This window comes from Excalfactoria chinensis, chromosome 1 (assembly GCF_039878825.1).
Source record: "Excalfactoria chinensis isolate bCotChi1 chromosome 1, bCotChi1.hap2, whole genome shotgun sequence".
Classification (NCBI taxonomy): Eukaryota; Metazoa; Chordata; class Aves; order Galliformes; family Phasianidae; genus Excalfactoria; species Excalfactoria chinensis.
This window is the reverse complement of record NC_092825.1, coordinates 67,478,344-67,622,522: the sequence shown is the minus strand read 5'-3', so window position 1 is coordinate 67,622,522 and position 144,179 is coordinate 67,478,344. Positions and strand designations below refer to the sequence as shown.

The 144,179-nt window shown below is 38.5% G+C and overlaps 1 protein-coding gene across 3 annotated transcripts; it reads right to left on the bottom strand.

Moving 5' to 3' along the window:
- Window positions 1-30,818: 30,818 nt before the first annotated feature.
- On the bottom strand, window positions 30,819-133,200 carry ATXN10 (ataxin 10). 3 transcript variants are annotated; one of them, XM_072343294.1, is made up of 12 exons: window positions 133,050-133,179; window positions 130,777-130,890; window positions 126,322-126,513; window positions 124,938-125,020; window positions 105,875-105,971; window positions 104,769-104,933; window positions 93,734-93,814; window positions 85,845-86,010; window positions 80,019-80,127; window positions 78,434-78,603; window positions 56,273-56,336; window positions 30,819-31,644 (listed from the first exon to the last, which is right to left on the bottom strand). In XM_072343294.1, the coding sequence occupies exons 3-12, from the start codon at window positions 126,507-126,509 to the stop codon at window positions 31,457-31,459; spliced, it is 1,311 nt and encodes a 436-aa protein (XP_072199395.1). In that variant the 5' UTR covers window positions 126,510-126,513; window positions 130,777-130,890; window positions 133,050-133,179; the 3' UTR covers window positions 30,819-31,456. The 3 variants fall into 3 exon arrangements, with proteins under 3 accessions (XP_072199395.1, XP_072199381.1, XP_072199386.1); XM_072343280.1 differs by lacking the exon at window positions 130,777-130,890 and having other exon boundaries at window positions 133,050-133,200; XM_072343285.1 differs by lacking the exons at window positions 93,734-93,814; window positions 130,777-130,890 and having other exon boundaries at window positions 133,050-133,200.
- Between the last annotated feature and the right edge of the window lie 10,979 nt (window positions 133,201-144,179).

Sequence of the window (144,179 nt, the reverse complement as noted above, 5' to 3'; positions counted from 1 at the left end):
AAATTGAAACACTGTTGCATCAGATTTCTGTTGTACTTGACAAGGACAATACAAACTTAATGGTATAGGCGGAAGCTGAAACATATTGAGTGACTATTTTTTGTTTATGGAAGGTGTGCAGAAGACAGCACTGTGATTTTAAGACTTTTTATTGCTGAATTCACTGAGAGTTTCTCACTGGACCAGTACTGATCTCAGAGCTAGTAGATGTGCTCTTGCATTTTGACAGTGTTCCATGGAAGGTCACCATTGCTCCCCTCTGAGCATCCCGTTCAGATTGTATTTTCTTGTTTTCACACTGGAATTTCTTCTACATCACTTCATGCTTAGAAACCATTTCTGTTGTCATTTGTTTTCGTCTGTAGCTTTGTTCAAGGGATTTGAGTTTGCTACTTTATCTGTGGTTTTGTTTTTCTTTGTTTAATAACTGTGAACATGTTTTCTTTAGACATTAAAAACAAAGTCTGTTGTGTTTGGTATAGAATTCAATATAAGAAGCATCTATTGGGTATGTTCAGATTTCTTATGGGATTTTAGTCCTAAGAACTCCTCCTGGTTTATAATTCCAAAACAACCTGTTGCATTAAATGGGAATAAAGATGCCCTTTTCAGATGAAAAGCCAGGAGTCCTATGCAAGAAAAATGGACATCTTTAGAAATTTTTGCTGACAAATATTTTGCTTAGGTAGCATGTTTCTGAAAGTTGTGCTTAGATTTTGAGAGCTCTGACTTCACTCAAGACAATACTTATGTTGAAATGTTGTCTCTTATCATGGGGGTGAGAGAAAATTTGTTGAGTATCTGGTTCTTAATTTCTTTGTGCCTAATTGGGCTTACTTGTAAATGAGCTTTGCATTAATCTGTGTTGAAAATGCTTCCAGGGAATTTTGCAAAAGGAATTTCTGCTGAGCTTGTAGTTAAAGAAGTGTATTACAAAATGTGCTAACTTTTGCTTTGAAGCTCTTAACAAGAGCTAAACTGCAAATAAATGATGTTCTGAGCTTGCACTCCTGGGTTTTACCATCCACAGTTGTCCATCAGTTAGACAGCTGTTTGTCTGTCCCTGTAAATCTGTGTGATGAAATATGGCCAAAACTGGCAGGAGCAGAATATCCGGATGGGAATGGCCTCTCCGTCCACCTTGCTGCTCCAGAATACCATCAAGCTGTTCAAATAAAGATGAGCAGGAACAATGTAACAGCTGGCTAAGATGAGCATGGGAAAGAAAAATATGGTGACAGCGGATGCAGAAGTGACTTGGTGTGTTGGCATTCCTTTCTTTTCAGTGTGGGGACATGTGAAAGGACTTGTCACTGACAGAAAGGCCTTCTCACATTCTATTGTGGCAGAACCTTCAGGCTCCAAATAATATCACAATCTGTGTGTTTCCAGATGTAATTGGAATATGCATATTCTCACACTGCAGGAATTTGAGTTGATCTTCTCACGCCACAGCCGTGGTGACTGAGATCTGGTGTTGTACAAAGGGAGAGGCTTGAGGATTTGCTTGTTTTGTATTTTCAAATACACAATTTTGGTACATTGTTTTTCCTTTTAGCATCAAATTACATGAAGGCTGAAATCCTTCTTTTATGCATCACTAACTAAAACACATTCACAAGCCTTTAAAATGAGGTTTTCTAATTTCCATAGATTGGCTACAATATGAGATGAGGAGACTCACTTTGCATCTTTAAGTGTACAAGCTCAAACTTTTAGTTTACTTTAAACAAAACAAATTCCGGGGAAAACATGGAACAAGGGAAGAAAATAATAGTATGTCTAAGAAAAAAAATGTAATGCAATGCTTTATTTATTTATTTATTTTAATCTACTAGTATTTAATGTGAAGGTCCTTGTTGATAAAGGGCTTTGTGAAAAGTTGATTTTCCAGTTTAGCAAAACTTATAATAAAAGCACTTGCTTGAGGTCAGCTGTAGCAAGTTTCTCTCCCTCTTGCTTCCTTTCCCTCATTAAAATGAAAAGCAAGTGCTCCCACTTCATTCAGCCTTGAATGACCCATTTGAACCAACACAGAGCTTCTCCCAGACCTGAGGCCTGACACTGACTCAGCTCTGGAGGATTCTTAGTCTCTGTAATTGTGATAGCTCTTTAGGTCACATTTAATTAGGTCCCAAAACAAGGAAAGCAATTCAGGGTCCCACGCCTAGATGGATGTCAAACCACTGGGATGTCAGGACTTGTGGGATGTTTTAATCAGCCCCTCCTGAAGTGCAGCTTCACTTTATCTCACAGATGTATTGAGACAAATTGTGAAAAAGGATTGTTCCCTTGGTGATAGAATGCAAAAGTCAAGAAAACACATCATCCAGTGATAAGATAAAGTAGAAATTTGCTGAGTAATATTAAGATGTTGTCTTGGAGTGCACCTGGACACATAGAAGGGGTCACATGATCAAATTCACTCTCTGTGGAATAACTTCTCCAGATGGCCATAAATTGACCGCTTGATTGCAATGGTAAGGAAGTATATTTCTTTTTCAGTAATAATTGTCATTAATTTTACTCAAAAGAGTATCACTGTTCAGTCTAGTCATCCTCATTGCTGGTGGAGTAGTTTCGAAAATAGAAGGTAGAAAAGGAAGTTTATCAAGCAATTGGTCCAACCCTCAGCATTAGAAATAATGTCATAGAGCTCACAAATCAGGCAAGACAGCATTTTTATGGTCTCAAAAGGTCTGAACAGCCTGTTCTGTGCAAGTCTGCAAAAAGCTCTGCTCATCTTCCTGATGAAGCAATTGTGCTGAGGTGGTTGTGTTGTGCTCACATCCTTCGCTCTAGATGCCTTGGATATGATCACGTGAGTTTGATACTGTGCCTGAGAAGGTATGAGATCATACCCTGACCTCATGCCATCTGTTCAACAGATGGATTCGTAGGGTGGGGGTAATGGTTAAAAACCTGGCTCCACTTACATCAGTGGTATCAAGATTTTTACCCATGATTGGAAGGGGAAAAAAAACCTCTCCAAAGATAGGTTTCATAAAGCTCTGCTGGAAAAGCATGTAGGCTTCAGAGAATCCCTTACTGTTCTGTCATTTGGCTGATAGTTATTTGTGCTTGGCCCTAGGACAGTGTGTTTGAACTTTATGTCTAAGCTTATATATGTTGGTACAGACTGATAAAATAGTGACATGCATATGACTGTTGAAAGATATGGAGGAAATACAGCTCATGCCTTATGAAACTGTGGATATTATTGACATAGATGGTATTGATCAGAATCCTGTTTGTACATGTATGTCTGTTCTTTAATAAGCACAGACATAAATCATGCTTATTGATACGTTTAGATGTTCTGTTTTGCTGGACTAGCTCAGACATTTAGATTATTTTCTTGTCAGCTAAACTCCCAACAACACATAATTCATCCCTGGACTTCTTTAACCCACAGAATAGCATTGTTCTACACTCACTGAAATGTTAAATGTAGTTTGTGGACTGGGACATGCCTGGGTGGGGCACTGCTCAGTTTCCAGCCTAAAATCTGGCAATGGCTTCTAAAATACAGACCTCCATAGATTAAATCCAGCTGTTGCACAGGTGCACTGAGGCTATGCAGCAAGGAAGTTTACCCACTTAAAAACTTCTGCCTATGTGCGTCATTAAACCAAGATATTTTTGGTTTTCAAATATATACTTTTTTGTTTTTTTATTAGGCAAAGCAAGTGGTCTTCATTAACAGTATCATTTCAATTCATCCTGGTAATTGCAGACAAACCCAAGTATCATAGTACTCTGACTTCTTCCCAACCTGCTGAATGATTGAGTCATTCATATCACTGGGGTAGAAACCTGCAAAATCTTGTTTGTCTAATTTAACAGTTCAACATCCTACACTAAAATAGTTTCTAGGGAGTTTCATTTTGATTGGAGTGCTTTTCCACCTGTAATCTATGAAATGTGTGATTTTCCAACACTGCAAACATGGCCCTCCTCTATAACACAACTATTAAAAGAGACATAGGTTAATGTGCATTGGAATGCAGCACTACAGAATACATCATTGAGCAGGGAAATGCTCAAGAAATCCAGGTAGCTACAGCCAACATTGCTTCTTGCTGACTCTGGCTGGAGGTATGGCTGATACGCAAGGGGAAGGAAAAGCCAACTGACGCCCATATCTTTAGTAAACTCTATTCCAGGATGTGGAGCAGCAGTGGAGAGTGCAGCCAAAAGTGTTGGGATAGCCCTAAACTTTGCCACAACCTTTCCTAGCCTGAAGACAAAATTTGTCTCATGCAATGGCTGTTTCTCACATTGTAGTTATGTTCTGATGGCATAAAGCCTAGCACATCCATAATGAAGAAAGGATGCTATTTTAGAACAATGCCTTCTATTTTATTATGTTGGCCTGTGAAGTCAGAGGTGGATGTTGGTGGCATGGCAGCTGAGGATGAACCGTCCAACCAATACTCCATAACATTTTGTTGCAGTGTGACAGATAGCAGCAGAGGAACTGTTGTCTGTCATGGTGTCTGTCATGGAAGTGTGAATTAAGCAAAGGCATATCAGTGAATTCCTCCAGAATGCGGAAAAAATGGCACCCACTGACATACACTGACAGTTGCTAAAGGTCTATGGAGACCAAATAGCAGATGTGAGCAGTGTTTCAGAACCGGCAACAACAACATGCAGGCTCTTGATCATTACTGGTGAAAATGCAGAGCTAAAGGTGGTGACTGTGCTGAAAAAGAAGTGTTTCCTAGCTGAGAATTTAAGCTATCAAACACTATTACTGTGCTCATTACAAGTTCTGTAGTTTCTATGGAAATAAATAGGAGATATTACTTTTGGAGTGACCTACACATATGTGGCCCAAGACAATTCCTCTTCACTCACTGCAGCCCAGGCATGCCAAAAGGTTGGATACCCACGTTTAAACTTCATGTGGTTTTGGAACTGCTCCTTTCTTCTTAGCTGATACAGCATGTCCACATCCCGTCTGCTTTAAAATGAATCATCTGAGATGGGTGTGAGAAATACTGAACCTCCTAACTCTACCCCTCATTTGGGATCTCAAAGGAGGATATGTCAGTCACTTAACTTCACAGCCCCAGAACAGCTCCAGGACTGGTGATGAAAACAAGTGTCGCCATGCAGCTCTTACTCTGCCACTTATCCTACTATCCGCAGAGCTGCAGCTTTGCACGTGCAAGGAATGTATAGGGACTGCAAGAAGATCCCTTTAGTGCTGTTGGTGGAAATTCTTTTATTTTCTCCACAGTTTTAATTGTATGACCATAAAGTACACAACCAGCATAGCAACAGCATTGCATCAATCCTCTGCATGCTAACTTATTGATCAAAATGGCATTTCTGCTTGGCAGACTGAGAAAAGTTAGTCTGGAGCCTGACTGAAATCAAGCTGCTTTTCATCTGGCTTATGTATCTGCACTGAAAAAAGAGGTTTTTAGAGCCAGCCTTCACCCTCAACTCCGTGTGGACAACTCACTGTTTCCAGTGAGGTAGAACAAAAGCAAATAAAGGCAAGATTTGAAACCACAGTAGCAAAATAGTTGACAACACTAAGACTGACTCCAGAACTGAGATATCTGCACATATGGCGTTGTCTAAAGAAATAAAAGTAGTAAATGCTGTTTTCTTTCACTACAGCAAGAATATAGAGATACGCTATCAGGTGTTTGCAGACATTAGTATGATATGGAACAGTAATAGTGCATGGAAAACAGGTGAATTTTCCTAAGAATTATTTTTTAAAGTAGTAATTTCCACTGGAAAGCACTGTATTAACTAGAATATTATTCGTAATTCCTTCCTGTTAGAACAAATATACATGCATATCCACACACAGTACTTGTAAAAATGTCCATACAATGAGCATCCTATGCATCACACACATCCTTTTGAAAGCTGGGGTAATCACTGGAATTTAGTAGGTTGCATAGGCTGTATGCAATCTATTTAGCAACATACCATTGCCATTTAACTAAGGTTTTGAGCTATGTGTCATCTTTGGAAAAGTTGAATAATAATTTAGAGCTGTAGGTTATGGCTCCCCAGGCTTATCAACCTCAAAGCACGCTATCAGATGATAGTCAAATATCAAATGCAGTAATGATGACAAGAAAAGTTTTGCAGAACTACTTCCCAACTTGATCATTTGGAAAGCAGGAAAGAAATGATTAAAGCAAAGAAAATAAAAGTTCACGGAGCTCATGGAAGACAGGAAGTGATTCAGGAGTTTGTCTAGTTCTGCTCAGGAAGCAGTTTGAACTACTCTTCAAGGGAAGCTGATATCCAATAAGGAAAGAAAATAAGATGAATATACAACTTATGTACCATCTTGATAACTTCAGATAAGTTCAAATTCAACAACAGAAATCAAGTATTTCCGGTCTCCAAAACTCTTGTGACTTAGACCATCTATCTTAATAGCTCTAAACCATGTAGATGGGGTAAAAAAAAAATAATAATTCAAACATAGCTTGAGATACTTTACGCTCCTTCTCAATTCGTTACAGGTACAGAGCACGATAAGGATAAGGAAGTCCTCAGATAATCTTCTAGTTATACAGTACTCCAAACAAAGAAGTCCTCTTTTGCTTGCTCAGTATATTTAATCTGGAATGTTTAACTAGAAAATGGGACTATATTAAAAAGAAATTTCCAGGGACAGTTGCATTTCATTTGCACTCCAAAGCTCAGTGCAAAATATTAGACATGCAATTTGTAATGGGAAAAAACAAATTTCCATGCATATATTTATTTCTATACAAGTACTGTTCCATATGTAATTCCTCCTATTTTATTACGCTGGCCCATGAAGTCAGAGGAGAATGCTGGTGATACAGAAGCAGAGGCTGAACCTTCCTGCCAATGTTCCATTGTTTTATCACTGTGCAACGAGTGGCAGCAGAAGGAAAATCTGACAAAATGGTGCCTGATGCAGAAGAGTGAATGAAGCAAAAGGGTAAAACTGAATTCAGAAAAAAATGGCACCCACTGACATTTATCAGTTCTTGCTGATTATTTATGGGAACCAAACCCATAGTGAGGCAGTGGATGGTGTGTTTCAACAGTGGTGACAGTGACATGAAAGGCAAGCCATTTTCCAGATGGCCATGAAGTTGTTTATGAGCATGCCATACAGGCTCTTTTTCATCACTGGTGAAAACGCATACTTAATGGCCACGACTATGTCAAAAACTACTGTTTTCTAGTTGTGATTTTGCTCTCTCATATAGTGTGTTATTGTGCTCATTATGTATTTTGTAGTTTCCATGGAATTAAATAGATGACGTTACTTTCAACAGGACATATACAGTATAATTAATAAAAAATCTACATGGAAAAAGATTGTTGTGGTTTAGTGACACTTTCCTTTCTGATTATGTCATGCTACTCTTTACATAATTCTAACCTCACTCAGTAGTAGCTTTTGATATTAAAATGGAATCTAGTACTGTGAAAGGATATTAAGACTGGTACAAAATGCAGTATGACATGCTTTTCAAGACATCCTAAAAATCAGTATTTTGGGAATCAGCATCAAAAAAATTCTTCTTGAAATTTCTTGCTAGTTTTATAATCCCAATGAACTCAGGCAGAACAAGCACTGACTCTCCTGTTTTGTATATCATACCTACAGCTCTGAGGTTCTGGGACAAAAGCAGTGTGGAAGAGAGTGGGGCAGAGGAAAAGGAGAAAGCCTGAATAGTTTCTCAATGAGCTAAGCATCTCTTCTAGGAGAAACATCATGCAAAGGTATCACAGCTTTTGTGCCCAAAGCACAATGACATAACCTATTTCCATCCTTATGCAAAGAATTCCTTATTCTTAGGAAGTATCGTATGATGCTGGATGTATTGATAGTGAGCTGTAATTACAGACAGGGATCTAGGTGCTGTATACACGCAGGATATATACTTGGTGCAGATGCAGATACAGGCAGACAGGTAAAGGACAGAATATGCACAGAGATCAGGAAAGAGAAATGAATGTGAAACCAGATGCAACTAGCTGCAGTAAAACCTCTTGTATATATTCTTGCAGAGCAAAGGCTCAGTGAAGATTCTTAAGGAAAATAATGTAAGATTTTGTATGATATATAAAAGTTCTCTAAAATATGAATAGTAGCAGAAGGAGAGAAGCTTGACATACTCAGTATATAGCAGTGCATCATGTATAATAATTCCCACTAAAACAGCTCAAACTGTCACCAACATACCTTGAGCACAGACTGATTCCTTTTGACATTTCAGCCTTCATTGTTTCTGTACTCTTTAGAATTGGTGGTAAATCACTCTTGCTTTGTTTTAGCAGGCAACAATTCATTAACACTCTACAATTTCAAGTTTCCCCAGGAATGCCTCCTAACATGCAACTTGGATGACTGCCAGGCATGAAAAGTCACATCTAAGTGAAAAGTATTAAAAAATGGAATGGACTTTGGAATGGAGAACATGTAACTTTTGTTGCCTAAGCCTTACAAAAAAAGATCAAATATGAGGAGTAAATGGCATGCCACAGTGAAAAGTCTTAAAGAGGTTGATTGCCTAAATCAATACTTCTTTCATGGGTACACTGACTCACAGCATACTGGTGAGTAAAGCAGTGCCAGTACTTTTGAGAATTACCAATGCCAATTTGAACTTTGACTGCATTTAACATGTTTGCCTCAAAGAAGAAATGTCCCTCTGGTATTCTCACAGTTTACCTTGAACCCCCCACCCCTCCAGCATCCTGCAAATGGAAAGTGATCATTTTCTGCAACAGAAATGGGTGTGAGAAAATAGAATTTGAAACATTTAGCTAGTAATTTTGCAAGGAGTAGTTTACCTTGGATAGGAATCCTGGTTTTTCTATGCTCTATCAGCATGGCAGAGCTTGCAGCAATATTGTGGTGACTCTCTCCACTTGAACTCCAAAAGCTGTAAACCTTCACAACTCATTTGCTACAAAGAGAAAAGGTTTTAAAATAATGAAGAAAACAAAAACAAAAACAAAACCATACCAAAACAAACAAACAAACAAACAAACAAAAAAAAAAACACAAAAAAACCACAAGGTACTGCATCAGCACTGTCCTTCTCACTCCTGTGGCTGATCAGGAGTGAGGATCAGCTTCCTTTCCAAAATCCTCCCGTGTTTTGCCTGCACAGGCCCCAGAAGTGAAATTTTGCTTGCCCCCTTTTTCTGAGGGTTTTAATCATGAGCCAACTTCAGGAACAGAACCGGTAGAAGCAGGAAAGTATTCTCACAACTGAATGCCTTCCTTACATTCTTTCCCAGCATTCATGGGGCTGAAAAAAAAACAATGAACAAACAAACAAAAAAGCTACCCAGAATAAAGTGCCACACCTGGTCTTTATTAATGACATAGTTAATTAAGCTGGAAAGGTCACACAACATAATTTATGCAGAAATTTGTCCAGAAATAACTTTTATTTCTTACTGTTGATCTTCCACTGCTCTCTATATGTAGGCAATAAGAAGCTGTTGTTTAAAGAATGTGTGGATGGACAAAAGTTGGAGCTGACATATTTAACCTGGGAGGAGGAAAGGTGAGATTTGTGGTGAATGGCAGGAGCCAGTTAAAAACTAAACACTTGTCATTTTAAATTGAAAGAAATCTGCTATCTACTGACTGACCCCACCTGTGGAGCTTGAATTACAAGATATTTGTTACAGCAAACAGTAAAATACAGAGGAACAAAAGTTAAGAATCAGACTGTGGAGTACATCACCTTTCTCTCCCCAAGATGACAGCATTTCTCCCAGTTCATATGGCAACTCAGCCAAGGAAGATTTGATTATGAATCTGGGGAAATCAGGACTTCTCACTCATACAGGATTGGTCTAATGCAGCAAAGAGCTGCTTGCTGTGGGAGTACAGTGCAGGCACTGACTTCCTTGCCCTCAGCCTACTGTATGCCCTACTTTGTGCCTAGCTGATGAGAGGCTATGGTCATGGTTATACAAACAAATCAGAAACAAGACTAACATCATCAAACATATTGCAGCAGTAGGAGAACAGGCAGTAGGAGAACAAGCTCCGTGATTACTTCACATCAAGGTGAAAAAATAGATCCAGCTTGGGAAATCACTACATGAGAGCAAGCTAGGTCAGACCAAGCAACTGTCTAATCCAATATCCTGCTTTTGATGGTATCCAGCAGCAGGGGCTGGAGTGGGTACACAGGAAATATAACAAGAATAAAACAGTCTCCTTGAGATATTTCTTGTCATCTTCCAGCAATTCAGAGCATTATGGAGGGTTTATAAAAAACATATTGGTGCTGATATGCTTTATGAACTTATGCAAATCACTCCTTCTGTACCTACCCTGGCTTGTTCTCCTTTCTTCAGTCTTTCTTCTTGCTCCTTAGACTTAAACACATGTTAATGGCATCTATTACAAAAGCAGGACCTGATCTCTCCATAAGGTCTACAGAACACCCATCTCCATCTAGAAAAGCAGAAAAAAAGAAAGTGAAGAACAACTCATGTTTTGCTCTTAACATGCAAAAACAGTGGTGATCATCAACAAACCGCTTCAGTAAGTAATCCCTCTCCACATTTACTGCTCCCAGAAAGGAACTAAAGCCCTTTATTAATCTATTTATCTATCTTATCTGTCTATCTGTCTGTCTATCTATCTATCTATCTATCTATCTATCTATCTATCTATCTATCTATCTATCTATCTATCTATCTATCTATTTCCCAATGGGATTTGTCCCAGGATACTGAGAACTTGCTGGACTAGAGGGAATGGTTGCAAGCTGCTGCAGGGGAGATTCAGGCTGGGCATTAGGAAATACTACTCCTTGGAAAGGGTGGTCAGGCACTGGAATAGACTGCTCAGGGAGGTGGTGGAGTCACTGACCCTGGGGGTGTTCAAGGGATGATTGGATGTTGTGCTGAGGGACACGGTTTAGTGGGAGCTATTGGTAATAGGTGAATGGTTGGACTGGATGATCTTTTAGGTCTTTTCCAACCTTGGTGATTCTATGATTCTGTGTCACCGTGAGATCTCTGAATTATGTTTCAACAGTCTTGGGGATGTGGAGATATCCCAGTTGATTGGAAGCCAGCAGATGTTGCTTCAATTTTCAAGAAAGGCAAGAAAGAAGATCCTGGTCGTTACATGCCTATCAGTTTCACTTCAGTGCCTGGTAAAATCATGGAGAAAATTATGCTGGGAATTATTGAAAAACACCTGAAGAACAATATGGTCATTGGCCACAGCCAACATAGCTTCATGAGGGGAGGTCCTTTTTAACTAATTGCGTTTCCTTTTATGACAAGGTCACCCATCTAGTTGACCATGGAAGCCTGCTGATGTTACTTTTTTTGATTTCAATAAACTTTTGATATTGCTTCTCACAGTATCCTGGATAAAATGTCCAGCACACAGCTAGACAAACATAACGGGACAGGTGAGCAATTGGCAGATGGTTCAGACTCAAAGGGTTAGGGTAAACGAGGTTACATCGGGTTAGCAGCCAGCCATTTGTGAGGTTCCTTAGAGCTCCATATTAGGACCAGATTTCTTTGAAGTTTTCGTAATGACTTGGATGTAGGACTAGAAGGTGTTTTGAGCAAGTTTGCTGACAATACTAGATTGATAGAAGCTAAATTGACCCAATTTAGAATGGAGAGGCCTCACAGAGAGATCTAGAGAAATTAGAGAGCTGGGCAATGATTACATGCATGAAGCTGAAGAAGAGTAAGTGCCAGATTCTGCATCTGAGAAGGGGCAACCCTAGCTATACATACAGGATGAGACACTGGAGAGCAACCCTACTGAAAGGTATTTGGGTGTCCTGGTCAGCATAAAGTTGGACATTATTCAACAGTGTTCTCAAGCAGCCAGGAAGGCCAACTGCATCCTAGAGTGCATCAAGCATGGCATTGCTAGCCAGGAAAAGGAAGTAATTGTTCTGCTCTACACTGCACGGATACAGACTCACCTTGAGTACTGTGTGCTGTTTTGATTGCCACAGTACAGAAAGGACATAAAACTATTAGACATTGTCCAAGAGAGGGCTACAAAGACAGTGAAGGGCATGGAGGGGAAGACTGGAGGGGAGGAGCTGAGTTCCCCTCGGTTTGTTGGGCCTAGAGCAGAGGAGCTGAGGGGTGGCTGCAGCTACTAACAGGGAGTGGAGGGGCAGAGCTGAGCTCTGCTCTGTGTGACAGCAACAGGGCCCAAGGGAATGGCATGGAGCTGTGTCAGGGGAGGGGCAACCGGGGGTGAGGGAAAGGGTCTGCATCACAAGGTGGTGGGCATGGAACAGCCTTTTCAAAGAGGTGATCATGACATTGAGCTTGCCAGAATTCCAGAAGCACCTGGACAGTGCATTCAGACACATGGTCTGATATTTGGGTATTGCTGTGCGGAGCCAGGTGTTGGACTCAGTGATCCTTTCAGGTCTCTCCCAACTTGTGATATTCTATGATTCTATTCCATCTGCAGCAGAGAACACATTTAGACAGAAATCTGAAATGTGGGAGATACAACTTCAGAGCTGCTACGTTTGCTAAAAACTGAACAATTTGATGAGCCATTAAAGAATGAAGACAGCGCAGGAGACTAAAAGACCTATCACCTGCTTTTTAAATGCAAACTGAGTATGCTCTTATTTATTTTTTTTTTAATTCTTCTTACAAATAAGCCAACATTTCATTTGAAGGCAAAGTTATTCTTAGAAAGTAATGGCAAGTATAAGCCACAGATTTAACATAAACTACTTGCTTTCAAATGTATTTGGATACCATTATCATTGCATGCAGCTGTTAGGTTGAACAGCTATAATTGAGGGGTAAATTTGGCCTGTTCTCTAAAATCAGGCTAAAATGATAGCTAGAGCCATATTAAGTGTAGATTTTGTTTTGTTTTGTTATATTTTTCTTCCCTAAAGCATCAAAACCATTAGTTTCATAGCTTAAATCTCTCCCTGAAAATGCACTTTAAAATCTGATACTAAACAGCCCAGCTATAGTCCCAATGCAAAATACAGTACTACAGATGACACACTGGGAAAAATAAAACAAAATTAACATACCAGTGTTTGCGGCTGGACCACTATACCATTACTGGCATTTTGCTTATGTAGTGATTCCATTGGTGTTTTGCATTACACGGCGAAACCATAGGTTCCCCTTCTAAGAAAAGAATAGCTTAATGTGCCAAATGGTACATCTGGAGAGAAGTACTGCCAGTCTGCAATGCCAAGAAAAAAAAAAAAAAAAAGAAAAAAAAAAAAAGAAAAAAGAAAGAAAGAAAAAGGAGGAAGAAGAAGAAAAAATGATGAAACTGATGCCTACTGACTATGTTTCTAAATGATGATGCCCCTCGCAAAATTCCTATTGAGAATCATGTACTGGTAATGTATTGTCCAACGCTTCCAGGCTAGAAGGCATCTTTAATCCATTATTCTATGGCTTTTTGGTAGTTGTTTATATAGCAAATCCTGTAGCTGCAGGGGAGATAAGCATGGTTTGGTGAGATAACATTAATTATTACTGCTTTGATTTAGCTTTTTAATTAAAATATTCTGTTGCCTTCCACTGTCAGTGATACTGTCAGGCACAGAATTTGTTTGATCTGAGCAATGTAAAATGAAGTCTTGCTTTACTAGTGCGAATTCTGTGTCATATGGTATTTAAGGTTCAGCATATATATCAGAGAAAACAGAAATAGAAAAGACTGACTAGATCATATGTGGTTGATTATAATATACCTCTCTGAAGTACATTACGCTACTACTGTATGAGACAACTCTTCCAAGCAGAGAATTCTGCTCATCTCTGGAAGGTTACTGCATGAATCAGGCTGTTGCTAGACATGAAATTCCTGCAAGGGGGCCTCTGCAAGGCCTGCAGGCTCTGTCTGCAACTCCAAATGCAAAATACAACCCATCTCAGGAAAAGTAATATAACGTATGTTGTAGGAGATGCTAATGCAATAAGGTACAGGAGTAACTCATGTAGACAAAGGACATCACCAAACATCTGTTCCAGCAGACAAGTAAGGGATACAAAGGCTCCTTGGAGCAAAACTGCGCTACTAAATCTGTGCCAAACCATCTGAGAACACAACTGTACAAATTTTTTGGTAGCTGCAGAAGCCAAAGCAACTCTCTGGTTTTGAGGTTTGTAACAGCTCCTGCATTACAAAAGGCAGTCCAAAGAATACGTATGATTTGTTTCCAGTAAAGGTGAGTGACTTTCCAACTGAATACCTCCCTGATTTGATGATTCTAGGCATGTTTTCTAGAGTTTTTGGAAAGAGATCTACATTATAGATCTCTGATCAAATGTTCCCAAAAATGTTGCTGTAAAGTGATTTGTAACCAGTCTGAAACAGTCTGTGGGCCATATCAAATACTCAGTGGAGAAAAGATGATGCCACCTTTCAAGGATTATTTTACCCCACAAAACTTCAGACAGTGAGCTGAGATGGCTGAGACAGACTCCTTAATCCAGTAACAGGAATGCTCCAGGGATTACAGGTCAGTGTGTGTCACAGTGTAGACATATCACAGCTGGAATATTAAAAATCTGTAAAACATAATGGGTCACTATTGCTAGCTTGCATTGCAGGGTTATGGCTGTAAGGGGGAGGTAACATGTACCTTTCAGCATTACATCACTTGCAGGCTATCATTATGCTGAGAAATTTCTTATCAGTTAGAACTAAGATATCGATAGAGACAGCTTGGTCAAGATGCTGACTGCGAATGTCACGTATGCTTCCACATCAATGGCTTCACTGACAGTTTGTTTTCATGCAATTGTGCTACAGATGTCCCTGCATTTCTGCTGGATAGATATACTAGTCCAGTCTTGTGCTAGACGATTACAAATTCCCATATTTATTAATAAATATTTAAAATTAGAATGAACCCAATGCTGACCTTTTAAAGAGTCTCCGTCATCATCTTCCCTACATGGACATGTAGCCAACCAAGTAGGAAGCTCCCACATTTCATTAAATGAATAGTGAGGATTTCTTTGAGATTCACTGGTGCTCCCTGTATTTGGAAGCACCTCAACACAAACATACTATGCATATTCAAAGTAAGACAAAGTTGGAAAATAAAGTCTAGTTTGGGAAATGACTGCTACTTACTCACCTGTCCTCAAAATATAGTGATTTTTTTTTTCCATTTTAGACACCAGATCCATTATTTTACCAAAGATCAGAAACTTTAACATTCCAATTCGTCATTCTTAGGATCACTCCTTAGTTGCTTTCTGAAGGAACACATTAGAAAATTGATCTTACCTAAGCTATTTCCCTTCTCTAAAGAATATTAATGGAATTTGAATAAAGAATTCAAAGTAGCATGTATGTCTACATGTGGATGACATTGTGCTTGTGTTCAGTCAGATGCAATCTACTAAACACTTTGAAACACTTTGGAAGATTGGTATGTACAGAGCCTAATGACATTTATTTTGTGTTTCTGTGCTTTGTTTTATTGAACAATGAGCTCTGAAGTTTTTCCAGTGGCATTAAACGCGCATCTCTTACTTTTGTGTCAGACACAAGGTTAGTAAGTACAGCTCTCACAACATACATTGTGAATTTTTGCTTTACTTGCATGCAGTGAAAACTATTTTTGAGGAAAAAGAATGTAATAGAAGAACGAAGTTCACAGTGAAAATAGATGTGGCGTGGTTTTATCCTATGATAATGTAACAGTTCCTTAATATTTAACTTTTATAATAACAGCTAAATTAGATACATGCATTCAGAGACAAACTCTTCCAGGCCTTGTCGTTTTACAGATGGTGGATGTAGAGATTAAGTGACTGGCTGAAAGTAACACAGGAAGTCTGTGGCAAAGTCAAAAACAGATCCAAGGACTCCTGATTCCTATCCAGTGACTGAATCACAAGATTACCATGTCTTCCAACATTGTATTGTCATTTTTTACCTGTATATACTGTCTGACTTCAACATACTCTGTTGTTCCCATAGAATCACAGAATCACAGAATTATCAAGGTTGGAAAAGATCTAAAAGATCATCCAGTCCAACCATCACCAATACTTCTCAGCTAAATCACATCCATCAACACAACATCCAAACATTTCTTGAACATCCCCATGGTCGGTGACTCCACCACCTCCCTGGGCAGTGCATTCCAGTGCCTGACTACCCTTCCCGAGAAGTAGTACTTCCTAATGTCCAGCCTGAATCTCCCCTGGCGCAGCTTGAAACCATTGCCTCTAGTTCTATCACTGTCTACACGAGAGAAGAGGCTGACCCCCAGCTCACCACAACCTCCCTTCAGGAAGTTATAGAAAGCTATAAGGTCTCCCCTGAGCCTCCTCTTCTCCAGGCTGAACAATCCCAGCTCCCTCAGCTGCTCCTCATAAGGCCTGTGCTCCAGACCCCTCCTCCCAAATCTGGATGGAGGTCCAAGAGCCCCTTCAACCACAGTTTGTAAGATACATGACACTGTTAGCCCATTTCTTGCCTGTTCTAAGAACCTGCCTCACAATCCATTTGCTAAACCTGCAAATCTGTGGCTTTGAAGAGCTCCCTGATGCAATTTGTCCAGAACTTCAAAGCACACACCAGAAATAAAATTCAGGAATTCCCTACAATTTTATTTTGGTGCTGATCACCAGTAATCAGTTCCCTGCACCTCGGTTCCAACATATCTTTTGTTTTCAGTACTAATAGTAATTTCAGTTCCCTTCCCACTTTGGCCAATTCTCACAGATAAGTGAGGAAGCAATGCAATGACAGTGACAGCTCTTAAGGCAAGAGGATTATCATTAAAGGGAATTAGCTCAGAGTGGTCAATATTTTAGTCACGTCTTCCACTATCATGGCATTTGTCACATATTCTCTACATAGACATAGAAATGGCAACAAAACATTAAGTATAAGCTACTAAATTAGTCCAAGGGTTTCCATTCTGACTAAACAGAGTACCTTACTTGCGCTACTCATTAACTTAGTTGTCCAGACAACTAGAAACAGAAACAGAAACAGAAACAGGACTATGCTCATATGAACAGCCATGAAGTGGAAACAAACAGATCTAGTATGGAGAATCATACTGAAAATTTGATCAGAAATCCCTGGAAGGCACTCTGTCATTGTCTCATTACCCTCCTATTCTACCCCATATCTGACAATTTATTGACAGTTTACTTATGTGTATTACCCTTGGGTATGCTAGGCAATCCATGCACACTGAAGCTCAGTGTGCAGCAATCTCCAAAACAATACACTCCTAAATTCTAGAACCTCATGATGTTCTCAAGCAATGATTAAACCAGAAGGGATAAGATGCAGAGTATTTCTAGGGGGGTCCAAGAAGGCATTCATTCAGACAGATTTGTAATCCCATTGGCACTGTTACCTCAACAATAAGCCAAAATTTATTTTTTATTGTTTATTTTAACAGAGTGATAGGAGATACTGGGACAGTAGCGAATGAAACAGGAAGTATCTGTTTGGCATTCAGTTCCTGATAGTTGCTAATGTTGGGGGTTGGAAGTTTAGTCTGCAATTTGTCTTAGGTGGGGAGAGAAGAGGGATAATAAAAGGAATACGAGGAGATGTGTGACTGATGTGGAAGAGCTTTTGGGGTCCGGCATTTGCAGACTGGTCAGTGTGTGGGACACACAAGGAGAAGTAGCTACACAATCCTCCTCCCATCTCTAGCACATTTTTTCACAGCAACAAATAGTCCTTGGCATGACTCATGTTTCCAGCTTGAATAAATCCTCCTCTATTCCCCCCTTGATCCCTCAGAAGGCATTCGTTTACTACTTTAAAAATATCAGGTCACACTATCTCAGCTGCATTATAAACAAAGACAAACAAAACAACCCAAAACAGTTTTGTGTGTGTGGAACAAGAACAAAACACTTCAAACCCAAAGAAGTTTCCAATAAGTCACTCATTGAAATTCAGGAAGAAAAAACCCCAAAGGGTAAAAATACCCCCACGTATCCAAGTTCTCTGAGGCCATTTCTTTCCCTCATCTGTGTTCCATCATCTTCTTCCTTATCCAAAAAAGCTGTGGTGTCCGTGGGAGTATGAAAAAACATTGGTGTGACCACCAAAAGGAACTCTCTGTCTGGCAGCACAAAGCCACGCGTTATCCTGTCTCCAGGAACTCAGCCTTGCTTCAACAATCATAAATATTCTCTGATGAAAAAGCAAAAGGTAATCATTCATCGAGACTGAATAATACCTTCAAACCTTGAAAAACACACTGGGATGTGTGCTCTGTCATCAGGCAGAACGTAAGTGCTATGGGAAGCAACTTGTGATTGGCCTCATGTGGGGATTACGGCCTGCAGGACACCCAGAGCTATCCATCTCTGACATGGGGTTATCGAGGCTGGAAAGGGTTTTGCCCTTTCAAAGGCCACAATCCACCCTGTGGTCATTAAGTTTATCTGAGGGCAGTATGAATCTTTCAAACTTCCTGACTCCCTCATATGGTAGAATATTTCCCATTTATTTTGCTTGTCAGCCCCATCCCATCTTGAATTTTTAACAGCAGCCCATCTTCACATTACATAAACGTCACTAGGCTTAAGTCCTCATAATTCTGCAAATTATGTATTAGCAAGAGCGATCAGCCTTGACTACATCACTAAATGTGGACACTTGAACACTGAAGAAAACACCTAAGAACAGGCTGACTAACAATAGCTAACCCATGCTATTAAATTGTACGCAGAAAGCAAGGTCAATCTTGTAGATACACATTGCCTTTGAAAGTTTACAACATTTTACAAAACATTTATGTACATGTTTTTGAAAGAGAGAGAAAAAAAGACTCATTACAATTTTGATGCATAAATATTCTCCTTGTGTGAGCAGATCCACGTGATCTGTAATGTACGTCATAGTCTTACAAAAATTGTTCTTGAGGAGATTATCTTTACAACTTCCTTTCATTTAGACAGGGAAATAATAGAGATCTAAATGTAAATCACTCTCCTCTATTGGCCTCTATTTCCATCTCCCAGGAAAGAAGTTAATATATTTACAATGAATAAATAGTAACTTTACGCTTACCTATATGCATTCCCCTTTTATGTTAATCTTTTACATTAAATGTGATGTTGGCACTCAAGGTAGAAACAGGTAATAAAACTGACCTGGTTATTAGTCAGTGTAGTTTCAGAACTATATTCGCATTTCTTCCTTGGAGAATGTAACTGATTATTGACATAATGGAGGCCAAGCATGCATTTATGGTGCATGATATCATTGTGTGGCTAATAGAGGGAGTTTACTTATTTCACAGATGACTGCCACAAGAGAATGTAATTGCTCAATAATGTGTCGATGTACCCATGGGAAGGATTTAAGTCATCTGAAACCTGTATTGGTACCTTGCCAGGGTCCCCAGCAGTACATCAAACTTGCACAAAATGGAGGAACTGTGGCCATTTTCCACAGTAAAGACAAACAGAACAAGAGAGGAAGTCAGGAAAAACAAAAAAGGCACTCAAAATCAACAAGTTGGTTAGACTTTCTATTGTCATGAAGAACGTAAGGGCTTAGTGCTAAAAAGAAAAAAAAAAAAATCTTCTTCCTTCCTAAGTTTCTGTTTTAAAAACAAAGAAAGATTTAAAATAAAGTTGTTGTGCTGTTGTTGTTTGTAATAGGGGACTGAGATGCTTTGTGTATTAAAAGGTAGCCTGAAGCTCTTAGAAAATATAAATGTCTCCTCGTGGAAACTGAATATGACGTGCTGCTCTAAGGAAAAAGAAAGAAAAAAAAAATATTTATCAGAAAACTGAGTATAACTAGAATTGAGAAAAAATGTTACCCAGCTCTAAGAGTAACAAATTTTTAAGAGGAGAAGTACAGAGCATGTTCTGCATCAGCGAAAAATTATCTCAGTAACAAGGGCTTTAAACCAGATAATGCACTTGACTGAGAAACTATTTATTGGAAGCAACATCTTTAAAACATCTGTATCATGTTATTTTTTCATGTATCAAGTTAAAATGGAACATCTGATTAAGCATCAGTGAGAAAAAAAAAATTAAAAGTAACAGAGCCACACAGCAAAACCCAAACAATAAAACAAAGCAAAACAGACAAAGCAGAGTTCTGAGGTCACTGAATACTGCAAATCAAGCAGCATAATACAAGATCAAGTCAATAAACAGAAATATTTTCTACTTCTCAAGGTCATACGGTGAGAATCAGCTTGCTGAATGCCAAGAGAAGGGTAATCAAATGATTTAAGTTCAGGTATATTCACCCAATATTTTGTATGCTACGTTCTTGATACGAACTTAATCTTTGGACACATTGAGAACCATTTCACGCCAATGGAAATTGCAGCTCTCTTCACTGAGGCCTATATTAACACAAAGAAACCCTGAGTTTGTAACAAAGAATGATCCAGACAGCCCTCATTGGCCAGGGAAAAACTGGAAGTTAAAGCTTCTCTCAGTTTTTCACTGGAAAATTATTCCTACATTTTCAAAGTGGGTTATGGGAAGTTTTCTTCACACCATTGTATAATGACAGTGGTCAGAGGATCTTGCTCATTCTGAGCATAAAATGGTTCAAACCTCAGCCCCTATGTCAAATGATCTGATTTGATGAGATGCATCACAATAGGGCCTAAATGTAACCTATTGCACTAAAATAAAACGACTTCTTACACTATTTCAGCTAATTTCAGGTTAGTTTTTCCAATGGGTCCTTTCCTTACAGCCCCCAGTCTATCCTCCCTCTCTCTTTTCCTGATCTGATTCTTTTCATTTTCAAATGTGATTTAGAAATCTACCCAATGGCAGGTGGGTGGAGGTACTTCACATACTATGTTTGTAGCCTAGTAGTTACATGTATGCAACTCTTTTGGTTGCCCGCAGGAATTTCCACGGTGGTGTAAACAGGTAGATATGGGTTCTATTCTGCTATATAGATCACACCATAGAAAGATATCAAAGGACAAGTACAAATCTATCTATAATGTACTAGTGGTAGTGTTTGAAGTTCAGAACATTAAAGACAGTCCTCTGAATGCATTGTTTCAGCTGCTGGGTATGGACACTTAGGCCACTGGATAGCTTCTGAAATTGAAACATCACTGAGAATTTTTCCAAGTATTTGAAGGTCCATACAAATGAAGTGAACATGGGCTTAAGCACTGACATGTCAAAGCTGCTTGTGCCTTCACAGCATTGCCTGATTCTCAAATGCAAAAACTAGTCTTGCCTTCTCCTAGGTTTGGTTTTACTTTAGGGAGGCACCTGAACATCCATGATCTTTGTACTGTTGGCAGAGTAAAAGGGAGGGCTTCATGGGTATGTACGACAAGACAGATATTACGCAGGTATCAACTCTCAAAGCTCTGTTATCTCAGTCTAGCCTCTATTAGCCAAGAAATTTTGCTCTTCCTTCTCTTTTTCATTTTTACTAGTACATTATACATAAATCATTTTTTGCCATGTGATGTTTGTCTACCATAGTGGAATTTCTTCCCTTGAGATCAACATGCAGTACATGATTAAAATCATGTTGACTCAGCAGTCACTCTTACTCTGGAATTGCCGCTAATGCTTTTTTCATCGTTTATTTTTCCAGGAAAACTTGTATATATTTGTGTCATTCCATTTTACAACATGGCAGGTTACAGGCTTTGATTCATGTCTGGACAAAGATTTTTTAAGTAGATGGAGAAAATAAACTTGTTTCTAATAGCACTGTACTGATGCCTTGTGTGCTCACAATGCTCAGTTCCTAACATTTATTTGGAAATGCCTTGAATAAGAATTTTATGTGAGCAGGAAGAAACTGGGGATTGTCTCTCTCCTGGGCTTTGGTTTGTTATGAGGCCTGCTTCCTTCTTTGGAGAATATAAACAGGAGGGGGAATGTCTGTTTACGTGTGTGGATAGTGACAGGACAGTGGGGAATGGTTTTAAACTGAGACAGTGGAGGTTTAGGAAAGAGGAAGTTTTTCACACAGAGGGTGGTGAAGCACCAGAACAGGTTGCCCAAGGAGGTTGTAGATGCCCCATTCCTGAAGGCATTCAAAGCCAGGCTGGATGTGACTGCGCAGCCTGGTCTGGTGGATGGTGACCCTGCAAATAGCAGGGGGGGTTGAAACTACATGATCTTTGAGGTCCTTTAAAACCAAGGCCATTCTATGATTCTGTGATTCCTGACACCCTTGTGGCAGCAAGAAAGATCAATGTTGCCACTGCTTTGGTTCTTCCCATCTCCTTCCTTCACAAGATTAGAGAAAAACTTCCTCCATAGAAATGTAATTATTTGGAAGACTTCACCTCCTCCTGTGTCCAGTATTTCTGCTATAAACACTCAGTCAAAGAGACATTTTCAGCGCAGCACCTCACATAGCTCTCTTTTCTGCTTAAACTCTAAAGATGGAATGTGGTCACAGTCAGCTCCTAAGAGACAGCAAAATTTTTTTTCTTTATCTTGATTGCTTTAAGATAGCAGCCAATTCAGGATTCTTCAAACAGGCCCATCCAATCAGCTCAAGAGTTAACTTCCCAGGCCTGGCAAAAACAAGAAGGCAGCGAAAGCCCTAAGCTGGGCTTTTCAGAAAGAGCTTCCTACAGCTGTTTCCATGTATCTCTATGATGGTGCAAATGGATTACCACAGATAGAGTTATGTGTCAACACAAATGCTTTTTACCTAAATGGGAATCCTCCGTGGGCCCTGGGGTTCATATATATCCATATTAGAGTATATGCGGCAGCTGTATTTTCACACTCCCAAAATACAGTATATTCATGGCATTATTTTTCCCATTGTATGTTCCTTCCTTCCTTCCTTCCTTCCTTCCTTCCTTCCTTCCTTCCTTCCTTCCTTCCTTCCTTCCTTCCTTCCTTCCTTCCTTCCTTCCTTCCTTCCTTCCTTCCTTCCTTCCTTCCTTCCTTCCTTCCTTCCTTCCTTCCTTCCTTCCCTCCCTCCCTCCCTCCCTCCCTCCCTCCCTCCCTCCCTCCCTCCCTCCCTCCCTCCCTCCTTCCTTCCTTCCTTCCTTCCTTCCTTCCTTCCTTCCTTCCTTCCTTCCTTCCTTCCTTCCTTCCTTCCTTCCTTCCTTCCTTCCTTCCTTCCTTCCTTCCTTCCTTCCTTCCTTCCTTCCTTCCTTCCTTCCTTCCTTCCTTCCTTCCTTCCTTCCTTCCTTCCTTCCTTCCTTCCTTCCTTCCTTCCACTACAAAATGATGGAGGCTTTGCAACCGATGGCTACTGGTGGTATAATAGCTGCCACAAAACAGAATAAAATACCAAGAATTCTAAATTCTAACTGGGGTCGATTCAGCTCAGATGTTATGGGACTGTTTAACTGACTGATAAACAGTCCAGCCACCATGCATAGGGATGCTGCTGAATGCAAGAATCAACAATAGCAGAGGGAGAGCAAAATAAAAGCAGACAGCCTGATACAGTGCGAGTATGAAAGTATCAGTATCTCCAATGGGAAAAAATACACATGCAATTCAGACAGCACTGAACCAAGCTTCTGCTGCACAATTTCAGAAGAAGGGTGCCTTGGCTCTGTTTCAGGGGGACCACCTCTAACAGCTGAAGGCAGTTCAGTGGCTAATTTAGTCCTTCGCCTCGCTTACTGATACTGCCAACAGGGCTGCTAATTAGTACTAGCTGTGATTGTGGTTTCTGTGATGTGGACAGATGCTTGCGAAAAGCTGGATGGAGACCACCAACTCACTTCAGACAGGCCACTAAACAGCTATCTGAGGGTAACCACTGGGTCTCTAGCAACTTTGGTTAGGTTCAAACTAGTGACTTCAAGGTGAAAAGGCTCCATATTCAATTACCAGTCCCCTGAGTCATCCCATCCACCCTCTAAAGTTATTCCAAAGAGCTTTGGTAAGCAGTATCTGAGGACATTACATGTGTTCAAAATGCTAAAAATATAGATCTGAAAGAGCAAGGGAAAGATCAGATAACCAAAAAGTAAATTTTCCATTCTTTCGATTAAGAAAAAAGAAGGAAAAAAAAAAAATGGAATTATGATGCTAATACCTTTTCCCCCCCATTTTCCTTTCTTTTCTTCTTTATTTAAAAAATGGGATGGATTTATTTTTATTTTTCTTCTCTTTTGCTGTCCCAATTAAGTCTGTGCAAATATTATTAGAATGCTGAAGGGAGCGTGTTCTTGGAAAAAATATACATTTCTTTTACCTTTCTATTTTCTAAATAGGCAAGTCTGCCGTAGAAAGAACAGTGGGGGTGTGAGAAAGGTTTCAAGATCAAAACATGATGTTAAAACATGGATTTAAAGAAGCCAAGCACTGAGAATGACAACTCCCAGGGATTCCGTCCAGGGCTTCTTAAACGTGCAGATTTGTTTCAGGAGTGAAACTGGCCCCTGGCACCCCAGGATATGGTATTTTCAAAGCAACTCATGAGTTCCAGCAATCTATTTTTGTCACCTATCCTGGGATCTGACAATTCTCACCAGGGGCTCAGTTAAACAAGCCTCCAGTTTTTAAACAAACTAGATTTTAATTGAGTAGCACCTGTGGTGAGGGTCTGCTGGCATTATTAAAAAGCAAATTTATCACAGAGGGGGAGGTGCGGGAATGAGCAGGAAGGGGTGGGGGGGTCCAAGCATACGTCATACCTGCAGCACAGTACCATTCCTTTCATAAAACTCCCTTGAAGAAATGTGTAGGATTTGACTGCACCCCATGAAGAGTGTTTTTCCCAACAAGCTGTTCCCAGGGTGTTGAAAAGCTATCATTCATAAAAAATTATTGAGGGGGAAGGAGGTAGCAAAGGGGAGTTCAGAAGGCCAGGGATGCCAGTGGAAACCACAGAATGAGACCCTCTGTAGAGCATGCACCTGTTTATGGTGACCATAATAGCTTAACTAGAAAGCTTAAAGTTCCAAATTGTGCGGGGTGGGAAAAGGGGAGAAAGAGGGAAAACATAATGAAAGCTTGTTCTAATATCAAAATACACTTTAACCCATGGAATGCAGGCTTATTGTGGTTGGTGCAATTTAGTAGAAAGCACTGGCAAAGGAAAATACACTTCAGACATATCTTGGTATCATCAGAGATATATAGGCTCAGTCTAGGATCTGGAAGAAGAAACAATTTATGAGACATGGAGTAAAAAAAAAAAGCTTATCAAATAACATTTAGCATTGGCCACAACAGCTGCTGAAATGTCTGTCTAAATGCAGTAATGAATGCCTACAACAAGGACTTGACAAGGAAAGTAGAAGAGAGTGAAGCATGAGTCACCCTGCAAAGATTTGCACGATACACAAATGTTTAGAATGACAACAAATGTGCTGTAGGTTTAATGACACTATTTGTGAAATTCCTTGCTGGTATGTTAATTGTATTATGAATACAATTTGTCCTTAGTAAGAGGTAACAATGTATATTTGAGCTCACTTCTCTAACTGAAAAGAAATAACATTAAGTATGAGACTCTTCACAGGTACTAGTAATGTTGCTGGTTTCCAAGCAGGTAGGAATTTTCATCCCTAATTTCTTTATAAAGTAGTTTTGTTGACATTTTGGTAAGAATTCTCAGAAGTTCTTGAGAAAACAAATCTTGAAGTGAATTGAGGGAAAGCACAGGCAGAATGGACATAAACTGCAGAAAAACAGAGTTCATGCTTTTCATTAGGCTTTTATCTTTTAAGTAAGGCTAGGTGATAGCATTTGATGCAAAGTGCATAGCCTGCATATGGATACACAAATATAGATGCATGTATATATATATATGTATGTATGTATACACATATAGACATATATATGTGCATATCTATATACACAGACAAACATATATATACACAGCTTAGTCTGTTTAGATCTTAGAAACATAGAATGTATTAGATTGGAAAGGACCAAAAGGTCATCTAGTTCCAACTCCCCTGCTATGGGCAGGGTTGCCAACCTCTAGATCAGTCTGCCCAGGATCCCATCCAATCTGGCCTTAAATGTGTCCAGAGATGGGGCATCCACAGTCTCCTTTGGCAACCTGTTCCAGCACTTCATCACCCTCTGAGTAAAAACTTTCTTCCAAACATCTGACCTAGATCTCCCCTCTTTTAGTTTAAAGCAATTCCTCCTTGTCCTATTACTTATCAGACCATGTAAGAAGTTGTTCCTTCTGCTTATAAGCTCCCTTCAAGCACTGGAAAGTTACAGTGAGGTCCCCCTTGAGCCTTCTCCAAGCTAAACAAGCCAAACTCCCTCTTTACAGAAAAGGTTCTCCAGCACCTTGATCATCTTAGTTGCTCTCCTCTGGACCCTCTCCAACAGCTCCACATCCTTCTTGTACTGGGGGCCCCAGGCCTGGACACAGTACTCCAGATGGGGCCTCACAAGGTCAGAGTAGAGAGGAACAATCACCTCCCTTTCCCTGCTGGCTACCCTTTTTGATGCAGTCCAGGATACTGTTGGCCTTCTGAGCTGCAAGAGCATGCTGCTGGCTCACATCCAGCATTTTGTCCATCATGACCCGCAAGTCCTTCTCCATAGGGCTGCTCTCAGTAAGTTCTCTCAGTCTGTTTTCATATTTGTAATTGCCTTGACCAAGTGCAACACCTTGCACTTGGCTTTGTTAAACCTCATTAGGTTTTCACACTTTAAAGAGTGTGTCTAGGTTCATCTGGATGATGTCCTTCCTTTTTATTGTGTCAGCTGCACCATTCAGCTTGGCATCATCACCAAACTTGCTGAGGGTACACTCAATCCCTGTGTCTATGTCACCAATAAAGGTGTTGAAGAGCTCCAGTACCAAGATGACCCCAGGGGGACACGGCTCATGACCAGCCTCCAGCTGGACACAGAGCCACTGACGACACTCTAGATATGAACATCCAATCAATCCCTTATCCACCAAACAGTCCAGCCTTCAAACCCATATCTCACCATTCTTAGAAGTAAGAATGTAATGTAGGACCATGCCAAAATATTTGTTCAAGTCCAGGTAGATGACATCAGTTTCTCTTCCTTGGTCCACTGATGCTGTCGCTCCATCATGAAAGGCCACCAGATAGGCCAGACACTGTCTGCCCTTGCTAAAGCTGTGCTGGCTGTTTTAGATCACCTCCACTGCATGTGCTTTAACATAGCTTCCAGGAGGCTCTGTCCCATGATCTTCCCAAGCACAGAGGTGACACTTACTGGCCTCTATTCCCTGGGTCTTTCTTTCCCCCATTCTTGAATATGGAAGTAATGTTTCTCTTTTTTCAGTCACTGGGAATTTTGCCTGACAGCCAAGATTTTTCACATATGATGAAGTTGTCAGTTGGCAACCTGATCGGCCAGTTTCTTTAGAACCCTGGGTCATCTACTCACATAGACATTCTGTCTCATGAGATGGTCTCAGATTTGCTCCACTCTTAGATTGGGTGGAATTTTGCTCTCTTATACCCCGTTTTAGAAGTTCAGGGACACAAGACATGCATAAAGCCTGACTGACTGCGAAGACCAAAGCAAAGGACTTGCTAAGTACCTCAGTCTTCTCTACATCATTTATCAGAGGACGTACACAAAGGATGATGCTTTTGTATTCCAAACTTCTGAAACTGCTGGGGTCCAGAAGGAAATTCTGCTTTCACAATAACTATTTGATCAAACTACAAGCAACTGTAAATGGATCTCAATATGGAAAGCATTATTTAATCCTAAACATGGACACTGCTAACAGGTCTGCATGTAAATAACATCTACTTAAATATCTCCCATATGTAAAAGAATAAGAAACATTTGTCTTCAGTCATGTTTTTAGCTTGTTGTGACTTCAACATACCCAGGAGCAACTCCTAAGGAAATGTTAGCCTGCTGTGACTTCAACATACCCAGGAGCAGCTCCTAAGGAAATGAAGTGGCAGTCCACCTGGAGAACGACCGGGAGCATCCGAACAGCTGGGAAGGAGCGGCATCAGCACCTTGGACAGCACCGCTGGGCCTCCAAGTGAGAGGAGGCCCGCTTCAAAGGCTGCGGCACCCGCACTTTTCCCGCAGCCCTACGGCTACCCCTGCCTCTGACAGATGGCAGAATGGTGGCATAAGATGGAGACCTTAGCGATTTTAGGGAGGAAGTGAAAACTGAAAGGAAAATGGCTGCATCTGCTTACGTCACAGTTTCCTCCTCTCTAGCATTTAATACGAAGAAGCCTGTAACAATGCTGTAAGACAGCAAGTTCGAAGACCATATGACACAACGATGCAGATGAGGCTAAGTATAAAGAAAGGTTTAAGTAGTTTTAGGTGCCACCTCACATCTGCATTGTTTTTATTTGGAAACAAAGGGGAGATTTTAAGTCTCCCTGCTCAAACACTCGCACCAAGTTCAAAACAGAAAATCATCTGCTAAACAAAGGTGGTGACAATGGCATTAAGAGCCAGGGATTTTATTATTTTCTGGGTTACATTTACAAAGAATGTATTTTACAAGTACCTAAGGCAAAACGAATCTAAGTTATTAGATGAAGCAGTAAAAATCCAGAACTCTACAAACATTTAAAATTGTTTCTCACAAGTAAAAGGCGGCTTTTTAAAATTCTACTCGTGATATAAAAAATAGACCTTAAAAAAAAGATCTGATCACTATTGTTTGAAAGCACTCAAAAGCGATAAGATGGTCACAAGACTTGATCTGACTATTCTGCCTCTTTACAAACTCAATAAAGCTTGCTTTTTATGACTGATTGCTGTGCTGTATTAATCCCCTACCATATAAAACAAGCCTATTGGAGTCTAGGACTCCACTGGGGGAGTACAGGGAAGCTGTTGTGTTCTGAGAATTAATCCATCTAGGAAAATCAAAAGCCAACCACTCACAATACAGTAATCAGCATGTTCTCCACCGTGAAAGCCCTACATTTCCCATTTAGAAAACACAACCATTACTCCATTATGCACTGAAACACACAAAACCCTTTTACTAATTTGTGTTTGTTATTATTTGCTTTACATTTACAGGTTTGTGTGCATGATGGGTACACAACGATTAAGTTTAAAAAAAAAAAAAATAAAAAGGAAAGAAAAGGAAGAAAAAAAAAGCTTCCTATTCCCTATAGCTTAAAAGGAAAAAGGGACTCCCACTGTTTTTTCCACAACCAAAGGTCTTTCTGGATTTGCTCTGTGAATAGGATTTTAACTCTTTGTTACCCTAAATAAAAGGAAGTTATTAGCATTTTTTTTTCCCCTCAAATATGAACTTTATTTTCTCTTCACAATAAGCACTTTTTCCTCACTTCGTTAAACTATCTGACACGAGTTTCCTAACTAGCATGGCTAAAGTGTTTGAAGTTTTATAATTCCTCAATTAAAAAACATGTCACTTTATTTCTAGGTTCTACTATACTTGATGATTCTTTGTTAATAAAAAGCTTCATTCTTTCCTTTAAAAGTCAAAAGAAGCTGCCTTCTAAATAAAAAGAGTGATGTTTTTTAGAGTGATTTTTTTCATCACTTAGGTACTAGAACTATGAATTTTCAGATAATGCTGTGAAGATTAAGATTGCCAGCTCTAAATCTAATGAGATGTAGTAATTTAACTGCTAAGTGAATTCTGGCCCAAGTACAAGAATTAAGGCTTATGAAAATCATTAAGAGACCATAATCTGATAGCACACTTACTCAGGAAGAACCAAAATCATAAGCTCTTCCACTCAGGTAGCAAATGGCATTCACCAGTATAAGAAAATACTTTACACACTGGATTTTAAACACAACCATTTTAAATATTCTCTGAAATGTTTCTGTCAAATTATTATTAAGAAAGCTTTTTTTCTAAAACAATGCTTTTCTCCATTTGTTTTGAATAAGTTAATTAAAATTGTCACTAAAAGCAAGCAATCAAACCAACAAACAAAAAAGTGTACAGTCTTTTTCCTAGTCATTATCCCTTTACTTAATAAATGGATGAAGAGCTTGTAATTTTGTATCAAGGCCTTTAAAGCCAAAATGTGACTAAAATCTCACTAGATCAAGTTCCTAGTTTCATCTACTCAGAATGAATGACATCAAAGTCTTACAGTAAAATGGAGAAGATCTTAGTAATCTGGCTAAACTCCTTCTTGGTTTTAAGCAGCAAAATACATCCCCCTGAGTTCAAAGTACTTTGTACTTTTTTGTTTTTCCCCTTTCCATTTTTAAGTACAACACTGGATTTGAGAAGCAAAGCTGATGGCCCAGTGCCTGCTACAAGTAGTTTCAGGACATAGCCTTACCTTTCCAGTTCAGAATATGATTAAATTACAAAAACACAAACAATTTAACTTTACTGAGACCTTTCAGTTTGGACTGAAGATTACCAAATGAAAGCAGTGATACACAAGAGCTAGTAACATTAAGTTGTGATTCTTATTTGGTTGATACGTGGAGGACAACGTATCTTCAATACCAGGGCAAGGTATGGCAAACAGAGTGTTAACCGTAACTACCCTCCCCACCCCCCCAGCCCCCTCCCACACCACCCCCCCAATCCTCCCCTTTCTCAGCCCCCCTTCTCAACCCCCATCTCATTCATGCCACATTCCACAGTGGCAGGGTCCAACAACAATATAGGAGGGTACCCAAAATGAAGAGGCAGGGCCCTCCATTCTTCTGCCTCTCTTGAATTAATTAACTGGAAATGAGTTTTGTCAATGTTTTGGAAAGGCAGAGGGGTGAAAAGAATCTGCTAGAATTAATCACAGTGAGAAACTACCTCTTCAGCAGTCTGCCAGAGTTCAGAAAACCCATGAGAAGTGCAAAATAAAAGGAAAGTGGGCTGACTTACCATCCAAAGGAACAAATAAAATTCAAACAAACACCAAAGTCTCCAAAACAGAGACATGCCCCAGTGCAAAGGAATGTAGCATCTGTTGCCACAACAGCTTCAGCTTTGTTTTTAATATACTTGTCACAAAGACTGAAAGGTATCAAGGCAGAAAACATAATTTACAAACAATTTAATATGCTGAAGGCATGTTTTGTTTAATTCATTAAATATTTACGTACATCCAACATTCCACTGTTCTTTATGTAAGTACAGTTATTTAAGCATCATAAGAGAAAACAAACAACTTTCACTGTTTTGCCCTGATTCAGCACAGATCTTGTAAATATAGAGGGCAAATTGCAAAGCAGTTATTTTAGTTGTGTTTTTAATGATGGTTTCCCTCAGGCATAGCAAAGGAAATTCTAACTCAATAGGTCATCTTTGTACTAATGAAAAAGGAAAGTAATGACATTTCAACCATACGAAAAAGAAGGATTTTTCTCCATAAGTTCATATATCTAGGTATATAGAAAAAGTAGGCGCATCTCTTTGTTTACAACAGGAAGGGAGAACAATTGTATGGCACTTTCTCCAAGAATGAACAGAACACATTCAGCCAACTGGAACTAAAATTGAAGAAGTCTTGATTGTCTCAGCAGGGAAAACATTTTAAAGGAGAAATCCTCTTTTAATGAATCAACCGTTCTTACATTTTTTTGTTCATGAAGGCTTTTTTCTGGCAGATCTCAGAATTAACTTCTCGTCTTGTTTCTCTATCTGTAAACCCATACTTTCAAGGGCAGAATTATCTGCCAGCCCTTTCTCTTCCATCTGCGCAATAAGCTCTTGGTTTCTCTCATTTTGTTCAGTGAGATTTCGGATAGCGTATACTGCCCACTGGTTCAGAACTGTTGAATAGAGTTAAGGATCATTTTTTTGTGTTTTTATTTTTTTTTTTCTTTTTTCATTTTATTAACATGTTCCCCCCCCCATTCCCTGAAACCCAGAAAAAACAGAAGAAATCCAGGGTTTGAAAAAGTAAGATACTTACAGATTATGTCTTGAACCTAAAAGACTTGCATGTGAAGTAATCTATGTTTAAATGAGCTACGTCCATTTACTTCAGTCAAGTTTACTAGGTTTTATCTTGAATAAAAATAAAAAAAGAACACAAACCACAGGAATTAAAAGGACATTTAAAAAAAACAGAATGATATCTAATTAACTGTGCTAATAAACTTCTTAATAAGATTAAAATAAAAGATAAAATCATTCGCTGTGCTTACAGTCCTAACATCTCAACACTGCACATCCAAGAACTGGGACACAACATGATCTGTACAGGTACAAGCAAGAAGATGACTGATTACTTTCACTGCAAACGTTAAAGAAATGTAGTTAAAGAGAAACACATTCATGCTAACAACTAAAAACAGAACAAAGAATGTGGGAGACACTTAAAATATTTAACCTTTAAAATTATCTAGATTCAGTTCTTTGTGCCTGGATGCTTTTACAACCTTGCCAACATAAAAGACATGATGATCGCCAGCAGGTAGTTCCTGCTCATGTTTAAATGGGCACAAGCTGCAACTTATTCACCTAAGGTGGTCCCTTGAGGCCAGGATTGAAGCATACGTTAGGGACACAGACAAAGGATATTAACTCCCAGGATTATCAGTCAGGCATTTTCCAAGTGAACTACAGTGCTCATTTTATGAAGTGTCAGAGTTGTTAGCCCTAATTCTGCAGCTGAAGAGCTATGTGATGATATAATCTTTCCCAAGTTACCCGTACGGGAGGTGAGCAATTCTGCATCACACAAAAGTGGTTTGCCTTCAGGGCACCAATTATTTACTGCATGTAGCTTCACATCCAGTAGAAGAATATGCATAATTTACTCATCTCATTGATGTGTTTTGGGCTGGACAGTGTCTAAGCAGAGAGACGAGATAGTGCTCTTATGGGCATTTGCCAGAGGGTGACCGGAGAGGAAAATCAATGAGGGGAGATGGGAATCTCAGCCAAAAGAATAAAATATGCAAATTGGACATTGTTACACAGTCTATCATGACAACATTTGGAAAATCTGCTGTTTCTGCACCAGCGGCTGCACGTGTATTCTTACAATAGTCTTAAAATTTTCTGTATGTATCTTGCACTCAATGCTGTGCCCACCCCAATCCTGCCTCATGATAACCACAGAAATAGTTACATGCCAAAAAAGAACAGACTGAAATAAAAGGTCCACAAGGTATCCTCAACAGAGAGAAATGTTTAAATGAAGAGTATATTGGCCAAACATCAGAGGAAACATACATGCTAGGGAACAATCCTGCAGCAGCATGCATTAGTGAAACAGTCCGATTCCCTTTAATAGTAATTTATATTTACTTAAACATTCATGCAGTGTAAACCTGGAAATCAAAAGTGGCAAAGCAGTAACAAGTATAGCAGTTCTTTTTTCCAGCAGTTTTTCAGACTGTCAGGGAACATGTTGCACACTTCTGTCATTTAAAAAATTCTGGCCAAAGGCTGGATCCAAGTGGGGTAATGACAAAGAAATGTAGAAGGAAATAAAATCAGATTTCACATGAAAACCTGAAAAGGTGAATCTGACAGAGTATTGATGTACTGTCTTCTGACAGTATATCACTACTACGATTAAATGAAAAGACAAGTGACAAAATATGTATGTAAGTGAGATGAGCTGAATATTTCCACTGTAGATTTGTATATTTAAAAAAAAAAACAACAACAAAATATCAAAGAAATCAAGTCATACAGAAGCAGAATCTCCTTAATCAGCTCAAATGGAGAGAACAAATTTCAGAATGCTGAAGCATGCAATGAATGCAGACGAATAAACACATGGAAAGAGGCTGACACCTAGCAGGTTCTTCCTAGGTCTGATTTAGGGCATTTAATGGGTGACAGAAAGTAACATGAAGTTCTTCCAGTGGATTAGAGAAAAATGCTGTCACCCCCATAGCTCTTCTCCTAGGAGAAGGCGCAGAATTCTCTGGCATTCCTAAAACACAACACCGAATTTAACTTGCATAAGAAAATATCACCTCCTAAAAGAAGATAAAATTCAAAGACTGATAGTTTTCAGTCATGCGAAGAGCCCTCCAGAAAATAGAAAGGTATTCTTTTATTTATTTTATTTTATTTTATTTTATTTTATTTTATTTTATTTTATTTTATTTTATTTTACTTTATTTTATTTTTTAATTTGTCTTGGGAATACTCCTGCTGCACTGCTAAAATCCACAGCAAATGATGTTTTCCTATTATCATATCCATTCACACTTAGATAATATCTAAGACATCCCCATTATTTTATGAACTCCATCAGCATTATGGCATTTATCATTATTGACTACTGTAGCTGAAGCTGCAAAATGGTTTCAATAACGTTTTTCATTCATTCAAGAACTCTTTTCTGTATACAGGTTTTCCATTGTAAATTCAGTCATGAATATGCATGATTTCCCTTGTTCGCATGCTGTGTGAGGCTAAGACCTTTGGATGGCTGTGTGCAAAACTAGACAGTCTTAAGTGTCAGCAGAGATTAAAGCTAGTCGCCAGTTAATATTCACATTACCCTCTTGCTCCTCTCCAAAAATAGAGACACACAGAGAAAATTAAACATATTCTAGAATCTCTAATCCTACCAGCACTTTAAGCACTTTATTGTAAGCTCAGCTTTAGAAAGAGAGCTTCTAAAGTTTCCATAGTTACTACAAATAGCAGCATGAGCCTGTTTGTTGTGATACAGCATAAAAGAAATGTAGCAAGCAGTGTAGATCTGATTGGAGTAATGTTGTCCAAATCCTTCCAGCAGAACATACTGCAGTGTCAAATTAACATTACAGAAATGGAAGTGAAGATTACATCTCCCTATTGCAGTGGAGAGGGCATATAGAAGAAATTATAATTTAATTTCATTTTTACAGGAGCTTCACTACTAGACACACAAGCAAACATTTGTACACATTTACAGAAATTCTTTTCCAGTGCAGTTTAGTACTGTATGCTGTGTGGTTCCTAAATCACTTTCTCTTATACAAACAATACAGAAATAACTTGTTCTGTGTTCCACACTTGTGCAACAAATCTTCAAACAGCAATTTAAAACAAGCCACCCAGTCTCCTCTGGGTCATAACTTCAACTGGCAGGGAGGAGGCATGGAGGCAGAAAGAAAAGGTGTCTGCCCCAAAGAATGAAAAGTGTTGCTATCTGGAATTAACAAATACAAAAATGATGCCCCTTGAACTCTGTAGTAGTTTTGCCATTGACCACAAAGGGAACTTTTCATAACTTTGCTCTTTATTTTCTTATGCTACAACAGGCTGCAAGAGAAACCTAGTAATAAAATAGTGACTGATTAGGAGTTTACTGCCATATGAAAATACAATTGCTTGCTGTCAGATGCCATTAATCAATACCTTGTTGTGAAGCATTACTGGAGAGGGGGACTTATTAAAAAAAAAAGAAAGAAAGAAAGAAAAAAAAAAAAAGTCTACCCTTTTATTCTCATCTCACACGCTCAAATTTTCTAAGTCTGTTGTAACCTACAGGACCTCACCTCTGTTCCTGGAAAGGTGATGGAACAACGCATTTTGCATACTCTCTCCAAGCAATTGGAAGAGAAGGTTACCAGGAGGGGGCATCTTGGTGCTGCATAGCAGCAGGAGAAGGAGTAATGGCCTATAAGTTGAACATAGAAGGTTCTGTACTAACATGTGGAAAAACTTCTGTACATTAAGGGTGATGGAGCACTGGAACAAGTTGCCCAGAGAGGCATTTCCACAGGAGTCTCCTATGGAAATAATCAAGATTCATCTGGATGCCTACCAGTACAATCTTTTGTAGGGTACCTGCTTTAGCAGGGAGGCTGCACTTGATGATCTATTGAAGTCCCTTCCAAATCCTGCAATTCTGTGATTCTGTGACCTCTACGAATTGTTCTGTAAAACAGTTTGGAGTCTACAGGTGAAAAAGAGTGTACATAATTATTAATGAGTTTTGAATCTGACTTGGTAGATAAATGTGAATGCATAAGTAATGCTGAAAGTCCTTTGCTTGAAAAAAGCAGGTAATAAGTTCTCAAGCAAGTTTGGTATTAACTGAATTAGGACATTAAAGAATGGGGGCAAGGAGACTAAAATATGTACTTTGTTCTTCTTAAGTTCTCTTGATGTTTATTATTTCTGAGAATTTCTAAATGTAACAAAATTGGTGGAGATTTTGATATGCTACATAGTTTAGATACTTTTGTTTGTTTCAATTTGACAATTACCTGCACATCATTAGCCTTTCTATACTTAAACAACTGCTTTGTAAACCCTCTTCCATAACCGACAGTTGTTCAAATGAGAAAAAGATGATATTCCTTGTCTGATTTCATTAACTCATTTAATTCAGATTTTTTGACTACTTAATAAACATTAACTTAATCCAAGCCAAATACAGGAAGAAATGCAAAACATTATCAAGAGTGACAACCCACACAATTTGGAATCATAATCAAACTGACTTTTTATGCAATAGCTAAAGCTGTCCTTCTTGAAGACCTTTTCTGGAACAGGTCTATAGGACTGGAAACCAGAGATAATCAAAACACAGTCCTTGCTAAATATATTTCTTTCCAGTCTTCAGCACACAATCCAATTCTCGATACAGCTTTTACAAACAAGAATGAAATACTGAAGTCTTAAATTACAAGAATCACTTCCACTTATGGACCTGACTGGACCACACTGGCATGAAATAAAAAGATCTTCCTTTTAAGTCTTTGAAGTCATTTAAAATACTTTCATACCACAGCAAGTTCAAAACAATTTTTCTCACCATTAAAACAGGTCTCTAGACAGCTACTGGCACTGTTAATCACAGTTGATGATTAACAAGTTGGTGATGTGCCATGATTGACCACATGTAGCAGATAGTCATGATTTTGGTCCCTCACTGTCAGACAAATCACTTACAAAGTGCTACAAGTCTCTTCCTACTGGGGATTTTAGTCTTTTTTTTTTTTTTTTTTTTTTTTTTTTTTTTTTTTTTTTTCAGTACTAGAAGCTGTAGAAAATGACAGCAATTCCTTAAAACTCCTCCTTGATCTGTAAATATGTTTTATGCCAGTTTAAGACATTACCAGAAAAAAGTAATGACAGAAAACATAAAAGATCTAAAGATACCATTTTAACATACTTACTTATTTTGAAGAAGTTATATAGTATTTTTAGAACAAACGTTTGGGACTCCATTTATTCCTGACATTTGATTATCACCATCAGAAAAGTTTAGGAATTCAGTCTATGCAAACTAGGAATACTCTGCCTAGAAGCTACAATAAAAAAGCCTAAAATACTTTGGTTGTTGTATTTTCACTTAGCAGATTCCACAGCAGTCACCACCATCCATGCTTGCAGTTGCCACATTCTGAATTCAAAAGCTGGAAACAGGCAGTGCCGTATCAGCCAGGAATGTTGTCATGGTTTTGCAATGTTGTAATTTTGCTATCAGTATTCCACATCATAACATCATGTTAAGCATAGATAATTTTGACGAATCTGCTGCTCACAGAAAGAAGACTACATGTCCCAGGGAGCATCACGGTCAGTCAAATGACCAGGACTATATAATCTCACTTCAGTGCTGGACTCGCTCTCTTGGATCCTGCCAGCCAGGGGGAGAGCCGTGTGGGAGCGTTCCAGCCGTTTCGCCTAGAGTTACAGTAGGCCTCTCGGTTTCGGGACTCACTCTCTCTTATTTTACTCGATTCGTTAGCTTTAATTCCAATTATATTGTATTATATTGTGTTATTCTGTATTCCGATATAGTATTTAGTAAATAAGTGTGCCTCCTTAGATCGCTGCCGCTGTATTTATTTCCTTTTCCCTGTTTTCTTTTCCTTCTGGGCCAGCGGCCTGCGGGCCGACTGCCCCCCTGTCTTGGGTGCAGGTAGATTTTAGGCTAACCCACGACAGGATTTTGGTGGAGAATCGGGCAAGTTGCCGTTTTGCCGTTTTTTTTTTCAGCTGTGGCAAGTTGCCGTTTTTTTTTCTGCTGTTCTTTTAGCTTCTTACAGAGCTGCAGAGTTTTTACAGAGTTTTCTCGTTAAGGAGCTATCTAAGTTTACGTTTCTGCACCTGGGAGCTTGACCTTGAAAGTCCGGGCGGACCGCCAATACCCCGGAATAGTTTACAAACTTTGAGGTCTTGAAATCCAGGCAGACTGCCAACAGCCCAGTATATTTTGTAAACTTGAGCTCTACTTTTTTTCCCCCGCTGTTGAAGAAAATAAATAAATAAATAAAAATGTGGCCTCTAATTGAATTATTTTGCAAAGCATTGCATGCTATTGGTTCTTCCGTTGTAATGATTCAAACCTATTGGGCCATAATTAAGCTCGCCACTTTTATCTATGGGGCTATAGGCATATACAATCGATTGAAAACATTTTTAGAAATGCTTACTTGGTACCTGCATACAGCTCCAGAAGCTCCAAAAGGAGCAACTAATATTACAGAAATGGTGGTTTTCGAGCATGTTCCTCGTTCTTTTTTTGAATCTTTTATACAGTTTTTGAAAGCCCAGTTGACCACACTGTCAATTGAGTTTCTCGTGTCAATCTCCCTAAACTTACTGTTTATTGTTCTATTTATCAGTATCTGGATTTATAACATTCTGAGGAAGTCTTCCCCAGAACCAGAGAATACTGAATGGCAGGGAGTGTGGAGAGGATTTGGAGAGATTTTTAAGGGAAAGACATCTTCAGTGTCATGGAGCTTTACTCCTGAACACTTGAAGAATCCCGAAAGTTTGATAGAATATTTGAGACAGGAATGTTGTGGATCAGGAAGATCTCAGGAGGCACAAATGACTTGGGGCCTGGCTAAAGCTTATCGGGCCTTATTCAATACCATTCCAAAGAGTCTCAGAGCTGAGAGAGAGAGTCTCAAAACTGAGAGAGAGAGTCTCAAAGCTGAGAGAGAGAGTCTCAGAGCTGAAAAGGCAGAGAGGGAAAAAGTTTTGGAAGCTGAGAGAGAGAGTCTTAGGGCTGAAAAGGCAGAGAGGGAAAAAGTTTTGGAAGCTGAGAGAGAGAGTCTTAAGGCTGAGAAAGAGAGTCTCAGGGAGGCAGTACGAAATGAGCGAGAGAGTTTCCAGGCCAAGCGAGAGAATCTCTGGGCTGAGAAGGAGAGTCTCCTAGCTGAGAGAAATAGCCTCCTGCAACAACGAGATGCACTCTGGGCTGAGAAGGAGAGTCTCCTAGCTGAGAGAAATAGCCTCCTACAACAACGAGACGCACTCTGGTATGAGAAGGAGAGTCTCATAGTTGAGAGAAGAGACCTCTTACATCAACGAGACTCATTTTGGTATGAGGGAGAGGCTCTCAGAAATGAGAAAGGCTCCCTCCAATCCAAACTTGACACTCTCCAGTCCGAGCACAATGCCCTCCAGTCTGAGCAAGACACCCTCCGGTCAGAGCACAATGCTCTCCAGTCTAAGTACAGCGCCCTCCAGTCTGAGCAAGACACCCTCCGGTCAGAGCACAATGCTCTCCAGTCTAAGTACAGCGCCCTCCAGTTTGAGCGTATCACCCTCCAGTCTGAGAGGGACATCCTTCAGTCCGAGTATGATATCTTCCAGTCTGAGTACGACGCCCTCCGTTCTGAGAGTAATACCCTCCGATCTGAGCGAGACACTCTCCGGTCCGAGTACAACGCCCTCCAGTCCAAACTCAACACTCTCCAGTCTGAGTGCGACACTCTCCAGTCCGAGCACGATGCCCTCCAGTCCAAACACGACACTCTCCAGCCCAAGCGCGACATTCTCTGGTCCGAGTACAACGCCCTCCAGTCCGAGCACAACGCCCTCCAGTCCGAGCGTAATACTCTCCGATCCGAGAGAGACGCCCTCCGGTCTGAATATGACGCCCTCCAGTCTGAGCACAACATCCTCCAGTTCGAGCGTAACACCCTCCGATCTGAGCGAGACACCCTCCGGTTCGAGCGCGACAACCTCCAGACTGAGTACGGTGCCATCCTGTTTGATCGTAACTCCCTCCGGAATCACATAGGTGCCCTCCAGTCCATGTATGATACCCTCCAGTCTGAGAGGGACATCCTCGAATCTGAACTGAACGCCCTCAGAGACAGACTCCAACCTAACTTGGAGGGCATTAAAATCAGCCAACCTGATCAATCACAGGGGGCACCAGATTCAATGTTGGTTGCCCCTGTAAGAGGACGAAAAACGAAACGAGTTTCAACTCAGTTAGAACAACCACTGGAGGTAGAAGAGCAGAGGGTGATAGAAGAGCAGGAGGAGGCAGAAGAAAAGAGAAAAGAAAGGGAGGGTGAACTGGAGGAAATAGAGGAAATAGGAGAGGAGGAGCCAAGAATTAGATTTTCTATGCCAGAATTTCTTGCCCCCAAAATTTCAAATGGGGGGTCCTCATCAATACAGTTGCCGCCATCAACACCAAGGACTCCTGGAAGAGCAAGAGGTGAGGAAAAAATCACAACTCTTACTGATCGATCCTTAAAACTGAGTGAAATTCGGGATCTAAGAAAGGACTATGCACGCCAGCCAAAAGAATCTATAGCTGCTTGGTTACTTCGATGTTGGGACAATGGGGCCAACAGTGTGTGGCTCGATGGCAATGAAGCTCGCCAACTGGGTAGTGTTTCCAGGGACTCACGTGTGGATAGAGGTATTGGCACATGCCAAGATGAGTCCTACACCCTCTGGACGAGGATGCTGTTAGCAGTAAAAGAAAGATTTCCCCTTAAACAGGATCTGACACCTGAGGAAAAGAAATGGACTGATATAGAGACCGGTATTCGACATTTGAGAGAACGTGCTGTGGTGGAAATGCTATACAGCCCTAATTTCAGACATGATGATCCCAACCAATTACATGATCCTGAGACAGTCCGTGTTTCACGCCTTATGTGGCGTGCATTTACAAGGACTGCACCAAGAGAGCATGCTAGTGCACTAGCAATAATATATGGCACAGGGGCAAGGGAACCCCCTGTGAGTGAACTGATTGATAAAATTCATGGAATTGAGTTATTTATAAACACTATAGGAGTTTGCATCTCAGCCGTAATTAAAGGGTTAGATAAAGTGGAAAATACAATTAAACGGTTAGATAAAGTGGAAAATACAATTAAACGGTTAGATAAAGTGGAAGACACACAGAATGATATTATAGATATGTTGGCTACCGTGCCCGATGTTGATGGATCCATGATGGTACAAGATGATGGGGACCAGGATTCCCACGACAACCTATCGGGAAAACTAAACCAAGCAAGATCCTCCCGTCCTGTATCACTGAAGATCTCAACCATAAAAAAGAGACGTCTTCATGTTGGAGCAAATGACAACAGTAAGGTCATACGTTTTGCCTTGTTGTTTTTCCTGCGTAGCCAGGGAGAGGATATAAAGAAGTGGAGTAATTCACCCACTTCTGCACTCCAGGCACGAGTGAAAGAATTACAACGCAAGTTAGTCATCAAGGCGGACCCTTCCAGAAGGGGGAAGGCTCCAGTTGCCGCAAGCCGTCGAGGTAACCAATAGAGGGGCCCTGCCCCCAGCCAGGGGGGGGAAAGGGACAATAGAGTATACTGGACTGTGTGGATTAGGTGGCCTGGCACATCTCAACCACAGAAATATAAGGCCCTGGTGGACACTGGTGCACAGTGCACCCTAATGCCCTCCAGTCACCAAGGGACACAATCAATACATATCCATGGAGTGACTGGGGGTTCCCAAGAATTGACTATGTTGGAGGCCGAAATAAGCCTCACTGGTAAAGACTGGCAAAAACATCCTATAGTGACTGGTCCAGAGGCTCCATGTATATTGGGTATCGATTACCTCAGGATGGGATATTTTAAGGATCCCAAGGGGTATCGATGGGCCTTTGGAATAGCTGCTGTTAACACAAACGGTGTTAAGCAGCTGTCAGTTTTACCTGATCTGTCAGATGATCCTTCTGCTGTGGGGTTGCTCCAGGTAAAAGACCAAGAGGTACCAATTGCCACCAAAGTGGTGCACAGACGGCAGTACCGCACCAATAGGGACTCATTGCTTCCCATTCACGAGTTGATTCGTCAACTAGAAAATCAAGGAGTGATTAGCAAAACTCACTCACCTTTTAACAGTCCCATATGGCCAGTGCGTAAAGCCAGTGGAGAATGGAGGCTGACGGTGGATTACCGCGGTCTGAATGAAGTCACACCACCATTGAGTGCTGCCGTACCAGACATGCTAGAACTCCAGTATGAACTGGAGTCAAAAGAAGCCAAGTGGTATGCCACCATTGACATTGCTAATGCCTTCTTTTCCATCCCATTGGCTGCAGAATGTAGGCCACAGTTTGCTTTTACCTGGAGAGGTGTTCAGTACACCTGGAACCGTCTACCCCAGGGGTGGAAACACAGCCCAACCATTTGCCATGGTTTGATCCAAGCTGTTTTGGAGCAGGGTAATGCTCCCGAGCACTTGCAGTATATTGATGATATTGTCGTGTGGGGTGATACAGCAGCAGAAGTTTTCAAGAAAGGAAAACAAATAATCCAAATTCTTTTGCAAGCTGGTTTTGCTATTAAGCGCAGCAAAGTGAAGGGGCCTGCCCAAGAAATTCAATTCTTAGGTATAAGATGGCAAGATGGGCGTCGTCACATCCCAGCAGATGTGATTGACAAAATCATTGCTATGTCTCCGCCCACCAACAAGACAGAGACCCAATCTTTCTTGGGAGTAGTGGGTTTTTGGAGAATGCATGTCCCAAACTACAGCCACATTGTGAGCCCCCTCTATCAGGTGACACGGAAGAAGAATAATTTCTCATGGGGTCCTGAACAGCAGCAAGCTTTTGAGCAGATAAAGCAAGAGATAGCCCGTGCCGTGGCCTTGGGGCCAGTACGGACGGGACAGGATGTAAAGAACATCCTCTACACTGCTGCTGGAGAAAAAGGTCCCACTTGGAGTTTGTGGCAGAGAGCCTCAGGAGAGACCCGAGGCCGACCCCTAGGATTTTGGAGTCGAGCCTATAAGGGATCTGAAGAGCGCTACACTCCAACTGAGAAGGAGATCTTAGCCGTGTATGAGGGGGTTCGGGCTGCTTCTGAAGTAGTTGGTACCGAAGTACAACTCCTTCTAGCACCTCGCTTGCCAGTAATAAATTGGATGTTTAAAGGACAGGTTCCCTCCACCCATCATGCTACTGATGCCACTTGGAGTAAGTGGATTTCATTAATCACACAACGAGCTCGGATGGGGAAACTCAGCCGTCCTGGAATCCTAGAGGCGATCATGGACTGGCCTGAGGGTAAAAAGTTTGCGACATCGCCCGCAGAGGAGGTGTCACGTGCTAAAGAGGCCCCACCATACAACGAGCTACCAGAAAATGAAAAGAAATTTGCCCTATTCACAGACGGATCATGTCGTATTGTAGGGAAACATCGCAGATGGAAAGCTGCTGTATGGAGTCCCACACGACAAGTTGCAGAGGCCACTGAAGGTAAAGGAGAGTCAAGCCAATTTGCAGAGGTAAAGGCTGTTCAGCTAGCCTTAGAAGTGGCTGAACGGGAGAGGTGGCCGATGCTTCATCTTTATACTGACTCATGGATGGTGGCAAATGCCTTATGGGGGTGGTTGCAGCAGTGGGAACAAGACAACTGGCAACGAAAGGGTAAACCTGTTTGGGCTGCTGAACTGTGGAAAGATATTGCTGCCCGAATAAGGAATATTGTTGTAAAAGTGCGCCATGTAGATGCGCATGTGCCTAAAAGTAAGGCCACTGAAGAACATCAAAACAACCATCAGGTTGATCGAGCTGCCAAGATTGAGGTGGCTCAGATAGACTTGGACTGGCAGAACAAAGGTGAATTATTCCTAGCTCGGTGGGCCCATGAGACGTCGAGTCATCAAGGAAGAGATGCAACATATAAGTGGGCCAGAGACCGAGGGGTGGACTTAACTATGGATGCTATTGCTCAAGTCATTCATGACTGTGAAACATGCGCTATAATTAAACAAGCCAAAAGGATGAAACCTTTTTGGGGGGAAGGGCGATGGCAAAAGTATAAATATGGGGAGGCATGGCAGGTTGATTATATCACCTTGCCACGATCCCGAAATGGTAAACGGTATGTACTCACCATGGTCGAGGCGACCACTGGGTGGCTTGAAACATACGCAGTACCCCATGCTACCGCCCGAAACACCATATTAGGATTGGAAAAGCAAGTCCTGTGGCGGCATGGCACTCCAGAAAGAATTGAATCAGATAATGGAACTCATTTCAAAAATTCCCTTGTAAATACTTGGGCCAAAAATCATGGCATTGAGTGGATTTACCATATTCCCTATCATGCACCGGCGTCTGGTAAAATTGAACGATTCAATGGATTGTTAAAAACTATGTTGAAAGCAATGGGCGGCGGAACATATAAAAATTGGGAAAACCATTTAGCAGAAGCCACCTGGTTGGTCAACACTCGAGGATCTGGTAATCGTGGTGGTCCCAACCAATCCAGCTCCCTACGTACCGTAGAGGGAGATAAGGTTCCTGTAGTACACGTAAAGAGCGTGTTAGGAAAAGCGGTTTGGGTCCTTCCAGCATCTGGAAAGGGAAAACCTCTCCGAGGTACTGTTTTTGCCCAGGGACCTGGATGTACTTGGTGGGTGATGCACAAAAATGGGGATGTTCAATGTGTTCCACAAGGGAATTTGATGCTGGGGGAGTGCAGCCAATAATTTCTTGTATATATAAGTAGAGCCTTAAAGATATATGACGAATGTCCAATTATGGTGCAGGACTTAAGATAGATGGATTAATGTTAAGAAAACATTTTCCGTATACGTAAGCTAAGCATCCTATAAATAAGTTTTTTCCATCTGGGCTCTATATCATGTACTGGCCATGCATGTGTAGAGCACACGTGGAAAGAAGTTTAATTCAAAGGGAATTTGTGGTGGTTGGGAAAGGATGGGTGCACCTTGATGTGGGGGACGCCTCACTAGCGCTGCCTTTCCCTTTCACCGCTGTCATATTCCTTTTCCGGCAGTTTTGCCATTTCCTCAACTTAGTAAATAATAGGGTGTTAAGATATAAAGTTTTATTTTCAGCCTAAGGTTTGCATGAAAATAGATATAAATTGTTAAGAAAATAAGGTTTCTGATTGCTCACGACTATATATATGTGTGTGTGTGTATAATAAGCATAATGTAATGATGTAGAATAAGGGGTGGAATGTCATGGTTTTGCAATGTTGTAATTTTGCTATCAGTATTCCACATCATAACATCATGTTAAGCATAGATAATTTTGACGAATCTGCTGCTCACAGAAAGAAGACTACATGTCCCAGGGAGCATCACGGTCAGTCAAATGACCAGGACTATATAATCTCACTTCAGTGCTGGACTCGCTCTCTTGGATCCTGCCAGCCAGGGGGAGAGCCGTGTGGGAGCGTTCCAGCCGTTTCGCCTAGAGTTACAGTAGGCCTCTCGGTTTCGGGACTCACTCTCTCTTATTTTACTCGATTCGTTAGCTTTAATTCCAATTATATTGTATTATATTGTGTTATTCTGTATTCCGATATAGTATTTAGTAAATAAGTGTGCCTCCTTAGATCGCTGCCGCTGTATTTATTTCCTTTTCCCTGTTTTCTTTTCCTTCTGGGCCAGCGGCCTGCGGGCCGACTGCCCCCCTGTCTTGGGTGCAGGTAGATTTTAGGCTAACCCACGACAAATGTCCTTCCCTTCACCCTACTTCACCTGGCTCTTGCAGAGAGTACAATCAAACTCATCTCAAATAGAAGCCTCAAAGGTACACTGGATGCTGTAAGAAGCATTTATTTCTTATCTATAACATTGAGGAACTGAAAGCAGAGGTTCAATTTCACTGCAACTCTCATTTGCTCATAGGTCAGTAGGAGAGTTGGACCATCCACCTCCAAGCCAGCTTCAATCTTGACCACTATGTGGCAGCAAAGATTCGCTGGAAATGCACTACTAAGGTGCCTGCAGCCAGTCCTGCCCTTCTCCTCCTCCTCACTGGTAGGGAATGAGCAAAGCAGTACAAGCACTCCAAGCCCAAACACACCTCCACGAGGTATTCTGACTAAGAAAGAAAGCCTACCCACAAAAATCTGAGCTAAGGTTTACAGTTAGAATTCCTCTCCAAAGCAGAATAATGTTGCTTTGCCAGAGCAAGATCTGAAATGGTCCAATTTCAGAAGAGAGAAATGGCCAAACTACCTTGTTTGAAGTAAATAGTTTCAATATTAGAACTGTGTAATTCACAGTCTAAAGAAATTATGAAACATCTGTAGTAGAAAATGATTGCACACTGCATATTTTCTGTTCCTCAGCCTTCCAGCAGTTATTTCTTCCTTCACCCAACACTGTCTTCTTATAGCTTCCCATACATCTACCAGTCTCCAAACATCCTAATTGTTAGCTGTTTCTTAAAACATGCCTTGTGGTATATATTTTCCTTTAAAACTGAGCTGATGCACAATGTATATATGTACATAGGCATGTTATAAGCTTCTCTGTAACTTCCAGTGAAATTTAACCCAACTGAACATCTACGGCCAACAATTTAAGACCAGAATGAACAACTACTAATCTTTTGTTCAACTCTTCTGCAAAGAATACAGACCACTGAAATTTAAGGCACTTGTGAAATTGAGCCTGTCAATTCAGTTTTATTCGTAAGACATTTCATATGAAAGATATCCAGTATTAACTGGGAGATTTCACTGAATCCTTAATATTCCACTGGCTAAATCTTTCCACTCATTACAGCTTGAGATTTCTTTACAGTTCACATAAGTTGATCACGGCAAACAGTACAGATCTTTAGTATGAACTAATCACAGGAACTGAGGAAGACAAACAATGCTTTGCAACATTCTTGGCCTTCTTCCTTCCATTTGTATTTTTCAGCACTTATTCTGAAGTTCAGGCACCAGCGCTATATGGCAAATTATGCCAAAATTTGTTATATGGATACAAGGGCATCACCAGCTGCCTGCTTTTTTCAGTTTTTTCAGAGTAATTTCATTAAAATGAAAAACAAAATCTGAGAACATCCAGGTGCCCTCTAAGCATTGCCCTCAGAAATAGAGTCCTAGCTCTTCATGTTATTTGGAAATATTTTGTCCAGCACTTCTTAACTATACGATGGATGGATCCAGAATCTGAGGCTCTTTCTTTCAAGATAGTTGGTACCCGATAGTCATTAAATTGCTGTACGTCAGTAATTTGACTTACTAGAATCATTATATAGATTTTTTTTTTCCATCTGTTCCACTTGTATTCCTAGGTTAACAGATCATATAAGATGCCATTGAAAAGTTTAATATATCCAAGCTGCCTATATACATACATACATATATATATATACATATATATATATATATACATATATACATATACTTATGTCTACCAGATAAGAAACACTCAATCCATATTCTGAATTCTTTCATTCTCTGCAGGACTTAAAAGTTAAAAGCCAACATACTTCAGTACACTAAAAAAACAAAACACTATTTCTGTCAAGTACTATGAAGCTACTAAAGTCATGTTACATACTTAGTTACATCAGTCTATGTTTTTATATTATTTTAATAATGTCATGCAAAACCTTTTTTTTTTAAACACTGAGGCTTAAAGCACTGAAGCACAGGGGGATGGTAATTGTGTTAACAAACTCAATAGATTCCTTAGACATACAAAGAAATAAGCTCCACCTATACACAGAAATATACTCATGCACATCTCTATGTACACATGCAGAAATAAACAGCTTTTCTAAAACCCTTATAAAATGGAAATTAAAGAGGTCAAATAGAACCTTAAACAATCTTGCACTAGACTGGAAAAAAGCATCTTAATTAACACGTAAAATGCAGTCAAGATAACTCTAATTTATATTTCTGAAAACTAAGATAATGAGATAAGCATAATCACAATTCGAATAGAAGCTTTTTCTATTTTAACAGACATTCCAGTGCATGTGCAGATTCAACAAAGATGTATGTCTGCTCACCTTTCAGCACGGTACTCAAGTATTTTATTGAATTAGGGCTTCTGAATAATGCAGGTGGCCTAACTCCGATCTTAATGCTTTCAGTAATTTCAAATGTCACTTCATGACAAACCAAACATGAAACTCCACTTCCAGTCTCGTAGATATTAGATGACATCCTGTGTGCATCTTAAAATAACATCAGTCAAATAGATGGGTGTTTTGAAAGATGCAACTGAATTACAACCAGCTAAGCTTTTTTCATCATGTTTTGCAGATAGACGCTGGCTACCATTACACCTGCTGCGACCTCAGGAAATGTCTGCATTTCCTTGAAGAAATCACAGAACACTAAGGGGTAAGAACAAATAATCAGTGTAAGTGGGGGCTACAATTATACTCTTAGTGAGACAGAAAGCAAAGGCTGGATTTTGTAAAACATTTTGGAAATTGAAAGAACAAAGATCCAGGGAAGAGAAGGAAAAAGATTAAAGGATCAGGAAGACAATGCATTCACCAGCTGAAATTACAGACTGTTTTAACAATAGTGACAGATAGTGGAACAACAGAAAAATGTCAGAATAAAGATATTATGCAGAACATTAGCCGTATTGCATCTGAATGTTTTTTTGGGGGCATCAATAAGAAGGACTGAAATACGATAAGGCAGTTGTAGGAGGCATTCCATTCTCAACAATATTTCTGAAAATTTCTTAGATTTATTTAAACAAACAAACAGAACAAAACAAAAACTCCTTTGGGTCTCAAATTTCTAGCGCTCTGTCTCAACCCAGATCATTTTTTTAAAAGTCTGCAGAACAATTAAGTGAGTTGTCTGAGCTATAAAAACAGTATCTATAGCTATAAAAACAGTATCTATAGCTATAATAGTTATAGCTGAGGTATGGGGGGCAAAGTGGAGAGGTGAGACCCTTTTCAGCAGTGTGTGGAGACAGGACAAGGGGAAACAGCAAGAAACTGGAGCATAGGAAGTTCCGCACGAATGTGTGCAAGAACTTCTTTATAGTGAGGGTGACGGAGCACTGGAACAGGCTGCCCAGGGGGGTTGTGGAGTCTCCTTCTCTGGAGATATTAAAGACCCACCTGAATGCCTACTTGTGTGACTTGGTGTAGGGAACCTGCTTTGGCAGTGGGGTTGGACTTGATCTCTGGAGGTCCCTTCCAAACCCTATATTTCTGTGATTCTGTGATTGAACATTTATTTATTTATTTATTTAGTGCTCTAAAGATCTGCTTTCTTTCAAAAACTCAAACCTGTCATGAATTTCAGTCCACCAAGAAGATTAAGACAGAGGATAAATATGACAAAATTTTGTTTGGAAATAGAATTATTAACTTTAATTCTTTACTTTTACATGCATGAATTGGTGCTTATAGAGATTACTCTTTTCAAGGGATTACAAATATTGTAATGCGACATTTGAAAGAGTCCTCTTGCATTCTGTATAGCTCTGTTAAACATTCTCCAGCACACATTTATTATTGATGACAGCTGTCATTTGCTGCAACTGTGCTGAAGTAATATACTAAAGAGGAGACTTCATATTTACATGCTGTCAAATCTGCTTTAGCATTTTATGTATGCTCAAGAAAGGTATTACTAACTTCCCTGTGAAATCTGAATTCAAGTATTCTCGCCAATCATTCAGGAATCATTAGGGAATCAGCAATTTGAAATATGCCATTGGTAAATGGCCAAACGAATTTAATCTATTTACAGTTCTCAAAGAAAAAGCTCTATAAATTAATTATGAGAGTTTGGGGACTTTTTTAGAGTTGTGTGTTAGCCAAAAACCCCAGTGTGCTTGGCAACTGTGAACTAATTAAGACATCACAAAGGAGCATCAATTTCATTTACCAGGAAAGTACCTTTCTGTGCTCTAAAGAACTCAATAAAGTCATGTTATATATGAAATGTATCTAGAAATTTAATACCAGAAGTGTAACTCCCAATTTTCTTCTCAAATCAAGAAGCTGAGAAAAAGAGGAGACAGAACTTTCCTTTCCCAGACAGTCTCTCCATGAGCTGCACACTGCATTCCTCCTATGGTCTTTAATATTAAAGAGAACTTTGCATTAAAAAAAACAAAAACAAAAAAACAAAAACAAAAAAAAAAAAAAAACAAAAAAAAAAACCAACAAAACTTTACTACTGATCCAGCCAATTGATGTAGAACATCTCACAAGCAAACCCTACATTCATTGTTCTCATTCTGAAATAAATATTTTTCCTCTGACAAAATAAATGTTTCAGAAGTGCACTCTGAGCCAGAAATTAAATCAACCAAATATAAAGATTAAGTAGTTTGTTTTTTTTTTTTTCTTGGCTCTTTTGTTACCTCTAGGTGGGTTCTGTTCCAAAGAATTTTCAAGATACAGAGAAGATAAACAATTGGGTAAGACATGGAAGTTACATTCCAGCTCTTCAGGTGGGAAGCCAATGTCAAGAGTGATTCAAAGTAGGATTAAGTTACACAAATGCCTCCTGTGCCGTTGTCAACAGGGACCACAGACCTTGATCTTGCCTTTTTATAAAAGTCCCACTTTGGACACTTCACTCAATATCCTATTAAAAAAAACAACCATTACACAACGCTCTACTTATGATGGAATCCACACTTCTTTGAACACTTCTGTACGAACAAGACCAGCTACTTGTAATGCTCCTTTCATAAGCGTAAAGATCCCCACAAGCATAGTGACATAAATAGGCACTGGTGGGCAGATGACCTTCACAACTAAAACCAAAAGCATCATTGTGGAATAACTTTGTTTTTCCTTTCATCATGAGAAGTTTGAAGGTAATCATTACAAAGTGGGCCCACTACAGCTGCAAGAGAATCCATTATCATACAACACTAAAGGATTCCCTTGTGAACCATGTAGACTCCATAGGCTCTATTACTATCTAACAAAATATAGCTACAAAGAATTCACAGCTACTTGCAGGAACATGATGAGGTCTGCTGAACAAGGTGAAAGAAATAAGCCCGTCTCAGAGACTGTACTTGCTCAGCAAATAAACCATACTTGCACCTGTTCTAGCTTCTACTCTGACCAGTTCATCTCAAAGTAAGATACAGAAAGGAAACTGAAGTTTTTGTATATGCCATTAACCACAAATTCTCCATGCTTTCTGAGGATTTAAAAAAGAATTGTCAGCACATGGTAGTTCAATTGGATTGAACCAGAGTGTGCCACTACAATGATTTCTTCTTGCTTGACAATTTTAATTTTCATTCTATTTCCACCTATAGTAGTTGGCTGTTACTTGGATGCTATAAGCTGTTCTCTTTGGCAATATGAACCTGAAGTTCCAGGTCAACAAGTTTCTGCTCTTCAACTGTGCTGACAAGTCCCATTTTTTAAATTTTTTATTTTTTTTCCCACTGCCAATCTATAGCTCCTCCGCCACTGTGGGGACACTAAAAACTGAGTCACTACCTCACTACCTTTTTGTTAAAGTCACAGTGACAACCAGCACTAGTTTAGAGCAATTACGTTTCTCATAGTGTTCTGTATCTGAAGATCAGGGTTGCAGCAGCAGCAGCCTGTGATAACAGAAAACTGATGCCCTCTGCCAAAGAACACAATTCTTTCTAGCCAAAGCAGACTTCAGACTTATGCACCAAAGCAGCTGTCAATAGGATGAGGACAAGGGAAATTTCTTCCAAATGGACAGAACTTTACAGGCTGTGGAGAGTTTTCGTCAGTAGTTGAGTTCTTTTGCATTTACCATATCCATTGAAACAACATTGTTTTATGTATGCTCATGAAAATACAGTTGAATAGTTCACCTCTGCTGAATGCAGAGGCAGTGCCTAAAGCAAGCTTTCCAAAGAAGGATAACCATTACCGATATAATATTATGCTGCCTCTTCCTCACAGACAAAAAGGGATAGCCACATTTACATGAAAATGCTCAACTATATCATGGTTTACTCTAAAAAGTCAACTTGCACTCCTGTTTTTGCTTTCTGATGATTTCACAGATGATTTCTGATGATCTCACAAAAACAAATAACCATTGCTATAGACCATAGCAACTGGATTTCTTCTAAGCTAAAAGTTTCATGAACCACAGTTGTATTGTTGCTGTCATCAAGTCAGAAGTATTTTCTATCTACCTCTTACATACTTTCAGATTAAATATAAATGTCAGACTAACACTTATGGAAGGAGTATCTGAAAATTAACTTCTTTTGCTACATTTTCATCCACAATTCCAATTACTCAAACTAAGGACTAAAGACTGCATACGGGCATCCACAGTAGCCACCAGTTCCCCTTTCACTAATGCTGAATATTTTTATTGCTGAAACAAAGTCAGCTGGGTGTTTACTCATACATGTAAAATTATGTGTGTGCACATACCACACAACAATATCTTTTTTTTTTTTTTTTCAAGTATAACTGCACTTTGATGAACAGAAAAACATGCCCAATTAGGGTTAAAATATCACAGACACCTACAGAATATCAATTTCAATTAACTTCTGTCACAAAATCAATGTATTGAAAACAGACTAAAGGAATCTCATAACTTTAAGACTGGTACGCAACCACAACAGATTAAAATATTATATTTTCAAAACTGCATTTCACTTCTCATCTTCCAATTTTACCACTAACCAGCAGTTACTACATTGTAGTGTTCTGAATGCATTGACCATTCCTTAATTTCTAATAAATATCTTAAAGGGTAGTCATTACATTTTAAAAAGAAAGATGCATGTCTATGTACTGCTCCTGAATAAGCCTAAATGTTGGTAAGATGGGAAACACAGAGAACAACATTCAGAGAGTGCCACAGTTAGTTAAAGTAAACTGAAATGTCTTCAATAATAAACATTTATTTTTGGATGTTGAGGATCAACAATACTTTGATCAGAATGGGCTAGCCTCCTTCCTTTTTTTTGTATTAAACAACTGGTACCTTTGAAAGGTCAAGAAATGAAGCTGGAAGGAGCAGTAAGGGATGAGAAAAAGGTAGAAGATGAGGAGAAAAAGAGGGGCCCTTATCTGATACTAGCATCTGTCAGATATGAGGAAGGTGATGGCTAAAGGGAGCAGAATAAAAGACACTTTATTCTAGACACCAAAATATGAATTCAAATTGAAAAAAGAAAAAAAAAAAGCTGAAGTAACGCAAACATATCAGCTGAATTTCAGCAAGCAATTTCGTAAGTAATGAACTTCCTAGTGTTTCTATGCACATTACAAAGCCGTTCGAGAACTCAAAGGATGCAATTTTATAGTAATGACAGATTTACATAGGAGTTTATTTTAAGATAAGAGCAGACCCATTTCCTCTTTCATTGTGCTTCCATATGCAACAAATAAAAAGATTTATTAAATAAGATTTCTCCCCTCAGAAGTAATAAAGGGCTCTTAAGATCTAACATAGCAGTTCACCTTTTCCCGATGAGCTGCATGCTGGTAGGAAAATGATTTTTTTCTACCCGGAAACTTTTACCACAATTACATCTTCCTTTAGAAGAGTTTGTAGGTATGACTTGAAGGCAGAACTCAACAAAATCTTCAAAATAAATGCATTTTCTTTGTTTTATGTAGAAAATCTAACAGCATCTTAGCTGTTGAGCTTGCATGTCTCCAAAATAGACAAAGCTCAAATGAAAATGTGTGTCTACGCAGAGCTTTACAAGAAAATACAAGATGCTCTTATATTGAAGGAAAATGGCTGAAGCTTTTCCAGCCATCTTACAAAAGGAGACACAAACAACAACACAACCTGAAACCACAAAAACAGGTACTAGAAAAAAATAATATAAAAGAAAAGTTTCTGGAAATGACTTCCTAAAGAAACCCATGTTGAAGAGCTACAGAATGATTCCCCTTGCTGCATTCTACATCCAAGTAGAACTGTAAAATTCTATATTGTAGAATTGTGAGTCATTGTATTGAATTTTCAGCAACTCCTTCAACATCTAGCTCAAGAGATATCCATATACTTTCTTTTAAGAAATATTCCTTGAGAAGAGACAAAATACATTCATTCTGGATTACAAAATTACAATGTGGGCATAAGATGTTTCAATTTTAAGCAAGTAGGCTTTCAAATCAGTAAGAGCGCTGTTCTGTTTCACAAGCACCACAAAATGGATTTGTTCCAAATGGAGTTGTTTGGCAGAACTGAGTGCCTGGAAGAGGGAGATGGGAATTAGTCAAATCTCTTCAGAAGAATGCTATGAAATGCAATGGAGGTGGACAGCTACATGCTACTGAGACCTTGGTTTATGGTGTCTGAAGTATCCAAACATTCTAAGAAGCAGATAACAGCTTAGATGGATACAGACAGCTCAGTACACAACAGACAAGGAATGCCAAGAGGCAGAATTGAAGCAGGGAAGCAATAACTTTAAGCAGCCCAGCACTGTTTGGAATTACTTCATGCCAAAACAATAAATGCAGTAGCCAGAAACTGTTTTCCAAAAGCTGACAAAGCAAACTTTGTCACAGCAGGCTAGTCTCAACTCTGCCTAAGTGCTACTACATTTTCACATACCTGTAAATTGTATGCTATGGATCAGTGATGAAAGCTCATATTAAGATGTGTCACCATGTTTAGTAAGCCGTTAAAACCAATTAAGCAAAGTTTTAATGTCTGGCAAGAAGTTTATAGTTCAGCCATAAAATGCTGGCTTGTACCAGAAGTTGTAAGAAGTTTGACAATGTAGTAAAAGCTCCCATGGCATTTTATTTTCTTTTTACTCAAGACTGTAAATTACAGTTCTACTCTTTGAAGGCCTCAAATTTATCCTCTTTTTCTAACAGCTAGAATAAAAAATTAGTCATAGAAAATTCCAAAAGTTGTGCTTTCCAACGAAGGAACAGTCACTCAGGATCAAAACTCCTTACTATGTTTTCTCAAGGCTACACTTTCGCTTGGAGAAGGATAACGTGATTCTGTTCCCTCTGCATCCCAGCAGTTTCTCTTTCCAGAATGGGAACAGGGAAGTACTGCTCTACTGCTCAGCGCACTGTCAGACACACTGCCAAGATTCTCTCTGCAGGAAATGTGATTAATATAAGAAAGCTACACATAAGGCAAGTAGTGGTAAGTCGATGGACACTTCACATCCATTACTCCTCCACCTACCCTTTTATGACATATTTATTTTCACAACTTTTTACTTGTTAAAAGTAAAGTTACTTAAAAGATACTTGTTAAAAGGCAGATGTTTTCACAAGAAGTACAGAATGGTTTGGGTTGGAAGAGACCTTAATGATCATCTAGTTCAAAATTCCTGACATAAGCAGGGACATCTCTCAGTAGACCAGGTTGCCCAAGGCACCATCTGACCTGGCCTTGAATGTCACTAAGGATGGGGAATTCAAGCTGCTCTGGGCAACCTGTTCACAGATCACCTCGACAAATGGTAAATAATCTTCTCCCATATATCTAATCTAAACCTACTCTCCTTTAGTTTAAAAGCAGTACCCCTTGTTCTCTGTAGTGAAGCCCGCTACAAAGTTTCCCTGGAGCCTGCTCTTCTCTGGGCTGAAAAACTCCAACCCAGACTGTCAAAATGAGAGGTGGTCCAGGTCTCTGACCATAGCTCTCCTCTGGACCCACATTTCAGTGAAATTAATTGAAAGAAAAAACAACAAATATTTTATTCGTTCAGTATAGGAAAGCTAACATTACTCTAAAATTGGAAAGGCTCTTGATTTCCTGATGCATTTATCAGAATCTTATAAGGAAATAATAATTAGCTGACAGAAAACAACTACTCTAGTTAATGCATCAGCAGGATTACAGAGCAGTTCATGAACAGATGGATGAAACAGTCCAGTTAATAGTTGATTATCTTCAACATGAACTTATTTCCTGTCAACAACTATGTCTTAGGAAGGCTCTTAAACTCCAGAAGAAAAAAAAATCCTAAATACCAGGAACTATGTTGTTTACATTAAAATCTACTCAATATTCCAACTACATAATTAATACTCTTATTCATACACACTCTCATTCCGTAGCTTGCTAGCTTTGTCTCTATGCTTAGAGTAATTCTCCACAGTCAGTTTTAATAAATGGACTTACTATAGCTTACTGAATAGATTTCAGTTGAAACGAGCTCAGATTGGACACAACAATCAAATGTATTCTTAATTCAGATTTCTATCACAGTCAGCTATCTGCATTTACTTCTGTAAAACAGTAATACTTCCTATTTTAAGAAGCAGAGTACAACTATATTCCAACTCACTTAATGTCCAGTTCATGAAAGCATCTTCATGAATTCACCTGCTCCTGCTTCTGAACTGAGCATTAAAAAACAAGCTAGAAATTATTGAGGTTAGTAAGACTTAGATACTGAGTGAAAGCAGTGTTGACATGCTTACATTTAACTCTTCACCTTCCTTCTTTTACTTTTCTAAAATGTGTTGTACATAATAGACTAGATTTCTTCCATAAAGGATACAGGGATTGTTGTCATCGATGCTGCAGTTGTCTAGAATCAGTGGGATGCCATCCAACTCGTAAACCTAAAACAAACCCCAAAGCTTAAATTAACAGATTGATCAACAATACTAATGATATTCCATGCAAAAACAAAAACAAACAAACAAAAAAAACCCCAAAAAACAAACAAACAAAAAAATGAAATGTAGAAATGATGTTTGCTTCATTAAAAATAATAAATATGCAAAAACTAAACTGCAGAGTAAATAAGATATCATTGGCATTAAGCATAGCATTAAGCACAACAGTAGTAAAAGCATACATTAATTTAATATTCCTCTTTCATCTACCACATATTTGACTGAAGTATTTTTCCATCCAAGTTCTATGTCATAGACTTCTTATGCTGAGCCAGAGAATCTACAATTACTGACAGGCAATGTTTGCTTTCTGGAAGAAAAATGAAAAGCTACTGGGTGAAAGAAAAATAGGAAAAAAGTTGTAAAATACAAATGTGCACACAACTGCTAGCTAGCTTGTCTTGCTCATCTTCTGTACGCAGCCTTCAAAGGCAACATGTTACCTGCATATACCTAAGCACAAATTCTTTGTATCAAATGAAGGCCACCAACCATATTTTCTTTGATAAGGTCTTCACTGTACTAACAGCAAACAAGCAAAGATGAGATCTGTTATGTTCCATTTTATACATATACAGATGTCAATTCACAAACACCATCAAACATTCATGTCTGTGGATATGTAATAGTACAGAGTTCTTATGGATTCATATATCAATATGTACCATCATACCAACAACTTAGGGTAAGCTGATCTTAACTATGTATGTGTAGCATAGTTATTTTAAGAAAAATATACTCCATAAGAAATTTATTTATTATTTTAAGATATACTGCAGTGTCATACATCATCATGAGTATTTGAAGGCTTAGAAAGGTTTACCTATTTAAATGAAAACCTGTTCTAAATTATCTGCGAAATTTCAACCTTCAAAATATCTTCTTACAACATACGAGCATTTATTTTGCAATCAGAAAACTAGTGATATTTTAATAAGACTTGATCATGCGATGACTGTTTAAATTTATACTGGTATATGTTTTATACTCTTTAAACTTATTTAAACTGTCTGGGCATGGTCCTAGGCAACCTGTTCTAGGCAAACTTGAACAGTGGGTTTGGACAAGAGGCCCCTCCAGAGGCCCCTTCCAACCTCACACAAATCATACTTGCTCAAGTCTAACATTTTTTTTTTAATGCTTTAACATTTAATTTCAAACCAAGAGCTGGTGAGCAGAGGAATTTAGGTACAATGCCAATCTAGGTTGCGGACTGATTATAGGATTCTTTCTTTCATCTTTTTTTGTCCAAGATCAAAAGCATTTTTTATCTGTCTTATAAAACAGTAAATCAAAGTTTACACTACAGGATGGATCAGCTTTCTCAAATGTTGAGTGAAGTTGGGTGGGGGGAAATTTACATGTGAAATCCAAAACAGATCAGAAAAACTAACTTAGAGACAAATCTGAGCACATGTCTCTTTAAAGTTGTTCTTTATATAATCTAATGCTCAAACATGAGAAAGTAACAGCAGCAGAGACAGATACACAGGCAGAAAAGGCTAACATGCAAAAAAAGCAAAGACCATTGCTTGGTCTAGACGTAACTGGCACATTTGTGTTAACATGTGTAACTATACTTCCATGAAATATAGTTAATAAAAGAAATCTTTAAATATTCATTCTTTCCACAACATTTTTGTGTGCTTTCCAAAGGCCATGTATCATGTATGATATCATACTTCAAAGCTTGAACAAATGGTGACCTTTCAATAACACAGAAGTTGTGCATGCTTGGAAAATGTTAGTTCTTTGATTTTTACACTGCAGCCAAACTTGGATATGCCTACCACATCACCTCGTATTTTCCACCAGTGAGTGGCTGAACAGTACAAATTAATCTACATTAAGTGCTGTCAACTGAAATAAAGTACGCAATCTGTTTCAGTTTGATTCAGATGAGCTATTCAGTTAACAAAGGAAGCATTCTGGGAAAATAAAATTTTAATTAAAATTCATGCTTCAAAAAGTTACTGTGGGGATATAATGAGTTTCCTACAAAGCAAGGGGAAACAGAAGCATCAGACCGCAGCCTTAGCAGTACCTAATGTAAAAACAAATTGCTAACCATGTCACACATGCACTGACAGTCTCGTGAATTGCATACAATTAAAATGAACAGGCCCAGCTTTTTTTCTTTCTTTTTTTCAGTACTCCAGCTTTAGTCTGCCTCTTACTACACAGTAAAACAAGGAAATTAAACTGGACCAAAGACAAATCTCTGTACTTGTCAGAGAGCCTCATGAGGTCAACTCCAAGAGCCCCAAATCCTGAGCAACCACTGCTGGAGAAATTTCAGTCCATGCCAGCTGTTCATGAGCCATCAAAACTACATTTTATGGTAACCCAGAATTTACGCAATTGCACTGCAATAATCTGGGCTGCAAAGTAAGCCAGTTCAGCTCTCCAAATAGCGGAGCCACTTTTGCAACTGGAGTGCCAAAGATCTTCAAAGGAAAGGATCGCTGGCCCCAACAGGGTACCCCATGTGCATGCTAAATCTCTCTCATCAGCTGGAAGAAAGGGTTGTATCAACAGTTTATGGGCTGGTTTGGCCCGGTTCAGTGACTAGTATGGCAGAGGGATCTGCAGACCCACACCTGCAGAAAGAGAAGTCAGGGGACCCCGAATAATTAAAACAGCAGCAACAATCTGAGGAGAAACAAACTAATTTACTAAATACGGTAACAGAATGCAAGATAACACACTATAATACAAAATAATTAGAATTGAAGCTAATAAATCAAATATAATGAGAAAGAGTGTCTGAGAGATGGGAAGGCCTCACCATATGCTGAGGTGAGATGCACAATTGGGTCGAGCTGCAGGGAGGAGAGCTCAAAAAAAAAAAAAAAAAAAAAAAAAAAAGGAAAAAAAAGGAAGGTCTTGTGACCTTGTCAGGGGTTATATCTCCCCTGTGAACACACAGTCCTCTGGGAGGTGTTGAACTTCTCTTCCAGACAGGTGCCTGGAACTGGAGCATTAACTCCCAGTGCACTACATGATGTTATAATGTGGAATACCGATAACCAAAAATCATAATACCATGACAGGTTGTTACTATAATCTTCTATGCTAGTAGACTTAGTAAATATTAGGAAAACAATACCATAGGCCTCAACCTCTTAAAGAGATTTATTGGAACTTTACTGCCCAATATGAAGGATTCAGTGATTTTTTTCTACATAATTATTGGCCTTAGAGTTCCTCCATTGAAAAGAAATGTGTCATATCTCATTTTAAATCAGGTGCAAAAACATCCTGGATAGAAAATATGTAGTACTGTGAATCTGACTGTAACCCATCCACATTTTCAAAGAAAATACAGACAGAAATTAAGAAACAGGACAGTCCTGGAATGTCTTGTTAATCACACTGTACAAAAGTTCATTAAACCTATTCTCCATCTACATTACTGGCAACGTAGCTGGCCAGTGCTATGGAGCTGCACAACCATAAAAAGGTTATCTTTCTATGGAGAACCATGGCTTTCTATATATGTATAATCATAGACTGTTTATATATACATGATTAATTCTGAACAGCATTTTAATATTAAAGGATGCTTCAGTCAGTAGGCTGAAATCTTTAATTATGTAGATTTGGAAAGTTACTGGTTATTAAACACACATTATTTCTCTGATGGCAATCTCTAGGACTTTGGTCAAGTCAGTACTGCAAATTTAGACCTAATATCACCGTGTCAGTTTCTGAAGGTGTTTTCTAAAAAGGAGAGAAATGAAGCACTCAGCATGCAAAGGCAGATGCCCTTCTCTGCAAGTTGAGAGCAATCTTTGGGCAATGAAATTTAGCTCCAGATTATTAATTTTTAATTCACGTTATGGTACTTAAAAGAAAAAAGGGTTTCTGAGGTAACTAGATCAGCAAACTTTACATGGGCTTGGTTCCTTCACTCTACTTTTTGCAATACTCCTAGTTCTGCCACACAGTTAAATACCTAGAAACAGGCAAATAGAACATGATTCAGAGGTACAGTTTTGCTGACTGGTTGCCAAATGCCAGTCTTAGCTCGCAGTTCTTCAGGGACTGGCCACCACCCAAATTTCCACTTTGAGTTTCTCATTTATCTATTCACTCACTCTCGTGATGCATAGCAGTAGGAATACAACAATATTTCTGGTACCCATATTTCTTTGTCGAATTTAAACTGGCTACTGAACATGAAAGCTGGAGGAGGGAAAGGAAGGAAAAAGGGAAAGAATAACACAGCTGGGATGGCATGACCACAGAAAAGAAATTTATTGATTGTATTTTCCGTTTTTTTCTGTATCCAAGATTACAACAATTACTATCTCTCAACGTACATCTCAAGCTCAATCAATGTACCAGCATCAATCTTACATTAAACAACAGAGGAATGTAATTAAATTTTGCACTTCCCTTTTAAGCAAACTACATTTATTCCCCTTGTGTGCATCATGATGCATGGCCTGGTAACCTGTACAGAAGGAAATACGAACCTTCGCATTTCAGCTAGCAAAGAATGCATTTAGATAATTTCTGTCCTGAACAATAATTCTTTGAATTTTCACAAAAATTAGAGAATTAGGCAATCAAGGTCGAATCATCAGGCAAAAGGTTGTAAAGGTACTAGTTTGTAGTTTACCTGAACAATCATTACAGGCAGAGTTCTTCAAGGGCCTGCCACAGGTCCTATCCTACTTAGGATCTCTATCAGTTACCTGGAGGAGGAGAGCAAATGCACCCTCTCTGACTTTGGGACAGCTATATATTATCGATACTCTTAAAAACAGGCTATCATCCTAGACAGATCTAAACAGGCTATTTCCAAAAGGAGCCTTAGAAACTCAGTGATGACAAATGCAAAGATCTATGCCTGGAATAGACTAATTCCTAACAAAGATGCAGGCTGTGGCCTGTCTGCCTATACAGTAGCTTTGCTGAAAAGGACCTGGAGATCCTGCTGAACAGTAGGCTGAAAGCAATCCAGCATGCTCTGGCAGAGATGGAAGCCTGACAGCATTGTAAACTGTATGAAAAGGAGCATAGCCAGAAGATTGAGGAAAGCAATTATTCTTCTTGGTACTCATTAAACTACAACCAGCTTAAGGGGCTGAATCTACACCATGTGAAGAGTATTTGAAAGAACTGCTTTTTCAGCCTGGAGAGTAGAAGGCTTAAATAACCTGACAGCAACTTGCCCATGCCACAAGGACATTACTGAGCAGCTCTCCTGATTCATGTTCAAGTGGATTAAACAAAGAAAAAGAGTCGTAAGAATGAAACAAAAGTTTCTGATTGTATAAAAAGAAAATCTTAATTATGAAGATGTGGAGCAGTTTGCCAGTAGGCACTGTGGACTTTCCATCTTGGGAGTCTTCAAGACTTGTCTGGATAAAGACCTGAGCAATGTGGTCTGAATCACAAAATTACAGAATTGGTCAGGTCGGAAAAGCCCTTAAAGATCAAGTCCAACTGCAACCTAACCATACTACCCTAACAATACTCCACTACATCTTTTTCCTGAGCACATCCAAATGGTTTTTAAACACATCCAGGGATGGTGACAAGAGACCAACCCCGCTGAAAGCACCTTTCAGATACTGGAAGAGAGCAATAAGCTCTCATCTCAGCCTCCTCTTCCTCAGACTAAACATCTCCAGTTCCTTCAGTTGCTCCTCATTGGGCATATTCACAAAGCCCTTCACCAGCCTTACCTTTTGTGGACCTGCTCCAGCACCTCAATGCCCTTTTTGTATTGAGGTGCCCAAAACTGAACACAGTACTCAAGGTGAAGCCTCACCAGTGTCAAGTACAGGGGCAGGATTATCACCCTAGTCCGGCTCACCACATCATTCCTGATACGAGCCAGGATGCCACTGGCCATCTTGGCCAACTGGGCACACTGCTGGCTCATATTCAGCTGACTGCCAATCAGCACACCAAGGTCCCTTTCCATAAGGCAGCTTTCCAGCCACTCCTCCCCAAGCCTGCAGGGCTTGGAGAACTCAACTTTGATCAGGAGGTTGGACTATAGATCCTGAAATCCCTTCAGTGCCTGAAATCCCTTCAAACCTGTAGGAGGCTAAGAAACTTCCATCTCACTCTACCAACTCCTGTTTGTTCAAGGTCAAGTTCTTTCTAGCATGATATGAGTCTTTACTGATTATGAAACTAGAAAGAGTTGTCAGAAAATTTATCACAGTGTGTAACAAACAGAAATGGTTCTAGAAAAAAAATTCTTGTCCATTGTTGCAATAATTTTGAATATTCAATTACCTGTCATGACAGAGATACCTTAAATTATTTTTTTTTTCATACGCAAACTGCTCATTTAAATGTATTCTTCTAAGTGCAAATAATAAATCTACATGTAAATTATTTGAGAGTAGTGAAACTTCTCAACTATCCAAAATAAGATAACCAAATATTTTTGAGAATAACAGATAAGAATTCTTTATAAACCAATATATTGAAAAATATCTGTGTTGGCTGGAAAGAAAAGTGAGATACAAAACCACAATACATGACAAAAAGCATGACAGCAAAAGCAACATGGCTAATCTAACGCAAAATTTTTCTAGGGAACACAATGACCTTTAAAGAGCTTCAAGAAAAAAGTCTAGTCTACATCTACTAGGACAAGAAATAGTGGGCCTAAAGTAGAGAACACTCACATTAAACACACAGAAAATATCTATAATGGCAATGGTGTGTCAAACACAGCAGTATGCTGGAACATGAGACTCACAGAATGCTGAAGCAATCTTCAATATTGCAAGTCTCCACAAATGAGCTGCCAAATATTAACCATGAGTACTCTAACCAGTCCTGCTCTGGAACTGTGAATTGGTATGATCCATTGAGGCCCTTCTTTTGGCAAGTCTTTTCCAGACAGAAAATCATACTGGAATAAGAAATACCGAAGAAAAGCAAGCCCATGAAATGCACACTGAAGATTTGCAAGCAATCTTTAGTCAACATTAAAGATACGTTTAAAGGCTTATTCCTTCTGAATGTACCTCATGAGAACTACATAACGATTATGTAGTGAGAAATATATACTCGAGGTCCTGCAACCAGACAGGCTGACAAACAGGTGCTGATTTTCCCCTAAGACCTGCTCAACAGCATAGGTAATAAGTAATAAGAATTGGAAATCTGGACAGAATTGAGATTTGAGCAACAGAGCAGCTTAACAGCAAAAGAAATAAACCTACTTACTAGGTTTCTTCACACCTATGATGGTGCAGAGAATAATATTTTACCTTATTTATGAGGGTTTTTTTTCATTGTTTTTGTTTTTCTAAACAGTGGAAGTGACAGGAGATAATGGGAGGTTCTAACTCAAAGAAGAAAAGAACAGTAATCCTCTAATCCTAATACTGCTGAATTCCTAGGTCTACTTCAGACTACAGGCAGTTTGGCTTAGAATAGAGGCAGCTGTGGCTTGTGGCAATCAAGTCTATTATTGGAGTTCACCACATCCTGCAAATCTACTGAAATACTTGTGGACAGAGGCTCCTTTCTCCAGCAGACTTGACTGGCTGGTCTGAGAGCAACTTATACTGGTGTGAATTACGTTGATAGCTCAGAAATACCTTTAAGTCCATTTCAGTGAAGGTAGTTACCCCAGAATACTCTTCCCCTTAGTGTCCTGTAGATATATGCTTAGATAAGCTTGCATGACAAAACTGGCCAACTTTTTTTATACCTGAAATACAGATATCATGGCAATGAAACTGACTCCTGCTACATTGACTTCTGATATATTCTCCCACTTTCAGTATTATTTCTTGGAAAGACATGAGTTTGATTTTTTTCAGCCCTCCCCAGAGAGCTCCCTTGGCATCTCTCTGGAAGAAAAAAAATAATTAGAATCTTAAAGTGTGATTTCTTTATGATATTCTTAAACTCTCTGAAGAGAGAACTGGTTGAGAAGTTGAGGACTTTGTCCTTATTGAGGCAGAAGGGAAGACAGCAAGAAGGTACCTTGCACTTCATCAAGACTGAGCCAAAACGGGCAGCAGCTGAAGTGTCCAGCCACTAGAAAAGGGTAACAAACCATCTCAGCTGCTGAACAATTTTTTCCACTACTCTTTCCAAAGCAAAACACAGTAGTTTCCAGCCATTGAGATGATAATATAAACACTTGAGACTTCAGAATAGGTTCCCGCAAAAGACAGTAACACAATTGGTTCATTTATTTTTAAACAATTCAGCATTCATCATTCGCTTATTTACAGTTCCTGAAAAAGAAACCGCTTTCATGAACAAATAGATGCTGCCACAAGGAGCAGTCTCCTGGCTTTCTTAAGGGCTAGATCTGCTACTCAATATGGATAAATTAAGGTCCAACACAGATGGATTTCACTTGAAATATCAAGTATTTTCTAGCATGGTCTTTGCCTATCCCTGCAGTAGGAGTAAGAAAAAAAACTACACATAATAACGTTCAACATCATCCAGTATTAAAGTCCTGTGATTTATTTGGACAGTTGAATTTGTACAACTTCAACATCAACATCACAGTATATGCTTCTCTATTTTTAATCACTCACTATCTTATTCTCAGTCCACAAAAGACAGTAATCAGATGGTCTTAATCTGCTGGTTTTCAAAACACTGTCATAAAAGTGGTTCTCATATTTTTTCCATCACTGGAATAAAAATCATAAAGTTAAAGGAAGTTAAATGCAAAAATCAACAACATGACTTGAACTGGGCTGAGGACACTTCTTACAAGAGATCACTAAAGTTTCAAAACTGAATTTTGTTCCAAACAAGAGCGATAACTGAAGATTTCCAGCTACTCCAGAGTTATGAAAAAATACTAAGACAAAGGTTGGGAAAGTCAGATGATTAATTTCAACTATCATAGTTCTTACTGCAGTTCCAAGTCATTCAGGCATGCCTATAAAATTTCCTCAGAAACCTATGAATTCAGCAAGGAAAATAAATACAAATCTGATATGGTATACTCTAATGATGAGTAATGTTGAGTTCAGATTTACTTAGCACTCTCCTTTTCCTTCAGATTGAATCAAAGGTTTAAAAAATTCAGCATCACACATACTAATTAATCTGTGGCAAAGATACCAACACAACCCTCAAACGACAAGAATACCATATGAGAAAAACTGTTGGATTACTTCAAGACATAACCATTTGTGCTTGTGATTGATGCATATCATGGTAACTTTCTGCAGCTAAGTACAACAGTACATCATACTCAACTGCACTGGTTGGAGAGCATTCACTCAAAACAAAAACAAAGTAGTACAACCACCCAAGTGGTGGCAGTTTCCTATAATGACACACCCCAGAGTTTCCTATTGCAATTCTGAAGTGACTTTAATAGCAATAAAATGTCTTAAGGAACTGTAAAGAATAAGTTATTGAGTATATTTATATAATCTCAAACCTTGTAGCCAAGGAGGGTTAAAGTAAAAAGCAGAAAGCTAGTAGGACTGAAAATTGGAAACAGCCCACAGACATTATTAATGGCATTCACTATTCTGTTTTCATGTTCCCTTGTTCACAAGGCTTCCAATATTTTAGTGATGGGTCAAAGAACAAAACATTAATTTTCTATTCTGTCTGTAAAGGATACACACTCTATTACACATTAAGTGTGAAGCTATCTTTTATGTTAATTTTTTTTTTTTTTTTAGCATAGTAAAATAAAGCGAGTGTTTCAGGGAAGGACTATAAACGCCTTTCTAGAACTCTAGGGAACCTGTAAGTTGTAGACTGCAGGACTCATCTGACTACTAAAGACAGAAGACAGTTTAATGGTGTTTGCTGTTTGTGTTTTAAATCAGACCAGTCAGGGAAGCTTTCGGAAGTCTGCAGACAGCCACACAACTCTCTTCTTTTTTAACAGTTCAGGGCAGAATACTTCTAAGTGAATAATGTTAATTCTGTTCTTCATTTTTTATGATATGTTACTTTTTCCAATAAACATATAAATAGCAGAATTATGGTCTTTCAGAAAGAAAAAAGAAAAATCTTGCAATTAGAATAATTGCTTTGTTTAAGGACTAGAAAACGTAGTATCACATTCACTTCAAGGCAGTAAATTAGAGCATATTGAGGATAGTTACAAATCAGGCTAATGCAGTTGCTATGAAGTCTAAACTTGGGACAAAGGAAATTTTAAGAATCTTTTGTATCATCTTCCTTATCATTAACTTATTGTTTTATGATGCCTCCAAGTCACAGCATATTCTTCATCCAGAACAGAAGAGGTGGTGCAGGATTTCAAATAAAGCAAAGCAAGTATGTTCTACTCCATTTTTCAAAAATAAGTATTGGCTTCCTTTTTTTTTTTTTTTTCTTTTAATCTTACAAGCCATTACAAAATATCAATGCTAGCCTTAGCACTTCCCTCTAAAGGCCTTTCATTTCTTCCTGCAAGTAATTTTGTAACCAAATACAGTTAAAGTATTATTATTTTTTTACTCAGAGGTGAGTACACAAATCCCAATGACTTGCAAAGTGAAACAAACTGCTTGTAAGCAGTGTAAAAAGTAAGAAATATATTATCATAATCTAAGTGACTATAGATGGAGTGACCTCTTTAGTGCAGTGTCACACTGTTTACGAGGCAGACAACTTACTTTTTCTTCACTGAAACAATGCCATGAGCTATCTCAGCAACATTATTACTGGGACAAATATAGTCATATATTTTATGGATAAAAAATCCTTGTGTTCTTCAAAAACACCGTCTGAAGAAGACAGTCTCCTGGAAACAGAATATTCCAGAGAAACTATTTCTCACAGGCTGAAATCAAACATTAAAAAAACCAGAAAGCTTTCACTGAAATATTTAAGAGACTTCATGGTTTTAATGCAAAGGACACTGTGGCACAAAAGAAATAATTTTATATGGAAAAAACGTTAAAACACATTGAGAGGCTACATTCATGTTAACAATCAGTAACACAGTGTATACATTCTTCCCATGGTATGGTGTGCTTTGAACAAATATTTTGTAAATTTGACTTTTAGCATTTATTTTCCATCAGCTGTGTGTTATATAAGAGAGCCATTAAATAATAAGAAAGGAAGTACTCATAAAGGTGTTTTGATTTACCAACCTATTATAGAGTGGCTAGCAGCCACATGAGAAACAGAAAATATCAATGTATGGGAAGATAACAAGTAAGACTTCACCATCATTTACAGATAAATACATTAAATTCTGCTTTGTAAAACAGTAATAGTTTCATTGAAGTGTTATTCTTTACCAGGTTGACTAAATAAGCAGGATAAAGCCCTGCTTGTGCTTACTATTCAGGCATTTATTGCTCCTCACATTTTCAAGCAAATGATTTTTGCGTTAGTTGGAGGTCTTTTTCTTTGTAGCTTTTTTTTTTACAAATAGACCCTCAACTCCAGGACTTTTCTTATACTGAAAATTATAAACTTTAACTGAAAAAAAAATCTGAATCCTTTGGTAACTGTTCATTGTTCTTGATACGTACAACCACTTTTGCTAAAGTAGCGTCATTTTAAACTGCTCGTTTTCCCATTGACAGTCACTACACTGTGTAATACTGGCTGCAATATGTTTTTATAACATTTCCCTTATAGTTCTGGAAAGTCCCAAATTACAAATGGCCAACCACAAAAGGATTCAGAAAGTAAACTAAATTGCACTCTGTTTAACAGTACTTGGCTCCCTCCAGTAGTTCTGTTACCTGAAACACTTCTATAAGCAATACAGCAGAACAGAGTAAAATCCTTACATGTTTCAGTACACCCTCCAACAGCTGAGGAAATCCGTTATCAAATCACACAGTCCAATTGCTTTTCAATCCAATTCCATTGCATGCTAAAAAGCCACTGCAAACTCCAAATAGTTAACCCTCTGAGCATCCTCTCACAAACAGGTAAATGAAATACTTTACAAAGCTCCTGCACGTTGAGAACTGTTTCAAAGAAAAACAAGCTACTGAAAGGGTTAGATATTACAAAATGCCACAACTAATAATACAGGAGCAGGGTATAGCAGCTTCATAACTGTGTCCTGTAATTCAAGGGAATTAAAATTAAACAAGCAATGAGTTACCAAATGTTTGCCAACAAATTACATTTTGAAGAGAGTGTCTTTATTTTTGATTGCTTATGCCAAGGAGAACCAAGGTCTACTTTCATTTTCAGCAAATGAAATAAGTTCAAGAATCTTTACATGAGATTCAAGACAGAGTGGAAGAAAGGGAGAGACTCACCAAGCTCATCCTATGCAACAATATACTGGTCAAGTCTGAAGGCTGCAACGAACTTGGCTTCAACAGTTCATTTCAGTAGAGCTTCTAATTGTATTAGAGGGCAGTAGCTTCAGCACTGGCTTGTGGTTTCCCTTTCTGTCACCATACTGTTAAGACGGACTCCTGGCAGCTGCTGACTCAAGAAAACTAGAATCACAGAATCACCAAGGTTGGAAAAGAACTAAAAGATCATCCAGTCCAACCATTCACCAATAGTTCTCACTAAACCATGTTCCTCAACACAGCGTCCAAATGTTCTTTGAATACCTCCAGGGTTGGTGACTCTACCACCTCCCTGGGCAGCCCATTCCACTGCCAAACCACTCTTTCAGAGTAGTAGTATTTCCTAACATCCAGCCTGAACCTCCCCTGGTGCAGCTTCAAGCCATTCCCTCAAGTCCTATCACTTGTAACATGAGAGAAGAGTCTGACCCTCGACATCTTTTGGGACTGACTGGGTATACAGCATTGGCCAAGAAGATGCACAGGAAAGGTAATTCTGTGATTTAATTTTGGTGCAGGAAGATGAAGGTGAAGATGCCTCAAACTGAGATAAACCACGTGAATACAAACCATGCAGTATTATGCTACTTGCACTCAACATTATTTATTTACTGTAGCCAATAGGGACCAGCCCAGTCCTCAAATGATATTGACTGTGTTTCTTTGTTCTGCTTCCCACAGGTCAGGATTGTCAGCAATTATCCTCTACATTTACCTGAAATTCTGAGAAAATGCATTTTCCTTTAGTGAATCAGCAAGCATAACCTTTGCAATGGATCAGACTCTTTATTAAGACAAATTTATCCACTTTGTTGAGATTAAAATCAACTTTACATTGAAAAAATACAAGAACCCCGACATTGTGATTTATAAGTCTATAAAATCACATATTTAGTATGTATGATGTACAGTAACTCAGGTATGCATGCTCTAGCACTACATTTCATGCTGAATTGCTAATGCCTCAGGCTTTTGTGCGAGATGATACATGAAGCTGAACCTACATATTAGTTTCTTAATTTATCTCTAAATTACATCTATCAAAGGCTTGGTTTTTTTTGTTTTTTTTTTTTTTTTTAGTATTTCTGTCTATAAATATCTTGCAGTCTGGTAATAAAATTCCCAGTTTCTGGATGAATTAATCTATGCTAAACAGAATTCTAATTTTCTACATATAAATTTGCAAAGGAATTATTTTAACAAGTCTGTAAAAAAATGTATATTTGAAAAATAGTAAATTTACATTAAAACATTATTATGTAAGAGGATATATATTTATAACTACAGCCATAAAACCAAATGTTTAAAACAATTTAAGTATTCTCTATAATTTTAATTATTTTCTTATTTCCTTTCTACTGTTGCAACAGATCATTAATTTGATTACAGGTTTGTATCTACAACATAAAGACCACAGATTCTATATGAAATCTAGAAAGAAGTACTTATTTCAGGGGACAGATTCATGACTGTACCTTAAATGTATATGCATAAAACATACATATAGTCATTAAAACTTCCTTAAATGGAAACTACATATACACAGAAACTCTTCCTAACAAAGTCCATAAAAAAAGCTCTCATGATTTAAGTCCATCTCAATACCTGAAAATTGGTTTGATTTTTTTTTTTTTAAAAAAAAAAGCACCAACACTAATAAGAAAAAAATATTTTTAAGATCTAAAAATCACTATTCAATTTTCTTTTAAGCAAAGAAATCTTCTGTAGGTCTGTATTAATAAATATGTTTTCTTTAAAGTTGATTTTCAAAGGAATAGTTTGACAATTTTATAGAAAAGGCTGCAGGAGTAGGTTGACAGTAATGGAGGGTCAGAACATAAGAGAAAAAACATTCAATTGGATCCTCCATTAGCTGCCACAGGACTGATCCATCACAGGAGCATTAAAAACCATATTTTTACTTTATTAATGAAGAAAGTATTATTAAAGCTTTACTAAGCAGCTACAAATTCAAAAAGCACTTAAAACAAAATTACATCACGTACTGAAGCGTTAACATGACACTGTGCAATTCAAGGCCCAGAATTAAAAGGAGGCACTCCCAACCACCAGCTGCATTGCAAGTTCCAAGAGAACTGGCAGTAGTAAAATTCCTCTCAAACTGCGTTGGCTTCTCAAGACTGGAGTTGCAGAGAGCAGGAATGGCTGAGACAACTGATCAGACCTCACTGGAAAATACCGTTCCAATGACACTTTATCTAAGTCCAAGGGTATTGAAGTTAGGTCTAAGTTTGTGGGAACCTACAAGTTTTATTATTAATTTACTGAACTGCAATAGGCAAAGCAATACATTTCTTTCCTATTATTTTTTGTTACTATAATATTTATCAATTGCCTAAAATAAATCCAGCAATATTCCGGAAGCAAAATACAAAACCTTAACTTTTCCTCACTAAAAGATGAAAGGCTTTTTAGATAAGCTGGAAATCTTACAGAGAATTCCAATCCCTGTGAACAGCTCCATGGATGGCACTCCTCCTTAAAATCCATTAGAAAGTAAATGTTGCAGTTTACTTCCACTACAACTAAACAAGATGTTATTGAGTTCAGTATGAATTCACTGAGCTCTATATTTGCTTTAGAACAGTAATTCCTAGGTAAAAATTTTAATCTCCTATTTTGTCAAAGATGAGAATCTCAATCCCAAAATAAAAATAAAATAAAAAAACAACGCAATGTTTAGTTTGCAAATACAAAAATTTCAGCTTCTTCAGGACCCTGGGATCCTTAATATATACAATCAAGACCTCACCTTTGCTTTCACAAGCTCAATCTGCATTTCACAACAGCAGGGGGTTAAATTCAGTATCTTCTTTGTGCTCTGACTTTCAGCACAGATCATCTGACACAGTACTTCGATGTTGCACCTACTTCTACATTTCTGATATACAGGCAGTGTATCACTCAAGAAACTTAAATTAAAAAACAATTAGCTTTTCAGTGTCATTAGTGGATATGTGTGCATGTATGTGTGAAAGACAAAACTGTTTTTCTTTTTTGTCTCAAAGCTTTCTTCATGAGTCCTTTCTGGTAAAAAGACTCTGACTGACAACTACTAATTATCTAGGGGGTGAATGGTGGGTATCAACGTGCCACAGTACCTCTGCTTATGATTGCAAAGATAAGCAGAAACAGGACAAGTCTTTTTCAGGGGTGCTGCTTGAAGGAACTGACCACTGCAGAAGGCGATAATGCTTGTGCATGGCAACGGAGGCACCACTTCCTGCTGGTTTATCTGTTGGGCCAGGAATGTCACACTAAACTGAGAGAAAAGAAGAAGAAAACCCACAGAAATGAGAGATAAAAGGCCCTCACTAAACTAGGGACTTTGGAGACAAACTCCCAAAGACACGTTTATGGAGAATTCCCCGAGGGGAAAACCTCTTCTGAAGAAACCCCCCCCCTCAGAGGCTGGCTTGCTGAGAAGCTTCCTGACTTTCTCCCATCCCCTGCAGTGATCAGATGAGTTCCTGAGATCAACAGACCTACTGCATACCTTGCTGGATCCACTGTAGTGACTATTGCTTTTGCTCTCTTCAGAGACTCCTTGCGTGTATTTCCTACCTTTCCTAACACCCACCTTCCCTTCCCCATCTCCCTAAACAGCTAGGATTTGTAATAAACTGGTCAGACCAACATTTGAACCACTGTTTCTTAATCTCACGCTGGGTATACATATATCAAAGAACCTTGCCTCCCTCCTATAAATTGGAATGAGACAGTATGATGTATGAATTTGGAGATACGCAGTTCTAAATATGTAATTGTTAACTAATAGTCATTTTTTTTTTAATCTTTATCACCTCCTAATGGAAGTGCATTCTAACTCTTGATGAAGATGCTGAACAACACCAGATCCTGTACCTGAGGAACACCATTCATCTCCAACAAGACTGAGTCACTGAACACAACTCTGAGCTCTGCCAGTCAGCCAGTTCTCAATCCACCTCACCTCATATGATGTCAAAAGCCTTGCTGAAGACAAGGTAAACAACATTCAGTACCCCACCCATATCTACCCAGATGGTCCTAACATCATAGAAGGTGAACAGATTGGTTAAACATGATTCACCCTTGGTGAATTCGTGCTGACTACTCATAACAACCTCTTTTCCTTCCACTTGCTTGGAGATGACATGCAGACTAAGCAGATTCAGCACCTTACCTGGGATAGGGGTGAGGCTTATTAACCTTCAGTTTCCTGAAAAGGTTCAACATTCTGAATGTTCTTGCTCTTACCTAGTAAAGCATTAAAACGTGGATAGCTACAATACCGAAATAGTCCCATCCAAACATGTTAGGCAGTGAAACTGTGCTTATTTACAGTTAACCATGCAAGATTCCACCACTTCAGTGATCAGATCCAAAAGTATCTTCCTTTTTGCTCAAGTCTAAACTAAGAAACTCCTCCATTTTAGGTATATATTTAATGTTAGGAAAAAAGTGATTATCATATTGCTTCCTTCCTTTAGAAATCTATGTAGCAGCAGCTTGATTTTCTTCTCTTTATCTTAACAACATACATAAGTAAATGTGGAGTGGTCTTCATTGCAAGTAACTCCAGATCCTCTTGTGCCAAGTCAGGAGGAATATAACTACTTAAAATACTTAAGTTAGACTTGAACAATCAGAACAGACAAGTACATACAGTCTTTCTGACAAGCTTAGGTGAGAAACATTTTATTTAACAAATGGCTAAGTTGTCTTTTGTTGCTCTCCAGGTGAAGGAGAGAAAAGTGAACTCCAAATACAACAAATCTTGTTCATACTGCAAGCAGAAGAATCTTCAATTTAGGGAGAGTAAGTCTTAGATAAAACAATTTAGCTCAAATGTATAAAAAAAAATAAAATATAAGTGGCATTAAACAGCATCTGGACCTTTTATACGCTATTTTTGTTTAGACTTTTTAAACTGTTCTTCTTTTCCCTTTACTCACAGAAAAAATTCCACTGAGCTTTGTATTACAATTACATTAGCAGAAGCACCTCCATCAACTCAAATAAAGAAAAAACATGTCAAAAAATTTCCCTTACAAATTGTTCAACTCAGAGTGAACTCATTTAGGAAAGAAGGTGATGGTCATACTTACAACAGACAACTTTATACCTATTTTTTTTTTTCTCTCTTTCATAAACAATAAAACATTTCTGTAAAATGCTAATAATAATATCCTAGGATTGCGTTCATCAGTACCGCTATTATGCAAAAACTTCTTGGCATAAGGATACGGACTGCTTTCTTTACTTCTGAGATTAGTTTTGCTTAATTACAAAAGGCATCTCAACAGTATACTTGTGCAAATTCACCATTAAGAGATCTTTGTCCTGACCTGAATAGGCATCAAACTGGCTTAGTTTATCAACTTTACACACTTTGTTACACAAAGTAACAAGCAGTAATAAACTATCAATAACAACAATCAGCTGAAGACAGCAATAATATTACAACACCAAACCCAAATTTTGCTTTCACTAAATTAGCCTTAACCTTAAATTCAGAAATGTCACTATTTTTCCCTCAAGATTCCTCTTAAAAGGCAGCATTATACAGTCATCTCAGTATACTGATGTTCCGACAAATGGCTGCTCCCTCCATGCAATACACACAGCTGATATCTCATGTATAGTTTATTTCAGACAACTCTGCATCTTTCAAGGATGGTCTGCAGAGGACAGAATCTCCAGATGATGCAGATTTCCTTGTTTGATCTCAGGTGTAGCAGTGAACAGAAAATGAATCACAAATAAAGACAGTAATTAAACTTTGTCAAATCTTCTCTTCCTTTCATTTCTCTTTTTACTAACTCCAGTAAGGTTATATGATTAAAGTGAACAGAATTCCACTCTTTATAGAAAAGTCAACTGAAACAATACAGAACAAGGTCTATAATGTTCTGTGGGTTATTTCAGTACTGATGACACAGTATTAAATTAATCTAAGCATTTTAGTTTTAGGGAAAGGTAACAAGGTTATGCAGAGCATTGTCAAAATAAGGCAAAAAAATCAGTCATCTAACCTTCTAGCAGATTCTCCTGTAAACAGACATGGAAACGTGGGCATAAATTAAATGCCACGGCCTGTCTTATGTTTCATTTCTACAACTATAGCTGTAGTATAGATGAATTTCAATCATCAGCCAACAGCCAAATTCCATTCCCTGCTCAGTCTAAGAATCCACCTTCTTTCAGTAGAGTTAATAAAATTTGCATTTATGAAGGAAGCACAAAATACAAGCTATGGGACTGCCTTGCATGTACAGCAGCAACTCTTGGCAGCTTCTCCTCCTACAATGAGGATAAGCACAGAAAACTGCACAACCAGTGCAGGATTCTGGTAAGTTCACATGCAACTAGCTCAACAACTGATATCTTCCGAACAGCAGTTCTATTTGCTCTCTTCTCTTAATGCAAAAATGTACGCAATTCAGAAATGATTGATAACAAAACTAATAATCATAACATTATCAGTTATTGTTACTGGTTTCTCATTATTAAGTATGACAGAATTCAGTAAAAAAGCATGTAATAACAATCCTTGTTTATACAAGGCACATTACAGAAGCCAGAACATGCTGCTGCCAGCACGTACACAACCTTCTAAAGTCCAAAATGATCACTTTATCAAACATTCTTCTAATAAATACCAACCCGTTCAGCATATCAAAACATGTAATTCAGCAGTAAGCCTGGCAAGACCTATTTTAATAAACGCATCTCAGTTAACAGCTTATATGTCTGTCTGCTCCCTTTTATCTTCAAAACTGATCACAATAGTGTAAATAAAACTATGAGGAAGTTAAGTTGGAACGAATACATTCCTAAACTAGCACAGTAGGAGGCAAAGAATGTTTTCTAAAAACAAAGAATTCTTTTAAATAAAATGAAGTAATAAAGAACTGGTAATATATATATATATATATATACATTTATCATAAGACTTTTCACTACTGCCAACAAACTGGTATGTAAAGCCCCTACAACTGTTGCTCTTACAGCAGGGGGATATCTCAAACAGAGATAGAGAAGTAGCTTCTATAGAAGCCACTACTGGCTTTCTCTGTTGCTTCACCTCTATCACTAGTGCTCTTCGTGGTAGACTGCACTATCACACATTAGGACACAGCATTTATAATTGGTACTGGGAAATGAGGCCTACTGGGACTGAAAGTTACAAATTAAAAATAGAAAAAGCCTTGGCTCATTAACAAGTGAGGACACTAACAGTGCTATTTCAGAGGTTTTTATATAGCATGTATAACCCTCTCAAGCCATGCAACACCTGAAACTTACTGAAGAGAATGTAATTCTCAAGGTAAGCCAAAGCCAATCCAGGGGTTGGATGGTTACAGCCAGAGGGTTGTGGTCAACAGCTCTACTATATTTAGATGGAGGCCAGTCACAAGTAATGTCCCCCAGGAGTCTGTCTTGGGACCAGTGCTCTTCAACATCTTCATCAATGACCTAGATAATGGCATTGAGTGCATCCTCAGCAGGTTTGCAGACAAAAAGCTGAGTGGTGCAGTTACAGAACAGAAGGAAGGGATGTGATCCAGAGGGACTCAGACAATCTTTTAAAGTTTGCCTCGTGAATCTAATGAGATTCAGCAAGGCCTAGTACAAGGTGCAGCACTTTAGTCAGGACAAACCCAAACAGAAGTACAGACAAGAAGAATCCACTGAGAGACCTGCTGCAGGGAAGGACTTGAAGGTTCTTGTAGATGGAAAGCTTAACATGAACCAGCAGGGTGCTCTGGTAGGTTTGAAAGACCAACAGTTTAGTGGGCTGCATCAAAAGAGGAATGGCCAGCAGAGCAAGAGAGGTGATTGTCTCCCTCTGCTTTGCCCTCATGAGTTCTCATCTGGAGTACTGCATGTTGGGGCACCAGGCTTGAATAATAAAGATGTGGAGCTGTGGGAGTGGGTCCAAAAGAGGGCCATGAAGATGACCAGAGGGCTGGAGAATTTCTCCTATTAAAACAGGCTGAGGGAGCTGAGCATGTTCAGCCTGGAGAAGAGATGGCTCTAGGGAGACCTTATTGGAGTACATAAAGCTCATACACTGGAGCTTCTAAATAGGAAGGAGATCAACTTTTTACATGGTCTAATAGTGATAAGGAGAACAGCTGTATACTAAAAGAAGAGATTTAAGTTAGATATGAGGAGAAAATTCTTTACTGGTAAGGTGCTGGCAAAGGTTGCCTAGAGAAGTTCCATCTCAGTCCTTCAACATAATTCCACAAAATATTCCACATATTGCACCTGGAATATTCCAGGTATTCCACAAAAACACATTCTATTTGCATAAACACCTATTACATTGTAAAGAGTCAGAGATGGAGCTGTACAAGATCCCATAATAGAATTAGTAATTTTTTCAGAGATATTAAAATTTTTCATTCAATATATTAATATGAATGAGGTGAGAGATCACCATGACCATATTTCCCATCCATGTGCTCTCTGCACACATTATTATCACCACTTGTGAAACAGTCCAGCATTTGTCAGATTTCTGAAATTTCTACACACCTGGAGAAAAAAATAATAGAAGGAAAACGAACATACACTATGATAACATCCTGTTGTCAGTTGTAAATGTCTAATTTCAAGTGCTGCAGTTTCTTTCAAATCAGATTTAATGGCTTTTTCTGGGATCTGGGATGGTTCAGTCTGGAGAAGAAAGACTGATGGGGAATTTTACTAATGCTTATAAACATATGAAGTGTGGGAGTAAACTGCTTGGGGCCAGGCTCTTTTCAACAGTGCCCAGTGACAGAACAAGGGACAGATGGCACAAGCAAACATAGGAAGATCCATCTGAACATAAGGAAAAACTTTTTTACTTTGAGGGTGACAGAACACTGGACCAAGATGTCTCCTTCTTTGGAGATATTCAAAACCCACTTGGATGCTTTTCTGTGTAATCTGCTATAGAAAACCTGTAAAGGCCAGGCTAATTGGACTAGATGGTGTCCAGAGATCCCTTCTAACCCTTATAGTTCTGTGATTCTGTAAAATGTAGACAGACATATTACATTTCTATACAAAAGTTAACACATCTGTTATATTAGCTCAAATGTGCTGAAAAATAACCTAAACCTTTACAAGACTAATTTTAATCCCTGTTTCAACAAAATATTTTTATCAGTAATTAAAGCATCAGTGTTTTATGAGCTGGTTTGGCTCAGTTCTGTGACTAGTGGGGGAGGGAGGGCCCACAGACCCACACCTCAGGAAAGGGAAAGGGGAAAAAATGGGAAAAAGGTAGAGAGATGAGCCTAAAAACAAAACAGCAGCAATGATCTGAAGAGAAAGAAACTAATTTACTAAATAAGATAATGGGATGTAAGATAACACACTATGATACAATATAATATAATTAGAATTGAAGCTAATAAAACAAATAAGAGTATCCGAAAGCCAAAGCCCTTACTGTAATACTGAGGCGAGACGATCTAGGGAGCTCATACACTGCTCAGATCAAAAAGGGAAGGGCAAATGACCTATGAAGGGCCTTTACATCTTTTCCCTCTGAACAGAAATGATAACAGAACAGTGAACAGTCCTCTGGGGCATATGGTTCTTCTTTTCTGGGACAGGTACCTGGAACTGGAGCATTAACTCTAATTCCCAGTGCACTAATGATGTTGTGATGTGGAATACTAATAACCAAAAACCATAAAACCATGACATAAATCATAGTTTGAGGTACACATCTGCTCATATGTGAGAGTTTTGTAATAAATAAGTACACACCTTGTCTTGGTTTTCCTTATTTTTGTAACACAAGTTTCCAATCAAACGAATGAGATGAGCTTTAAAACCCACAGCTGGATGTGAAATTTCTTCTTGCCACGTCATAGCATGTGTCGTCGTGAAAATATTTACAGCCTGTTTTCCAGCAAGATGAGTTAGTCTCAGCGTATCTACAGAAAACAAAAGCACTTGAATTATTTTACACACAAAAATTAGCATTACTTTGCAGAGCTTTACTACCATTTTTAATTGTTAGGTTCAAGAAAGTGAATGAAGTTTCATATTTTTAGGATTATATAAAAATAATTTCAAATACTTTATATTTTTTTATTTCTCAATTTGTGCCAGTGTAAACCATACAAGACTGTTATCAAGGCTAGAAGGTATTTCTGAATCTTTTTTTTTTTTCTTTTTTTTTTTTTCTTTTTCTTTTTTTTTTTTTTTTTTTACATATTTACATAGTTCATGTGTTAAATTTGAAGGCTAGTTCTGACTCTCTCTGCTCTCAAGAGTCACAACTTGTAGGCTACTGATACTTCTGGCATTGTAAATACAATCTGATTTTTGGTTTAAAACAATATTTCTAAAAAACTTGTTTTAGTTAATAATTCTTACATAAGTATGTTTTATTTATGGAATTACTTTTTTCTCTCTTCTTCAGTGTGTTCCTAACTCTGTAATATGAGAAAGGATATCCTGCACATCTTGCACTTTAACACATCATTATAAAACACTGTCATAATTGTGCAAACTGGGAGATACTAATTTATGTTATGATAAGTGCTAGGTGCCCCTGTAAACAAGTACAGATATTGTTGTTTTTTTTTAACCTGAATCCTAGAATACCTTAAAAGATTCATAATTAACACGTGTTTCATCAGTTTTGAATATTACACGTATTTTAGTATTACATATTTTTTGCCTTTAGTATAACATATCACTCTTTAACATCCATCAAATTTTCACAGGTTACTCAGAACATGGTACCACTGATCAATTTCAGAGAATGCTACAATTTATGAAGGTTATGCCAGTTATGTCATCCTCCTTCCTCTCTGAGTATGTAGGGTCTCTATGGACCATCTTGGCTTCATTTCATTTGTGGGCAACTCTCAGTTTGTTGCTACTTAGCAGAGGAAAGCTTCTTTTAAACTAAACTTCCAAGGTCCTAGAATTTGGCTAAAACTTCAACCGTACTTAGTTCAAGGAATTCAGGAAAAAGAAGGAAACAGGTTTGGAGAATTACCTTATCTGCTTTTGGAGGTAATTCTTCACACATTCAGTCCATGGAAGAACAGTGGAAGCAGTTTTTTTTGCACAACTTTTACTGTATAAACTGCAGTGCTGAGAGTTGAATAAAGGCTCTGTTGGGTAATAGGAGCCAACAGAGCAAGCTGAGCAGCAAAAAAATTCCAGGAACAAATCAAATATTTGAAAATGTACATTAATTCAATCCCCTATTTATTTATTTTTTTAAAAGGTCAAAATCAAAATTGCCACCAGTTGTGAAAAACATCTTTTCATTCACTGTGAAACATGATTTGGAGCAAGCCAACAGCTAATAAACTCTGTGGCTTTCACTTACCTATGGCTGTTTGAAGCAAATCAGGCAAGGTCTGCAGATACTCAAGTTGTCCATTGTTTGATGTCATTTCACAAAGAATGTCAAGAAGCCGAATTGTAACCAGGGCTTCCTATAAATGAAAGCTACATTTCTGAAAATGTTTTATGAACGATACCATAAGAATATAAAAGTTCAGCAATCTTTCAGATTGTTGTCAGATCTTAGGACTTCAGTTTCTTTTTGCCTTTCTTCTTTTGTCATCTTGATAGCCACTAAAAATCTGTGTAAAGAAAGGGATCTTTCTACAACAATGTATTACATTGAGATAATTTATTTTCCACAGTCCAACAGTGTTATACGCACCCTGAAAAGTCATGGGGAAAACAAAACAGAGGCGTAACAGATGTTTTTAACAAAAACACAGTAGCTTCCACAAGCAGAAAAGCAGAAAATTACTAGCTGAGAAAATTATTTCTGTATAAATGTTTTCTTTGACTTTATTCAGTAGGACCGTCCCACTTTAAAGACACAAACACCGCCTGCAAGACACCAATTTGTTATCCGCAGGAATTCTGTAAAGTTCTGTGGTCAAATGAACTTTGGCTGCGAGAATTTACATTATTCTTGGGTAAATAGGACTCAGATCACAGATGCAGCATTTTGGTTAGGTATGAGACACAATCTTATTTGCGTATTATTTATTCAACTAGAAAATTATATTTTCTCACAGGCTATGTTGATGCGTGCTTGGAATGACAATCCGCTACCATAGGAGTGAATAGTAAAATTCTGAACACACATATTACTCAAGAACCATACTGTGACTGCGAGAAGATGCCACACAAGGTGTGGTATGTAAACTGAAAGTAGCCCTAAAAAGACTCATACACAGACCACATTAACTATTTCTGTCTTGTTTTGTTCACGTCCGGGAAAAGAATACCTTTACATACAAACAGCATTATATTTTTGAATCCATGTAAACAATACAGGATAATTTAAATAGTCAGCAATGGTGTTTAATGTTAAGGGCTAAGAATATATATATTCTTTATTTCTTCCAGAAACCTTTGACAACAGAAATGAGTATAGAGACCAGACGCTAAAACTGTCTTGACTTTCTTTTTCACATAAGTGTACAACTCAACTTGTCCTTTCAGTAGAACAGAAACAGTCTTTGAATAAACTGGCCATTGTACTTGAATAAAATTAGCTTACCTCAATTGTATTTCAAAGAAAGTAATGAGGTATCTGCATTTTTCACCTCATACTGCACTGTAACAAGACAGTAGCTTAACCAATATCCTCTTGTACACTTAACATTGACCTTTGTGTAACAAAAATTTGGCAGGGTCCTCCGGGTGCAACTGCTCCAATCCCCACTCCAGAAAGGATGTCATGTGTAAGGCACCCAGGACAACGTCCGTGTTGCCTTTCATTGCAGAAGTAAACTCTGAAATCTCTCTGGGCACAAAGTTACACTTTACAACAAAACTGAGTTACCTGCTTTACAACTGTAAAGCAAAAAAAGTGTCAATGGCAACCATAAACCACTCCAGGAAGATACAGCAGCCTTTGCTGCTTACGTATACCCCACTTTTTGCCCACTTAAGTGATAAAGCTCTGTAATATCTAACACTGGGAAAAGCCAAACCTTACTTATTTCTCATTCTTATGCTTTTTCACTTTTCATTACCACATTCCTCTCCTTAGAAAAAAAAAAAAAGAGAAAGAAAGAAAAAGAGAAAGAAAGAAAAAGAGAAAGAAAGAAAAAGAGAAAGAAAGAAAAAGAGAAAGAAAGAAAAAGAGAAAGAAAGAAAGAAAAAGAGAAAGAAAGAAAGAAAAAGAGAAAGAAAGAAAGAAAAAGAGAAAGAAAGAAAGAAAAAGAGAAAGAAAGAAAGAAAAAGAGAAAGAAAGAAAGAAAAAGAGAAAGAAAGAAAGAAAAAGAGAAAGAAAGAAAGAAAAAGAGAAAGAAAGAAAGAAAAAGAGAAAGAAAGAAAGAAAAAGAGAAAGAAAGAAAGAAAAAGAGAAAGAAAGAAAGAAAAAGAGAAAGAAAGAAAGAAAAAGAGAAAGAAAGAAAAAGAGAAAGAAAGAAAAAGAGAAAGAAAGAAAAAGAGAAAGAAAGAAAAAGAGAAAGAAAGAAAAAGAGAAAGAAAGAAAAAGAGAAAGAAAGAAAAAGAGAAAGAAAGAAAGAAAAAGAGAAAGAAAGAAAGAAAAAGAGAAAGAAAGAAAGAAAAAGAGAAAGAAAGAAAGAAAAAGAGAAAGAAAGAAAGAAAAAGAGAAAGAAAGAAAGAAAAAGAGAAAGAAAGAAAAAGAGAAAGAAAGAAAAAGAGAAAGAAAGAAAAAGAGAAAGAAAGAAAAAGAGAAAGAAAGAAAAAGAGAAAGAAAGAAAAAGAGAAAGAAAGAAAAAGAGAAAGAAAGAAAGAAAAAGAGAAAGAAAGAAAGAAAAAGAAAGAAAGAAAAAGAGAAAGAAAGAAAAAGAGAAAGAAAGAAAGAAAAAGAGAAAGAAAGAAAAAGAGAAAGAAAGAAAGAAAAAGAGAAAGAAAGAAAGAAAAAGAGAAAGAAAGAAAGAAAAAGAGAAAGAAAGAAAAAGAGAAAGAAAGAAAGAAAAAGAGAAAGAAAGAAAGAAAAAGAGAAAGAAAGAAAGAAAAAGAGAAAGAAAGAAAGAAAGAAAGAAAGAAAAAGAGAAAGAAAGAAAAAGAGAAAGAAAGAAAAAGAGAAAGAAAGAAAAAGAGAAAGAAAGAAAGAAGAAAAAGGGAGAGAAAAGGAAAATAAAAGAAAGGAAATAGAAAAGTAAACACATTTGTTCGCTGCCCTCTCCATACTTCTCTTCAGTACTTTCTCTTCCTTCTTATACCATCATCTGTCTCAGGTCAACCACTGTTAGACTTTGATTTGAAAAGAGGAACAGATTGCTTAGAAAGCACAAATGAAGACACAAATTCTTATCTACTTATGAAGCTTGAATATACATATGTTTTTGCACATGTACACATACAGAATTTTTCAAACTTTTTTTTTCCCCCTCCTCTTCAGGTTTCCCTATGGCTGCACAAAAGAAAGGCAATAAGGAAGGATATTTCCTTAACAACTCAGAGACAAGAAGCTATTCAGACTGCAAAATATTTTGAAAACTGACAAACTAACAGCCATCATAATTTGGGTATAACCTGAGAAGTAAGCAAGGAAATTACTGAAAAGTTTTTTTGAACGTGATTAAGAGAGACCCAGAAAAAATGTTCTCTATAAATGAAATAACCCAAAATTTAGGGAAGTATTTTATTTTACAAGTATAGCTGAAAACTAGTGAAAACAAATTGATGCTGAAGTCAGACTTGTAATGGAAAAGCTATTTTAAACATTGCATGGAATTAACTTTTCATTGATTTGGGACAGAAGGTACAAAACCTAATGCTCCTCATGGAAAAAAAGCAGCATTTACATATAACAAATTAAGCAGTAAACCTGACCCCTGAAACATCACTCTGGGAGTTGGGCCAGGTAAAGGACTATTCCCAGAAGGCAGTTTTCAAATGCAGTCTCCTAGCTGTGGAGGCCACATCAGCTTCCTAAGTGCAGGAGTAACCTGACAAAGGCACTTAGCCTCAGGGCCAAATGGAAGTCCAGGCAGAGTTTAGTTTAATATCACAGATGCTGAATAAAGCATCTTAAATGACAGACACTGTACACAACTGCTCTTTTTTTTCCCCTCCAGTTAAGTACAATTCTTAGACAAAACCTAAAATATTTACATAATCAAAGAGAAACTGGTAGTTTTTCATCATTTCTAACAAGAAAGACTTTAATGAATTTATCTGTTTTTTTTTGTGGTTTTTTTTTGTTTGTTTGTTTGTTTTTTTCTTTACCTATGGCAAGCATGTATCATGAATAAATGCATGCAATCAATATGCAAACACTTAAAACAAAAATGTCATTAATCTCACTATATTAAGCTCTTTATGGCTTATTCTGTGGTCCTTAAGTGAGCGTCCCATATTCACTATTGAGTGAAAAAGATAAAAAGTCAGTGTCGGCTGGACAATTATATATTGAGAATATTACTATTCTCAATACTGCTGCCCCAAAAGATTCAAGCTGGACAGAAGCCTCCTCCTGCAAGGCACAAACAAATGTTTTTTTTCCAAGAACTGAAACCACTGAATACTTGGAAAGGAACCATACAGGATTAAAAAGACAAAAAAGAATAAAAAAAGATGGAAAAAATAAAAAAGATGGAACTGTCTCAGTGTATTTCCTCTTACTGTCAAGCTGATACCTTTGCCAGAAGTAGTCAATTAAGTCTGGAAATGAAACTTAGACTGTGCAGTCAGTAGTGTTTCAGGGGAAGCACGAGAAGTGAAAACGCCTCCTTTGAAAATAAGGGAAGGATTGCAGTAGGTTTTTTTCCTATGCACCCAGCTATCACCTCTGCCTAAGGTGACTTTAGGTGTATATTCATAACACTTCTTAACATACATGTAAGATACTGGTAAAATTTAAACTAGAAAAAAATAGTGCAACACATCATGTAAAATCAAATAAAAATCACTACTTTCCACTTACATTACAATTACAACTGATGTTCAGAAGAATAAACAATTACAGCTTAATTTTGCTTAACCATAAAATACTTCCAAGTACACACAAATTACTACAGTGGTCTTCTGTCAATACAGAAACTAGCTGTGACTTCTTTTAAAATATAGCTTTTAATTATTAACAAAATCTGTTAATTACACTTCTGAAACTGAGTGTAATTAATCAGTATTTGACTAAGGTGTATTTCTTTTCTCAAGCCTTGAGTATTCTGTCTCGTTGTCTCAAAGTATAACTGATCTTCAGCTGAGCTGAAAAATTAAAAACTCAATGAAACACATCAGGAATTGAAACCAATATTACTGTCACTACCTACTTAGAATATAATCATCTATAGCACAGCACAAAAAAGCTCACTGCAAGATACGGTGTTAATTGTTCTGCAATCCCAAATGCATTGGTCAGGTCTTTGAGAAGCTTGTTGAAAGTAAAAGTAAAAACTGGGCTGAATAATTTGAAAAGACCTCTACCCTTAGACAGTCTGAATCTCTGTAGTGTACAATATGGTGTGGCACATTGCCAGCAACTCCTGGATACTTCATAAGAAGGAAATAAAATAAGACCATCCCAAACTCAGCTCTGCATCTGAGGCTCCCAAAGTGCAACCCACAAGCCACTTGTGACCCATAAAATCTTTCCTATTTAGCTTGCAAAGGGAATTTACTGTGACCATCCTCAACAAAAACACTTCATTAAGTCTGAAGCAATAACAAATTTCTTCCAACTGGACTGCAGTTGAGGCAAGTGTCTGAGGGCTCAGGAGACAGGAGCTATTTGCCACTAAGAATCCAGTAAGCTCCGCAACTTCAAACTGAGGACCCAAGCTAACCCCAGGAGTGCCACCAGCAGGAAAGTCCATCAAAGAGTCCCAGATCACACAGAAAAGGGAAGTCAGCAATTAAAGCCATCCTTTCCATGGTGGATCATGAAACATTTCAGACAGCAACTTTTCACTGAGCTGATCAGATGTGCATTCCATGAAGAGAAATTACTTTTTAGGTCCTGAACAGTCAGGGAAAATCTGCCCAACAAGCAGCCAAATGCATTTCCAAAAATCAGTGCTGGGGAGTTTACTGGTATATTAAATATTAATTGAAATGACCATCAATTATTGTACAAAACTAAACAGGCAGCCCTAACTGTGAACTCTATTACTGCTTTCTCCATACAAAGGAAGCTTGGGAATGCAGTCAAGCAGTAATTCGCCACTTCACATTCTAATACTGTAACATTTGTTATAATTAGTCATACCTCATCTTCTGCATCTGCTGCAGAAGTTAGCTTGAGCACAGCTTCACATTTTTCTTTGAAACAGCCTGAAAGGAATTCAGCATGTCTCTTGAATACACTCAGTTCTTCACTGGTAACTGAGTTCTTCTCACTCACTTTTGCCATTATCAGCTCTAAAAAAGTAACCCTAGAATCAGAAGACACCTTGTTAATTATATCCACTAAGTGTTATAGAATTATCAGCTGAATAAGAGTTGTTTAAAATGATATAAAAAATGAGCATGCTACTAACAGTGGATTTTTAAAAAACAAAGAAGACTGGCAATCACTGCCTATTTACTGGTTTATTTCTGCGCACCATTAATTCAATTCATTCTCTGATGAGTACAATCTGGACAGATGTTCAATATTTTTGTCACGTCTATTTCAATTTTTTATGTTCTAACATAACATTACCATTCATACTATGTATGTCTAAAATTTCCACCAAAAAAAACTTGTATAAACTGTTGTTAAGTAAAGCAAACCAAACACAGTCTATTTGACAGCTTCCACATGGCCCTCGCTTTGCACAGTCCTTCACTAATCTTCCTCCCACTAAACCAGTTCAGAGAAGAAAAAGAGGAAACAAAAATTGATATGTAGGTTGCTCCAGAAGTAGTATCTTCTATTTATTTTCATGGAAAGTACAACTGACATAAAGAAAACAACAATTCTATTTGTTAGAGAGAATTTTCATCTAAAAAACACTTGTTTTCAACATAGTCACAGTCATTAGCTATGCATTTTCACCATCCAGGAATAATAAGTCTGCATGCTGCACTTGTAAAAAAAAAATCTGCACCAGCAGAGGTGATTCAAACCTTCACAGCTGCTGTGATGGCACTGTTGTTAGGAAATAAAGTCCACGCAGTCCATTCCATTTTTCATCAGCTTGAACAGATGGAAAACAGACTACACAGTGGGTGTGAAAGGAGAGTTCAGGCAAGACTGACAATGTGCTCCAAGGTCTTCAAAACGGTATCAGACCTGGTGTTATCAGATTGCAAAAGATTTTCTACTTCTCTGACCTGACTCAGGAATTTCAAGCCTTCAGCACAGTCAGTGATAATGGCTGATAGTTTGCCTAGATTCCAGTATATTCTGAAGAATCACTCCTTACCTACCCCAAAAGACATCACTTTATCCACTGAGATCTGCAACTTGAACTTATCCTTCACAGGGGAATTCTCATGTCGCTACTCCACAGACTGTCATTTTGACTCCAGCCAGTAGTGGTGACGCCACATCTCATCACCAATGAGGATGCAATATAAGATATTGTCCCTTTAAGACTCATACTACCTCAATAGGTCCTGAAAACCTTGCAGATGGTGTTCTTTCTGTCCCAGCAATTGTGGGGCCCACCTTGCACAAACTTTGCAATATTCCAATATTTCCATCATTGTTTCCAATGCACTAAAGTCAATATTCAGCTTCATACACAGTTCCCTGTGATCAACTGATAGAGATGCTCTTCATTTTGTGGTGTGACTGTTGTGCACGGCCAGCTGGAACATGGCTTGTACTTCACATGCTGTCATCACTGCTGGAACACTACAGCAACCATCTCACTGTGCTAACATCCACAATTTGGTCTCCCTAAACATTCAGCAAGTGTTGATGAATGTCACTGGATGCAATTTTTTCCACATGAAGGAATTCACTGACACACTTCTGCTTCATAAGCGCTTTCATTTCATCAGACTGCATCTCTGCTGTTATGTGTCACATGGCAGCAAAATTTAATGAAATGCTGCTGAGAAGGTTCAACCACTACTGCCACGCCACCAATATTCACCTCTGACATCGTATGTAAAAGAAATAAAATAGGAGAACTTTTGGAACAGACCTCGCATGTACTCCGAACTCTTTAATAACTGTCACTAGATGGATTACTGTAAATCCAAGTTAATTACTCATATATCCAATGCAACTAATTCAGCATATGAAAAATGGATACATAACATAGCTGCTCTACAAAATGTACTCAGGGAAAGATAACTAACGTGGCAGCAGCTCTACCACAGCTTTGCTGTAGAACTCCTGCACTGAAGCGAGAGTATGGGCTAGTGGAGTTAACTGTAATTCTCCCAATCTGAAAGAACTCTATTTATTGAACAAATTCAACAGTAGGCTATTTTGCTAAAATATTTGCAATTCAAATGGAAAGGCTGACATTTACATATGCGGAGCAAGTCAGATGCTTCTTCTTTTCTTTTTCCTTTTCTTTAAGTTCACCAAGCAAATTGTCAGAAGAGGAAGAAAAATGTCATCTGCTGTGGGAACAGCATGGTCACTGCTTTATTAACCTCACCCCTATTAATCAAGTAACAGTTACTCAATTCTTGCTAAACTTAGCCCTAAATGCCATTAATATAGCTGCATTAAACAATTATCTGAATGAACAGAAAATGCTTTTTCAATGTGGTAGCACAGAAATGTACTCAACACATTTGCAAAAGGGTGAACTAAAGTAAGAAGTCTGTCACACACTGGTAAACTCTCTCACAAGCTTCACTTACAAACATGATCGAACAACAACACAGAACAGTCTTTATGTTTCTTCTACAGGTTAAAACTGGGTAACACAAGCTTTCCGGTCTACAAACTACCACCAACCAACAACCTTAGGCCTTCGTATTTGGTAATCTAGACTAAAATCAGGTTAACTACACTGACATTCCACTCATCCCCAAGACAAGGCTAGATATTACTCATCTCTTTTTATTGGGTTTAGAGCATTTCAAGTATATGTTGAGCTATGACAAAAGGCTCCACACAGTATTTATGATTACTGGAATTATTACAATAAAATATTATCTCCTGTATCCTGACAGGATACCAGTCAGCTACTGTTGCACCAATAAGCCAAATAACCATGTTTAAAACAGACAAGCAATTGTTTTGTAAAGAAGTTAGAGGGTCACCCTATATTTGCATAAACTGTATTAGTGATACAAAACTACAACCACTAAGAAAATATTTTGCATTACTCTTCTTCTTGGAATACAATCAAGTACCCTGTGAGGCAGCCATAATCCTTCTGGAGAGAAATACTAGTTATATTTAAAAGAAATTATGTGCAGGCAGTATATGAAGTTTTTTTCTGTTCTCTTCAGGTACTTATATGTCAAGACTGTTATTATTGTGTTGTCTTCCAGGCAGTCATTCAGAACATGCCCATCTTTCCTCAGAATTTCAAGCAAGTCTGGCATTCAGCAAAAATTCACTGAGAACAACACTTTTTGTTCTGATGCAAGTTACCTTGCATTCCTTTCTTCTATTGTGACTCCCAAGTTTTTCTTCCAAGATTCCCTAGAATTCTTCCAAGTCATTTTTCCCAAATAATACAATTTGCTCATTACTTTTATCTGATCTCAGTGTTGTTTAGTCATTCAGATGATAGTTAAATGCAAACAATTAAGAACGAAGTGCCACAAAACATGACAAGTGCTACTACCAGTTTTAGCATGTCTCACCTTGAATTTTCATAACATTCAATATCTGAATACAGATTTATGGTGTTTATTACATTTATTTGGAAATGATCATGCCAGTGTTATCTTTTTTTTTTTTTTTTTTTTGCACAACTTAAGAAGATCCTTTTTTTTTTTTCCCCCCCATAACCAAATTTACTCCTCCATAACACATTTCCTCCTAAATCTAACCAAATTAGCAAGAACTTAGCACAATTACTATCAAGTATTTGCAATCACTAATAAACATGCTGTTGTCTCTCCAAATCTGCAAACAAATTACAACCTTGATGTACAATTTATAACTGGAAAACCATTATTGCAAAGCACAGTGAAGTCCTGCTAAGTTCAACTAAAAACAGTAATATAAAATTTCATTAATTTTATTATCATTCAACAATTTTTTACAGCAAATGTGAATCATTCATAGCTTCTAAAATGCCAATCGTAACAATCTTTCTATGACACTGGGATATCCCTGCCCTGAAGCACTCCACTAAGAGCAATGGTTCTGTAAGACAAATGAACCCCTTTCTCAAAATACCCCAATTCGCAGAATGCCCTGAGTTGAAAAGGATCTCAAAGACCATCTAGTTTCAATCCCCCTGCTATGTGCAGGGTCGCCAACCACCAGACCAGGCTTCCCAGAGCCACATCCAGCCTGGCCTTGAATGCCTCCAGGGATGGGTCATCCACAACCTCCTTGGGCAACCTGTTCCAGTGCATCACCACCCTCTCTGTGAAAAACTTCCTACTAATATCTAACCTAAATCTCCCCTGTCTCAGTTTAAATCCACCCCTGTTAACAGACATTCCCCCTCCTGTTTATGCACTCCAAGTATTGGAAGGCTGCAATGAGGTCTCCCTGGAGCCTTCTCCTCTCCAAGCTAAGCAAGCCCAGTTCCCTCAACTTTGTTTCATAGGAGAGGTTCTCCAGCCCTCTGATTATCTTAGTTACCCTCCTCTGGACCCACTCCAGGAGTTCCACGTCTTTGTAGTGCTGAGGGCCCCAGACCTAGACACAGTACTCCAGATGGGGACTCACAGGAGCTGAGGGGAACAATCACTCTCCTCCCCCTGCTGGCCACCCCTTTTTTAATGCAGCCCAGAACACAGCTGCCCTTCCGGGCTGCAAGAATGCACTGTTGGCTCATGCCCAGCTTCTTGTCCATCAGGATCCCCCCAAGTCCTTCTCCACAGGGCTGCTTTCAAGGGGTTCTTTGACCAGTCTGTATAAATACCTGGGATTGCCCCAGCCCAATTACAACAGCCTGCGCTTACACTTGTTGAGCCTTATTAGGTTCAGATGGGCTCACTTCTCCAGCCTGTCTAGGTCGCTCTGGATGACTTCCCTTCTTTCCAGTTTATCGATTGCACCACTCAGCTTTGCGTCATCTGCAAACTTCCTGAGGGTGCATTCCATGCCATCATCTATGTCATTGATGAAGATGTTTTTTTGATCTGAAATTCTTTCGATCTGAAAAAGTACTTGTAAGCACCTTATGTAAACGTAACTGACTTCAAACTGGTAAACAGGATGATCTATAATCCCACAGTTAACGTCAGCTATTTTTTGTCCGTAAATCTGTGAACATAACCATGAATAAGAACTTGCCACAAGACGGTCATCAGAAGTCCTCTAGCAAGAAGAGGTGCCAGTTACATTACTCTAGTACTAATTTCAGTGGGGTTAATTTGTTCAATTGATTCATCATCCACTGAGAACAATAATCCAATCTAAATCTGCTAATAGTTCAGATTTCTAAAAACATCTTAAACATTTGTTTTGTAGTTTTGTTGCTGTTGATTAATGCAAGAAACCTTCTTAAAAATGACAATAGATGTATGCATTTTGAAAGTTTTACAATGTAATTAAGACTTTCAAGGCATTAACTTGAATTGTCCATGCTCGTGCCTAATTTGAGTAAGCTTTTTCTAAATACTTCTGCACATGTGTGCAGGGAAATCTCAAATCTAGTAAAGAATTCAAATATCTGTACAATCTTTTGGCTTAATATCATAGCCGTATGCTTCTGCAGTAATCACTTGCAAAGAAATAGAAGGCACTGTCACATCATCATATGCTTTTCAGAGCAAGAGTATCATTAAAGGAGCTGATCACGTTTTCACAGTACTTATTCCATGCCATTTGCAAACTCAGGCACGCAACATCAAATTTCTAAAATTTCTTTGGAAATGAAAAAGAAAATTGTTCAGAAGTCAGGAATCTGTCTTTTACTGGGAAATTCAGATTCCAGAACCACTTCTACAAGAAGAGCTGCTTATGGCACTCATCATGGCCACAATTATCACAAATATACTAGATTTCAATTACAGGAAATGCTTTGAATAGTGCAAATACTGCAAATATTGCGGTTATACAACTGCATGTACTTGGTTATCTAAGGCAACTGCCAACTTTAAGAGTCACTACTAACATATGTACTCACAGATTTTCTCAACATAGTTAATTCCTTTTGGTAAATATATTTAAAGTAAGCGTATTTAAAGTGCATGATGGAAAACACTGTAACTGAGAGGTACCATTTATTCATGAACTCAAGCAGCCTTCTCCAGACACCTCAATACCGCATCTGTCCTTTCTCCGTTTATTTGGCTCAGTCAGCCTTATTGGACACCAATGTGGCACTCTTGCGGTGAAGGCTCCTTGTCTCGTTTCGAAACAATGAATTCCCTATGCTTCGGTTTATACAGTCACTTTTTTTTTTTTGACTAGTTAATGATAGACATAATGTGTTTATCTGAACTGGATTTGTCTTCTCGCATATCTCAAAAGAATGCATTTTTAAATACGATAGAATGTTGCAGAGAAAGATGCCACCGCTGGGATGCTGGCTTTTTTTTTTAACTGAGATACAAAATGACTGTTTCTACAACATGCATTTCCATGTGTTTGACAGTAAAAATCAAGCGGCATCAAATTCACAAATGAACTGTGATTTTCTTTTTGAAAAACACAGAGTTTACATGATTTGTAGGACTCTTGGAACTGATAATAAATTCAGTGAAAAATCCATAAAACTACATAAACATACTTCTTGTCAATGTAGCTGATCACCATCTGTACAGTGTGTGAAACAAACTCAGCAGAGACCTCTCTACAAACTGATTATGGCACTGAATCACAGAATCATCAAGGTTGGAAAAGACCTGTGAGATCATCCAGTCCAACCATCCACCCATCACCAATAGTTCTCACTAAACCTTGTCTTTCAACACAACATCCAAACATTCCTTGAACACCTCCATGGCTGGTGACTCCACCACCTCCCTGGGCAGTCCATTCCACTGTCTGACCAGTCTTTCAGAAAACTGAGTACACCCTCAGAAAGTTTGCAGATGACACAAAGCTGAGCGGTGCAGTTGATATACTGGAGGGAAAGGAAGCCATCCAGAGGGACCTAGACAGGCTGGAGAAGTGGGCATGTGTGAACCTAATAAGATTCAACAAGCCAAAGTGCAAGGTGCTGCACTTGGGCCTGGGCAATCCAGGTGTTTATACAGACTGGGCAAGGAACCCCTTGAGCACACACTTCATTTTTTGTTTCCATCTGGAAACAACCTGAAGAAAGGAGAAAGATTGCATCACCCTCATTATTCCCATCTCTCACCTTTAACGCTATTTACCTCAATTTATAACATTCTGTTTCTTTCATTGCTCAATCATCTGTCTGAATGATCATTTGCAATAACACTTCAGCTCATATCAAAATTACATAGAAAAACATAAGTCACATTGATTTTTTTAATACGTTGTCTTTTAGCTGCAACTTCCCTAGGTAAAAAGGGGAAGAAAGTACCTATTTTGAATACATAAACATAGGATCACATAATGTGGGAATATTTTTATAATACTATTATTTTCAGTACTGAAAATACTAAAATGATTAAGTAATCACAAGCGTCGGCACATCTACTTCTGTTTGGCTTTTTTATGTTCTACTAACCAGTATTAGGTATACTTCCAAGTCCATTTTCAAGTTTCATTTCTTACGATTACAGTGGGTGCATGAACAGATGAAGACATTTGACATGTAGCTGTAAAACACTGCAGGGTGTGGTGCATTTATGAAATCAAGGCACAGGCATGAAGTCTTCTGTTGTGTTTTTTTTTTTTTTTTTTTTTTTTTTTTCTGAAGTATTTCTTTACCAAGTAATGGCGCCAACCTGGATTCTGCAACCCTACATAAATCACTGCCAGTTGTGGCTAAACTGTAATGTTAACCAACCAATTTAAAACCATTACTGACATAGAAACATGTATTTAGAGATTTTGTGCCAACTACGAAACCACACAGTTTTTCAATCATGTGAACAGGATACTCTATATGGAATGCTAAATACTAAAAGCCACATTGGTTTTGGGGTTACCTTTCTTGATTGCTCAGTTTGGCATAGAGGGCTTTTACCAACTCTGGACATTGCAGCAAATAGTCTGTAACAATTAAGAACCTAAAGGAAAAAAAAAAGGAAAAAATATTTATTACTGGTTCTACAAAGAAAACAGCTTCTACAATATTCCAAATGGTGCTATTTAATTTTACTTGTAAAGAACCATTTGACATACTCCTAATATTATTTCTCTAATTGTGTATTGTTCTCCCTACATTTTCCCATTTCCAAACAAGCTTGGAGGAAAGCTAGTTAAAATCTTTCACCAGATATAAAAGGAATGCCACAATTCCAATAATAAATGACTAATCCAATTTCTACATACCTCAGCAAGAAGCCAAAGCTTAGGCTTGAAAGCTATTATGGTATTCATCACAACACTGATTTTAAGCCCATCAGTCATGAAGAGCATCCAGATAAATTCTCAATAAAATAATAAAATAAAATCTAACAAAGCAACAGAAACTGCACTGTCAGATGCACGGCAGCAGAATACTTTTCTTAGTTTGCCAAAGAAACACTGCCCTTCTTTAACACAAACTGAAGCCAATATCCAAATTGAACTCCTTGCTTTGTAAGGGGATGAAATACGGTCTATCCTTGGGCAAGTATTTACACTGATCACTTTCTGAAGCATCATTCACAACATTAGACACTAGGCCTGTAAATTCAACCTAGTCTTGAACATTCAGCATCATTAAAAAAATAATAATTAAAAAATCTTCAAATTATGATCCTAGAAGTAGTGACAGTGTTCTATATTCTCTACAGGTATACAAATACTGAACTATGAACTTTTCAACCTGTGTTTATCCCTATAAGATATAAATTAATTACCAAACAAATCTCAGAACATCCTCTGCCCATGAAGCTATTGTGAAGAATAGGTAGAGCATGATGAAAACCAAGCATTTCAAATACTCCACCTCCTGCTAACATTCCACTCCACAAATAGCCTTTTGCTTATCAATTATCCATGACATAGCCAACAGAAAGATTACATAGAAAGCCTACAGATTTAACAAACTATTCTTAGAACAAATAAATATCAATAACAACTCAGGTACATAAGAACAAGAAGTTGAGAAGACTAATAGCTATTATTGTTTACAGTGGTAAATGTAGACTCAGCCAGAATCTGGTTCAGTTATTTTAAAGTGGAAATTTTAGAATGATATTTGTATATATACATATATAGACATAGGGAAGCACCAACTAAAAACTGGCACTTCGAGCAGTATAACATCAATCTAAGAGTTTCTCAACACAAATTTGAGCATACAGGCTTCCCCACAATTACCAGCACAAACATGCATGTTGTTCCAAAAGTAATGCCTCCTATTTATTCCCATGGAAGCTACAACAGATACAAAGAGCACAATAACACTATTTTATAAGGCAAATCCTGAGCTACAAAACATGATTTTCCAACATTGTCTCCACCTGCAGTTTTTGCCAGCAATGAAGAAGAGCCTGCATGCTGGGAGAGGAGACCCACCATCACTTTCACCACTGCTGGAATGCACAAGCCATCAGCTTACTGTGCTAACATCCACAATTTGGTCTCTCTAAACATTCAGCAAGTGTTGATGAATGTCACTGGATGCTATTTTTTCCTGTATGAATGAATTCACTGACATACACACTTCCATTTCAGCAGTCATCTTGTCAGACTGCCCCTCTGCTGTCATTTGTCACATGGCAACAAAATTTAATGAAATGTTGGTGGGAAGGTTCAACTTTACTGCTACCCTACCAATGCCTGACTCAGGTATCACTGGCCAACATAATAAAATAGGTAGCTTTACTTCTCGTGCAGCCCTTGTGTATTTCAATACTAAGTAGCACAGACTCAGATGTAACACCCCAATTACACTGAACCATTGACACAGTAGTCAAGAATACTTCCACAGTTCTGGGGACAGCCCTCTATGCCACAATTCATGGCATAAGAGCTGTCCACAGTTAAACCTTCAGGATGATAACTGACTGCATTTCTTAAGAATTTGAGTAGAAGGTCTCCCTCTACAGTCATTAAAGGGACAAGCAAACAAACCCCACACCAATAACTACAGCTGTGAAAAACACAGTGCTTTGTAGCTTCCTAATGTAAGAATTTCAGTTGACAATGAGTCATGTTAATGTTGCCTTTAAAGAACAATATGAAGCTTGATTTTTCAATTTTGCAACTGGAACTATACATTTATGTTCTAATTTTCATGATCAATATTGTTTTAGGGAAATCTTATTGGGTACTTGTCTTGTAGTTAAAAAACTCAATAACTATCACAAAAAGTATATATAAAGATAATAATTGTGGATTGGTGATTCTTACTACTAAATGGAAGATCCGTATTCCAGTCACTATTTGGTCTACACTCTTGTATTTATTCACATTCATCTTTTACTAGAATTAGAATTGGACTAGAATTCCACAGCCGGGCAAGTATGCAGTATTTTAGAAGAAAGTTTTTGTTTATAAAGATGCATATACTTCTCTATGTGCTTCTTCATCTTTTAACTTCAAGACAACATGTAAAGCCTCAGAAATTCTTTCCAGATTTGATTTTCTCTTTCACCCTATCCACTTCCTACATTACTACATGAAAGAATACAGTACTAACACATTTTACAAGAGCATTACCAAGAGATGTCAACAAGAAAAAAAAATCAGTTGTAGAATAAACACTTATCTCTAGATACGAATTTCTCTAGAAATTCTGGTGGTATCTAAACAAGTGTGCAAGAAACAAAAGTTGTCATTTTCAGTCTTCATCTCTCCTGGTTTTCATTTAGGTAAGGGAGAAGAAGAAGAATGAAAGTAAAACAATTCAGAACCTTGAAATAAGAAAGATAAGTCAATAACCTGAAATGAAATGAAATAACATGGCATTTCAGATGCCCAAAAAGACCTTGATAGTAGATTTAAATCTCTTTGGAGGTCAACAGAAAAACCACTGGGATAAACTCAGGACCAGTGTAATTTAGTGAAGGTCAAAATTGAAGTTGTTATGCAAGTGCAACAAAGTAACAAATGAACAGTGTTAAATATGCTAGTGTTCTTGAATTTTAAAAATTGTTTGGCTAAAATCTTAAAAATCTTAAAATAATAAATAAAATCAGACACTTGCATAGTAGATTACTACAGGAGTAGATAAATGCTCAAAGATTTAAAAATAGTGAAGGGTTTCACTGTTCCAAATGGAACTTGAGCATCAGACAAGACAAAACAATGTAAGCTACATTTGACTCAGTTTATCCCAAATGATGGCTAAGCCTTCTCCTGTCAAAGCTGGGTATAAGCAATCAACTTGATCATAAAGTGTTGTGCTCTATATTAATCTGATTTGATTATATTAGCAGTTCTAAAGAACAGCATCATTGTCTCAGAAGACGAGGGAAAAAATACAAACGTTTTAGCAGAAAGAAGAAAAACTCATGAGAATTCTGTTTGATCATCAAACTTCTCATCTGAAAACTAAGAGCATATTTCACCACCTCAAACATAAATAACCAAAATTTTGAAGAAAAGAGGAGAAAATTTAGGCACCCAGTCTTTTAAAGCTGTCTCACATGCCTTTATAGGTGTTAAAACAAATAATAGCAAAAAGCAATGTGCTTAGGACCAGGACACGCTTCAGAAGCTTGAGAAGCAGAAGTATTTTCTGGCCTTCCACAACATAAGCATTCTACTTAAACAACTAAAAGAAGACAAACAAACAAAAAGATATGAGAATCGGAACGTATGCAAATCACTCTACTCAAACAGCAGCATTAAAGCACTTCATGCTAAAAAGAACAGTAAGAAAAAACATTTATATATTTAAGGCTCAATCCCAAGTATAATAACAATACTCTTCTCCTGAACAGAATAAAACAAAACAGTGAATATCCTTCCATCTTCAAAAGTTACTACTTATAATGAATGAATCCTCCTTGCACAGGCCACGATGTAGTCCACTAAGTCAACTCTCAGGCCTACAAAACCATCTTCAAACTATTTGTAATATTTCTTAGATTTAGAATATACTCCTGTCCAATTAGATAGCTACATCTAAAAGACATTGAAATGAGATTTATTTTTACTTTTGAGCAAACTTGGAATCACTTTTACTTTTTTTTTTTTCCCCGAAGTGCTAAGAAGCAAAAATTACTTTCTACTCCTTTGTCTCCATGAAATACATAGGAAGAAAGAGGTGACGAGACAAATAAACATGCGAACCCAAGCTTTGAGAGATGGAAAAATCTGTGCCAATATGCTGCTTCTGCAAATAGAAAGTAGAAGCTACTCAGATCTCTACAATTAAGGAAACTTTTCCAATTGTCAGTACTATTTAAAACCACAGTTGAACTTGGAACTTGCAAAATAACTCGAACTTTCCTGGAATTAAAAATAAGAATTACCTTCTGAAGAGTAGAAGGGGGCAGGGGAAACCCTAAACTGTCAGAGAGGAGAGACAGATTTGCCAGCCCCAGAAGTTTTCTGGTTTCTGCACCACATGCATACCAATTAAGCAACAAGCACTCTACTGAGGAGTTCCATCTTTGCCTTTAAATCTGTGCCCATGGGCAAATCTCCTTCCCACAGGAGCAACTAGTTTCTGTCCACACTTCTTTTCATAAGCCAGGACAAAATAACCAAAGGCAAAAAATGGGGAGGGGTAGCCCCATATCCTAATCTTTATAGTCATCGTTGAGCTGTGGTTTCAAAAAGAAAAAGTAGATGTTCAGAAAATCTTATTTCCAATGCCAAACAGCTGACCATACTCTTAATATCATTTTGCTGGAAGCCAAAAGGAATATTATGCCTTTCATTTAAAATGGAGGATCTCTGTTCCTCGCTTTTCAGGAATCAGAAATGCAACCTGTTTTTTCATAGCAACAACGCTGCTCATTGCACACACTTGGAAAAAGTGATGACAAAGCTATACTCTCATCTCTAATGGAACCACCAAACTATTTCTAAAATAAACAGCTTTTAGACTACACATTGGTCTTGGTTAGGATAAATTATAACGTAGTTTTGTACTACTTTTTCCTAATTATTTTACAAAACACATATGTTTGCAGGTTCAATATTCTAAAATAGATTTCATGTGGCATTCGATGCTGGTTTCTCTTCTAAATACAGCAGGTTCTAAATCATGCAACACACTTCACTGCTGCTGATTAATATAAACCCAAAAGGGAGTGGATGTGGATGTGCAGGGAAACACAGAGGAATGACATTTTAAAGGCTCCACAATTTTCCAGAGCCTAAATGCATAGGCTTCTGCATGTTTAAAACAAAAACATTTTTTGTAGAAAAACAAATGTCAGTGCTTGGCAAGCTTTTTCATCGTACTGCACATGTAACACTGGATATTGCTTGTGCTTTCTTCTTCCTCTGGAACTGCTGCAGAGGAGCTTGTTACAGAGGATTCTTTAGATTTTGGTAGTAATCACAAGGGAATAGTGAGTGGGAAACATGTTTCAGTTACTGAACAGGGTGCTCCAGATTGTTTCTTAAGGGAAGGATCTGCCCCATTCCCAGGTAGTACCCCTAGGCAGGCAACAGTTGCCAAAAGAAAGCAGCATTGTAAAAAGAACATTACCTTACCGACTAAGTATATTCATTTACATGCTTCAGATACGGTCAAAACAAAGTACCAGCTTTTCAGAAGTGCATTAGCACACCAGTATGTAGGTACACTGGAAAGAATAGGATACACAGAAAATAAAGGACTGTTTCCACAGGCGCTTGCAGACCATGCTCATTCCTTTGAATGAAAATGAATGGTGGATTACAGGTTGGAAAAAGTACAACCTAAATATGAATAATGCAGAAAGATCGATCACAGTTTAACACACAAATCTGTTGTGAGAGATAAAAGAGAAAGAATATTAAATGGAAAAAAAACAACAAAACACCTCATAAGAAACTGTAAACAACAGGAAATAAATAAATAAATTAGGAGGTTTAAAACCTTTCCACTTGCAAGAGGGAATGCTAATTCCACAGCTGTGGCCATGAACAGAGTAAAATGAAAGTAAGTAATCACAACCAACACCTCTAAAGGGGAGACTACATTTAGGCCTTCAGGACTAAAGTCAGGACAGGAACAGTAACACACACCAAACTGTAGCAGCTTAAAAGATTTTCCACCAAAGTCAGCAGGTATGTGTTCTTAGGCTAGCAGCCTAGGCATTAAATGCACGTTACAAAGGTCCTTGCATTTTCCAGAGAACAACTACACTGCGAAAAACTGTTGAGTAGATAGGATCATTTAATTACTGTGGCATAAATCAAACCAAAGAAAATAAACTTACTAACTTGTTTCTGCAGAGCCAGTCTTTGCAAATACTTATGTTTTAAATCACATTCTTTAACATCACTCCCCTCCAAACATTCTGAATGCAGTAAGCTCTGGGCATTCTTTACAGGCCCAAATACAGATCCAAACATTCAGGACAAGACAGGTAAGTTTCAACAGCTTTCAGTCCGTAAAAATTCTAGTTTTGTCTTGTTCTAACATTTTAGCTAAAGGCTACAAAACAAAGGGGTATACATCCAGCCAGGCTACATTCTGAAGAATCTGTTAGAGATGCCTCCCTCAGATCACTGCTCTTGGGAGTCAGACCAGCAACAATCTCAGAATATTGCCTAGTATTCAAGATTATAGAACTGCTGCCATGAAACAAGTTAAGAAGCTGTGTTGACTGAATGTTTAGAGGCAGTTCAAAAATACAGAGCCTAATAAATGTTAATTAAAGCTATTCTGAAGTACCACTTTGTATCCAATATTAAAGATGGCAAAGAAATAAATGTTAAAAATATCTTGGAGCTGTTCAGAGGATCAAGCTTCTAAAAGAGAAAGAAGGTATCAGTAAAAAGTGTGAATTGCATTCTGCAACTTAAAAGATTTCAGAGATAGAGGCATTTCTGAAGCTTACAAGTAACCACAAGCTTAATGAGAAGAGCCTTCAGACCATCTAATATGGATAAACAGGTACAAGGGCATTCCTTATAGAACCAACGTAGCTCTTAAAGTTATTCACTATTTCTTAGCTCAGAGTATATTACAGAAAATACTTAATAAAAACCATGTCACTGAAAAAGACAAATGTAGATGTGTATCATTGAACTGCTACCTCCATTTCTTCCAAGTTCTGAGATAATTTCTGTTATGCCTACAAAAATCTTATATAAATGCATCAGAGCTTAGTCTCAAAAATCTCAATGTGCTGATCTTCAAAACAGACTAAAAAAAATAAAAAAATTTAAAAAAAAATAAAAATGGATAGCATGCTTTTCCGCCACTGAATAGATTCAGAAGATGCTAATCTGAGGTCTTCTCTCTCATAACCCACTCCCCTCAGGAAGCATAGTCATCAACATGCAACACATATTCCTCCTTTCCAAACAGGAGATCCTTGTTTTTTTACTGAATAGCTTTTGATTCAAAAAGTAGGCATTAAGTGAGGGGGAACCCAGAAAACTATGCCCTGTCTTCAGAGATGCTTCCCTCATTCACTTTAATTGGAAAAGGAGCTTATTGTAGTCAACATAGGAATTGCAGGAGTTCTACCACCAACAGCCACTTATAGAAAAGAAAGCTCTCAGGAACTACTTAGAATTATCTCAGATTATCTCTGACAAAGTCTTCTTTCTACAGAACTGTCGCAAGACTAGAATCAGGACTGTCATAAGCCAAAGGTTGGAATGAGATTCCTCCTGAAAAATCCTTGAGGACCTGTCCAGTATGGAGATGGAAATCCAGACTCTAAAGAATGAATGTGAGATCAAGAACTGAGCAAGAACTGTCAACAGAATGAGAAAAAGATTTTCAAGATGTGCTTCCCCTGCTGTGATGGGACTAGAGTAAGAAACCCAACGTGTGCTAGCAGAAAGGACCTCATGAGAGAGATTATAGTTCATCCAGTTTCCTTAAATCCAAATGTTTGTCCTGGCTGTCCTCTCTCTGTCCTAACGACTCATAGCAGCAATTGGAAAAATAACTTAAGCATCACAATTATTTGCAGAGTTCACTGGATACTAACTCTGGAGGAACATCAATTCATAAGCTTTAGTAGGTAATAAAATGAAATAGAACACAATCATGAATAAATGGTTTGCCTATAACCAGAACTCATCCGGTTATTCAAAGAAAAATTTTCAACATGTAAAAGCAACATTTGACAGAAAGAAAGCACGGCCAAGATGAATAAACACACGTGGCATACACTTTTTATTCAGTGTAATAAGAAACCAGATGCTCAAACTGAGACACAAGGAGGTAGGCAGAAATTAAGTAATATTTTTAACTTTAAAAATAAGAACATTCTAAATTCAGTCACATATGAGTCTGGCAGTTAGCATGACCTCTTGGAGGATGACTAGTTTATATTTTGGCTCAGCTATATAATGCAAGAACAGCTGCTTCAAAATGGTTTCTGTGCACTGTTGTAGCTGTGGCGTAAGGGACTCAAATCTTCACAACAAAGTACCGGCTTTGCGGCAAATACTGAAGCTATGCAAGTTCATTTAAACATACCACTAGGACTGTACTTCAGTGAAAAGCAAAGTACAGCTCCAAAATTTTCAATGAATTGCTGACCAAATATTTTTTCTGTACTACAGTCAGAGAGCCAAGACAAGAACTTTCAACTTTCCTCGGCCAAAGAACTCATAAATAACATAATTTCTATCAAAATAAGAAATCTGTTTACTGCTCAGCTTTTCTCTTCAGAGCAGAGAACATGTCAAGAAGAAATTTATGGACTCTATCAAATCAAGTCTAAATAACAGCTCTAACAGGAAGGCAGTTACACCTGAAAGGAATTCCAGCTTATGCGTGATAGAGTGGAACAGCTTTTTACACTAGTAATTAGAGAACACTGATTAGTCCACAAGAGGTTTTCTACAAAAAGTAGATTTAATACTGCTGGAAATAGGTACAACTTTCCCCTAAGTATGGAGAACTGGGGGAAAAAACAGCTAGAGTAGGCAGAATGTGAGAAAGTCAGCAGAAGTGCTCAGCAACAGAAGCAAGAAAAGAAAACAACAGAAAAGTTAACCTGATATCGTCCTAGTATTATATGAATGTATTCATTCACATTTATTTCACAGGAGGAAAATTAGTAGTAAAAAATTAAACTGGCTTTCAGACCCACCTCAGGACTACCCTCAAGACAAAAAAATATTCCCATACTCTAGATAATAATGAGAAATTTTTAGGCAAGAAGGTATGGCTGTATTGCATCAGGAGTAATAATGCTTTTATAAATATGCACTTCACAGATTGCAAAATTAGAGAGAGTGGCAGGAAATAAAAAAGAGTCTAAAATACAATCCACTACCTTATGAAAAAATATCCAGACTCATAAGATTAAGTTAATATGGTCTGTAATTAAAGATAAAGAACAGCTTGTTGTCTAAGGGAAACATTCTACGTTAATACTACCAAAAACAAGAAAAACACAAAAAGACCTCTTTCTAGTTTGCATTATAGATATTGCAAAAATAATTAAAAAAATAAAATAATAATTGTACTGCTCAAAACAAGAACACTAATTTGCTAGGCCTTTCCATATCTTTCAGTACTCAGAAATGTGCCACATACTTTACATCCACAGGTTGCACTGTAGAGTATAAGATCAAAGTATGGTATTAGTGTTAATACAGTGGCTAAGTGGAATAAGAAAAAAGGTTCAGAGAAGGGCAGTAAAGCTGGTGAGGGGTCTGTCAGACAAGCCTTAATTAGAAGTGGTCGAGGGAACTGGAATTATTTAGTCTGGAGGAGATTCAGGGGTGACCTTACCGCTTTCTACAGCTACCTGAAGGGTGGTTGTGGTGAGCTGGGAGTTGACCTATTCTCCCATGTAACTAGCAATAGGACTAGAGGGAACTGACCTCAAGCTGCACAAAGGTAAATGCAGGTTGGATGCTGAGTATTACTGCTTCTTTCCTGAGAGAGAGGTCAGGCACTGGAATGGGCTGGTGGTGGAGTCATCAACCCAGGAGGTGTTCAAGAAACATTTAGATGTGGTACTGAAGGATATGCTTTACTGGGAAATATTGGTGATATGTGGATGGTTGGACTGGATGATCATAGAGGTCTTTTCCAGCCTTGGTCATTTCTTGGCTTTCATATCATAGTTAAAATATTATCTTCAATACATGAAGAAAGCAAAGGATAATCAAGAGAACTACCTGAAAAGCACTCCATTTCACATGTATTTCTCCTGAGGCCAAAACTAACAATTCAGTTTGTCACTTTTGAAATGGAAGTCTGGTCACCTGTTCCTGAAACTAAATTTGCTTTCTGAAAACTACTTATGTCCTATACAAATAGACTTTGTTAAGAAAAAAGGCCATCCAAAAGAAAAAGTTATTTTTTTTCAGTACTAAAGCACAGAAAACAGTTTCAAAATATCTATTTAAACCTTGATAATTGTTCCTAATTAAATTTTTATTTTAAACATGTCCTTCAAGAGAATGATAGAAAAGTATATGGAGTTTTGTTTTAATAATCCCCTTTTTCCCAATATTTTTCTCATATAAAAATAGAACTATTTTGCATATCCTTGTTGATGAACGGAACATTTATCAAATGCATAAGTGACAGCAATATTTACAGAAATAGCCATCAGCAAAAAATTCAAAGCTTGATGGAATAAACCCACTGATTATCTTTAAGAAAATGAAATTTAGAAGATTCATACACAACACTTCTTCTCTGTTTCAATGTAAAAATCATTGTATGTCATATTAGACAGCAGATTTGTAAATAACAAGAATGCTCCACTGATTCTACAACTCCTGTCTACATTCTCAACAAAGACAGTCTTAGCTTAAGAGAAATCAAAAGAGTAGTAAATAGAAATTTATGAAAAGAACTTGTGATCAGATTAGTTACTTATACATAGAACTTCATTTACTACTTTTCAGAGTCACAAATTCAGACATTTTTGCACAGAGAGTGATGCTACTAGAACACACATTTAAGAGGGTAAAATGTCTAAAGATACATACGACCACTCAGACTCCAATCGTTCTTTGTAGACTTTTATGACATGAAGAGCCACAGACAACTTCCCAGGATCCAGCAGTTCCTTCACTTTCTCTGAATTAAGGCAGGTAAACAAGACCATACAACAGTAGGCAATAATTTTCTCATCACTGTAGGTTAGGCAGGTCCTTCAAGAGAAGATGAATAGTTAAAAGAGTAAGTAACCAATGCTGGAAAAATGCACTTAAGGACATTCAGCTTGTTTAGTTGTCCTTGTTTGCTGTCTTTTAGTGAGTCATGAGTTTGCTATGGCTCAAGAGATATTAAGTCAACTGCCAAGAAAGAAAATCTGAAACCAAAAGTCAAACTTAAAGATGTGATTTATAAAACTAGGACAATATCAGAACTAACTAAAATTTAAGAATTGAGTGAAATAATAATTACCTGATTCCATTACCACATGATCTTCCTCCTCCTACATGCAGTGCTGACAAGCAGACTCAAAACATACACTCATTCTGAGTGTCAAGTTCAATGAATATGCCTTTCTCAGTAGCATACTGGGAAACATTTGACCAACTACACCAACAATATTGCCATGTGTCTGCACAAGGTGGTTTATGTAATGTTTCATGACTCACTTGTCATCAATCTCCAGAAACATATTTCATTAAGGCTAGGAGGGAGGCAAAGGGAATGGAAGACACAAATATTAAGTCACTTTATGTAGATCCCATCTAATCCACAAATAACTGACTGGTCTGCACAGAAGCAACATGAATAACAGAGAAGTCACATTCTTGGAAAAGAGCAGCGTATAACTACTTGAAAATACTTCTGAAATGAAGCTTACACTTGAAGCTCATTATTTAAACATAATTTTCTTCCAGTTTGTGTCAAATAAAATCAATTTACTGTCAGTTTAGAACAAGCAGGTTTTCAAAGGTCCCGACCCCTGTGGTTGACTAACAAAAAAAAAACATCTACAGGATATGGTCTCAACCATTCCATTTCCCCAAAGTTATTTTTCAAAGCTTTATGGTGCTAGAAGCAGCACAACTGTCGTGTACAAAAGATTTGAATAAAACCACAGAAATTACATTATAAAAAAAGCCGCATCCATGCTTACAAGAAAAGATCTGGGAAAGCACACTTCCAAATGCTATTCTGGGAATCTCCATTTCCTGCTGCAATGTTTCCAAGAAACTGGAGGCTACATCGAAAAGCTGGAAAAAAACAAAAACAAAACAAAACAAAAAAATCCCAGAAAATATATTAACAGGAAATTCAACAAAACAATAATCAATTTCTTAGAAATGATACTTTTCATACACATATATTTTTTACATATATGTATACACACACACACAATACATCTCAATTCAGCTTTCCGTGCAGTATCTCACTGTTACTGTACATTAATATTAGCTTTTTCTCTTTGAATGCAATTAATTTTCCACACCATTCTGGAATTGTAATCAGAATGAAACTTCTTTCCTCCTCCAATGAGACTTACATTAACATCAAGCAATGGCCACTAATGTTAACAAAAACTGAGTCGGTAAAAGTCTAAGACAGATGGAAGAGAATGAAAGCTTTGAGTTGCAGTCAGTGCAATTTGAAACAGACACATGCTGAAGCAGTCGCTGCTGCATTGCAGTGGCCATTTTACCTCTAATTTCCAGATCAGATGTGGCTTTCTTTCTAGCACTGGATTAACGTAAATAGGCTACTTGCCATCCTTCAAACTCTGCAAAAGCTGGCCTGCCTGCAACTAGAGGAGCTCCCCAGGTGCTCTCCATAAGTGAGCTTTAAAAATATACTATGGCAGGCAAAAACACAACAGGAGAACCCAATCTACTCCCTACTTACCTACATTAAATTTTATGTGGTTGGACAAATATATTATATGATATGACATCTTAGTTAACAATTTCAGATCTCTACCCCAGTAAAATTAGAACCAGTACACTGAGCAATACTGCCTCTCATTTTAACTCTATTTAATGACATATTCCTACTACTGCTGCAAATGATTGATATCAGACTCGTCTTAATACAGTTTTAAAATACAGGAACAAAATAAATCATAGAATGGCCTGGGTTGAAAAGGACCACAGTGATCATGTGGTTTCAACTCCCCTGCTATGTTCAGGGTCGTCAACCACCAGACCAGGTTGCCCAGAACCACATCCAGCCTGGCCTTGAATGCCTCCAGGGATGGGACATCCACAGCCTCCTTGGGCAACCTGTTCCAGTGCGTCACCACCCTATGTGTGAAAAACTTCCTCCTAATATCTAACCTAAACCTTCCCAGTCTCAGTTTAAAACCATTCCCCCTTGTCCTAACACTATCAACCCTCATAGTTGTAACCCCTCCTTCTTATACTCTCCCTTCAAGTATTGGAAGGCCACAATGAGGTCTTCCTAGAGCCTTCTCTTCTCCAAGCTAAACAAGCTCTCAGCCTCTCTTCATATGAGAGATGCTCCAGACCTCTGATCATCTTAGCAGCCCTCCTCTGGACATGCTCCAAGAGTTCCACATCCTTTCTGTACTGGGTGTCCCACGCCTGGACACAGTACTCCAGATGGGGCCTAACAAGAGCTGAGTAGAGAGGGACAATCACCTCCCTCTCCCTGCTGGCCACTCTTTTTTTAATGCAGCACAGAACCTTCCGGGCTGCAAGCATGCGGTGCTGGCTCATGTCTAGCTTTTTGCTCACTTCACCAGGACCCCCCCAAGTCCTTCTCCACAGGGCTTCCCTCAAGAGGTTCTTTGACCAGTCTGTATAAATACCTGGGATTGCCCCAGCCGAAGTGCAACACCTTGCACTTGTCATTGCTGAACCTCATTAGGTTTACATGTGCCCACTTCTCCAGCCTGTTAATCATAGTTGATGAAGTTAATATCCAAGAACCCCTCCTTTCCAGTACTTGAAGGAGAGAGACCAACTTGCTACTCAGTCAGATCGTGATAAAACAAGGGGAAATGGCTTTAGAATAACAGAGGAGAAATTTAGGTTAGATGTCAGGAAGGAATTCTCTACTCTAGAGGGTGGTGAGGCACTGGAACAAGAAGTTGTTGTGATGCATCATCTCTAGAGGTGTTTGAGAACAAGCTGGATGGGGACCTGGGCAGTGCGATTAAGCAGGTAGAATCTCAGTCCACAGAAGAAGAGTTAGAACTAGATGATCTTTCATGCTCCTTCCAAACTCAGCCATTCTACAAAAAATAAAACGATGTAAATTAACAACAAAAAAACAAACAAACAAAAAAAAAAAACACGCAAAAGCACAAACCCACAGAACTCACAAAATTAAACATTGTTGGTGTTACTGACAGCTTTCAGTAGCTTGATCCTTTTTTACAGGTTGGAAAGGAATCTTAAATATTAAAATGCAGTTTAATAGATAATAAAAATAGTAGCCTGTTATAGATAGATGTGACAAATACTGTCAGGTTCTGAAAACAGAGTATCTCTTTGAAAGGTGTTGTGCCAGCTGGCAGTCACATTTTCTACCAAGGTTTGGGTTTATGTCCTCTTGGGAACAAAAAGAAAGCAAGTCAAAAATTGAGACAACTTGGTTTTAAAGAATATTAACTTTTTCCTATGCATCTTATTTAAGTCCAAAACATGCACATCTCTTCCACAATGCATTTTAGATCATCTTCTTTAGGCTTTGGTTCTTACTATCTGTGTTTTTTCCACTTGCACATCAGCACCATTATATTTACTTATTTACTCCCTCTGCCCATTACTGTGCTGCCATTTGTCCCATTCATCTGATTCCCATCCTGCTGACTCAAGAGTTTTTCTGCAGGATGGCTAGTAATGGCACACTACTCTTCTAGCAGACATGTTATGGAAGTGTTTCCCTGCTAGAAAAAAAAAACAACTAACAAGGTGGTAAATCCTAATCAGGTTTTATTTCTAAATGTGAACTCCTTACCTATTCTACTATGAAAAGACCTCTTAAATTAGTTATAGTCTATAACTAAGACTTTTTAAACTAAGATTTGCTTGACCTTTTTCACATAGCAATCAGTTAGCTCATTGGAGACTTGGCTGTCAAAAAATTCCAGACTAGGGAAAAAGAAGTTAACGACTTAAGAATTTTAACACTGACATTCTTACAGAAATAACTATAAAAAGCATATGTTTGTAATACGATAATAAATACCCAGAAATTCTTTATTAATCACACATTAGAGTCTTAGCATTTGTGAAAGTAATCAATCAAAATTCTCCTTTGATCTTGATTCCCTGAACAAATGAGAAGGATTCAGGGAAGATTGTGATTTTGTCAACGTGCCATGGAAAAAGAAACAGTTTAATCTGTAAGTGCTTTTTAACTCACAGAGGTCAATATTTTTCATTTAATTTGAAGACACAAATCAATATATGGGCAAGCAGTTAATCTGTGAGACAAAAGCAGTATTATCTATTCACAATTAAACAGAAAAAAATATCTCAATATTGCAGTGTTTCCTCACAAAACTAATCTCAAGCAATTTAAATGAAAGGTGCAATTCTACAAGCACCCGAGGCAAGTGATCTACTTCAGGAATAAAGATTACACAAATCAGTGTACAAATCTTTGCTCAGAATGTGTCAACTCAATTCATATGTTCTATCACAGCTACAATACAACTGCTGCACTATTTCTACAACTCCTGATTTTCTTTTTCCTAGACCTCAAAAATATAATAATATTACATTAAAAACATAATTCCTTACAGAGTACTCAGTGAGATGTCAGGTGAATGGCATGTGCCAAATACACTTTGTGTACTGGAGTGTATTTATGTACCACATTCAGTAGTCACGAAAGAAAGCAAAGGATGAAGAGGGGTGAACGACGTTATAAGTCATTACAGCACCACAACCACACCAACTCATCACAGTACACACACACTGCATCCCATTGCAGTATTATCTGCACAGTTACGCATTAAAAAACAAAACAAAAAACCTACTACCACACCCACACACCTCTGAGGTGAACTTGGTTGTCTTACCGCACACGCGTATCAGAGAAGTAGCATTTATATCCAAAATGAATTCCACATTAAACATACTAGCGTATGACCAATATCAACTAACACTGAATTTTGATTTAAGCATTGAAAATCTATACATTGATATTTAAAGTTGTATTGTTTTCTGATTGTTTGAAACACAGATTAACAACGACAACAAAAAAGCAACTAATCTGTTAATTCATAGCAAGACCCAGAGGTATGGATGAGTTAAAGAAACAAGCAAAAACCAAACAACAGAAGCCTCTTAGCACGTAACTTCCAGGTTCTTCTCTTTTGTTTTATATCTATCAGACTTCATTGCTGCAACACATTCTCCAGCAGTCCTTACTAAGAGCTAAAACACAGATACTGATTTCTCCTCTTCAAAAACTGAGGAAAAGCAACAACAAAACAAAACAAAAAAAAAAAAACACCCAAGTATTATATGGAATTACTGAGTCCAATTCCATTACACAGCTGAAAGGACTTTGCTATCCATTCAGTTGCATACTGTCTGAAAAAGGGACTGAGAGACTACTTCCCTTTTTCCATGAAATCTTGAGATCTTTATGAAGCTGGAATGATCGCCAACCACTAGTTACAGCTACTTTAGCTATTATTTGTGAAACAGTACCCATAACAATTACAAAACACCATGTTCTTTCCATAGGAGTGATTCATTTTACACCTGAACTCCATCCCCTTAGCTGTTGGTGTCTACCAGTGCTGACTTTAACAACTGCTTCTGTGGTCATAGGGACAGCTAAATTTTAATTTAAAAAAAAACAAAAAAAAAAAAACCTGTTACACTGTGTGTGGTCAACCAGACTATTTTTAACCTGATGGTCAACCACTGTGAAATTATATGTACTAAGATGTACCTTCTGATACACAGATCAGCCCTAGAGCTGAAGAAGCTTTTTGCCCATTGAAATTCCAATAGTTCCTAGAAAACCAAGGATCTCCAAAAATAATCTTGGTATAAAACATGCACAATGAACATTTTTCCTAATGAATTTTAGCATGTTTGACTACATGTAAACTGATCTTTCTGAATCACTTAATGCTAATCATGCAAAAAAATGAGGCAGCTGCTATTATTTTACACCCTTGCAAGAAACTGGGATAAATGCACTCTAGAACATCAGTATCTTCAAGAATATAGTTCCATATATTCCTTTCAATCATTCATGATCAAAGCCAAAAGGAACTAAGCTCCAACACATAGCTTTCACTTAATTATTCTTCATTGCTACCGAGACAGTCTGAAGCACAGACATGCATATTTCACAGGCCTGACTCTATTGCTCCTTACAGTTCAAAAGAAGTCATTTCAAATAGGGCCATTTGCAGAATCAGACTGTGTATCAAATGAAAAAATACTTCAAGCTATCAGGACAAAGATTTTAAGCACTGCATTTTGAAGAGGCAGTGCAGTTTCCTCCTGCTCCATGTGGTAGTATTTCCAAAGAAAAGTTACTGCAGTTCCAGATTTCAGCAGTCATGCAAAGAGACTTGCATTATTTTTATTTGAGGCGGGCAGCACAGTCAACTGTAAATACGTTACTTAGCCTTTTGCCTTTCTCTCTTATCAGAAAGGCCATCTATGTAACATTTAGCCCAAACATAAGCTGGCATTGCTTAAAGATAGAAAATAAATCCAATCCCAATGTGTATAATGAAATACAAAACTGCAAACACAACACTAGCAAACTTGCATATCTCTCCAAAGTTTTGCTGATACATCTGTGTATCAGCAACTAACAATGCATGGAAGATAGAGTCAGTGTATCTCCTCTGCTCTGGGTACATGCACAAAAATTTACAAGTACTTATGCCAAATCCCCACCTGCTGACAGCCTGTACACCTTTTAAACAGCCTGTCACTGTGAGCTTTGCAAATCTGAGTTGTGAACCAAAAATACTACATAGACCTCTTCTGGCTGTTTGCAAACAAGTGCAAGATGCTTTTTGATGCTGCCAGCCCTGAAGAAATAAAAACCTTCAGCTCGGCATAAGGTGTAAACCTCTATTACTATAAAACCTTAGTTTCCACCACTATCATCCGGTCATGGACTTCTTTCCTTGTGGCTTGAAGTTAAAGCAACTTCCAGTCATAAAAAGAGCTATTTGCCTCTTCACCACCATGAATCATACCACAAATACTGATGAAAATGTATTTTCCTTGGAGAACAGACTGTCTAGACTACTCAAATTGAATGTACAATACATATATGGGCTCTGTCATTTACAGTTATTAAAACAGTGCTTAGTATTTTATTTCTGTAAATAAAATGAATGTCTAGCTACTGATTACATTTCAGCATTGATCATAGTGCACTTGCTGCACTGCAGACTAGTAACCCATTTTTAACCACCTGTGGAATACCAAGAATGTTGTGTTTAATGTTTCTGTTCCCACTCTTCATCTCCTTCACCTCCAAAAGAAAGCAATTCTTAATTTTCTTTCCCTTTAGAAATGCCAACTCTAATAGTAACAGAACATTATGTGCAGCGACTGGACAACCATTCTGATTTTGGAAGATAAAAGCCTAGGCAAAATCTTAACACTTCGTTTTTCCTACGATGGAGAACTTGCCCTAAAATCGGGGGGGGGAAGAAAAAAAAGAAAAAAAGAGTTATGCAAAATGTAAAGTGTACTAGAAAGGAGCTGGATTCAATCAACACACAACCAAATGAGTTTCTAATGTAAAGTAAATTCTAACAAGACCTCATAAAAGTAGATTTCAAAAATCATATTTGTACACTTACTAGGAAATCATCAGTTTGACACTGCGTTGTCTGACATGGAATCAGTATCAAACAGAACATTCATACAGAGTGTTCAAAATCTTATTAAATACAGTAATGAGGATTTATGTTCTAGTGTTTCAATCATGTTGCTTTTTAATTATAGAAAGAAAAAAAAATAAAAAATTGCAGGTGTGTTCACTTCTGCAGCAAATTACCTGTCAGTCTAAAGGTGTAGCAAATGTGAATCCTGTTATAAACCCCAAAGCAGCAAAAAAACATGCTTGAGATTACTCTCCTATGTAAAATACGTCTGTGCTTGCAAACTGCCAAACTGCATTAATAAGCTTCTTACACACATCAAGATGCAAAATTCTTTTTCTTTTGATTCAGCCCAAAAAATTTAATCTTAATCTAATGTCTCTTTAAGGAGCTCGCTTCAGCAAAATCAGCAAGTTTAAAGTACTTGGGAGACTCAAGACAGACTTAAACCATGCCAGGAAACCAAAACAAACACACAAACATAACCAACATATGACACATTACTACAAGATACCTTGCACAGGTCTAAAAAGTAGGAAATTACTAACATCTAAAATACTAACCAAGATTACAAGCAATCTTCAATTATTTATTGTTACCATTACTGTTATTTTCAATGGCATGCTGTAGATGTTTAAGCCAAAATTTCAATTCAAGTGCTCTGTGTTTCTTTAGAAAAGTTAAATGATCTTTTTCTGTAGATCTGTGAAAAGGTTATCAGAATTTTTTCTCCCTTGGACAGTTTATATCTCGGTAATAACAGGCCATGGCCCTTTTGTAACTGGCAGAGATCAACAAATACTTATATTCAATATACTTAGTTCCATATCCACTTTAATATACAGCAATAGCATTGATGTCCATATTTTGGGGCACTGCTATTCTTATATACATTTAAAGGTTGCTTGCTTTCTCTTATTGACTTGTTATGGTTCCTTCCATATGACACATTATTAAGTATGCAGAATGAACTAAAGGGAAAGAACTTATATCTTCTGGCACAAATATTGTCACTTTTCCTTTCTGCACTGGCAGTATTCCCTAGAATTCTCACTGAGAAAAAAAGGGCAGTCATACAAAATTTCTCTCCCAGACCAAAGCTGTTAACAAAAAGGATGCAGTAAAATGAAAAGGAATCTTGTAGCTTATGCCTGGAAAGCCACATTTACAGACAGATGCCCTCCTTCTCCCATCAGAGCCATGCTAAGTAACTTCAGAGTCTGGAAGCTGTGATGTGATAGTGACAATCAAAAGGTCAGGTAGGATGCCCAAAAGGCTAACTTTTACATAATTTTTAGTGCTTGGATTTTGATTCAAACCAGAAAGTTTACCCAAACAGATGTGGGTGCCTCAAATTGTTCCTTCTTCCCTGGAACCTCTTCTAGCTCCTTTCCATCATCTCTCCATCTTCACTTTAGCTGCAGGAAGAACTATATCGCTCTGTGGAAGACTCTTAAAAAAAGGACATTTCCTCTCAGTACACGTGAAAACAACTCTCTACATTATATTCAGATGCTCTGCCTTTAGAAAGCTATCTGCATTAGAAGGCTTGTTTTTGTTCCTGGTCTCCTTATCTTGATCTTACCATCTTGAAGTTCCAGCTGACAAAATCTAAAATGAACAAGAAGAGCTACATAAATCTGGCCACATCCTGTAACAGCACAAACATATACTTCATCTCTTCTGCTTCTCCTTCATTACAGCCACAAGACAGAAAAGAAGCATGTGGCCTGCACTATTCCATCATTGCAAATAACCTCAGGATCTACAGGACAGTAAACAATTGGCACACCCTACACTTTCCTGTTCCAATTCATAGCAGTTAATTATGAGATAAAGACTAGTCCCTCTTTCCGCCTGTGATGCAGAGGGCAGCTACTAACACAGACATCAAGCAGCAGCTGTGAGGTCAGACCATCAGGATTACAATGGTACTGCTCGTGCCAGAGCTGCCCATGCAGCTGCTGATTTGGCATACAGTGTCAGAGCAGAGTGAAAGCCACAGCCCTTTCAACAAAAGAAAGGGACAGCAAAAACATTTTCCAACCACAATATCAAAACTATTTTTCCACACCTTTACCTTTACAGTCAACCAACAGTCATCACATTACATCTACAGATATTTCTAAAGGTTTTGACTCGTGTACTTATGCCCTACCTCCTTATGAATCTTGCTGACACGCTTGCTGGTAGGGTAGGGAATAGTAAAGAGGAAGGAAGGAAGGAAATGACTTACAGAACACTATGTTTAAAGGTCCACAGAAACACAGACGTTGGTTGAGACTTGAAATGAACAGCAAAGTAACCAGAAACCATTCTAATTAAATAGACATCAGCAAACTCCCATTTCCTTTGTGCTTCAAGTGGATATCATTCCACATAATAAAACCACTATGCATGTGTCATAAATCAGCAACATCTTAGCAGGCTTCACCAGAAAGCTTCCAAATTGAAGGAACAAAAAATAAAGAAGAAAAAAAACAAAAAACACCAAAAAAGAAGCAACCAAACAAAGAATCAGCTACAGACACTGCCTAAAAGCAGCATCAGCAACTAGAAAGGGGAACTCTACAAGACAGCTCATTGATCTATTTACTGTTGCAATTTAAGGATCAGATTGGTCTCCTTCTAAGAAGTAGAATGATCCACAGAGAATCTGAAACAGCCACTGTCTCAATCTATCAGTACAGCAATTAAAAAGAATTTCCATGAACAACATGGAATGGACAGTTTTGACCGTCAGTACAATGAATACCACACTGCTGGAATGCACTAGCATTTCTGTCGCTGTTAGAAGGTCTGGTTTCAATTCCATCTAATTCAACTGTGTCAGAAAGGTGAATTTTTCTAGCCAGGACCTGGATTACAGTCATAAACATTTATTCTTGGTCCACAGTAAATAAAGCAATTTAGCTTAGCAGTGCTTAAGCCAGTCAGTCACTTCAGATCCGTCAGTCACTGCAGAAGCAACAGGAATCAGGCAGGGAATCAAGTCCAAACGGGGAAGAAAAAAAAGAAAAAGGTAGGAAATCTAGATCAGAACGTGAAAAGGTTGGATGGCTGGGGTTTCTTTTTGGAGTTGAGTGCTGGGTTTTTATTTGGTAAAGGATAAGGGGAGTGAGGAGAGTATAGCAATATTCCACAGGACTACCAAAGGACAAGTACAGCAAACTGAACTTTACTGTATTCAGACACAGGATCCAATAACTACTGTGGAATCACAACTGAAGAAATGATGATTCATGCCCTCCTCAGGCTTCTATTTTCAAGTTCAGTACTCCATTCTGTCCCTCTTCCCTTTTTATCAGTGAGAAAATGATGCATTTAAATAGCAACCCTTATCCTGAACTTGTCATTATTACCTGGATTTGAACTTGCTCACCCCAAACCTCATTCTACTCCAGATGTTATGAAGTAAGTGAAAGAAACTAAGACACATGTAAAGCTCCGTATTAATATTAGAAGTCACAGGCAAGCTGTGTGCGTGAACACAGATGTATCAGGCTGAAAACAATGATAATGCTATCATTGGCTTAAAATGAAAGTTTCTGCTGCATTACATAGATACAGTTGACTATACTTGCCATGCACAGTAGTGACAAATCAGCTCCTCCAGGAGAGCAGCAGCACCACACCGATGCTTCTATACTATGCACAAAATTTAAGGTATAATAGCCCAGTACACAGGACAAGTTAGCCAGTCAGCACCCGGAACTGAAGAGCTGCAGATGGGGCCAGTACTGCATAGACACAAACAAGAGAGAACAAAGTGTTTGTGAACTTATCACAATTTTGACTGGTCTTAATCTAGGTTTGGTTCTTTTCCTTATGTGGACAGCTGAAAGAGGTGTAAAAACCGGCTCCCTATTTTGCAGTGTCTGAAAAAAGGTCAAAGAACAAAAACGTGAACCAAAGCCCACCCAAGTCAGAGTCCTTACACTGCCTTTAAAGATTTTGGACCAAACTGTGAAGACACAGACCACTCCCATCCAGCTAAGGTGACATTAGGGTGACATAGAAAGGGTGAAGCTTGCAGGAACATCATCTTCACTGCAGATGTTCCAAAGACAAACCCTTCACTATAAAACTGAAAATATTCACTAAAAAACACAGCAGATAGAGCAGCTCTGAAGTTAAAACTATCATATAGACATGACTGAAGATTTTGGGGTTTTGGTTCTTTGTTTCTTTGGTAACTTACCATCAACCAACAGTAAGAACACATAAGTCATCCCTATACCATTAACTAGCATAGGAGCAACTCTGTACTTGCTTGCTAGCATAAATTTTTCTGGGAGACATTCACAGCCACCTTTCAAAGGCACTCAAACTAACATTCTACATAAGCTTAAAACAAAGAAACAAAAAAACCAAATGATACCAAGAGAACAAAGTGATTACTTAAAACTTTCCTCTTTGGTGAAGTAGTAAAATGGTACGTGCTGTAATAATTAGGGGATCACAAAACTCTAAAAACACAGGACTTTTTAAAAGCTATGGAAACATGAGACTAAAATCCCAACACAAGTGCAAATAGCAGTTTACATCTACCAGACAGCATATCAACTGATTGTTAGGGCACATACTCTGCAAATTCACAAAGTCCATGGACATCCCAATATTATTTTTACCAATTGGAAACACACAAAGGCCAAAAACAACACCAATAACTCAAATAAAAAACTCATGCTTATGTTTACATAAAAGTTTGATGAGTATAATATATTCGTCACACTCCCACAATTATTCCCTGAAAATACTATAAATATTATTTTGACAAAGTAATTATAGTTTTTACTTCAACAGTGGCAGCAAAGTACTGGCACCAATCCCCTACACAAAAAGCCTAGACAGATAAAGCAAAGATCACACATGGAAACTGGCAACTCTTGCGATCAGGGCTGTCCTTTATTTATATGACTAAAAAAAGTCTATTTAAGTTAGTGCCTGGTTTATTTAGTTTTGCTAAGACTAAGCAAAAGGAAACCTCAAATAAAAAAGAAATAAATTAAAAATGAAGATGAAGATACTCAAATTCTCTTTTCCTCTGTCTAGCTAAAGTACGCTTCCTTCATGGTGCTTGTTGGGAATTAACCTCATGGACTGTGAATCCATACGGGAATCTCTCTTTCCCACTTCCTCCCCCTTGAAAGAAAAGCTAGCACGTAATATGATAAGAGTCAGTATTTTTGACCCAGCATGACAAGTAAAATGGCTCAAGCTTCATAAGAATTTACTCTCATTCCATGTAAATCAGCATACATCTGACTTGCACAACACATTTGCGATACAATAACTCATAAAAATTACTCAAAGAAAAAAAAAAAAAAAGACCAAAAAAAACCCACAACCCAAGAAACAACACACATACATGGTTTGCTTCCTCTTCTGGAGATAAATATAGATAGCATTGATGTGGGAAGAGAGGAAGGATTAACTTTATAAAGGACAAGCCAGTTGGTTTATATTTAGTAGCCACTGTGTTACAGAATCTCCAGGACATAACTAAGAAGTTGCATCTTCTCCAGCTGTAGTTTCCTTACAATCAAATCCATATAACCAAGTCAGCATGAAGATACTCACTGTTCAAACAGCAAAAAAAAACAACAAAAGAGGTCTCAGTTTATAGGCAATAAAATTTAACAACAGTTTCCCAAATGCGCTGTCAAATAAAATTTTACTGCTCTATCACACTTCCCAGGCATGTTTTAAAAATATTTATTTTTCATATGCAATATAAAATGCAAACAGGAAATGAAATTATTCAGTGCAACGTGCTTAAAGAACTACAAAAAGCAGTGAAAAGCAGAATGCAATTTTTTAAAGACTAAAGCAAAACAAAATATCTATCTATCTATCTATCTATATATATATATATATATATCCTGAACAGGAAATAAAACAGAAGCAGAAAAGATAAGAAAGAAACTTCTTTGGTCAATACTAGCATTTGGTAAAGAATATTTAGGCTCCATATTTGACCACTCTAGCTCTTTTTCCTGTTAAATACTGCTGTGGTTTAACCCAGCAGCAGTACGGTACTACACAGCCGTTTGCTCGCTCCCCCCCAGTGGGATGAAGGAGAGAATTGGAAACAGAACAGGACCACGACGGCTGCCAGCAACGCGAGGTCTCGCCCCCTGCTGACCGACTCCCTGCACCCCCTGAGCAGTAGCCGCCCCCGGTTCCATTCCCGCAGTGCTGCTGCGCCTCATTTAGGGGAACAAAATAAATAACTAAATACATGAGTAAAAACGGATAAAAATCTAAGAGCGGTTAAGGACAAAGGAATATATATTTTAAAATTTAGAAAGGAAAATCAATTCAGTTTCATCAGCAGGTTTGAGAACATCACACCTTCCTCTGCTTTTCCATACCTTCAGAATCAATCAGTCTCTGTTCACTGAAGCGGTTCCAAATCACAAATTGCTGAATGCAGATTGAAGAAAAGGTCAGATGAAAAAAACATTGTATGTTTACCTTCATTGCAAGAGAGGACAGAACTCACAAGTTTATCTCTCCTTGCCTTTCTTGAGGAAGTAGAAATCCCTGCTATTAAATCATTTTTGTTGCCAGGAAGTTTTGCAAAGATAACTCAAGAATTAAACGCCACATCCAATCCAAAACAGCAGCAGTGAGTCAAGAGAAATTGTATTTTCCTTTTCATTAATTGAATACATATGATAGAAGATCAGGTCCAAATCAGTTAGAATGCTGAAAGAACACTGACTAAAGCTGAATCCTAAAAATTATGAATGCTGAGATAGAGGGGGAAAAAAAAAAAACACACAACACACAACAAAAAAACCCAGTCAAGCAATCCCCCCACACACATACACACAGACTTTTCTGATTCAGCATGGTTCTTTATTTGAGCACCACCACAGGGCCTCTCCTCATAGTAAGAAACATTTCTTCACAGTTCCACATAGCATGACACATTTGGGGGTACTTTAAAACCATTTAAGCCAAGACCATTCTGGGGTTTACTGGCCTTTATGGGGCTTGTTTAACTTGGAAAAGAGAAGGCTTCAAGGAACCTCACTGCGGCCTTCCAATACTTGAAGGGAAGGTATAAGAAGGAAGGGGAACAGCAGTTTAGGAGGGTGGATAGCGATAGGAAAAGAGGGAATGGTTTTAAATTAAGACAGAGCAGGTTTAGGTTAGAGATTAGGAGGAAGTTTTTCCCTCAGAAGGTGATGATGCACTGGAACAGGTTGCCCAAGGAGGCTGTGGATGCCCGATCCCTGCAGATATTCAAGGCTAGGCTGGATGTGGCTCTGAGCAGCCAGGTCTCATGGTTGGCAAGCCTGCACATAACAGGGGGTTGAAACTAAATGATCATTGTGGTCTTTTCCAACCCAGGTTATTCTATGATTCAAGATAAAACATTCTTCATTTCCCCTAAATCTTCCTTCAAGAGAAGTAGTGTGAACAGGTGCCAGACACTATATAGCCATGTTGCAAAACAGCCTACCAGAAAACGCTTATGTTACTATAATCAGTGCAGTATGAAAATTCAGTCACCTTTCAACACTGTCTTTAAAGGAATGTTTCACCTGCTGTTCTGAATACACTGTACTTCTGTAGAAGCTTAACTATGCCTGAAAGCTTTTCAGAAAATTGGGAAGCAAAGTCAAATTCCTGTTCACAGATCCAAGCTTATTATCTACGACAATTTTGCTAGCATTTCTGGACATGACATTACAATGAGCAAACAGCCCAAACCCCCATACAGCAGCCTGCACATCTGGACACTAGCTTTGACAGAGCTCTCCCACAGTACACATGACATTGACATTTGTTGTCAATACTCTCCTATTAAGTAACTTTTATGTAGCTTCCCCTGGTTGGTTTAAAACCCATAAGAACTTTGAGGCATCAGGACAGCATAACAATAATAGTCCTGCTTCTTGGTTTAATGCTTGCTCGAGTATCACCAGCAGCCTGGAGCTGACGAACACCAGCGTAAGCCTGGAGCACCTCCCTCAGGCACACCCAGGGCAGTACCCCTCAGTAGCTGACACAGTTGCACTAAGGTCTGATTTAAAGTACAATCAGCTCATTCAGAGAACCTTCACAACAAATTGTCCCTCACAGAGCACTTATCAGGCATTCAGTGCCTTTTCATATCCAAGAGCACAGCAAAGTATACTGGCGGATAAATACTTTACAGCAATTATGTTGGAATTCAGAGCACATTCTTCAGCATCTGCAATATTTTGAAGCGGTGAAAGGCTTGAGGAGATCTATTTACAAACAAGATTAAAGCACCTTCTGTCCAAAGTGCAAGAGAAAAACGTGGTCAATGAAAGGATCAGATTGTTGCAGCTTGCTTTAAAACAGGCAGGCCCTTGCTGTAATTTATCAAGGAGAAAAGAAACTTTCTCTGTTTTCCAGATTTCAGAGATGAATCCTACATCTAATTTTCACTCTGGAATCTGGAGAGGAAGGTCTATCATCCTAACAAACACCAGTGTAACATTCACAGGTCTCCTAGATTTACTGGAAAGCTTTAAGATTTTCCATAGGTGGAAAAAAATATCCCAAAAACCAAACTAAGACACATGCTATCAAGTGCAGGAGATTTTCTAGTTGGGCTTCTGACAAGGATATTTCCTATGTCTGCTGCAATCCCTAACATACTGAACTACTTCTCAGCTCTTAGGAGATCTGGGTCTGCTTTAAGTTCAGTTAAAGTTCATCCAGCAGCTTCATCTGCTCCCCTGGCAAGTGCTCTTGGTCTTTGTACCAACAACAGAAAAAAAGGTTGTAGTGATGTGGCTATTTTATTATTATTATTATGAAAAACAGAAGGGGGGGGGGGAGGGGAAGGACGTGGAGAGGGTACTAATCTTATATTCTGCAGAAATTCATATTTTTATTCACTAGACCGTTAGTAAAAATTTGAATAAGTTATTTGTTGTTTATTGGAAGATCATGTGGTCTCAGGCTATGGAATACCACTAAAACTAAGACTTAGGAAGCAAAAACAGAGGAAGAGCAGGAACAACTATTTGAAAGCAACACTGTCTCAAAGGCCTAAAGATGTTCTTTTAGTGTATGTATTAAAAAAGAAAGAAAATAATTGTTAAAAGGGATGGCTGGCTTGCAGGTGGGGTTGAACTATCTTTATGTGCCACATGTAGGAATTAACTAGTTATTTTTAAACTCTCTAAAGCATAAGAGAGCTATTCCAGGACAGACATACTAACTCACCTCCAGATTTTCTGGTCCACTGCCTTAGTTGTGTAATGTACTCAAAAGTACAGCTCTTTCCACAGCTTATTGGAATTTATCTTTTTATTGAAGAGGATTGAAGAGGAACAATGAGAAATGCTGAAAATTTGCAGTAGAGTTGTTTTAGTAAAGGTAATAAAGTGAGGACCCAGATAAGCCTAAAAACTATTTAGAAGAAGTTACTTATTGCAGAGAAGATGCAGCAAAGAAATCCTTTTTTTTAAATCACACAACTTCCCATGCATCTTTTTTGCTCCTATCACTTATAAATCATTAGAAGAATATCTCTTCTCCCCCTTGAAAACCATCACACTGATTACAGAGCTGGCTCAGGTATATGTACTTTGTTTCATTTATATATATATATATATATATATCCACTATGAATTGCAAGTACACTGAACTTTCCTACAAAACTTACCACATCATTCTGAAACTTAACAGCCACCAACAGATTTGAGACTGAAATCAAATCACAGACCAGATTAAAAGACTTTTTCAGATTGAACCAAAATTTTCAGTTTTTCTTCTTCATAAGTACAATAGAGTTGGAAATTCAATTTTTTTTATTTTTAATTTTTTAATCCTACAGAGATATGGTTCAGGAAAACCTTAACAAAGGCATGAACTGAAACTCTAATAATTGTTGCTCTCCCTGCAATACAGTATTACCTTTTTATCTGTGTATTTTATGTAGTCTATGGCTATAGAAGCAACATGAAGATATTTAAAATGTCCCTAAGGACATAAAAAAAACCAAACCAAATAATCACCAGATTCAAGCGCCAATTTAAAGGAGGAAGCAGGACACATCCAAACAAACAACTTATAAGGGCTGCTCTGAAAGTAATTCCTCATATTTTACTATATAAGCCCAGTATGTCAGAGCTGGATGATCGTAGTGTGGCAGTAGAAGTTGAACCTTCCCACCAACATCCTATTCAGTTTTGTTGCTGTGTGATGAATTGCAACAGAGGGGCAGTCTGACAAAATGGCATCTGATGTGGAAGTACGTATGAAGCAAAAATGTGTCACTGAATCCTTCCATGCAGAGAAAATGGCACCCGCTGACATTCATTGATGCTTGCTGAACACTTACAGAGATCAAACAGTGCATGCGAGCACAGTGGTGGGTGATATGTTTCAGCAGTAGCAACAACAGTGGGTCACCTCTGCTAGTGCAGATTTTTTATGAGTACAGCCTGCAGAGCTAATGGTGGTGATTACATTGAAAAAATACAGTTTTGTAGTTGACAATTGGCTCTATTGAACAGTGCTTCTGTGCTCTCTGCATCTGTTGTAGTTTCCATAGAAACTAATAGGAGGCATTACTTTTGGAGCTACCTAAATATTATCTGCTAGAGAACAATTGAAATATTGTTAAAAACTACCTGATTGGTTGATTAAAAAAAAAATATTTGAAAACGTCTTGCTAGGAAAAGGAGTCTGTAGCATTAAATCAAGTTCTCACATCTCCCTCAGCCTTGCTTTTATGCTGAATGCCATTTGCTGCTGCTTCTTCAGATCCCAACAGCAAGGGAGCAGCACACGTGTATGATAACTACTCATCAAGGGAAGGACAGCAGCCACAAGACTGAGGGGGAAAAAAAAAATCTCATGCTATCTAAATAACTGGCAATGGGCTCATCTTACTCAACTCTCCTCCAGATGCTACAAGGGGTCACTGAATACTGCACACAATCCCAGATGCTGTGAATAAGCTGAAGGTGGGAGGCCCAATTCCCCAGGACAGCCTTTCAAACTTCCTGCCAAAGACCCTACACTGCGGACAGTTTTGTGCTGGACAAGATCAGCTTTCTAGTTCCTATCACTTTTCTCCTACTGGTCTAAAATGAGGTTCACAACTTCACAACTGTTGGGCAGGACACTCTTGACTTTCACATATTTCTTCAGTCTATAATCTGACTCTGAGACATGTCTTAAGAGCCACTCCTGTGTGCCATCAGTTTCTCCTTTTAATATCCACTGAGCAAACCTTCCTTTTGTCATCCACATGGTTTAGCCTTTGTGCTCCCACGCTAAAGGGCCTGTTCTAGCATCACTGATCTTTTTCCTGGGAGAATTCCATCAGTGGATGAAGAAGTGAACATGGTTTATGCACAACAACTTTACATGCCTCAAAGACTTCATTTTGAACCAAATGCAGCATCAGAAGGAAAAGGAATATCCTTGGTTTTTCCAGTTTCATGAAGGTGTTTGAGAGTAAGTTACTGTATGACATAGTTCCATTTGCTTTCACAAAAGTTACAGAAAAGCAGCAACAAGAACCCAGCAAAAACCTATTTCAAGTAAAAGAACTGAAAAGAAATAAAAGCAGCAAGAGAAACAAAATGTTCCCTGTTCCCTGCAACCACAGACAATAAAGAGTGGGGTCCACTGCCCTGTATCAAGTTCCACACACATGCACAGAATGTGAAGAAAATTACTGAAAATGCCTTAATTTTTGGTTAAAAGAAATTTGGTAGGAATGAGTCGTAATAACTGTCATTAAGCAGGAAGGATACTCCAGACAGATTTTCTCTTCACTATAAGAGTGGAAAAGAAAAAACAACTTCATTAACTAAGGATGCGTGAACAGTACTCAAATCAGTACTCGGTTCCTGGCAACTTTTACCCCAACCAACCAGCAAAAACAATATATGAAAAAAATTAAAAGCCAAACAAAAAAAAAAAAAAAGAAAAGAAATCTCGCAGACAAATTTTATTAGAATCATTTATATTATTTCAACTGCAATCAAAATAATGGGAATATTCATTCATCTCAGTATGTTCACAGATCAAATAAAGAGACAGCAAAACAGCAGAGCATATTTTAAGGGGGGGAAGGGAAAGAAAAGGGGGACTTTTTCTAAGTAGAATAACAGAAGGCCCACAGTTCTAAACTTTTTAATCAACTTCTGAAATACCAACTAAGCAGAATTCCTTTGCCCTTCTATCCCACCATCCATAATGTTATGTAAGAAAGAAAGGAGAAAAGAATTAGCATTTCACAGTTCCAGAAACAAAGTCTGTGTATGAAAAAAAAGTATTGATAAGGTGGCATCATACCACCACATGACTTCCCACATAAAAAATAAAGCACAGAAAATACGTTTAACGAAATTCACATACTTACCAATCAGTACTGGCTCTTCTTTGACCTGCATTCCATCAAGCAATTTGATCAAATGGACAGACGTAGTGATGAGACCCAAGTTCCTATTATGAAATCGGGGTTATATATATATATATATATATATATATATATATATATTTTTTTTTTTTTTTGTATGAAATACTCCCAAATAAAGCAAAAAGCCTTTTCACTTCAGTTAATGGCAAGCCTTCAACATTTTCAGAAAACCTGAAATAAAAAGTTGTTTCTTCTACTGTGTCTGACTAACGATAACCATAGTAATGCTGTTAAAAGGAAAAGGAACAGGTGTATATTATGTTTCAGACTTCAACAGCTTGATGTTCAACATCTTAGGTATTTATATTATACCAACTGTTCCCTCTCGTTTGTTAAGATGAACAACTAAGAAGCTACAAGAAGTTACAAACAAGGAAAACTACAGTGGCTGAACAATCACTCAAAAAAATAAGTAAATCTTTCAGATCAGTTTTTTGATCCACAACATAATAACTGCTAGCAACATCAATTAAAAAAAACAAACAAAAAACATGCAGAAGCCTGAATTTAGTTTTAACTTGTTCTAAAACTAATGCTTTCTGCAAAAAGTCCTGCAACTTTTGTGCTATTCACAAAAATTCCACCCCTGCACAGGAGTTGAACTTTATCCCATGCTATTTTATTTAGTTCAATAAAGTTTGAGAAGTCCCAAGAAACCAAATTTCAAGATTGTATTTCAATGCTTTAAGAATTAACAACTTTGAAACAGGTCTGGTTTTCAGTTAGCGGTTCTTGTTTGGTTTGGCTGGATCTGGAGTTACTTTTGAACAGCAGGTAGACTACCAGATTCTCAGTTATGACTGCTAGCTGTATCCCAGGCATCTCTTCAATGTCATAACAGATTCAAGTTAAAAGGAGAGCCTAAATAACTTAATGAGCCTGATTCAATGTATATATAAGAGTTGAAATACACTAAGTATATCTATATACTATCCCAAAACTGCTAGGTAGATCTATACATATGTTGGGGGAAAAAAAAAGTACTGATCTTGTAACCATTAAGGCTGTTCACCTATTCATAACATTATCCAAAAAATTTTAAAAAGAAAATGAAGTCTAGTTCCACAGTCAAACTTAAAAAGACTTGTACCATTTTTATATCAACCCACACTAAGAACACAAACTACAGTTTCCTTCTATCACTCATCAGTGCCCCAAACTCTGACCTACAAACAGGTCAGCTATTCTTGCTACTTGCATACATCAAGTGATTGAATCAAAAAGGAAATACCAGTTAACACAGCAGTGTGAAGTAAGAATCTCAATATAAAACCATACAAACATCAGATAATTATAATTTAATGAGTAAAAATGATCAAAACTGTACCTCAATATATGTTGATTCTTGGCGCACTGAACACAGGCATTCCTCAGACATCTGAAACATTCTGCTATGAGCATCAAACAGGTGTCTAAATCCAGCAGTTCAGAAGAATCTTTACAGGCCTGTTCAATTTCATTTGAGCCTCTCATCAGGATTTCCTGGAGATCCCGAAATAGACTTTCTTCTGCCATTTCTCTGAAATAAATTTGTGGCAAATCACAAAAAAAAAAAAAAAAAAAAAAAAAAAAAAAAAAGCTCAATTAATAAGAAAGCTCATATCAGGTCAGTTATATTTATTTTCACCCCTAAGATATTTCTGCAACAATCTGTAACTGTCCTTGGCATGCAAGAACCCTGAAGCAGAAAGTGCAAAATGCGTGCATACAATCTTTGCATCAGTCTTTTCAGGAAAAGAGCTGTGAGGGAGTCACGTGCTGCCTTGGTATTCCCTACAGATTTCCAACACTACCTCAGAACATTTAAATAAATAAATAAGCTACTAAATACATTCCAATACACATGCTAGGCCTCAACCAACACGGCCTTGAACACCTCTAGTGATAGGGCTTCTTTGGGTAACCTGTTCCAGTGCCTCAATACTTCAAAGCAGAGTTTCCTCCTTGCACCTAACCTAGTTTTCTCTCTTTTAGTCTAAAGCCATTCCCCCTTGTCCTGTACTATCACTATCCATTTGCATAAAAAGTCAGCCTCCCTCCTGTTCATAAGCTCCCTATGTATACACTAAAGGGCTACAGAAAGGTGCCCCTTCTCCAGACCAAACATGCTCAGCTCCCTCAGCCTGTTTTCAGAGGAGAGATGTGCCAACCCTCTGATCATCTTCCTAGCTCTCCTTTATACCCACTCCAAAAGCTCCATGTTTTTATGTATTCCAGATGAGACCTCACGAGAGCAGAGGACAGTCACCTCCCTCATTCTGCTGTCACCCATCTTTTGATGCAGCCCAGTATACTGTTGGTCTTCCAAATCTACAAGAGCACCCTGCTGGCTCATGTCAAGCTTTCCATCCAACAGAACCTTCAAGTCCTTCCCTGCAGATCTGCTCTCAATGAATTCTTCTTCCAGTCTGTATTTCTGTCTGGGATTGCCCTGACTCAAGTGCAGCACCTTGTATTAGGTTTGGTTGAATCTCATTAGGCCCACTTTTCAAGTCTGCCCAGGTCTCTCTGGATGGCATCCCTTCCTTCTGTTTCTATCAACTGCACCACTCCGCTTAGTGTTATCAGCAAACCAGCAGAGGGCGCTTTCTAATTCCCTATCTAGGTTATGAATAAAGATATTGAAGAGCACTGGTTCCAAGCCAACTCCTCAGGAACACCACCCATCATCAGCCTCCACAGCTTCCACTGCCTTTTCATCCCTCAGTTTAACCAGAAGGTCCTTGCTCAGGCATGCCAGTTTCCTGCCTCCTCTGCTTGACACTGAGGGATGGAGGGTTCTCGTACACTCAGAAAGGTATGCTTAAATAAGTGCCAGCCATTCCTTTGCCCTGGGATAATTTCCCAGGGGATCTCATCCAATAATTTCTTACACAGCCATAACTTCACTTCTCTGAAGTTCTGACATCACTTAAACACCAAGCCCATATTCCCTGAGTTCAAAAACTCAACTGCAACGTGGTCACTACAGCCCAGCCCACCTCCAATCCTAAGCTCATCGTAGAACTTATCTGCATTGGTGAGCACAGGGTCTAGAAACTCTTCACTTCTAGTTGGGCTGTCCAAAAACTGGACCAAGAAGTTACCCTCAACATAATCCCAGACTGCTTGTAGCCTGCTGCGTTGCACCCAAGGTAGACATTCAGTGTCTAAAATCTCCCATAAGGATGAAAGCCTGTGAACACAGTAATTGTAGCTAAAGCAAGAAGGCCTTGTCAACAGGCTTTCCTTGATCAAACAGCCTGTAGTAGGCTCCCAACCATGAGATGTCCTTTACTGGTCTGGTCCCTAATTTTAATCCACAAGCTCTCAGCCTGTTCATGGCTGTTTCTCAGAGGCAGCTCTTCACAATCTATTTTTTAACATAGAAGGCAACTCTTCTGTGACTCTTTCCTTGCCTATCTCCACTAAAAAGCTTGTAGCCCTAGGTGTTCCAGTTCTGCAGTTCATTCCACCATTCTCTCCTAATAGCTGTCAGGTCATGGTTTTCTAATTGCACTCTGGTTTCCAACTCCTCCTACTTACTTCTCACACTGCACACATTGATGTAAAGGCACTTCAGCTGGACTGCCCTTCAAGGAGCCCTTCCTAAATCCTTGAGAGAGAAAACTCAAGTTTTTTCCACTGCGGCTTCTTAAAGTGACAGCGTTCCTTACCAATGGAGAAACACTTCCTACTGCTCCAAGCAAAGAGAAGCTATGCCATGCTCTGCTCTGGTCACTCATACTCACTAAGGTTGCCTTTGTACCTGTAGGGATCACAATGCTGCTCCCGGCCCTGTCCCGCACCTCCTCAGCAACACCCCTGAGGGCTCCAGTTCGGAGAGGAACACACCATGATCTCTCACTGTGGGACATAACACACCTACACCAGAGCTAATCATCTCAGCAGTCCACTCTACCTACTTCATCAGGCTAATACCCCAGTACAGTAAGTGCTGGGTCAAACAAGATGATATGGCATTACCAGAGCTACCTCAAATATCTAAAAGATATGCATAATAGGGCTACCCATACTTTACCAAAAGTGATCGCACTTCCATAAATCAATCCATGTACATAAACACAGTTAAACTTATAAAACATCAGATCGCAGATCTTTATGAAATACATGTGTTATGCTGATACCTCACAGTAGATCAAGACCAATACACTATCACAATCTCGATACTTAATAACAAAAGAAAACCACAACATACTATCAGTGAGAATTATCAAAAGGGGAAGGAAAAAAAGTTACATTTTTCAGAGAAATAAAATGAAGGGAAATAAAGTGACACAAGAAAGAACAAACGCAAACCCAGTCCTCGCTCAAAGAAAATAGTAGAGCTTACCTGAAAGCAGGCCTGGAATTTGGTTTTAAAATAAAGACATTCACAGGACTCAGGCCTTCCACCTGCAATAAGTGCTGCAGCTCCTGCCATTTCAACACAGATATGCATGCCAAAGATAGATTAAGTGATTAACATGCCACTGTGCACGTGGTGAATGTGCACAGACACAAGCTACATTCTGGCAAAGGATAACCCACCGGGCCCTGTCTTCTCTATTGAGAAGACATGTTTTCTCCGTAAAGACATCATACAGAGCCTAAAAACACCAACATTATTCTATCACAGGAAAACTCTGTCTGATTCTATGATTGCAGTTTGCTTTACATATGTCTATGCCATGTGTTGGTAGCACTTCAAATGGTCATCTCCAGGATCAACTTCAAAATGAAGAAATCAGTGGTCAGTGCAAGACATGCACTACTGCACAACACTGAATTATTTTAATTCATAAAACAGATTAACAAAAAAGTAAAGCAAAAATAAGCTACAAGTACTTCTGCACATGCTCTAGCAACTCTACTGCTGAAAGAACACCTTGAAGTCGTTCTGATTCTGGAAGTTTCTACACTACTTTTGTTAGAGTTATGTAGTAGAATGATAGTTTGAAGCAGATACTGGATCACAAAGGTATCAAGTAAAAACTTCCCTTAAGTTCAGAGAGAAAAATACCATTCCATTAGTACAGTAAGAGCTCAGATGTTCCAGTAAACACAAAGACTAATTTTTGCGTAACTTAAGATAGTAAAGGTGATATACACAAGGAAGTGCCTGTCTTCACTGTAAATGCAAAAGTAGATGTGGATTTCCACATATTAGCAAGGAGAGCCCTCCAAGTCTCTCTCTCATACATTATGAAAGAAATCAAGCCAGATGTTTCTGTGTAGAAGTCAAATCTCTTCCTACAACAGAAATGAAAAACTTATGTGAACACACAAAAGTTCTCCTGAACAAAGAAGACATGATTTAAAGACTGTTCAGTAAAGCAGATAATAATTACAGAAAATTTAAATATGATTCTTGCACTTAAACTTTTACAGATTGTTGCAATTTGAGTGCGTGCTAGAAATACATTTTAATTAAAATCATCTCTCTGACCAGAAAACTCAATTTTCAAACTAGTGCAGAGAGCAGGAAACAGCTAACATTAAAGAACAAGTCAAGATTGATTTCAGGTAACTGTTATGGAGCAATCCTTACTGCCATTGTTTTTTGTCTGTTTGTTTTAAGTAGTCCTCTTTCCAGATCTTTCTTGCCAAAGATTTTCATGAAGATACAAACAGTGGCTACAAATATTTAAAATATATTTTTGAAAAGGAAAATATTTCCCTTCCATAATCTTTTCCTAATCTTTAAGTATTATCCCATGAAGTTAGCAACAAGTCCCTTTAGTAGCTTTTCTCTGAAAAGATATCTTTCATGTTAAACATGCCTTGAAATTCATCCACTCACTCTGTCAGTATCCCAGAAACTTCTTCCTTAATTTTTTCCTTTCAGACAGCCCTTCACAGTTTTCTGCTGCCACTTGTTGTTTTCAGCATCAAGAAAAAACATGCTGCAGGAACACTGAAAGAAGCAGAAGCAAATGGTACGGCAGCCCAGCCTTCAGACATAAACAATTTCTTCTTAAGTCAAAACATCATGTTAGAACTCACTTATCCGTGCTGAAAGATTACTGCCACTCTATGACCTTAGTGCTTCATTGTTAAAAAAAGGAATCACACAATGACATCCTATTGAACATAGATTTGAGAATATTTATCCAACTCTGTTCAAGAGACCAGACCTTCAAAAATCATGCTACTTGTCAGGATTCTCTATTTTTACTCTATGTTTTAGGAACTTACACATTCCTTGCCCTGAAGTACTTATCTTCCTGGGAATACAGTATCACTTGGAATAGAATAAAGCTAGTTTTCTTCCATTTTAATAGAATCATATTGGTCCAGTAAGTCCAAGTGCAGGGTGCTGTGCTTGGGTTGGGGCAATCCCAGATATTTATGATGATTATCATATTTTTTCCTCTCTCATATTTTTTTACATTTTTCCAATCAGAGGGTGCTGACACACTGGAACAGGTTGCCTAAGGAGGCTGTGGATGCCCCATCCCTGGAGGCATTCAAGGCCAGGCTGGATGTGGCTCTGGGCAGCCTGATCTGGTGGTTGATGCCCCTGCACATAGCAGGAGGTTGAAACTACATGATCATTGTGGTCCTTTTCAACTCAGGTCATTCTACATCTCTAAGTGTAAATTAGGAAAAAAAAAAATAAAATAAAATCAATTCATTTGCTCAAAGGCACTTGAAATCTCAATTGAAACATGTGGGAAACTTGAGTTAATTCCACATAACTGAATTATTTTACCCCTATTTTGCTAATCATATTTGCTTCTGAATTACAAAACACTACCATTCCCATATTACATTTTTTTGTTGTTGTTATCACAAACACTGCAGACTTATCAATCACATAATGACAAAATAATTATCACTCAGTGTCACAAGTTAAATATCAAGTGTTCACTGGGTTGTTTCTTCTGGTTATATATCACCAAGTACATTAATCTTCCATGGCTGGCCAGCTCTGTAAGTTGTTCTCATATTCATTCTGTCATTTACTGTGGGCTGTAAACTCACACTACACCTTCCTCACCTCAGAATAAGGATTACACTCTTTCACTTCACTATCTGTACACAAAGAACACTGGTTACTGTGGGGATATCAACTCCTCTGTCAATGCTGGATTCAGAAATGTCAGGGATGAAGGCAAGAAGCAGAGAAAGCATCGGTGCATAAGCCTAACATTTGCACAGGTCCTTTGGCCTCCCAAGAGAAAAAGAAAGCCAGAAAGATTTATCCTGTATATACAAGAGAGTACTGGCTTGAAGAGAATATACTCATTCATAAATCTTGGTTTAATTAGCCAGAACAGAACCAGGAGTTAATAATAAAACACTTTTACACAAAGATCAAATTCCTAGATGTTATAATCTTCAACTACTGTTACAAGGACAGGGCACAAGCTTCCCATATACCTCCACTGACTCCTACCTTCCAGGAAAAGCTAAAACCACCACAGTCACAGCTGAAACTCTGCAAATCCAGAGCTTTTTGATGTAGCCAGCAGCCATCACACGGTGCTGCAGACATCCATCCCCGACCTTACAGAACAGGGATACACCACATTTGCTTTTTTCATTAACTATATGTTCTGTTTTTCATGTCTTTAAGTTACTGAGGCTAATACCCTTTTCCTCTCACTCAAGCTTGTTCGGCTGCCCAGCACAGACCAACCACCTCCAACCTCCAAGGCTTTGCTTGCACTGCAGCAGCACAACATGAAAGTGCCATGCGTGTACGTTGTTCACATGAACTCACTTCTTACCTAGCTTGGAAACTGCTGCCACCTACCCCGTACCCATAGCACCCGTGGGAGGATACCGCACTGGCCCCCGCCCCACAAGTGACTCCCGGGCTCTCTCAGGTAAAGCACGGCGCCCTAGGGAAGGCAGAGCCATAACAACAGGAAGAAGCGACACTCAGCCACCGGTGGCCGCTTTCCAAGAGCTCCTTAGCTACGCCTCTGGCAGAAGCGAGCACCAGACCGAACCCGCGGCAGGCAACTAGCATTGCTCCCAGCCGCGAGGACCACCCAGGCCCGGCGGCACGGCCGGAGCTCCCTCCCCCGGCACACGTGGCCGCAGGCGGGCCCTCCTCCACGCTACCTGGGCTGCGCCTCCCGGAATAGGCCCGTCAGCGCCCGTACGCTCTCCAGGCGGGCCGACGGCTCGGCAGCCATGAATCTCTTCAATCGCGCCGCCACCTCAGGCAACGCTCCGGCTTTCGCCGCCATCGCGTATTCCGGCGCGGCCCAGCTCCGCCCCCGCCGCGCGGAAATGGCGGCGGCCCGGCCCCGGCAGCGGGTAGCTGTGCGGCGCGTTCCGCAGCACCCTGGAGCCGCCCAGGTCCCGTACAGCTGAAGGGATCGCGTTTTTCCCTCAGATCGCTGCTTTCCGCCTTTTCTGTCTGTGGCAGGACTTCTGCTGGGCTGGCCCACGGGGCAAAGCGGTCACTCTGGGCTGTGCTCTGTAAAACATTGCTATTTCTTCAAAAATACCCTTGACAAGCTACCTGTAGGTATATCTTCCCGTTCAGCTTTTGTTAGTTGGCCCACAGGGGCCCTCAGGACCATCCTGTGGCTCTCTGCACAGCCTGAAAGGTGGATGCTTGCCATATGTGATACAAACATTCCCCAAGTGTTTTCCTCCCTCTCTTCCCATATACTTTCCCAGATGCCTGCCTCCAAACGGTCCAAATAAGTAATACTGTGTTTTTTAAATACACATACAAAAGGTTAGCATATTCACATTGGGATAAGAATTAAGATAACTGTTTGTAGCCACGTACTACCGAAGGCCTCACCAGACAGAAAACAAACTTAGTTCACCAGAGATGTGAAAAGGTATTCAGAAATGATACTTCAGAAAGAAAGCGTGATACAAAAAAAAAATCATGTGTTATTTATTCCTCACCATTCACATCCAGTGGTGAATGGAGTTTGAGTTGGCAGCAGGTAATGGGAGGCATTCCCCATGGGTCAGTGTTGGAGCCTCTCCCATTCAATATCTTTATTGATGGCCTGGGTGAGGGCATTGAGCACCCTCAGCAAGTTTATAGATGTCACCAAGTTGGAAAGAAGTGATCTGCTGGTGTCAGTGGGATGAGGTTGAATGTCACAATCAGAAAGGTTAACATGGTGGAAGGACAATACAGGAATGTAGTAGTAAAGGGACTAGCACAAATAGAATGGGGCTTCAAAGGAAAAGCACTCCCCTGTTGCTAAAGGTCAAGGCTTGCAAGGGAAAACTCCACAAAAGAGAGATCTCCAACCAGAGATACTTCCACAATGGCAGTCAGCCCTTAAATAAGGTCTAAGAGAGATAGAACCAGGCTCCATCCCTACTGGTCACACAGCTGAATTGCCTTCACCTGTGCTCTCAGGGCTGATCAGTGGTTCAGGCTGTGACTCAGGAGTTACCATACATTCAACAAGATCAAGTGCTGGGTCCTGCACTTTGGCCACAGCAAGCCCAGCCAACTCTACAGGTCTGGGGCAGGTTGGCTGGAAGACTGTGTGGAGGAAATGGACCTGGGGGTATTGATTGGTGCTTGGCTGAACATGAGCCAGCAGTGTGCCCAGATGGCCAAGAAGGCCAATGGCATCCTGGCTTGTATCAGAAATAGTACAGCCAGCAGGAGCAGGGAGGTGATCATCCCTCTGTACTCAGGTCTGGTGTGGCTGCATCTTATGTACTGTGTTCAGATTTGGGTCCTTCACTACAAGAAAGACATCAAGGCCCTGGAACATGTTCAGAAACAGGCAACAAAGCTGGTGAGGGGTTTGGAGCACAAGCCTTAAGAGGAATGGCTGTGGGAGCTGAGATTTTTTAGTCTGGAGGAGACTCAGAGGAGACCTTACTGCTCTCTACAACTACCTGAGAAAAGGGGAGGGGGGTGGGGTGGGGAGGGGGAGGGTTGGCTTCTTCTCCCATGTAACTAGTGATAGGACTAAAGGGAATGGCCTTAATTTACTCCAGGGGAGATTCCATTTGGATGATAGAAAAACTCGCTGTAAGAATGGTCAGATGCTGGAATGGGCTGCCCAGGGGTGTGATTGAGTCACCATCCCTAGACGTATTCAAGAAACATTAGATGTTGTATGTCACGTACATGGTTTAATGGGGAGATACTGGTAGTAAGCGGATCTTGGAGGGCTTTTCCAACCTTGATTCTATAATTCTGCACTGTTAGGAAAGGGGTGCAGTTTGGCCAGCAGTCCAGTTTAATTCACCATCGTTGCCTTTCACTTGTTATTTTGCCTGTCTTTTACAAACCATGGATCTTTTAAGCATCACGTTTTTGTTCACCCCTTATAAACATTTCTGTTCAGAGATTCCTTTTCAATGGCATTTGACATTTTAATGTGAAAGTTAAACAGCTGTCACTGCATTAAATATGTAGGTTTGTAGTAACTGATCAATTACATTGCCAAGTATTGCAGTTCAAATATCTGAGAATACCAACTAGACCATAGGAGTCCTAAGCATCAAGATGAGGAATTTCTTTAAGAAGCGTTCAGATTGCCCGTTTTGTTCAAATGCTTCCTCAGGATGTATTATTGCTTATTACTTGTGGATCCACGTGAAAATAGTTTTGCCTACATATTTGATCTCTTTGGATCTTTTAGTAATTTTTATGAGATTACTCACAGATATTGTTTCTTCTTCACACTTCATTTCTTTTAAATTAATTTCTAGCCTCTAACAACTGACATAATATTTCATTTATTTTCAGTGCCTGAGACCAAAACTGATCAGTGTCATTTTAAGTCTAGTTCTGAACTGCTGAATTGAGCAACACAAGACCAAAGTAATCATTTAAGATCTTTCCATTGTTTTCTATTTGTTATTATCAGGAAGGTATCTAGCAGCTGTATTAAGGAATAGGCCTATGCTGTGGCCAATTTTGTGAAATCAGACAGACCCCTGAAAAATCCAGTCTTTCCCTAAAAGACTGTCTAAATAATGTTATGTTGCCTTAGCATGGATTTAGAGAAGGAAAACGATCCACCCAAAGCTGGCTGTTCTACCTGAGAATAAATGCAAATGATGCGAGTCCTACTTTTAAGAATTTTGTATGAAATTCAGATGTAGAACTGGTTTTTGAGGCACTGACATTTGAAGCTGGACAGTGAGAAAGAACTGTCACAGCTGAGACTCTGGAGGGAGACATTTCCCCTGGTTCGACAAATGGTAGCTCTACAGGATGGTCATAACAAAGCAGGTCACAGACTTTGAATCGTTGTGTCTCAACTGCAGAAAGATGCTCATTAATTTTAATCAAAACATGTATGTTAGCTTGGCATTTTTATTTTTATTTTTTAATTGAAGGGACTTCCATCAGAAAATAAAATGTGGGCTCTGGAAAAAGTTACTTTACACTAAGGAAACAAATCTCTCAGCATGTTTTCTTCCTGCACAAACATTAGTTTTCTGTCTCTTATTTGGGCCTGTATTAGATTAAGTATGTATTTGGCCACAGAGCTTTGAAGCTATAGACCAAAGCTTTTATTTTTGGTCTAGTATTTAATAGAATCCAATGAAACTGATTGATGCACTTAGGAAAATGCTTTTGATTAGCCTTTGTTGCTGAGCAGTGAATTCCACTGCAGATTCACCATGCAGTGCCATGGAGCATATCCACATCCAGAACCTCAGTTTCCCACTTACATGGGGTAAATTATAGAAATTGGCTTAGGAACTTTGATCATCAAGATGACTAGAAGCATACCTAATAGTGGATAGAATCATCTTAACAACCAGGGGAGGAACAAGAACAGTTTTTATGTTTTTTGGGGGGAGGTATTTGAAAGCAATGAAGAATCTATATGAAATAGATTCTTCAGGCTGTCTTAATCACAGAAGTAGTTATTGCTGTCCTAAACCAAAAACTCGGGAGTTTATGTGGCTTCAGATGAGATATTGCACATGTGTACGAGGGCCATAAGAATAGATCCATTCAATGTTGAGATGTATATGTCACTGTCACTCATCTGTTACATAATAGCACAAATCAGTCCTTCATGAATAAGAGATCTGGGTAGGAAAAAAGCCTGCTACATCCTGGAGGAGATGTTCAAAGCACTTGCCATTTGTCACAAAAATGAATGGTGTAAATAGGAGTGAATTTCATCTTCTGTTACAGTTCTTGGGCTCTGAGTCACTGCAGATACTCTCGACTCATTTGTTTGATGCAGTCCAGATTCCAGAGCAAATAAGGAACTTCTTAACACTTATCTTGACAAAGTTTTTATGTCATATCTGCATGGAGTGTTTTCATCAGGATCAGCAATGTCATCATCCTGCTGAGCAACTGTACAAGCATATTTCAACAAGAACAGAGACATGCTACCTAGGATAGCTGTTAACCAAAATATAGTTCTGTGACAACTTGAGGAATTTTCACCTCATTCACGGACCTGCTGATCTATATAATGTACAGTTTGACTTTATGTTTTGGTCTGATACAGCTAGAAACACAGCTAAATCACAGGAGGGTTGGTACTAAGTGAAAGGAAACTCCATGTACTCTAACACAGACTCCTGCAGATTTCTCTAGGGACATAGATTGTCATACACACCAAGAGTGTGTGTCAGCCTGTGTCCAGGCCTGGATCATCATCACTAAAGTTCTCCATCACCCTGATGTTAAACAATGAGGTTATCAACCAGGAAACACTCAGGGAAGAAAAATTTTTTATTTATTTATTTTAAAATCTGGTTGCCTATGGCTTTGTCCTTGGAAACAGCTCCTTCAGAGGACGAAAAAAAAATCCAGTTCTGCTCTGCCACCTGCTTTCTTTCCCCCTTTCCACCCTGATCTGCTTCTCTGTCCACACCTTCCCAACAGGTCACATTCCACACATTGCACAGCTGCGGCCTCTCCCGTGCTGAGCTGAAAATATCTTTGGCTGCTTGATCACAAATGCTAGCTGCTAACAAGGTACTCTCGCCACCTTTCTTTATGCCTTATCCCGTCTCTCTTCTCTGCTGAACAACCTCCTCCATCCAGTCCATTTTGATTTAGTGGTGACAAGAAGCAATTCTCATGCCACCATGGAGCAAGCAAGTTAAGCAACAATTGTGGCCAGGGTGATGTATCCTTCTCATTTATTTATTTTCATGGATAGAGAATTTATTCTCATGGATAGAGAATTTCCCAGGGCTTCAGGGGGAAAATAAATAAATAAATAACAAATCAATTCCCACAGTTTAATGCCTGTAGGAAAGGATGGGGATATTCTAGGCAGTACACAGAGCAGGGAAGGACCTCTCCCTCTGCAGGGGAGGTTGTCATTGGCACTGGACATGAGAAAAAACAACAGATGGATGTGGGGAACGTGAAAGGAAACTATAGGTTTACAGAAGGGCATGCCCAGAGGTGGATTGGGCTGCAGAGAGGCATAATATCTGATACAAGCTGCAAGCATTTTGTTTAAGGTTTTGCAGGAAAGAAGGATTCCCAAGGAAGACTGTGAAGGTGAGACCATGCAGTTACTATTTTCCTCTTGCGACTTTTTCATCTATCTTAACTCCTGTGTGAAGATACTGCCAAGAGCAGTGCTAAGTTTGAGAACTGTGCCATATAATAAGGACTTCCTATATATGTACGATTGGATCTCATGAAATTCTTGGCTTTTCCTGTGTTTTGATAGCAGCAACAATTTTTCTGGACTTCAGCAGCCTGGACAGCTGAGCATGCAGTAAATATCTATGAAGTATGTGCACATGAATCTCTCCTGTGCTCTTAAATCCAACACTAAGCTTACCAGGCTTTTGTGCAGTCCCAGAGCACCTGTGTAGCTCACCCAGAATCTCAGCCTGTGTGTGCAATAAGACAGTCACATTAAACCCAGTGTGCTGGGGTCACATTATGTTCGCAGAGCTGCATGTGAGACACTTACCTCGTAGAGGCTGCAGAAGCCATCAGCATCCATGTACAGCACCTCCAGGAATCCTGTGAGCAATCCTGGAAATGTGACTCTGATTCTGTTGCTTGTGAAATTGAATTCACCTGCTGAACCTGCAAACAGTCCACAGCACTGTCGGCTGTCCTGTAAAGATACTGTTGGAGTGGTCAGAATACTTTCTGAAAATACATTTTCTTCACAGAAAATAATAACAAATATCCCTCTTACAGAATGGAAATAAACAAAAACCTTCCCAGCACCTGGCTGCTGTCAGTGATTAAAGGCATGCTCTCAAATATTTTCAACAAACTTGCAAGCAAGGCAGTCCTCAAGAGTAGATGTGTCACGTCTGGCCCTTTATGAATGGATGAGTGAAGGGAAATGCCCATGGGGAATCCTTCACTACACAGTGTTGCTCCCATTTATCAGCATCGGTGCACGTTGTCAGTGCTGAGAAATTTGCTGGAGGGAAAAGGTAGGGGGTAGAAGAGCAAGAAACAACAACAAAAAAACAACCAAACCCAACACCCAATATCGTGACTCAGAGTATCTGTTATTTGGGGTTGCTGCTAGTGACTGGCAGTGAAGGGTGTGAATCTGAGCACATTTTTAACTATGGAATTGGGCTCAAACCCCTCAAGGTCCATCCACAGACTGACATCTAGTGGAAATAAAATGTGGGCTGCGAAACTGAAATTCTTATCAGCTCTTCAGTCCTATAAATTGAATGACCGCACAGAGTATTTATGGTGGATGTTCAGTTTACTTCAATTATTAATTCCATTTATGAAATATAATTTAATGAATGCATCTATTAATACTTATTATAAACTAAATTAGCAGGAGACACTTAAATTTGCAGCATTTCATTTAGCCCACACAGACAGATTAAGATCTAAATAAATCCTATAAGAACGTGGAAGGTCCCCCATACTAACAATGCTTTACCAGCAGATACTTTATATCAGGTAAGGCAACAGGGCTAGGATTCATATAGTATCTGTTAAGAAAAACATTTGATTTTGGAGCATTTCTGAAAGCCAGTCTTATATCACCTCTAAGAAATAGTACTTTAGAGTCTCTTGGTAATTCAGAACTTGCCACATACATTCTTTATTTCTCTAAAAGAGAAAAGAGGACTATTAGAACGATGAACAGATACAGAACAGAGAAATAAAAGGGTTCAAATATCAGTTCTCCAGAATCTTCTTTTTGGGCTCTCTCAATTATTTACTGGTGAGAAGAGCTTAGTATTTTAAGAAAAGCGCAGTGAAAACTGGTGAATGTTTATTTGGATATAGTACTCTGAAGCACATGGAGATCTAGTTCAAAATCTCAGTTTTTACTGATTTCTTAGAAACTCTTTATACTGTTGTTTTTTTTTTTCCCCTTTGAGAGAAGCACACAACCAAAACTTCATAAAAGGGAACAATTGTTCCTAAAGTAACATATTCAAGAGAGTTGTGGATACAGGGATGTTTTACTGCCCTTAATTTGGGTACACAAGAGAAATCTGCTGAAACTTTGCACTCATCCTTGTGGACCTGAAAAGAAGAAAACCGTGTTTCTTTTAAACTGATATTCAAAGACTGTCCACAAAGTGCATCTAATTACGAGGCTGAAGGGGATCATTGATCTCTTCACGTCTCATGTGATTTGTTTCCCACAAGATCGCATCGGAAGACGAAGGTTAAGTGATCTGTTGATTATTATGATTTTTATACAACCATCTAAACTTTCTTAAGCAGCCACAGACATAAATTAAATCACATAGTTTCTTTTTGCATGTGCTGATTGTAAGATTCAGCCACTGCAGGAGCCATTAAATTTACGTGACAGGATTCTGATTTCCTAAGTAAGTTTAAAAAAACCAAAGCACGCTCCTTAATGCCTGAGTATAATAATGCTATGGAACAGCTCACATGTAGATGAAAGGAAGTTCTAACAGAGAGGTTGTCCAGCTGTTCACCTGTGTAGAGTCCTCCAAAACACATTCAAATAAAACCAGCCCCCTGGATCTGTATCCATCTGCCTCACATTATGCACTTACTAGATCCAGAATATATATTTTTATTAGCCTCTTCTCGTATCATTTTCCAGCCTGATGGCACCTTAATAATGCTGTGAGCGGTTATTAAATAAAATAAATTAATAATTAAAACAACTATTAACTATTAATACCATGCAAATACAGACATGTTCAAGAACTGTTGGGGATGGGCAAGCCTGCTTTTTGATCTGAGCGAGTGCTGATATTTGCTGAATACTAATACCAGTTTCACTGGAGGGGTAAATAAGAAGAAAACACAGTGGTGAGTTGGAAGGTGTAGCCTCGCTTAGTAAGAACTTAGTCAAAATCTCCTGATCTGTTTTTCCAGCTAGAAGCTCCATCTAGTTTGATGTACCAAGCTAACATATACACTTGCCTCCTACAGTGCTGTTTTCGCCTGCACATGCATAACTTCTGCATAGGGACTGAAATTTCCCAATATCGTCATTCTCAATAGGGCAAAAGAGGAGTTACTTGTCAGGACAAAAGCAAGCAATGGAATCAGCTTTCATTAACATAGGACAAAGGTTTGTGAGGCCATCATGTTAGGCAAAGACTTGAGTATGGTGTGTGCCTTCATTCCTGAAGAAAGGAGTGCCTGCAACTAAGAATCTATTATAAATCACATTTTTAGTGAGACTGGCAAAGCTGCATAACTCTGGCCTCAGGGAATCTGTCTAATTTGTCAGCTAAAATTCAGTCTCCTGGTAGAAAACGAGTCCATTCATGCTTCGTGAAGACTAATTACCCATGGAAGGAATCTGTTTGGGGAACTGTCAGTAATGATGTGGTGTGGCATAATCATTGGGCTGGATCTTCCACGGGGAGATCGAGGGAGTTTCCCTGCTTGTTGCGCTGTACCTTAGCCCCCTTCCCTTTCAGCTCTGTATGGCCATGTCACTTCATGGCACAGTCAACAGGATGTCCTAGAAGGGAAATCTCCCAGTAAAGTGTCTTGTTTTGCAGAGCAATTTGCTCTGAGTTCCTGGCTGTCCTCTGTGCCTCAAAGTGATGGAAGTTTGCTGCAGCTGGGGTAGCCTACAAGAGGCGAAATTTGTAAGAAATAATACATTTCATTAGATCATTAACTAAGTCCCCCTCAGAAAACAAACAAACAGACAAAAAACCCAGTTCTTATGTGCCCAAGTCCTTCTCCAGACCTGCAACAGAAACTTCTTAAAACTCAGTCACTTAAGTTTGAAGACAGAAGGCACATGAATAACATACAGCAAATGTGATGTGCCAAAAATAACTGTAGGAAGAAGCACTACTTAAATTCTTAAGAACTTATTTGTGTAATCATTCACATACATTATGAACTGGAAAAACTCCAGCACTGGGTAAATCACCACAGATTTAACACTTTGTATATCAGAGAAGAATTTTATTTCTCTGCTGGACTAGAAAGCAATTAGAAAGATTTTCAAGCTGCAAGTAACAGTTTAATTCCATTCCATAATGCAGACACTGTGTGGTTTCTTCTGAAAAATAACCTCCAGTCTCAAACTATCTGCCATTGCTACAGAAGGGCTTGGTTAAAAAATGCTGCTACAAAAAGATGTTTGCTGCAACTGAAAGTACAGTGCAAACTGGCTGAGTAAGGCTTACTTCAGCAAGATGCTGAAGCCAGTGCAAGTCTGCAAGAAGCCAAGTGTTCACCAAGGCTGGGAGGATTCACAGCCTATGTTTAAGTTTCGTGAGGTATCAAGGCCTTCCTGTTTAATTTAACTCCATCAGATTTATGTGTTTGTTCTATTAGAGGGCATCAATAACCAGTCTCTTCTCAGAGTGCTGTATAGAAAAGAGCATGATTGTCTGAAAAGAGCCCTATTAAGTGTTTGCTTTTAAATCAAAGAGCACTTTTGAAATATTAAATAAAGAGGGACTACAATATATAAGTCACTCCAACTCATCTCAAAATACTGATGCACATTAATGATTTACTTTAGGTTTTTACATCTGTTTGCTTTCACATTCAAAAAGTTGCATTGTTGCCTTAGTAACCCCAATATCTCACACAATTAGCCTATTCTCCATCTGAAGTACACCCTCTTAAGGAAATTCATACAGGTTCTCATGAGAGCCCTTTTACTTTTTCCCCCATTGTTTGCAAAGGAAGAAATAATGACTTGTTTTGTCCCGAATAGGCCATTTCTGTCTTTTTTCCACCCCTCTCCTGTCCCACTAATGATACCTGAGATTTAAACATGGACACAAACTCAGCCACTGGTTTCATAGTTTAACAGTTTTCTGAGACTTAAATGAGTTGTGGTGCTTTACTCCCACACTGATGTGTCACGATATGACTTGAAGAGCCTTTCTGAGAAACTCCTCTCCTTATTTTAGAGGATACTTCGATTCTCAACAGTCTGGCCTCTCATGAATTCATTTTACCAAGGGCAGTGAAGTTCTGCTCTGCTACGCTGGGATTTTACAGGGGCATCACTAGCTGGGGCATGAGTCAGCCTCTCTTACTGTCCAGGACTTGCCCATTCAGTGCTGAGAAGGAGAGGGTGGACAAAGTCCTACATGCATCCATCCATGGAGCAGGTACAGCTCAGGTACAGCAGCTATGCGCTCACCTGCCACACTGTGCTAAAGCCAGAACAAAACTCAAAGTTGTTGAGCACTGTGATTTACATGAAAAATCAAAGTTTATTCCAGATGTTGATTTTTTTAAAAAATTAAGAGGGTTTCTTCATACTAATGTAAAAGAAATGAAAGAAAGAAATGCAAACTTGAAGCTTCAGAGAAGGTTCAAAGCTCAATATTCCTTACTTGCTGCATAATCTTTTCTCATCACACATTGACCTCTGGCAAACATAGACTTGAGCTGACGGCAGCTTCCAACTTCTTTTCTCAAGCCAAGTTTCTCAGAAATACCTTCTTTTTCAACTTGTATTTTAACTTTTACAGGCACTCAGTCTAAAGTTCTTTCTTCAAAACACCATTCTACTTTTCTTTGCATTTAAGAATCTTGCTAAGAGGATTTCATGATGTGTAAAAGAGAAACATTCTACAAGAAGCAAAGCCAACTTGCTTATATAAAGAGGCGACTTTCTTGTTCTGTTTTGTTTTGTTTGTTTGTTCATTCTTTTAATTTATAAAAATGTCTTCTTAATTCCTGTATGATTTCTCTGAGGGGAAAAAAATCACAGATCCTTGCATAACAATATAAATGAGATTCCCATGAAGCAGAAAATATTGATCAATGTAATGATTAAACAAAAAGAGAATGTGTAAGTGACTGAGGAATCTATCAAGGAAACAAATTAA

What these genes read in the sequence shown, in the direction of transcription:
- ATXN10 (XM_072343280.1), bottom strand. Translation starts at nt 133,177, where the DNA reads ATGGCGGCGAAAGCCGGAGCGTTGCCTGAGGTGGCGGCGCGATTGAAG. An exon ending in CGATTGGAGTCTGAGTGGTC is followed by an intron (nt 93,815 to 104,768) that starts GTATGTATCTTT and finishes TTTTTCCTTTAG; the next exon opens with GTTCTTAATTGTTACAGACT. An exon ending in ATAAGGAAAACCAAGACAAG is followed by an intron (nt 56,337 to 78,433) that starts GTGTGTACTTAT and finishes GGTTTGTTTTAG; the next exon opens with GTTTACGAGTTGGATGGCAT.